Consider the following 123,064-nt stretch of genomic DNA (forward strand, 5'->3'; position numbering starts at 1 on the left):
TGAAATTAGTATTAGGGAATGGATATATGCCTACCATCAGGGACCTCTTTCCCATGTTATTTCTTATTTCTACCCACACTGACGTATCATCATGAATCCCAATGATGAAATCATTCCTCACTACAGCAATGATCACTCGTCTAAGAAAGCTACATCACCTCCTTTTCATTGCTGCCTATTCTTATGAAACATGGAGTATCCCTGGATAGTTAATTCTCAAACCTGCTCCCCTTGTAATCACATCTCAGTAGTTGCCACTAAATCATACCCTTCCGTATGTACTGTTAACTCATTAATTCTAGTCTGAATACTATGTGCATTCACTGACAAAGCCTTTAGGTTTGTCCTATTATCAATTTTCCTATTGTGTAATTCCTTTGCAATAAGACATTCACCTGCTCTGTCTCTTCCTTTCATTTTCTGGTAACCATCAGCCCTGTCATCTACTTGTGTTCCTACCTTTTCCTTAATCAGAGGTCACATGGCACCAGCTTATACTTCAACAGGGTTATTTGAAATCATGAGCTTTTGGAGCACTGCTCCTTTGTCACCTGAAACACAGAGTAGGTGTCATCTACAAATTTACAAACCATTCTTCCTATATTCACATCCAAATCATTTATTTAAATGACAAACAATAGTCCTTTCAGCACGTCTCTGGTCATAAGCCTCCGGTGCAAAAAGCAAACCTCCACCACCATCTTCTGTCTCCTATCTTCAAGCTAAATTTGTATCCAAATAGCTAGCTTTCCCTGGATTCCATGAGGAATCTTGTTGAACTTGCAGAAGTCCATACAGACAACGTCCATCACTCTGCCTTCATCAATCTCCTTAGTCACTCCTTCAAAAAACTTAATCATGTCAGTCAGACAGGATTTCCCATGCACAGAGCCATGTTGACTATCCCTACTCAGTTCTTGCCTTTCCAAATACATGTCAATCCTGTTTGGGTTGTAAGTTTACTTGCTGAGCTAGTTAGAAGCCTCGTCATCATGCTAGGTAACATTATCAGTGAGCCTCCGATGAAGTGCTGGTGTCCTGTCCTGCTTGCTATTTATTTGTCTTGGTCTGCTGTGGTGGGTGATATCACTTCTGGTTCTATTTCTGAGAAGTTTGTCAATGGGGTCTAAATCGATATGTTTGTTAATGGAGTTCCAGTTTGAATGCCACGCCTCCAGGAAATCCTGTGTATGTTTTTGTCCTAGGATGGATGCATTGTCCCAGTAGAACTGGTATCTCTCTTTGTCTGTGTGTATGGATACCAGTGATAGTTGGTCATGTCCTTTGGTGGCTAGTTGGTGCTCATGTATTCTGGTGGCTAGTTTCCTGCCCATCTGTCCAATGTAATGTCTGTTGCAGTCCTTGCAGGGTATTTTGCATATGACGTTTGTTCTGCTGATTGTTGGTACGGGTCCTTTAAATTCATCAGGAGCTGTTTCAGTGTAGTGATAGACACGTAAATCCTGTACTTCGGAATCCCCTCCAACATATTACCCACCACTAACGTCAGGCTGACAGGTTTATAGTTGCCTGATTTTTCTTAAATAATGGCACATTAACTGCCTTCTAGTCTTCCGACATTCACCCACAAATACTTCAGCAAGGGGCCAAGCAATCACTTCTGGCTTCCCACAAAGTTCTGGGATATACCTGATCAGTTTCCTGGCATTTATCCACCTAAATGCAGTTGAAAACATCCAGCACCACCATCTCTGTAATATGTGAAGTTGCAACTTTTCAAGATATCACTCTATATTTCTCCAAGTTCTTTAACTTCCACATCCTTTTCCATGGTAAATTTGGACACCAAATACTCATTTAGTACCTCACCCATCTCCCACCATTCCATAAGTAGATGGCCTTGTTGATCTTTAATAGGCCCTATTCTCTCCCTAGTTACTCTTTTGCTCTTAATGTATTTGTAGAATCTCTTCAGATTCCCCTTAACCCAATTTCCAAAGCTATCTCATGTCTCATTTTTGTCCTCCTCATATCCCTGTTGAGTATTCTCCTCCTGCCCTGATACTCCTCAAAGGATTTGTTCAATCCCAGCTTTCTATACCTGCGTCATTCTCTTTCTTGACAAGAACCTCAATTTCTCTAGAGATCAGAATTCCCAAAACCTATCAGCCTTGCCCTTCGCACAAATGGAAACATACTGTCCCGTTACTCTCAGTATCTCATTTTTAAGACCTCACACTTTCCAACCGTCCCTTACCCGAGAGTTGCCTCTTCAAATCAACGTTTGAAAGTTCTTGCCCAATACTGTCAAAATTGGCCTTCCTCCAATTTAGAACTTTTATTTTTCGATCCAGTCTATCCTTTTCCATCACTATTTTAAAACCATAAGACATAGGAGTGGAAGTAAGGCCATTTGGCCCATCGAGTCCACTCCGCCAAAACTAATAGAATTATGGTTGCTGGCCCCAGAGTGCTCCCCCACTGACACCTCAGTCACTTGCCCTGCCTTATTTCCCAAGAGAAGGTCAAGTTTTGATCCTTCTCTAAAGTCCATCCACAAACTGAATAAGAAAATCCCTCATCCTTCTAAACTCCATTGAGTGTACGTTCCTCGTATGTTTTTCATTCCTGGGACCATTCTCGTGAATCTCCTCTAAGCCCGCTCCAAGGCCAGTATATTCCTCCTGAAATATGGGGCCCAAAACTGTGCACAATACTCTAAATGTGGCCTGACCAGAGCCTTACAGAGCCCCTGAAGTACATCCCTGCTTTTATATTCAAGTTCTTTCAAACTAAATTCCATCATTGCATTTGCCTTCCTCGTACAGACATAACCTGCAAATTTACCTTGACAGAATCCTGGACCAGAATTCCCAAATGTCTTTGCACTTCAGACTTCTGAATTTTCTCCCCATTTATAAAATAGTCCATCCCTCTGTTCTTCCTACCAAATTGCATGACCTCACACTTTCCCACGTTGTACTCCATCTACCACATCTTGGCCCACTCTCCTAACCTGTCCAAATCCTTCTGCGGCCCCTCTGCGTCCTCAATGTTTCCTGTGCCTCAACCTATCTTTGTATCATCTGCAAACTTAGCCAGAATGCCCTCAGTTCCTTCATTTAGATCGTTAATATAAAAAGTGAAAAGTTGTGGTCCCAACAATGAGTCTTGTGGAACACCACTTGTCACTGGCTGCCGTCCTGGGCCCTTTTATCCCCACTCTCTGCTTTCTGCCAGACAACCCAGCCTCTATTCATGCTCGCACCTTGCTTCTAACACCATAGGCCCTTATCTTACTCAGTAGCCTCCTGTGTGACACCTTGTCAAAGACCTTCTTCAAGTTCAGAGAGAGGAATTTTTCATTCTCTGCATTGGTGTTGCCAGCCTTGAAAATTGCTCAACTTCTCAACTGTACCAGCCTCAGACATATATCTTTCTCGCTATCTCTTTGGGCTCCCCATGGTCTCCCTGCCCACCTCCCCACACATCCATACCCCACCCTTACTAATTTAAAGCCTCCTAGGCAGCCTTAACAAATTTCCCTACCAGGATATTGGTTGTCTTCCAATTCAGGTGCAACCTATCCTTCTTGTACAGGTCTCTTATACATAAGAGAGTCTCATGATCCAAAAATGCAAATTCCTGCCTCCTGCACCTTCTCCTCAGCCATGCATTCATCTGCTGGATCCTCCTATTCATACTCTTGCTATCACGTAATACTAGGAGTGATTCTGATATGACCCGCCTTGAGGACCTACTTTTTAACCACCTAACTTCTTATATTCTCTCTTCAGAATCTTATCTCATTCTCTTCCTACTTACTGTGTTACGCAAGAGAGTTTAAAATAGTTTGGCAGGGAGGCGGAACTCTAAATAACAGGCAGGCCATCAAGAAGTCAGGGGAAAATACATTAGCCATCAAGAGCAAGTTTACTTTTCAGGATAGCTAGGGCACAGTAAAGGGAAGGAAAATACTTTTAGTTTAAAGTGCATTTATTTCAATGCACGAGGCCTGACTGGTCAGGCAGATGTGTTCAGGGCATGGATTGGCTCTGGGGACTGGGATATTATAGCCATGACAGAAACATGGCTGAGAGCAGGGCAGGACTGGCAGCTCAGGGTTCCAGGATACAGAAGCTACAGATGTGACAGAAATACAAGAAAGCGAGGAGAGAGAGTAGCCCTTTTGATAAGGGGGGACATAAGAATAATCTCGCTAAATGCTGTTATTAAGGGGTCATCAAATGAGGCCGTATGATTAGAACTTAGAAACAAGAAGGGGATGGTCACTCTGTTGAGACTGTATTATAGAGTCCCAAATAGCCAACCAGTACCAGACAGATTGCAGATATCTGAAGGAATAATAGAATAGTATTGGTTGAAGATTTTAATTTCCCCTGTATTAACTGGGCCATCCAGATTGTAAAAGGCTTGAATAGAGTGGAATTTGTCCAAGAAAGATTCCTAAATCAGTATCTAGAGAGCCCTACTCGGAAGGGTGCAACACTGGACCTACTCTTAGGAGAAGAGGTTGAGCAAGTGACTGAAGCAGGCAAAAGTGATCTCAGTCGGAGTGCACTCTGCGTCCAGTGACCATAACTCTCTTTATTTTAGCTTAATTATGAATAAAGACAGAACTGGTCCACAGGTTAAAGTGCTAAACTGGAGAAGGGACAATTTTGGGGCCAAGAGGTAGCATCTAGCAGAGGTCAGTTGAGTTGAGTCTGTTTGAAGGAAAAGGAAATGGAAGGCTTTTAAAAGTATGATATCAAGAGTCCGCGGACATTTCGTTCCTGTTCGGGTGAAAGGTTCCCTGGCTGACGAAGAATATTGAGACTCTGATCAGGAAAAAGAAGAAAGCATATATGGGTTTGAGCAACCAGGCTCAAGTGGAACCCTAGATGAGTATAAAATGTGTAGGAGCAAAAAGAGGGTATGAGATGGATCTGGCAGATAAGGTTAAGGATAATCCCAAGAGGTTTTATAGCTCTATTAAGAGTGAAAGGGTGGCTAGGTAGAGAATCAATCCCCTTAAAAATCAGCATGGCCATCCACGTGTGGAGCCACAGGAGAGGGGGTGATTTTTAATTAATATTTCTCCTCAATGTTTACTGAGGGTCACATTTATGGAGGCTAAGGAAATAAGGGATACAAATGGGGATGCATTGGACTAGAGAGGAGATGCTGTGGGAGGCTAGGCAAGAAATGACAGAGGCCCTTGCAGAGATTTTTGCTTCATCTTTACCCACAGGTGAAGTTATAGAAGACTAGAGGATGGCTAATGTTGTTCCTTTGTTTAGGAAAGGTAGCAAAGACAAGCCAGGGAACTACAGGTGAGTGAGCCTGACAACAGTTGTTGGAGAGGATACTGAGGGTCAGGATCAACCAACATTTTGATACTAAAGGTCTGATTAGGAATAGTCTGCATGGATTTGTGTGTGAAACAAATCATTTGGAGTTTTTCGAAGAGGTAACCAAGAGGTAAGGTGAGTGTAGGACAGTGGATGTTGAAAAATGTGTTGCTGGAAAAGCGCAGCAAGTCAGGCAGCATCCAAGGAGCAGGAAAATCTATGTTTCGGGCATAAGCCCTTCTTCAGGACACTGGATGTTGTCTATATAGACTTTAGTAAAGCCTTTGACAAGGTCCCACACAGCAGGTTAGTCACAACGATTGTGTTGTATGGGATCCAGGGAGAGCTAGCTAATTGGAACCAAAATTGGCTTGACGATAGGAAACAGAGGGTGATGGTTAAAGATTGTTTCTCAGACTGGAGGCCTGTGACTAGTGGTGTGCCACCAGGCTCATTCTAGGATCTTTATTATTTCTTATTTTCATAAATGATCTAAATGTGAATGTACAAGGCATGATTAGTAAGTTTGCAGATGATACAAAATGAGATATTGTTAATAGTGAGGAGGTTATCAAAAATTACAGAGGGATCCTGATCAGATGGTGAAGTGGACTGAGGAGTGGCAAATGCAATCCAAGGCAGACAAAATGTGAGATGTTGCACTTTGGAAAGTCAAACCAGGGGAGGACTTATACGCTCTCTCCCCACCCTTCAGGCACTCTGCCTGTATTGCTGATGAAGGGCTTTTGCCCGAAACATCGATTTTACTGCTCCTCGGATGCTGCCTGAACTGCTGTGCTTTTCCAGCACCAGAGAAGTCTTGAGAAGTGTTGTGGAACAGAGGGACCTACAAGTACAAGTACATGGTTTTTTTTAAAGCAGCATCACAAGTAGACAGGGTGGTGAGGAAGGCATTTAACATGTTAGCGTTCATTGGTCAAGGTACTGAATACAGGAGTTGGGAAGTTATAGTACAATTGTTAGATTAGATTACCTACAGTGTGGAAACATGCTCTTTGGCCCAACAAGTCCACACCAACCCACCGAAGCGCAACCCACCCATAACCCTACATTTACCCCTTACCTAACACTACGGGCAATTTAGCATGGCCAATTCACCTGACCCGCACATCTTTGGACTGTGGGAGGAAACTGGAGGAAACCCACGCAGACACAGGGAGAACGTGCAAACTCCACACAGTCGCCTGTGGTGGGAATTGAACCCGGGTCTCTGGCACTGTGAGGCAGCAGTGCTAACCACTGTGCCACCGTGCCACCCACCAATTGTATACGTCATTGGTGAGACGCATTTGGAGTTTTGGTTGCAACTAAACATACTTCCTGCGGACATGGTTAAACTGGAAAGACCTCAACGAACACAAGGATGTTACCAGAAATAGTAGGCCTGAGTTATAGGGAGAGGCTGGCGAGGATAGAACTTTATTCCTTGGAATGTAGGAGAATGAGGGGTGATCTTGTTGAGGTGTATAAAATTGAGGGACATAGATAGGATGAACACATATAGTCTTTTTCCCAGGGATGGGGAATTGAAAACTAGAGGGCATATGTTTAAGAAGAGAGGGGAAAGATTTAGGAAGGACCTGAGGGACAATTTATTCACAAAGAGCATGGTTTGTATACAGTTTAGGCTGCCAGAAAAAATGGTTGAGGCAGGTACAGTAGCAACATTTTTAAAATCATTTGAATAGGTACATGGATGGGAAGGGTTTAGGGGGATATGGACTAAATGTGGGCAATTAGAACCAGCTGAGTTGGCACTATGGTCAGCATGGTCCAGTTTGGGCCAAAGGGCCTGTTTCTATGACCTTCTGCCTCTCTTTCAAATATGGACTTGCCAATTAAAGCTCATCCTAATTAACGTTATCTAGTTCCTGCCTAATACTGACATATTTTGCTCTCCCCCAATTTGGTGTCTTTTCACAAAGTCCTGACTTATCCTTATTCATAACTATGTTAAAACTTAAGGAGTTGTGATCACTGGTTCCAAAATGCTCTCTCACTGAAAGGCCAATCACCTGGCTGGGCTCAATAGCCAATATAAGTTCCCTTCCTTGAGTTGGTCTATCCATCTACTGTTCTAAGAAGCCCTCTTTGATCCACTTACAAATTCTTCCCTGTCTGAGCCTCTTGATCGAATGGAATTCTACTCAATATGTAGTCATCTATCTACATATTTGTTGCTCAATGTCTCGGTAGCTGTTGGAGGGGACCTATAGCATAATCTAATCGGAGTGATTGCAATCATCTTATTTTTGAGCTGTACCCATATTGCCGCAGTGTACGAGCCCTCCAGTATGTTCTCTGAGTGCAGAAGTGACATTCTCCCTGATTAGTCATGGAACTCTTCCACCTCTCTTACCTTCCTCTCTACCTTGTCTAAAACAGTGAACCCTGGAAAGTTGAGGAGCCAATCCTGTCCCTCTCTTAACCAAGTCTCTGCAATGGCCACAACATCATAGTCCCATGCACTGATCCAGGCTCTAGGCTCATCTGTCTTGCCTATAATAATCCTTGTATTGAAATAAACCCATTTCAGCCCATTAATACCATTCATATTCATTTACCAGTCTCTGACTGTCCTTCTTTTCTAACTTATTGGTCTTAAAATTAACCTTCCCCTCAATCCCTCCACTTGCTGACCTGCTGCTATCGTTCCCACCCCAGCGTAAAACCTCCCAAGTAGCAATTGCGAACCTCCCCTGCAAGGGCATTGCTTCCCTACAGGTTAGAGACAACCCATCCCTCTTTTGCAGGTCAGCCCTGTCCAGAAGAGCTCGCAATGATCTAAGAACCTGAAACCCTGCCACTGTACCAGCTGCTTAGCCACCTATTTTATCCTTCTCTTCATTGTCTTACTAGCACGTGGCATGGTTAGGAATTCAGACATGGCTATCCTTGAGGCCTTGATTTTCAGTCTGTTTGTTAACTCTCTGTATTCACTCTGCAGGAACTCATCCCTCTTTCTACCTATTTCATTGGTACCAGGTTGCACCACAAGTTCTGGCTGCTCACCCTCCTCCCTAAGAATTTCAGGCAACCACTCAGATTACCCTGGCATCAGGGAGGCAACACAGCACCAGAAACACCTGTCTGTGCCCCTAACTAGCAGGTCTCTGAACACTATTGCTCGCTTGGACTTTGTCCAACTACGGTCTCCGACAAAGCAAATTGTGGTGCCACAGGCCTGGCTTCTGTTGTTATATGACCGGAGAGGCTATTCCCCCACAACAGTATCCAAAACAGTATATCTGTTGGAGAGGGGAATAGCCACAGCAGAGTCCTGGATTCTCTGCCTGCCTCTTCTGACAGTCATCCATCTATCTGTGGTGTGACCACTTCCCTCTAACTAGTGTATATCTTACTGTCTGCCCCCATACAGTCCTCAGTCAGACCACAGCATCAACCAAACAACGCAGTCTGTGAGAAGCTGCAGCTGGTCACACTTCCTGCAGACATAGTCATCAGGAACACTAAACTGCACCCTGATCTCCCACATCTGGCAGGAGGAGCACGCCACAGCCCTAACTGCCATCTCTACCCCTTACACTAAGAAAGATAAAAGAATCTTACATTGCATTTCTGATGCCCACATTACTCACTGAAGTCTAGTATAACACCCAGTGGCACTTCCACCACACAGCAGCCCCACTTAAACTATTTTGTTGGTAATTTCCAATTAACCGATTACTTAAATTACAAGCAATCTGTACAAACAGGCCAAGGGGTGACTTTATAGAAGTTCATAATATCAAGAGGGGCATGGATAGGATAAATAGACAAGATCTTTTCCCTGGAGTGGGGGAACTCAGAACTAGAGGGTATAGGTTTAGGGTGAAAGGGGAAATAGAAAAAGGACATAAGGGGCAACTTTTTCACACACAGGATGATGCATGTATGGAATGAGCTAGTAGAGGAAGTGGTGCAGGCTGGTACAAATGCAACATTTAAGAGGCATCCAGATGGGTATATGAATAGGAAGGGTTTCGAGGAATAACGGCCAAGTGCTGGCAAATGGATCCATTTTAGGTTAGGATATCAGGTCAGTATGGACGAGTTGGACCAACAGTTTCTGTGCTGTTCATCTCTATGGCTCTAAATGCCTTCTTGACTCCAACAAACTTCGAACAACCTCTCCCAATTTCTTGCTCATTTTTAGTTTTTTTTTCAGAGAAAGAGGAAAAGATGGAAACACTACAGTGATGTAATTTTTAGGGTTTACCATTCTTTGACACCAGATTCTTCTTTGGTTCACTGTTCAGTCATGACGAATGAGCTGACTTCTCCCAGAATGCTCCTCAGCCATGTCTCTCTGTCGCCCTCTATTGGATGCTCGTCCTCCTATTTATTATAAAGGGTGGGTTTCTTCCTTAATCAATTGTTCAGCTGTGGTGACTGAACTAACTTCTCACAAAATTTGTTTTTATTCCAAAATATACTTTATTCATAACAAAATCTCTTTCTATATATACATAGTCAGAAACAAAGTTTGGTTTTGTATAGTTGCATAACAAGGAAACAAACAACTGGAGTTCAATTTTATCCAAAAAAAAACAAAGACCTCTCTTACACACAGTCTTTTTCCCAGGGATACGGAATTAAAAACTAGATGGCATAGGTTTAAGATGAGAGGGGAAAGATTTAAGAAGGACCTGAGGAACAACCTCTTCAGGCAGACACTAATGCTTATATGGAATGACCGACCACAGAAAGTGGTTGAGACAGGTACAATAGTAACATTTTTAAAACGTTTGGATAGGTATATGGATGAGAAGGGGTTAGAGGGATATGGACAAAATGCAGACAATTGGAACTAGCTGATTGGGTACCCTGGTCAGCACAGACCAGTTTGGGCCAAAAGGCCTGTTTACATGCTGTATTACGTTATGACTGTATGACTCCATGGCTTTGATACTCATGTTTACAATGACCTCCTGCTGGTCACTCTCCCAAGGAGAATATTGTGCACCTTTTCCAAGATATCTTTGACCCTGGCACCATTCTAATGTCTCCCTATCAGCCACAGGAATGCCTGTCTAGGAGAAAGTACTGCAGGTGCTGGAGACCAGAGTTGAAAAGTGTAGTGCTGGAAAAGCACAGCAGGCCAGGCAGCATCCGAGGAGCAGGAGAATCGATGTTTCGGGCATAAGCCATTCTTCAGGAATGAGGCTGGTGTGCCAAGTGGGCTGAGAGATAAAAGGTGGGGGGGGGGGGGGGGGGGGGGGGGCGCTGGGAATATGATAGTGGAAGCAGGCGAGGGTGAGGGTGATAAGCCAGAGAGGGGGTGGGGGCGGAGAGGTCAGGAAGAAGATTGCAGGTCAAGAGGGTGGTGCTGAATCCAGGGATTGGGACTGAGATAAGGTGGGGGGAGGGGAAATGAGGAAGCTGAAGAAATCTACATTCATCCCATGTGGTTGGATGGTCCTAGGCAGAAGATGAGGCACTCTTCCTCCAGGCATCATGTGGCCATGGTCTGGCAATAGAGAAGACCAAGAACCTGTATGTCCTTGGCAGAGTGGGAGGGGGAGTTGGTGTTCAGCCACGAGGCAGTTGGGTTGGTTGGTGCAGGTATCCCAGAGGTATTCCCTGAAACATTCCGCAAGTAGGCGGCCCGTCTCCCCAATGTAGAGGAGACCACATTGGTTGCAGCAGATACAGTAAATGATGTGTGCGGAGGTGCAGGTGAATTTGCGACGGATATGGATGGATCCATTGGGGCCTTGGAGGGAGGTGAGGGGGGAGGTGTGGGCACAAGCTTTGCACTTCTTGCGGTTGCAGGAGAAGGTGCCGGGAGTGGAGGTTGGGTTGGTGGGGGGTGTGGACCTGACGAGGGAGTCGCGGAGGGAGTGGTCTCTCCAGAACACTGATAGGGGTGGGGAGGGAAATATATCCTTGGTGGAGGGGTCTGTTTGGAGGTAGTGGAAATGATGAAGGATGATACGATGTATCTGGAGGTTGGTGGGGTGGAAGGTGAGGACCGGTGGGGTTCTGTCCTGGTGGCAATTGGAGGGGTGGGGTTCAAGGGCGAGGTGTGGGAAGTGGAGGACATGCGATGGAGAGCACTGTCGACTACATCGGAGGGGAAGTTGCAGTCTTTGAAGAAGGAGGCCATTTGGGCTGTTCGGTAGTGGAATTGGTCCTCCTGGGAGCAGATGCGGCGGAAGCGAAGGAATTGGGAATATGGGATGACATTTTTACAGGGAGGCAGGGTGGGAAGAGGTGTAATCTAGGTAGCTGTGGGAGTTGGTCGGTTTGTAGTAAATGTCTCGGTCGCCCAAGATAGAAATGGAGAGGTCTAGGAAGGGGACGGAGGAGTTTGAGACGGTCCAGGAAAATTTGAGGTCGGGGTGGAAGGTGTTAGTAAAGTGGATGAACTGTTCAACCTCCTCGTGGGAGCATGAGGTAGTGCCAATACAATCATCCGTATAGCGGAGAAAAAGGTGGGGGATGGTGCCAGTGTAGCTGCGGAAGATGGACTGTTCCACATATCTGACAAAGAGGCAGGCATAGGTGGTGCCCATGCGGGTGCCCATGTCTACTCCTTTGGTTTGGAGGAAGTGGGAGGATTGGAAAGAGAAGTTGTTAAGAGTGAGGACCAGTTCAGTCAATCGAAGGAGCATGTCAGTGGAAGGGTACTGGTTGGGTCAGCGGTAGAGGAAGAAGTGGAGGGTTTGGAGGCCTTCATGATGGTAGATGGAAGTGTATAGGGACTGGATTTCTCCAGCCTCCTCATTTCCCCTCCCCCACCTTATCTCAGTCCCAACCCCCGGATTCAGCAGCGCCCTTTTCACCTGCAATCTTCTTTCTGACCTCTCCGCCCTCACCCTCACCTCCTTCCACCTATCGTATTCCCAGCGCTCCTCCCCCAAATTCCACACCCCCTCCCCCACCCCACCTTTTATCTCAGCCCGCTTGGCACACCAGCCTCATTCCTGAAGCAAGGCACATGCCCGAAATGTTGATTCTCCTGTGTCCTTGTCTAGACGGTCCTCAAATGTAACCGATCATTTGAATCCTGACATACCCCTTATTTCCATAGAGCCAGCCTCAGTACCAGAAACCTGGCTACATTCCCTTGTTAGTCCACCACCCTCTACATTTTCCAAAACAGCATACTTTTTTGAAACGGGGATAGCCAGAGGAGATTCCTGCACTATCTGCCTACCTAAACCCCCCCCTCCCCCCACTTCCCTCGAGGTAACCCATCCACCTGACTGTATCTGCAGATGTTCTACTTTCCTGAAACTGCCATCTATCACACACCCTGGTTCCTGTAAATTTCTCATTGCCTTTAATTTCCACGCAATCTGATAGGATTCACAACCAAATTCACTTCCGGCGCACACAATCATCAGTAATACTGAAATTCCCCCTAAAGTCCCACATGCGACAGGAAGAGCACATCGCTCTACTCAAGGCACCTTAATCTACAGACCTAGAAAAGAGCACAGTCTTACTGCTCTAGGATAACTAGAGGACAAAGGTTTTATATTTTTAAAGATTTAATTAAGAAACAGATCTCAGCAAAGCATTTAAAACATACCCACAGCCTTTGTACTATCATAGGTCAACAAACAAAAAACACTAAGATTTATAAATTTTACAAGTCCAAACACTTAGCCCATCCATGAAATCCAGACACTCCCAGCTGTGAGGTAGTTCTAATACTGAGGCAAAAGTGAGGACTGCAGATGCTGGAAATCAGAGTCTAGATTAGAGTGGTGCTGGAAAAGCACAGGAGGTCAGAAATCATCCAAGGAGCAGGAAAATCAACATTTCAGGCAAAAGCCCTTCATCAGGAGTCTCTCCAAGGTCAGCTCTGAAATTTAATTGTTTTTCTTTGATATAAATACTTGGAAGTAAATAGTAATACAGGGTTAAGTAAGCACAACTTCATCAAGGAGAGGTCATGCCTGACAAATTAATTAGAATTCTTTGAGGAGATAACAAACAAGTTAGACAAAGGAGAGCCAGTGGACATGATTGATTTGGATTTCCAGAAGGTCTTTGACAAGGTGCCCCAGAGGAAGCTGCAAATAGATAAGAGTATGAATAGAGGATTGGCTGACTGGGAGAAGGCAGAGATAAAGGAGTCTTTTTCAGTAGGCTACTGACAGACTAGTGAAGTTCCTCAGGGATCAGTGACAGGACTATATTATACATTAATAATCAGGACAAAGGTACTAAGCGCATTGTTGCTAAGTTTGCAGATGATACAAAGATATGTAGAGGGAGTGGTAATGTTGCAGAAGCAAGGAGGCTCCAGAAGGACTTGGACAGGCTGGAATAGTGGGCAAAGAAATGGCTGTTGGAGTACAACGTGGGAAAGTGAGAGGTTAAGTACTTTGGTGGGAAGAATAGAGGAGTTGGGAGTCCTAGTTCAGGATTCTCTTATGGTTATCATGCAGTATGGAAGGCAAGTTCAACTTTAGCATTTATTTTTGAGAAGACTGGAATAGAAGAGCAAAGGTCGGTAGAGTTGTGCTGTACTGCACTGTACTGTTCTATGTTTTATATACTGCTGAGGCTGTATGAGATTCTGGTCTGACCATGTTTGGAATATTGTGAACAGTTTTGGGCCCCATATATAAGGAAGGATCTGCTGGCCTTAGAGGGGGTCCAGAGGATGCAGGGGATTTCTTATCAGGAGCGGTTCAGGACTCTCGATCTATCCGCAGTGACATTTAGAAGGATGAAGGGGGAGTCTGATTCAAACTTACAGATTGCTGACAGCCCTGTATAGACTGGACTTGGAGAAGATATTTCCATTAGTAGGACAGACTAGGACCCAAGGATTCGGCCTCAGAGTAAAGGATGACTGTTTGTAACCGCAATAAGGAGGAATTTCTTCAGCCAGATAATGGTTAATCCATGGAACATATTGTCACAAGAGTCCAAGTCATTGACTGTATTTAAGACAGACTTAGATAGGTTTTGCTTCATAAGGGGATCAAGGATTGAGAGGAGAAGGCAGGAGATTGGGGTTGAGAAACGTATCAGCCATGACTGAAAGGCCTACTTCTGCTCCTGCATCTTCTGGTCTAATTTGGTGCCATGTGCAGCTTATTAATTATACTCTGTACATTCATATACAAGTCATTGGTGTAAATAACAAACACCAAGGGTCCCAGCATCAAACTTTGTGGTACACTACTGGTCCCAGGCTTCCAATCACAAAAAGAACCCTCCACCATCACCCTTTGCCTCTTACTTGTAAGCCAATTTTGGATCCAGTTTGCAAATTTCCTGGGATCTTTTGGACCTGCCTTCCATATTCAACCTTGTCAAAGTCCACATAAATCACATCAACTGCACTATCCTCATCAACATCTTTGGCCACCCTTTCAAAAATTTCAACTAAATTAGTCAGGCAAGATTTCCTTCTGACAAATCTGTTCTATCTCTGATCAATCCCTGCCTTTCCAAGTGTTGATTAATCCTGTTACTCCAATTATTTTCTAATGATTTCCCTAATTTGAGTCTGATGAAGGGTTTTTGCCCGAAACACTGATGCTCCTGCTCCTCCTCAGATGCTGCCTGACCGGTTGTGCTTTTCCAGCACGACCCTCTCGACTATACTTCCGACAGGCCATTTCCTCATCCATACAGGGAGCAAGTACCTCATACTTGTTGAACAAGGTCAAAGGCTGAGGGTCTTTTATTGTTAAATGCAGGATATCTCAACTGCCTCACTTTTACTCTCAACTTCCTTTCCCTAACCAGTAGCCATGCTTGAAGTACTTATCTGAGGGCAGTCACACCCCGTAGGTTAACCTTTCTCCTCCCTGTTGTGTTGCGGTGTTCGAAGCTCAGATTCCAGCGCATCAACTCTGAGCCAGAGTTCCTCGAGCAACCACCACTGGTTACAGTTTTGGTCACTATGAATCACAATAGGGTCCAGCAGCTCCCACATCATGCAGGTACAACACATCATCTGGACCTGCATTTCTGTTTCATTTAATTACAAGAATTAAAATTTACACTACATTCTTTTGGAGGCTTTTGGTTTCCTGGTTACAGGCCTAAGACCTGTGCTTCCACCCTTGTCCCTTCCTATCACTCACAACAGCTGATTGGGTTCCTACTGTTCTCATTTTTCCCTCCGCATCCAAAGCATTGTTCCTCGCCACTTCACACAACTCAATTGAAACGCCACCATGAAACACATCTCTCCCTCACTCGCCCTGTCTGCATTTCGCAGAGGTCATCCCCTCTGGGACACCCTAATTCATTCCTCGACCAGCAACACCATGCCTCCTTCCAATGACATCTTCCCATGTAACCATAGAAGGTTCACCACCTCCCTGCTCACCATCCATAGCCCTATAGAGCCTTTCCAGATGTAGCAGCATTTCACCTGCACCTCCTCCAATTTTGTGTTGTATTCACTCCACCCAATGTGGCCTACTCTACATTGCAGAAACCAAATGCAGATTGGGTGACTATTGACTGGAGGTGTTCTGTAAATGTGCAAGCATACCCCTGAACTTTTAAGTGAAAAATGCAGAACTGCAAGCAGTCAATGTTGGCAGGCAATCTATAAAATATTCATAAAATCCACTTTGGAAATGGAACCAGTCTGATTCAAGACTGGGATACAGACAGCCTCTAACCTTTAAGGCATTGTCTGTGCTAAGATGTCACCTTTTGTTATAAAACCTTAAGTTATCTTGAGAATGTGACTTAAAAGAAGTTTTAACTTAAAATATTAAAGAACCAAAATCAGCAAATCCATTCTAGAATGATTTAACAATCTGCTTGTTCAATGTATTATTGTATCACTGTAATCTTTTGCTATAAATTCTGTCTTATGTTTCTGCTTCACAACCACCTGATGAAGAAGCAGCACTTTGAAAACTAGTGCTTCTAAATAAACCTGTTGGCCTATTACCTGGGGTTGTGTGATTTTTTAAATTTTATCCACCCTGGTCCAACACTGGCTTCTCCAAACCATGCAATGTAGGCTTCACTGGCTAGGCCAGCATTGCTTGTCCATCTCTAACCAGCCAGCAGAAGGTGGTAGTGAGCTGCCTTGGTTGAACAAGTGCAGTCTTTAGGACACCCACAGTACTGTTGGGGAGTTTCCTGATTTTGACCCAAGGACACTGAAGGAACTAAGTCCTAATGATTTGAATTTGCTGGGACCTTTGTAATCCATGTTTTTCTTAAGGACTCAGAGGGATATGGGCAAAATGGGACTCGATTAATTTAGGATATCTGATTGGCGTGGACGTGTTGGACTGAGAGGGTCTATTTCCAAGCTGTACATCTCTGGAACTCCAATTCCCAGTGTCATTACTCAAAACGTATACTCCATCATGTTTTTGTTGATAATGTTCACATTTTTGAGGTGTCACACTGTCCCAGTGTTGCTCTTCCAGCTTCTTGGCGTCCACCTCACCATTTCACAGCACCAACCTTCCCATGGCACTCACTTAAATAGGATGGAAATCACAGGAGCTTACTGACACCCATCAACATGAGAATGCCCTATTCATTCAGTATTTCCCACCCCCCAACTTAAACACTTATTTGATACAAAATCCCCTTGTGTTGCGTCTTACCAAATGCTTTCTCTTATTTTCCCCCCTCAGCCATCTCTCTGCCTTCTCAGGCTGCAGTCCCTCCCTGTTATTTATTTATAGCGGTGTCTATCTCACCTCTTGAGCTGCTCAGTTTCCTCTCCCCGGTCGGTGTTTGGTCAGTGCCGCAGACCCCTGTATGGAGCCGGCTGTAGAAAGCGCGGCTCCGGCCGTTGTCACTAACCTGTCCCCAAAGAAGAAGCCACGAACGGTAAATGTGTGGTCGGGGGACTGGGGGAAGGCTGCGGCCCGGAGTGGGGCTGGGAGACCCCGGAAATAGGATCGGGCCGGTATCCCGGACAAGCCGCGGTACACAGAGAGAGGGAGGAAGAGATCAGCTGACACATAGATTCTAACAGGCAGGAGAATGGAAGCTGACGGATTGAGTGGCGTCTCTTCATCCTTGTATTCCTTTCACAGTTATAAATGTGAAATTAATATTTTAAGAAGGGGGGCCCGGGCCTCTCACTGTCCTGATAGGATTACTCTTCAAGCTAGAGCCCGCTCGATGGGTCAAATAGCCTCCTTCAGTGCTGTGATACTGTAAAGCTTAGGAGAAAAGGGGCAACCCCCCCCCCCCCCCCAAACAAAAAAACAGAATAACATGGAAAGAGAAGGAAATAGCGATCTGGCCAGAGATCAGAGTTTTAGAATAAGAGGGAGAAAATCAGAAGAAGAGAAATCGGTCTACAAGGCAGTAGAGAGAGATCTGGAAAAGAGAATGAAGAGCAAGAGCTAATGCAGACTGTCTTAAATGCAGAAAAATAAGAGGTGAACAATTATTTTAGGAATGAGGGGCAAAGTGATATTTCTGAATGACTCAAAATATGAGATTGTAAAAGAGTGAATCAAGTCTATCTCCTGCTATTCAGATCCTGGTTTCCCAGTGTCTGATAGTTTTACCACTGCCATTACTCTACAGCCGAGCTCACAGTATGCTACAACCATCGCGGTCTCATCACGGGCTTTATTTAACATGGAGGAGGAGACAAAGATCTTCCATAAGGACGGGGTGGAAGCCTATGTCCGATATCAAGTGGAACATGAGAATGAGCCTTTTGCACCAGGTGCCGCTTTCCCCTTTGTACAGGTAGGATGGAAAAGTTCAATCATCAGTAACCATTAGCCCTCACTACAGCGATTGCCCAGAGCATGCATTATACCATTAACAGGGATCAGTACGGGCAGTGGGTATGTTCTGGATATGTCGATGGTCATAAGCACGTGTGATGTAAGTATGAGTAACCCGCCCAATTTAGGTACGGGTCTGATAAACCTTAGTGAGCTGCCTCCAACACATGTACAGTACATCATTCATCAAACAGGGAGCTTAATACTGTACTAAGTACTCCAACTGAATAGGAGAAGCATAACTTCACTAATTTTGTATTCTGTTCACCCCATAATAAACAATAACATTCTATCAGCTCTCCTAATTACTTGCTATACATGCATACTAACTATTTGCAATTTCATGGTTTTGCATATTATTCTGTATCTCAGAGTTCTGTAATTCCCCAACAATTTAGATAACATATGGTTTTTTTATGCTTCCCACCAAAATTGACAATTTCACATTTTATCACATTATATTCCATTTGCCAGATCTTTACCCTCTTATATAACCTGTCCATATCCTTCTGTAACTTCCTTGAGATCTACACAACTTACTTTCTTACTTACCTTTGTGTCATCAACAAATTTAACAATCATACCCTCAATCCCTTCATCCAAGTCTTTTATAAATTGTAGGCAGTTGCAGACCCAGCACTGATTCCTGTGATGATGTTAAACCTCATTGCGAAATCAAGCCCTGTTTTTTCTGGAATTGTCACAAAAATTAAAGAGTTTATAAATTACGCAGTGTGTGTGTATAGGAGTGTGTCTGTCTGTCTGTCTGTGTGTGTGTATAGTGCAATGGGGTCATCTGTAGTGTGACATGAACCCAAGGTCCCGGTTGAGGCCGTCCCAATGGGTGCAGAACTTGGCTAACAGCCTCTGCTTGGCCACTTTTCGTTGTTGCCTGCCCCAAAATTCGCCTTGGCAGACGGTCACCCGAAGGTCCGAGGTTGAATGTCCCAGACCACTGAAGTGTTCTCCAACTGGGAGGGAACACTCCTGTCTATTGATTGTTGTGCGGTGCCTATTCATCCATTGCTGTAGACTTTGCTCGGTCTCACCAATGTACCATGTCACAGGGCATCCTTGCCTGCAATGTATGAGTTAGACAATTTTGGCTAAGTTGCATGAGTACCTGCCATGTAAATGGTGGTATCTGTGTCCACACTCTGGCATTTTTTGCAACATCTGCCATGGCAGGGTTGTCCTGAAAGTCGGGCAGTTTGCTGAGAACAATGATCTGTTTGAGGTTTGCTGGTTGTTTAGAGGCGAGAAGTGGAGGTGTAGGAAAGGTCTTGGTGAGATGCTCATCATCACTGATAACGTGTTGCAGGCCATGAAGAACATGGCATAGTTTTTCCTGGGAAGTACTGGACTACAAAGGGTACCTTGTTGGGTGTAGCTCACGTCTGAGTCCTGAGGAGGTCATCACAGTTCCTTGCTGTGGCACGTTGGAACTGGTGATCGATGAGTTGAGGATGTGACAGCATCCTTGAGTACTTCCAGGTGCCTGTCACGTTCCGCCTTATCTCAACAGATCCTATATATGCAGAGGCTTGTCCATAGGGAATAGCTGTTTTAATATGTTTTGGGTGGAAGCTGGAGAAGTGTAGCATCATGAGGTTATTTGTGCATTTATGGTAGAGTAAGGTGCTGAGGTGCCCAACCTTGATGGAGATGCATGTGTCCCATAATGAGACAGATAGTAGACAGTAGTCCCTGGTGAGTTGATGGTGGGATGAAACCACAGTGTAGTTGTTTCAGTGACTCCTCACCGTGGTTCCAGAGGAAGAAAATGTCGTCAATATACCTGGTGTATAGTGTTGGTTGGAGGTCCTGTGTAGAGAAGAAGTCTTGTTCGAACCTGTGCATGAAAATGTTGGCATATTGGGGTGCAAATTTGGTCTCCATGGCTGTTCCGTGTGGCTGGATGAAGAACTGGTTGCCAAAGGTGATCGAAGATAAAGCAGATGAGTTGAAGGACGGTGCTGGGAGATTGGCAGTTGTTGGTATTGAGTACTGAGGTTGATGCTGTCATTGTGTGAGATGCTGGTGTAGAGTGCTGAAACATCCATTGTGATGAGGAATGTTCCTGGTTCAACTAGTTTAGAGTTTAGATGGAGCTCCTGTCTTGATGAAGGTCAAAACACCTCTGTAGTTTGTTTCCAGTTCTAAACTGCTCAGTTAGTTGAGAACCAATCACACAATTGTTGGGAAACAAAATGTTCTTGTCATCAATAACTGCTCACTACTCCATCGACCAATCAACTACTTGTTGCTATGCAATGCTTCATCTGAATACAAAACCCCTTGGCTCCTGTTAATCTTATTGATATTCAGGGTTTGTGCTCACCGATACCAAAGATTGGTAAGAATTTATTGTTAATTTATTAAGTTTGTTTAGAAGCAGTGATTTAGACATAATCCAAGACTTTGAGCAGACCATTCGTGCTTTGGTTAGCACTGCTGCCTCACAGCGCCTGAGACCGGGGTTCAATTCCCGACTCAGGCGACTGACTGTGTGGCGTTTGCACGTTCTCCCCGTGTCTGCGTGGGTTTCCTCCGGGTGCTCCGGTTTCCTCCCACAGTCCAAAGATGTGCGGGTCAGGTGAATTGGCCATGCTAAATTGCCTGTAGTGTTAGGTAGGGGTAAATGTAGGGGTATGGGTGGGTTTCACTTCGGTGGGTCAGTGTGGACTTGTTGGGCCGAAGGGCATGTTTCCACACTGTAAGTCTAATCCATTCGTGAAGTATCATGTGCAGTTCTGATCATCACACTTTTGAAACAATGTGGAAGTTTTGGAAAATCTGCAAATAGGGTTTACCAGGATGTTTCCTGGATTGGAGTCTTATTAGCTATAAAGAGAGATTTGACAAGCTTGGATTGTTTTCAAGTGTCAAAGGCTGAGGGATGACCTGATATAGAAGTCTATAAAATGATGAGTGGTATGGACAGGGTAAATATTCGTAATCTTTTTCCCAAGGTGTGAAAATATCAAAAACAAAGGGGCATAGTTTTACAGAGAGAATGGGACAGTGTTAAAGAAGACGTTTGAGGCGAGTTTTTTTTTCCCCACACAAGACACAATGTTCCTGGAATGTGCTGCCAGAAGAGGTGGTTGAAGCAGATATGACCGGAAAGGTTAAGAGGCATTTAGATATGCACAAGCAACAGGCAGAGATCAGAGGGATATGGACCACAAGCAAGCAGATGGAATTAGTTTAGAATGGCATTGTGGCCGGCACAGACACGATGGGCCGAAGGGCCTGTTTCTGTACTGTGCTGTTCCATGTTCTGTGTTAATTAGATAAAGAAAGTGTACAACTGTTAGTTGGGGAAACCAGAGGACAAGCAGGCTGCTAGTGTGGAACGTTTCAGTGTGGCAATAAAGTGGTGGGAGCAGAATTCTGCCCTCTAGTTGAGGTGCTAAGGAACTCTTCCCTTGATCTTCCTCCTCCTCTTCTGGTCCATCTTCCATCTGCCTGAAGACTGTCCTCTGGAGCCTACCCACTAAAACTGCTGCTTTCAAAATCTGTTTATAGAGAAATAAAAATGGAAACAACTGCAGATGCTGTAAATCAGGAACAAAAACAGAAACCATTGAAGAATCTCAGCAGGTCTGGCAGCACCTGTGAAGAGAAATCAGTGTTAATGTTTCAGGTCCGGTAACCCTTCCTCAGGACCGATGGTAGCTAGGAAAATGTTGGTTTATATGCAGAAGACAGGGTGAGGGGAGGGGCTAAGGAGTAAATATAAGGCTCAAAGACAGAGGAGAACAGTTGGACCAGCAAAGCTGTGGATAACAATCTGGCTAGGTGAGTGAATAGTTATTAATGGAGACCGTTAGTGGCTAACAATGGGTAGTGTATAACAAGGCTTGGTGGGGGCTAGGACATAGGACAGAGCAAACCCTAAAGTTATTGAATGCAGACAGGCAACTGTCTGTGTGGAGTTTGCACATTCTCCCCGTGTCTGCACTGGTTTCTTCTGGGTGCTCCGGTTTCCTCCCACAATCCAAAGATGTGCAGGTCAGGTGAATTGGCCATGCTAAATTGCTTATAGTGTTAGGTACATTAGTCAGGGGTAAATGTAGGGGAATGGGTCTGGGTGGGTTACTCTTTGGAAGGTCAGTGTGGACTTGTTAGGCCGAAGGGCCCATTTCCATGCTGTAGGGAATCCAATCTAATCTAAAAAAAATTGAATCCAGAATTTGAAGGGATTCCAAGCGGAAAATGAGCTGTTGTTCTTCCAGCTTACACTGAGCTTCACTGGATTACTGAAATAAGCCTGAGACAGAGAGATTGGCCAGGGAATGGGATGGTGTGTTGAAGTTGCAGGCAACTGGAAACTTAGGGTCATTTTTGCGGCAGAACATAGTTGTTCTGCAAAGCGGACAACCAGTCAATGCTTCATTTCCCCAATGAAGAGAGGACCACATTGTGAGCAGCGAATGCAGTCGATGAGATTGTGTGAAGTCTAGGCAAAGCACTGCTACACTGGAAGATGTATTTGAGCCCTTGGATACTGAAGAGGGAGGAGGTAAATGAGCAGGTGTTACACCTCCAGCAATTGGAGAGGAAGGGGCTGTCGGGGGGTGTTGGATATGAAGAAAAATATTAAAAAGCCTTGGTGGGTAGGATTAAGCGAAACTCCCAGGCATTCTACACTTATGTGAGGAACAAGCGGATGGCCATAGTGAGGGTAGGGCTGACCAGGGATATTGGAAGGAACTTGTGCCTGGAATTGGAGAAGGTAGGGGAGGTCCTTAATGAATACTTTGCTTGATATTCACTACTAAGAGGGACCTTGTTGCTTGTGAGGACAGTGTGAAACAGGCTGATGTGCTTGAATAGGTTGACCTTAAGAAGAAGGATGTTCTGGATATTTTGAAAAATGTGAGGATAGATAAGTCCCATGGGATATATCCAAGGTTTCAATGAAAGCGAAGGAAGATATTGCTGCACCTTTGGTAATGATCTTTGCGTCCTCACTATCCACTGCATTACTACCAGATGATTGGAGGGTGACAAATGTTATTCCTTTGTTCAAGAAAGAGAATTCTTTAACCCTGAGAATTACAGATCAGTCAGTCTTAAGTTGGTGGTGGGTAAATTATTGGAGAGGATTCTGAGAGACAGGATTTATGATTATTTGGAAAAGCATAGTTTGATTAGAGATATTCAGCATGGCTTTGTGAGGGGCAGGTCTTATTGAATCCAACAAGGTTTATTGAATTCTATGAGGTTGTGACTAAACATATTGATGAGGGTGGAATAGTGGATGTGGTGTGTATGGATTTTAGCAAGGTATTTGATAAAGATTCTTATGGTAAGCTCATTCAGAACATACGGAAGCTGAGGAAATTTGGCTGTCTAGATACAGAATTGGCTGGGCCATAGAAAACAAAGGGTGTTGGTAGATGGAAAGTATTCAGCCTGGAGCTCAGTGATCAGTAGTGTTCCGTAGGGATCTGTTCTAGGACCTCTGCTCTTTGTGATTTTCATAAATGACTTGAATGTGGAAGTGGAAGGATGGGTTAATACTTTTGCCAATGACACGAAGGATGGTGGAGTTCTGGACAGTGTGGAGAGTGTTGTAGATTGCAATGGGACACTGACAGGATGCAGAGCTGGGCTGAGAAATGGCAGATGGAATTCAACCTGGAAAAGTGCGAAGTGATTTACTTTGAAAGATTGAATTTGAATGCAGAATACAGGGTTAAAAACAGGATTATTGGCAGTGTGGAGTAGCAGAGGGATCTTGGGACCAATGTTCATAGAACCCTTAAAATGTTGCCACCAAAGTTGATAGGATTGTTAATAAGGCATATGGTGTGATGGCTTACATTAACAGGGGGATTGAGTTTAAGAGCCATGAGGTTATGTTGTAGCTCTATAAAGCCCTGGTTAGACCATACTTGGAATATTGTGTTCTTTTCTGGTCACCTCCCTATAGGAAGGATGTGGAAGCTTTAGAGATGTTGCAGAGGAAATTTCCCAGGATGCTACCTGGACTGGAGGGCATGTCTTATGATAAAAAGTTGTGGTAGCTAGGGTTTTTCTCTTTGGAGCGAAGAAGGTTGAGACGTGACTTGATACAAGATGATAAGAGGCATAGATAGAGTGGATAGCTAGAGTCTTTTTCCCAGGCAGAAATGGCTTTCACGAGGGGACATAATTTTAAGGTAATTGGTGGAAGGTTTACGGGCGATGTCAGAGGTCGGTTCTTTACACAGACAGATGTGTGGACTGCACTGCCAGCAGTGGGAGTAGAGTCAGATACATTAGGGACGTTTAAGTGACTCTTGGATTGGCACATGGATGATAGTAAAATGAAGAGTTAGTTAGATCTTAGAGTACGATAAAAGGTTGGCACAACATCAAGGGCTGTACTGTTCTATGTTCTGTGTGTGATTCCAACTGGAGATTTTGCTCCTGATACCCATTGACTCCAGTTTTGCTCAGGCATCTTGATTAAATGTGGCCTTGATGTCAGGGCTATCACTCTCACCTGGCCTCTGGAATTGAACTCTTTTGTCCATGTTTGAACCAAGGCTGGAATAGGTCAGGAGCTTGTGGGGCCCTGGCGGAACCTAAACTGGGCATTACTGAGCAGGTTATTGCTGAGAGGTGTTGTTTAACGGCACTATTGATTACGCTTTCTATTACTTTACTGATGATCAAAAACAGACTGATGTGGCAGTGATTGACTGGGTTGGATTTGTCCTGCTTGTTATATACAGGACATATCTGGACAGTTTTCCACATTATCGGATAGATATAGGTGTTGTAATTTGGCTAGGTGGGTGGCAAGTTCTCGAGCCCATGCCTTCAGTACTATTGACAGAATGTTGTCAGAGCCCATAGCCTTTGCAGTATTCAATGCCTCCAACCATTTCTTGATATCACATGGAGTGAATTGAATTGGCAGAAGGCTGTCTTCTGTAATGCTGGTGGGGATCAGGGATCATCACTTTGGCACTTCTGGCTGAAGATTGCTGCAAAACATTCAGCCTTATCTTTTTCACCAATGTGCTTTGATCACTTGTCCTCAAGATTCATTTTAAGATACCCCAACCTCTCTAGTTTCGTAGTTGGCAAAAACATTGGTCCCAGCATGTTCAGGTGGAAACCATCCCATTTGCACAGATCTCACTTTCCTCAATCGAGGTTTCAGTGCCCCAGAGATGAGACCCTGCTTTGCCTGTATCAATCTTTCAGCCACACACTCATTTGTCTAATCTGATTTATCCTGTGTCATGTAACTTAGGTAAAAAATGAGGTCTGCAGATGCTGGAGATCACAGCTGCAAATGTGTTGCTGGTCAAAGCACAGCAGGTTAGGCAGCATCTCAGGAATAGAGAATTCGACGTTTCGAGCATAAGCCCTTCATCAGGAATAATGTAACTTAGGTAACAATCCACTGATTATGACCTTTGAGGTTATGCCCATTAATTTGATTTCTACACCTTGCTACTCTGCTGTATCTTTTTCATTGAAACCTTAATGGACTCTGATGACTGGTTTCTGCCCTCTCACTGTAAGTATCTCTCCAACCCTGAACATTTGTCCCAAATCCTAGCCAGACAACCTCTGGATTCAGGCTTTTTGCTGCAGAGAGCAGTATCAATCCCCCCTCACTATACACAAACAGTATTTGGGTTGTCCAAATTATCCGGTCTTACCTCAGCATTCAAAACAGTATCACATTCCATCGTTGTAACATGACACCTTGCACTGCCTTTGATATTTATGCTACTTTGTTAGGTAATTTTCTTCATTAAGTTAGGAGTTATTATGGATATAAAATTTACTGTGCTAAATTGAGTACTTAAGTTACACTTTCCTTAATTACACAGATATGTGTTTTAGGTGAAAGTGAGGACTGCAGATGCTGGAGATTAGAGTCAAGATTAGAGTGGTGCTAGAAAAGCACAGCAGATCAGGCAGCATCCGAGCAACAGGAAAATCAACATTTCGGGCAGGAGCCCTTCATCATTCCTGAGGTCCTCCATACACACAGACACACATGCACAGATATACTCCCTCTCACTCTCTCTCTCACTCTCTCTCATGCACACACATTCTCTCTCTCTTTCACTCTGTCACTTTCACTCACTCATTCACATTGTGAGGTCATTGTACACACACACACACACACACACACACACACACACACACACACACACACACACACACAACTGAGGCAGTCAGGGACACATTGAGGTCCTCACGCACACTCTCACTGAGAGTGGGAGAGGACCTCAGTGTGTTGGAGGACCCCAGTGTGTATTTGTGAGAACCACAGTTTGTGTCTGTGTGAGAACCTCAGTGTGAGTGTGTGTGCGCGTGTGCACACGCAAGGACCTGAATGTGAATATTGTGTAAGAGTGCTGCAGGAAGTAAGTGAGTGACTGTGCGTCTGTGTGTGCGTGCGCGTGCATGTCTGTATCTGTGGATCACACTGAGAGGGTCTGTGTCTGTGGATCACACTGAGAGGGTCTGTGTCTGTGGATCACACTGAGAGGGTCTGTGTCTGTGGATCACACTAAGAGGGTCTGGGTATGTGGGTCACATTGAGAGGGTCTGTGTCTGTGGATCACACTGAGAGGGTCTGTGTCTGTGGATCACACCAAGAGGGTCTGTGTCTGTGGATCACACCAAGAGGGTCTGTGTATGTGGATCACACTAAGAGGGTCTGGGTATGTGGGTCACATTGAGAGGGTCTGGGTATGTGGGTCATACTGAGAGGGTCTGGGTATGTTTGGGCACCTCAGTGGGGTTCCAAGCACAAACAAATAGACTGAGATCCACACACTGTCAATGGGTATGTCTATGTGGGTGTATGAGTGGTTTTCAATACGTGTGTGTGAGAGAGAAAGAGAGAGAGGATCTGTGTGTCCGTGTGAGAACCTCCTTGTGTCAGTATGTGTCTGTGAGGAGCTGAGTGTGAGTGTGTGAGGACATCAGCAAGAGAATGTTCATATGAGGCCCTCTGTGTGTAACTGTTTGCGTGCACACATGCATGAGCACATACAAGGACCTCAGTGTCACTTTGTGCCTGTGTGCGGACCTCAATGGGAGAATGTATGAACGCATGTGCATGTGGATATCAGTGTGCATCCATGTGTGCAAGGACCTGCTTGACTGTGTGTGAGCACTGTAGTTTGAATTTGTGTCAATGTGAGGACCTCAGTGTGAGTTTGTGTACCTTGGTCTGTGTTGTATGTGTATGCAAATGCCTCACGCACTGACATCAAGTGAGAGTAGGGTCAAGGGGAATGAGCCCATTATTGAACCATCACAGTCTCACTGTCTTTCCATGGCCTCTCCCTCTACTCCTCCATTTTCCCCTCTCTCCATTCCTCTCTCACCCTTCTCCACCCTCCTGCCTTTCCGTCTCTCTTTCTCTCTCTCCCTACCCTCTCCTCCTCTCTCTTCTCCCTCATGCCCAGCCCTCCCTCCCTCTGCTTTTCTCTCCACTCCCTCTCTTCTTCCCACTCCTTCCCTCTCCCCATTTTCCCCTCTCCCCCTCCTTCTCCATTTCCTTCAACTCTTTCCCCTCATTCTCCCTCTCCCCATCCCCCTCTCCATCCATACTGCTGCATGGTGATCCTCGTTGTCACTCAGTCCACACTGATCTGGGTAATGAATGTAAGTTGGTGTTTGTTTCTCTTTAGGCTGTAGAATCTGTGAATGAGCAGCTCCGTGACCTGTATCCAGCCAGTGACGAGCTCTTTGATATTGTTCTGGTGACTAACAATCATGCACAAGTCGGAGTGCGGCTTATCAACAGTATCAATCATTACGGTAGGTGGAGCATTATCCTCACGCCAGCTTCCTATCCAAGCATCTTCATACACACCTTTCTCCTGTATCCACTCTCACTCCCTATGATGTTACTCACACTCTCACTCTCAGTATGATGTCTTTCACATTCATTCTCAAACACTCGTGCTCTCATTATGATGTTTCTTACACTTGCACTCTCACTATGCTGTCTCTCACACTCACCTTCTCACACTCACTCACCTTCTCACACTCACTCTCTCACACTTACTCTCAATATGCTCTGTCACACACATTCTCTCTCACACTCACCCTCTCACTACGATGTCTCTGACATTCACACTCTCTCTCAATGTTATCATACTCACACCCTTACTATATTGGGTGTCTTGCATGCACATTCTCTCACACTCATTCTCACCCTCTCACTATAATGTCTTTCACATTCACAATCTCTCACATGCTTCCTATAGTATCGCTCACTCTCTGTGATGTCTCTCATACACACAGTCATTGTCACACTGCTGTTTCACACTCACTTAGACTCTGACCATGTCTGTCATACTCATCTCTGACACTCTCACATTCATACACTCTCAGATTCTCACTTGTCATGATGTCTCTCACAATCTCTCTCACGTTCAGAATGCACTCATACACTCACACTCACTATATTGTGTCTCTCTCTCACATTCTCATTACATTGTTTCTCATCCTTGTACACTGTCCCTCTATTGTCTCTAATTTTCTCACACTCTCACTATACAGCCTCTTGCTGAAATACACTCTACACTCTCCCTCACTCATTCCACATTGTCTTGCACATGCAGAAACACACTCTGCTGTCTCGCTCTCCATCTCATTCACACACACGCAGCACATACTCATTCCTGTTTCTCCCTTTCTCTCATATTCACTACGCACTCTCTCTCACACACACACACTCACTCTACGTGCACTGTCTCTCACACACAAACACTCTGCATTCTCTCTCACACACACATGCCCACTCTGCATGCTCTCTCGCATCTATCAACAATATCTATAAAATATAGTTTCTAATATTCCAAATATTCTTGTACTTCATCACACTTTCACACATGCACCTCACACTCTTACCATACACACACTGAGAATGAAGCAAGTTGAAAGGCACACCATCTCAAAACACTTGCTGACACATAGTCTTCTCTCTTCACGGACAAGCGGAAACCTAGTGGAAGTGGATGATTGTATATTCTGATCCCCCATGGAGAAGATAGAGTTACAGAGGTCTACATCACTGAAAAGGCTGTTTGGCTCATCAGGTCTGCACTGCTCAAAGCAACCAATTAATGATTCTAATCCGATTCCATAACAATCAAAATACATCACTTTCAAATATATATCCAGCTGTCTTTTGAAACATCCTATGGAATAAATCTCCACACTCCCCTGCATTCTGAGGAAGGGTCACTGGATCCAAACCGATAACTATGATTTCTGTCCATAGATGTTGCCAGACCTGCTGAGTTTTTCCAGCAATTTCTGTTTTTGTCACTTCTTAATTTTCTCTGCTCCAAAGAGAATGAGCTCTTATCTTTCCTTGTATTTAAAATCCTTCATCCTTATATCATTCTAATAAATCTCCATTGCACTCTCTCCAGGGATTCAACATCCTTCCTTACATAAGGTGCGCAGAACTGAACGTAATGCCCCAAATGTGGTCTGACAAATGATTTATAGCATCACTTCCTTTTTTTTATACTTTATGCCTCTATTTATAAACTCAATGTTGCTATCACCCTTCTTAACAACTGTTTCAACCTATCAGGTCACCTTCAGAGAATCATGCACATGAACCCCAAGATTCAACTGGGTTTCGGATCCTGTACTCCCATCTAAGTTAAACCACTGAGCCTGTATTGTCTCTCTATGATGCATCTACCAAAGTACAGTATCTCACATGGAAATTCACCTGCCAGACATCTGCCCACTTCGTCAACTTGTTAATGTCATCATCCCATTCAGCCTATCAAGACTGCACCCACCCTCCAAACAGCATCCCACACTGACCCAGCCCCCCACACTATCCTTGTAACTCCACATTTACCATGGCCAGTCTACCTAATCTGCATATCTTTGGACTGTGGGGGGAAACCCACACAGACACAGGGAGACACCCACACAGACAGTCACACAAGGCTGGAATTGAACCCAGGTCCCTGCCACTGCTGGGCAGCAGTGCTAGCCACTGTGCCACCCTCTGAAATCACTCAGCATCATCCTCATAATTCCCCCTTGTTTAGTACCATTTGTAAGTTTTGTAATTTTTGCCCTCAATACCCATCTCCAAATTGTTTGTATACATCAGAAAAAGCAAGGATCTCAAACAGAGTAAAGTCCTGCACACATTTGCCACAAAACCTGGTGTTCATCCACTGCAGCAAGGGAACCTTGGCCAATTCTGTTTTCACAGTTGGGTTTCAATCAGCATTGCTGTGACCAATCAGTGAAGGTGGCACCTTTTTAGGCAGTGCAGTGGAAACTCAAGCAGATGTTGTGTACTGCCATACTTGCTGTGGGTCACCATGTCCAATGGAGCTTCCAGACCTGCACAGCAGTCCAACATTCTATATAATCCAACACAGCCATCAGCCAAGGTAGAGAAATGGTTCTGAAATTCCTAAACCTACTATCCTGTGTTTTTATTGTTTATCTTCCTAACACTGCAACTCTACCAATGTCTTTGTGTTTCCTGCCACCCACCCAACAAAGCTGAAGCAGTGAAATCCAAAACTGAGCTTTCTACGGCCAAAACTACCTGAGGATGATTGTCAACCAAGTGACAGCCTCGGTTCTTGGTTTCTGACTGAAAGGCATTAACATTTCAGTCATTTTAATGTGGGCACTAGCCAAGCACTGTGGAGTAACACTAGGACAGGCTGAGACAGGCAATAAGGCAATCCATAACAGTGATTAGCTGTCATTTGTACTCATACTTTATGAATAATTTTATAAAGTTGATTTGTCGTGGTTTTTATTTAATGTTGTGTCTGTTCTTATGGTCAGTGACAGAGTAAAACGGAAACAGGTATGTTACTTTAGTAAATAGGGAATTGGTTTGTCTTAGTTGTTATCACAGACAAGTGAAGTCTTTCTGGAAAGACCAGCCAAGAAAAGACTGGCTGGGCTCCTTATATTATTATTCCTTCTCCTTCTCCTGATCTCGCAATCTCAAACGCACACTCACTGACCGCATACTCTCTGACCCTCACTCACAGACTTCTCATTCACTAGACCCCTCCCTCTTTGACCCCTCCCTCTTTGACCCCTCCCTCTCTGACCCCTCGCTCTCTGACACCCCCTCACCCCACTGACCCTCTCATCCACTGAACGCTCTCACCCACTAACCTGTCATTCACTGACCTCTCACTCTCTGTCCCCCTCACTCTCTGTTCCCCCTCACTTTCTGTTCCCCCTCACTTTCTGTTCCCCCTCACTTTCTGTTCCCCCTCACTCTTTGTCCCCCTCACTCTTTGTCCCCCTCACACTTTGGCCCCCTCACTCTTTGGCCCCCTCACTTCTTGCCCCCTCACTTCTTGCCCCCTCACTTCTTGCCCCCTCACTTATTAACCCCTCGCTCACTGCCCCCCTCACTATTTGACATCTTCACTTACTAACCCCTCAAACAGTGATTCCTACTAATCTCTCATGTGGCCTCATAGAACAGTAAAGGGCTTTTGGCCCTCGATGTTGTGCTGAACTTTATCCTGCTCTGAAATTAAACTAACCTAGACACCCTTCATTTTACGATTATCCATGTGCCTATCCAAGAGTTGCTTGAATGTCCCTCATGTAGCTGACTGTACTACCACTGCTGGCAGTGCATTCCACGTAGCCACCACTCTCTGAGTAAAGAACCTACTTCTGACATCGCCCCTAAACCTCCCTCCAATCTCTTAAAATTATACCCGTTCATGATAGCCATTTCTGCCCTGGGAAAAAGTCTCTAGCTATTTACTCTATCTATGTCTCTTATCATCTTGTACATCTCTATCAAGTCACTTCTCATCCTACTTTGCTCCATAAGACTTCTTCATGAGACATGCCCTCCAGTCCGGGTAATTCTCCTCTGCACCTTCTCTAAAGTCTCCCCATCCTTCCTCTAATGAGGCCACCAGAACTGAAAGCACTATTCCAAGTGTGGTCTAATCAGGGCTTTATAGAGTTGCGGCATAACTTCGCGGCTCTTAAACTCAATCCCCCTGCTAATGAAATCCAACAGACACCATGGCCTTCTTAACAACCCTATCAACTTGAGTAATAATTCTGATTGATCTATGGACATATCCTTCTGTTAGCTCTCAATGCCAAGAATCCTGCTTTTAATCCTGTATTCTGCATTCAAATTCGGCCTTCCAAAGTGAATCACTTCACACTTTTCCAGGTTGAACTCCATCCGCCATTTCTCAGCCCAGTTCTGCATCCTGTCAATGTCCCGCTGCAACCTACAACAGCCCCCCACACTATCCACAACTCCTCCAACCTTCATGCCATCATCAAACTTACTAACCCACCCTTCCACTTCCTCATCCAAGTCATTTATAAAAATCACAAAGAGCAGAAGCCCCAGAACAATCCAACTGGTCACCAGGCTGGATACTTTCCATCTACTACCAGTCTCTGTCTTCTGTGGGCCAACCAATTCTATATCCAAACAGCCAGATATCCCTGTATCCCATGCCTCCCTACTTTCTGAATGAGCCTACAATGGGAAAGTTATCAAATGCCTTTCTAAAATCCACTACATCCACTGCTCTAACTTCATCGATGTGCTTTATCACATCCTCAAAGAATTCAATAAGGTTTGTGAGGCATGACCTGCCCCTCACAAAGCCATGCTGATTATTTCTAATCAAAGTATGCTTTTTCAAATAATCATAAATCCTGTCTCTTAGAATTCTCTCCAATACTTTGCCCACCATAGGCGTAAGACTGACTGGTCTGTAATTCCCAGAGTTATCCCTATTATATTTCTTGAACAAGGGAATAACATTTGCCACCCTCCAATCATCTGGCACTACTCCAGTGGGCAGTGAGGATGCAAAGATCATCGCCAAAGGCACAACGGTCTGTTCCTTCACATCCCTTAGTAACATTGGGTATATCCATCTGACCCACGGGACTTATCTTTCCTAATGTTTTTTTTCAAAACTTTCAGCACATTCTCCTTCTTAACATGGAACTGTTTGAGTATATCAGCCTGTTTCATGCTGTCCTCTCAAACAACAAGGTCCCTCTCAGCAGTGAATGGCGAAGCAAAGTAATCATTAAGGACCTCCCTACTTCCTCCGACTCCAGGCACAAGTTCCCTCCACTATCCCTGATCAGCCCTACCCTCATTCTGGCCATCTTCTTGTTCCTCATATAAGTGTAGAAAGTCTTGGGGTTTTCCTTAATCCTACCTGCTAAAGCTTTATCATGCCCCCTTCTACCTTTCCGAAGTCCATTCTTCAGATTCTTCCTGGCTACCATCTAATGCCCTGTCTGATCCTTACTTCTTCAAACTTAATCAAAAAGTGTGGCGCTCAAAAAGTATAGCCACTCAGGCAGCATCCAAGGAGCAGGAGAGTCGACGTCTCAAGCATGAGCTCTTCATCAGACCTCAATCTTAAGTAAACTTACATTTTCCACTTGACTAGATGTTTCACATCTCTTGTCATCCAAGGTTCCTTCATCCTACCATCCCTTCCTTGCCTTAGTGGGGCAAACCTATCCAGCACTTCACAGCAAGTGCTCCCTAAACAATCTCCACATTTCAGTTGTGTATTTCCCTGAGAATATCTGTTCCCAATTTATGCTCCACACTTCCTGCCTAATAGCATTGTAATTCCCCCTCTCTCAATTAAATACATTCCCATTCCATCTGCTCCTATCCCTCTCCATGACTACAATCTCTGATGTATCCATCCTTCCTTCCTTTCCAGGGCTGTCTGTTGAAAGATTCTGCATGACGGGTGGGAAGAGTCCAATTGAGTATCTGAAAGCATATCACACCAACCTTTATCTCTCAGCTGATTCTGAAAAAGTGCAAGAAGCCATTGAGCAAGGTAAGCAGCCATTCAGCTGTGCGCTCCCACTGCTGCAGTCTGGAAATTCCATTCAGGTGCCAGAGAGCTTTCAGCCAATGGTGTCTTCCTGCTGAACCTCTTGGTCTGTTGGTCAGAACAAACAGCCAGTGCCTTCCTCAGAATCCTATCAGGGATACGCTGCCTCAAAGGAGTGTTCTGTTATCAGGCACAAGGTATAGATTATTCACCAAACTGGTCACAGTTTCTCTCCGTAACCTGGCCAACTATGCAGAATGAAAACCAATCCTATTATATGGGCCAACAATTTTGCCTCTGAAACAGGAAGGGAATACGGAACAGCAATTAGAACTTAGCGAGCGAGGCAAATGGTTAGCAAGATAGTAATCAAAAATAGTAATCTTTGAATGACTCAGAGTGCCACATGCAAGGAAGTACAACAACAGAAAAATGCAGGAAGATAGGGAATGGGTGACTATCAGACAGACCCCGAGAAACAAGTAGGTAGTGCAGGAGACCCCACTCAGGAATAGATTTTCCATTCTGGATATTGATGAGGATAAAGCTTTGCTCAGAGGTGTGCAGGAAGTCCCAAGCTCTTTATAGCTCTGGGTATGTAAACTGTACAGAACTGAAAGAAAGACAGTGGAAAGCAAATATTGAATTAGTGAGTAACAGGCATTTCAGTAGCCATAAGCCAGAATGAACATTGACTCATGTTGCCACAGTTAAGGATGTGGCAGAGAGGCCACAGGACATGCATCTGGGGGAAGGATAAGACCTAGATATAATGGTCAATGTTGGTGCCATCAGCGGTCTGCAGCCAGAGTTCAGGGAGGAGATTAACAAGCAGGACCTCAAATGTGATAATCTGCAGATGACGCTGAGGGCCACATACAAGTGAGAAGAAGGTTACACAGATGAACATATGACTGCAGGGGCAGGGAGGCTTTAGATTCCTGGGACACTGTCGCTAGCTCTGCGAAGGTTGCACCTGTTCAAGCACCCTGTTGCTGCACAGAGTTGGGACTGAGACCCTGCACAGCATTTTGTTTGAGCTGTTGGGGTGGAAGATGTAGGAGAGATCATATGAAAGTTATTTGAGGATTTGCAAAGTGCTAGGAAAGGCAGCTCAATGACTTAATAAGGGCTGCAGGAAGGGAGAAAGTAATGAAGGCTGAATAAGGTTACCATGCGTCTTATGTGAAGGCATGGAAGATAGTTAAAAAAAATTGAGGAGATACGGGTGCAGTTTGCATTGTGGAATTATATTGTTGCTGTATATGAGGCCTGGATCCATGATCTACCTGCTCCAGAAGTATTTACTAATACCTGAAAACTGTGATCAGAAAATGGGAGAATAGAATACTCATCAGAGAGTGACTTTGAATGGGTATACTCATGGGAGTGTGACACTGAACAGGTGTACACATGGGAGGGTTGGTGAATGACTCTGGTCATGTACAATCATGCAAGAGGGAAGAGCTAATACCCAAACTGTCTTTTCTCCTGCTCTTCAGATACTGCCTGACCTGCTGGGCTTTCCCAGCACCACACTCTCCACTCTGACCTCCAGCATCTGCAGTGCTCACTTTCTCCAAAAGTGTACACTCATGGGAGAGTGACTTTGGTGGTATGTACCAATGAGAGGGTCACTCTGCTTGTATATGGTCATGAGATAGTCACTCTGATGGTGTAAACTCTTTGGAGAGTGACTCTGGTTGTGTATAGAGACAAAAAAAATTCAGATGCTGGAATGCAAAGTAGATAGACAGGCAGGAGGCTGGAAGTAAACAGCAAGTCAGGCAGCATTAGGAGGTGGAGAAGTCGATGTTTCGGGTGTAACTCTTCTTTAGGACTCAGGGTGGGTCTGGGGGGAGCTGCAGATAAAGGGGGTGGTGGGGGCAGGGTGGTGAAGTAGGGATGGGTGAAGACAGGTAGGGGGTACAACCTGTTGATCAATGGAAGGAATGAATCCTGAATGTGTATAGTCATGTGAGAGTGACTCTGGCTGTGAATACACATGGGAAAGTGATTCCAAATGGATATATTCATTGGAGAGCGACTTTGATTGTTTATAGTCTTTGGATAGTGATCCTGGCAATGTGAACCCATAGCAGAGTAACTGTTGCTGTGTATATTCATGGATCTGTATAGAGTCTGGATCTGTACAGACATTGGACAGTGTCTCTGACACTTTATACATATTGGAGAATGACTGCAGCTGTGCATAGTCATTGGAGAGTTATTCTGAATCTATGTACTAACAGTAACTCTGGTTGTGTGTACTCACTTGAGAGATACTCTGTGTGTAGTCGTTGGAGAGTGACAGTGGCTGTATACAGTCATTGGGCAGCAGCTCTGATTCTCCATACTCACAGGAGAGTTTCTCATAGATACATACATCACAGAAAAATCCCTTCAGCCCATCAAGCCTTTACCAACAATAACCAGCACTAATCTCGATTTCCTGCACTTGTCCTACTTCTTTGAATGCTATGATATTTGAAGGGCTCATCCAAATTTTGTTTAAGGTTGTAAGTTTTCCAGCCTCCACCTCCTTCATTGGCAGTTTACTCAGATTCCCACCACCCCTGAGTGAAAAGGTTTTTTTTCTCAAATCCCCTCTGACTCTCGTGCCCCTTACCCTAAAACAAAACCATCTCGTGACTGACCCCTGAACCAAGGGGAACAGCTGATCTTTATTCACCCTGTCCATACCCCTTACATTCTTATACATCTCAATCATGTTCGTCCTCAGTCTTCTCTGCTGTAAAGAAAACAATCTAAGCCTATCTAGTCTCTCCTTACAGCTCAATACCTCCATCCCAGGCAATATCCCAGGAAGCTCCTCTGTACCTCTTATTGTGCTATCACTTTCTTCCCGTAGTGAGGTGACCCGAAGTGTAAACAGGTCTCCAGTTATGACCATACCAATATTATCTCATTGCTCTAATACTTTATGCCACATCTGATGGATGCAAGTGTCCAATCTGCTGCTTTAACTATCCTATTCACATGCTCTGCCAACTGCAGGGATCTGTGAATGATTACCTCCTGTTTCTCTAAACTACCCAGTGTCCTGCCATTCATTAAAAACTCCCTCATCTTGTTTCTTCTTCCAAAGTGCATCACCATTCACTTGTCAGGCAAACTATTGGCAGATGCTATTTAAGCCTATCTGACCAACCCTTCTATATCTTCCTGTAATCTACAACATCTTCTTTGCTATTAACCACCCTACCAGATTTGCTTAACATTCCCCTGCATTTTTATCTATATCATTTATGCATAAAGCAAATAATAAGAATCCCAATACTGACCCTTGTGTATCACTATTGGACATCAGCCTTCAGCCACTCAAACAGCCTTCTACCACTACCCTTTGTGTCCTATGACTAAGGTAGTTTCTGATCCATCTTGCCAAGTTTCCTTCAGTTCCATGTGCTTTAACCTTCTCCATCAGTCTCCCAAGTAGGACCTTGTCAAAAGCTTTGCTCAAATCCATGTAAACTATGTCAACTGAACTTCCCTCATCCACATACTTGATCATATTTTCAAAAAATTCCAACAAATTTGTTAGACATGACCTCCCTTTAACAAAGCCATGTGGACTATCTTTAATGAACCTATGCCTTTCCAAGTGGGTACTAATTCATTCCTTCAGAATTTTCTCCAATCATTTCCTACCCTGATATGAGACTCACTGGTCTTGACTCATCTCTATCACCCCTCTTAATACATGGAACCATATTAGTTGTCCTCCAGTCCATTGGTACTTCCCCTCTAGCCCAAGAGGAGTTAAAAATTTGTTCAGAGTCGCTGCAATTCCCTGTCTCACCTCCCACAGCAGCCTGGGATGCAGTTCTTCTAGGCCAGGTGATTTGTCTGTTTTTAAGCCCAACAGAACCTTCAAGACCTCCCTCATTTCCTACGTCAAACTGTGAAGTTCCTTGCAGTCCCTTTTCCTGAATTCTGTTCTCCTTTTCCGGAAGATAAGTATTCAGTTACAGGTGTTCAGGCAGCGTCCGAGAAGCAGGGTTTCCAGCATCTGCAGTCATTGTTTTTACCTTTCAGTTAACACCCTTCCAGTATACTGCAGCTTCTCACATAAGTTGCCCCCATCGTCCATATTGCATTCTATTCTTTGCTTTAATCCTGTTTGCAAGTCCTTTTTCATGTCCCGTTTTTGCTGTACTAATTGCTTTCTTCAGTTCCCTCCTGCACTTCCTGTATTAATCTAGAGCCGCAGCTGAATTGCTCCCTTTGGACTTGCTAAAAGCCCAACTTCTTTTTTTTTTAATCTAGTCCTGATTTGTCCCAGACATCCAGGGTTCTCTGAACTTATTGCTCCTACATTTCCCTCTAAGACGTACATGTTGGACCTGTACTCTCCCCAGTTCCTTTTTGAAAACTCTCTGTTGTTGTGCTGTAGACCTACCCACATAGAGCTGTTCACAGTCTAGTGTAAATAAATCCTGCTTTATTTTAATAAAAGCTGCCCCCACCACCAAAATCAAAGCCATCTTTTGCAGGCATTTTTTTTTCCTTGTCCAGAACAAATTTGAACCATACTGTGTTGTGGTCTCTTATCGCTTAAATGTTCTCCAACTGCCACATCGAACAGTTCTCTGGTTTCTTTCCCCAGAAGGCCTTTTGCCCGAAACATCGATTTTCCTGCTCCTCGGATACTGCCTGAACTGCTGCGCTTTTCCAGCACCACTAATCCAGAATCTGGTTTCCAGCATCTGCAGTCATTGCTTTTACCCACAATGTCCCTTGTTGGGCCTTCTACATATTGTTACAAAAACTCCCCGAGATAGATATGAAGAAATCTGCCCCCTCTAAACCTTATGACTATCCAATTTATGTTGAGAAAGTTGAAATCACCTAGTTTAATTACCCAATTACTCTTACACACCTCTGTGAACTGTCTACACGTTTGCTTCTCTGTTTCCCCTGACACTTTGGGGAATAATAATAAACTCCCACCATGCCCAATGGTGGACAGAAGTGTCCTGTCAGCCAAATCAACTTTTGATGAAGAGATCCAGCACTACCTCCAGTGTGAAGGCACAGCTTTCAAATACCTGAGGAAAAGGATGTTTGAGAATAACAACATCAGATCTGACACCAAGATCCTGGTTTACAGAGCTGCAGTTCCAGCCCGTCTATACGGCTCTGAGATGTGGCCTGTCCACAGCAGACCCCTCAAGGCAGTAGAGGAGTACTACCAATGCTGCCTGCTCAGTTCCTATGAATCTGCTGTGAAGGAAGTTCCATCAGTACCAGCATCCTTGACTAGGCCAACATCCTCAGCAGCAAGGCACTTGCAACCCTTGATCATCTGCAACGGCTTAGCACATCATCCACGTGATCAACACAAGACTCCCCAAGCAGATGCAACTTTGAAATGGCAGGCAAGCCCCAGGTGGACAAAGAAAGTGCTTCAATTATAACCTCACGGTCTCACTGGGAAACCTTGGCACTCCCACAGACACAGATACTAGCCCAAGGCTGTCCAAAGTGGAGGTAGAGTGACCGTGGCTGTGTATACTCACTGAAAAGTGATTATGGCTGTGTATGCAGGCATTGGAGAATGAATCTAGCTATGTATAAACATTTGTGAGTGACTCTAATTCTGTAGACTCATGAGAGAGTGTAGCTGTGTGTCCTCATGGGTAAGTGACTTTAGTTATGTACTCATGACAGAGTGACTGTGGCTCTGTCATGTCTTTGGAGATTGCAGATGCTGGTGCTCTATGGATATTATAAAGTGACTCTAGCTGTGTATACTCATGGGAGAGTCACCATGGCTGCATGAACTCATGGGAGAAAGTCAAAAGTTGAACAAAACCACGTTGTAGTCCAACAGATTTATTTAAAATCATAGGCTTTTGGAGCACTGCTCCTTCGTCAGATGAAGTCACTTCAGCCAGAAATGCTTAACTCATCTCAAAGTCGATTGTTATGAACAAATTTCTTCAGGAGCATGCTTTTCTCTCATTTCTCTCCAAAGAGGATGATATCCCATCACTAGGTCACCTTTTACATGTGGTGAGTCGTTAACACTTATCCAGTTCCCTCAGCACCAGCTCGTGGAGTGAACAGAATGTCTGACACTCATGATGCTATCTCTCAGCCAGGGTTCCCTAAATGGACCAGACTAACAGTCCAATCAGGGAATACATATTTTATGAGGTCCACATGGCTGACCTTGTTACAATCACTACACAAAATAAGGTAAATGGATTCAGAATCTGGACAGTTGAATGGATATTAAACAGGACAGATTGACAAAAAAGTCCTACAATTCTGAGGCGAGCCGACAGGAATTACAGGCAACTTTTCGTGTCATAAAGTCATAGAGTCCTACAGTGTGGAGCTAGGCTCTTCAGTCCAAAGTGGTCCATGCCAGCCAAAATGTCTGTACAGGCGAACCACATTTCTCTGCACTTGGCCCATATCCTTCTAAACCTTTCTTATCCATGTATTTGTCCAAATGCCTTTTAAATGTTGTTAATGTACCTGCCTCATCCACTGGCAGCTCATTCCACATGCATACTAAGTGTCGAAAAAAGTTGCCCCTCGGGTTCCCATTTATTCTTTCCCCTCTAATCTTAAACCAATGCCCTCTAGTCCTCACTGCCCTGTCTACCTGTGACTCCACTTTCAGAGAACTGTGCACCTGAACTCCAAAGTCTCTCTGTTCCACTACACTCTTTAAGATCCTACCATTCACCATGAAACTCCTACTTTGATTTGACTTTCCAAAATGCAAGACCTCACACTTATCTATATTAAACTCCATTTGCCATTTCTCGGTCCACTTACCCAGTTGAACAAGGTGTTGTTACAATTTCTGAGAATCTTCCTCACTGTCCATGATACCACCTATTTTAGAGTCATCTGCAAACTTACTAGTCATGCCTTGTACATTCTCATTGAAATCATTAATATAGATAACAAATAGCAGTGGGCCCAGTACTGACCCCGACCTACCAACAGGCCAACTGTGCATGCACTTTTCCAGCTCAACCTGGATTCCATGTGAATCAACCTTCCAGAGCATGTCTACTGTCCTGCCCTCAACAACCTTCCTGGTCACTTTTTCAAAGAACTTTAATTTGTGAGGCATGATCTCCCATGCGCAAAGCCATGCTGACTGCTCCTAATCCAACTCTATCTTTCCAAATACATGTATATCTTATATCTCAGAATCTTCTCAAGTAACTTACCTACTACAGATGTTGTAGGCTTGCTGTTCTATAATTCCCAGGACTTTATTTGCAGCCCTTCTTGAATAAGGGCACACAACATTCACAAACCTCCAGTCTTCCGGGACCTTACCCGTGGCTAACGATGATGCAAAACCATCAGCCAGGGCACCCACAATTCCCGCTCCTGCCTCTTGCAGTGTTCTGGTCAGCACCAGGAGTTTATCCACCTTCACACATTCTACATCCAACACCACCTCTACTGCGATATGGACTGTCCCCAAAATATGACCACTAAGTTCCCAAGTTTCCATGTCTTTCTCCACAGTAAACACAGAGGAGAAGTATTCATCGAGGACCTTGCCTATCTCCTGCTGTTCTACACATATGTGTCCAATTTGGTCCTTGAGGGGTCCTATTCTCTCTATAGTTATACTTTTTCCTTTAATATACTGAAAGAATCTCTTTGGATTCACCCTAATCGTCTCAGCCAAGGCTATCTCATGTCCCCTTTTTGCCCTCCTGATTTCCTTCTTTAGTAAATATATCCCCTATATACCTCCAGGGATTTCCTTGGCTCCAACTGTCTCTAATTGAGCTATTTCTCCTTTTTTTCTGGTCAAAGCCTCAATATCTCTTGATTTCCAGGGTTGCCTATTCCTGACAACCTTGCCCTTCACCCTCAAAGGAACATATAGACCTTTAACTCTGGCTATCTCACTTTTAAAGGCCCCTTACTCCCATCAACCCTTGCAAGTTCCAGTCTAATTCCATCAAAATTCACCTTGCCCCAATTTAGAACGTGAACCTGTTGACGGGTTTTGTCCCTCACCATAACTAGATTTAAGTTAATAGAACTATGGTCACTGGTCCAAAAGTGCTTCCCTACTGTCACCCCAATTACCTGTCCAGTCCTATTTCCCAAGAGTAGGTCAAGTTTTGCCCCTTTCTGAGTAGGGCCCTCTATATACTTCTTGAGGAAACTTTCCTGAAAACACAACAAATTCCACCCCACCTCAGCCTTTAATGCTCTGTCAGTCCCCAGCTATGTTAGGAAAATTAAAATCCCCTATTATGACAAGCCTATTGCTCCTGTTAGTCCCCCAATCTCTCTGCATATTTGTTCATCTATTTCCTGTTGACTATTTGGGGGCTTATCGTAAAACCCCAATAACATCATCATCCCCTGAGTCAGGCATAGATATAGGATAATAAGGTAGGGGAATAGGTCTGGGTGGTTACTCTTCAGAGGACCAGTGAAGACTTGTTGGGCCGAAGGGCCTGTATCCACACTTTAGGAATTCTAAATTATAGCCAACTCATGCATTCTTATTTCTTAGCTCCACCCACGAAGTGTCACTGGATGATCCTTCAGTTACTTCATCTCTGACTACTGCTGTGATACAACAATGCAATTCCCCCTCCCCTCTTTCCTCCACCTCTGTCCCGCCTTAAGCACTTATACCCTGGCACATTTAAACTGCTAGTCCTGTCTCTCCCTCAGCCATGTTTCTATAATGGCTATAATATCCCAGTCTCGTGTACCTATCCATGCCCTGAGTTCACTAGCTTTACCTGTCAGCCGTCTTGCATTAAAATAGATGCAATTTAATTTAACAGGCATTCCTTGCTCCCTGTCACGTTCCAGCCTGACCTGTCTCTTCAATTCAATATTACAGCCTTCACTTGCCTCCCTCCTTTTAAGGATCCCAACCCACTGGCATTCTAGTTTTAACCATCCTTAGCAAAGCTGGATGTCAGGATGTTGGTCCCCCTCCAGTTCAGGTGTAACCCAGCCCTCTCGAACAGATTGATGAGAGAAGGGCTGTACATGTCATGTGCATGTACTTCAGAAAGGCATTTGATAAGGTTGTCCATGGTAGGATGATGGAGAAAGTGAAGTCACATGGGGTCCAGGGTGTACTAGCTAGATGGATAGAGAACTGGCTGGGCAACAGGAGACAGAGAGTAGTAATGAAAGAGAGCTTCTCAAAATGGTGGCCAGTGGTGTTCCACAGGGATCTGTGTTGGGACTACTGTTGTTCGTGATATACATAAATGATCTGGAGGAAGGTATGGGTGCTCTGATTAGCAAGTTTGCAGATGACACTAAGATTGGTGGAGTAGCAGATAGTGAAAGGGATTGTCCAAGAATTCAGCAGAATATAGATAGATTGGACAGTTGGGTGGAGAAATGGCAGATGGAGTTCAATCTGGGCAAATGTGAGGTGATGCATTTCGGAAGATCCAATTCAAGAGCGAACTATACGGTAATGGAAAAGTCCTAGGGAAAATTGATGTACAGAGAGATTTGGGTGTTCAGGTCCATTATTCCCTGAAGATGGCAACGCAGGTCAGTAGAGTGGTCAAGAATGCATACAGCATGCTTTCTTCATTGGACGGAGTATTAAGTACAAGAGTTGGCAGGTCATGTTACAGTTGTATAGGACTTTGGTTCGGCCACATTTGGAAAACTGCCTACAGTTTTGGTCGCCACATTACCAAAAGGATATGGATGCTTTGGAGAGGGTGCATAGGAGGTTCACCAGGGTGTTGCCTGGTATGGAGGGCGCTAGCTATGAAGAGAAGTTGAGTAGATTCAGATTATTTTTATTAGAAAGACAGAAGTTGAGGCGGGGTACTTGGTTGAGGCCTACAAAATCATGAGAGGTGGTAATCTCTGGACTACTTCCAGTGCCACATGCTAGTGAGGGTAAGAACAAGAGGGTATGGCAACTGAATGCAAAGAACAACAAAAAAAGATTGAGTAGCAAGAAGCTTTATCCCAGAGTGGGAGTCTCAGTTACTAGGGGTCACAAGTTCAAGGTGAGAGAGAAAACGTTTAAGGGAGATATGTGTGGAAAGTTCTTTACGTAGAGAGTGGTAGGTGGCTGAAACGCGTTGCCAGTGGATGTGGTAGAGGCAGGCACAATAGTGTCATTTAAGATGGGCAGGGAGCAGAGGGATACAGATCCATTAGAAACTAGGCAGCAGGTTTAGATAGAGGAGCTGGATCGGCGCAGAGTTGGAGGACTGAAGGGCCTGTTCCTGTGCTGTAATTTTCTTTGTTCTTTGTTGTTCTTTGCTTTCAGTTGCTATATCCTTCTGTTCTTACCCTCACTAGCATAAGTTGGAGATTACTACCATCGAGGTCCTGGTTATTAATGTTTTTTTCTCGCTCTCTATAATACTCCACAGGACCACATCCTTATTTTACCTGTGTTGTTTGTGCCAATGTGCACAATGACTTCTGGCTGTTCACCCTCCCCCCCCTTGAGAATGTTCTGTAGCCGCTCTGAGACATCCTGGACCCTGACACCCAGGAGGCAATACACCATCCTGGATTCCCATTTGCAGCCATAGAATCTCCTGTTTGTTCCCCTAACTATCGTGTCTCCTGTCACTAAGGTCCTGTTTACCTTTATCCTTCCCCTCTGTGCCCATAGTAAATGGAAAATTAAAGGAGGTTTCATAAAGATTGTTCAGATTTGTAAAGTTTTGCTGAGGTTTTGTGGAGGGAATTATAACTTTTATAAAGAAATTCCATTTTCCTGTTAATAACTAGAAGAATGACACAATTATTTCACATTTCAACATGTTTACTGTAATGAATGACTAAAATACCACTATCTAAACATTATTTTGGTAGGTCATTGATACCTAAAACTACAAACTGGAATGCTGCTTTCTTATTCCTAGCTCAACACACATCACAGATAAACTTAACATTGTTGGAATGAAATCTGTGGTTTTAAAGCATGTCTTTTTTGAGACAGATTTTAAATGAAAAGAAGAGGGAGAAGAAGCTGACAAAGCCAGCTGTTATGAAAATGAGACAACCTGAAAAGTAGAAAAACCTCTTGTTGCAACAAGATAAATGGAGACAGAACCAGCTGAGCTGAGTAATGTGGAACAAAGTGAAGAGCTTTAGAAAAGTACCAGCAAAACCACAAAGGGGCAGATGGCTTTCTTCTGTCCTGAACAGAACAGTCATTGCTGTGGGAGAAAGTGAGGTCTGCAGATGCTGGAGATCAGAGCTGAAAATGTGTTGCTGGAAAAACACAGCAGGTCATTCATTCCTGAAGAAGGGCTTATGCCCGAAACGTCGAATCTCCTGTTCCTTGGATGCTGCCTGACCTGCTGCGCTTTTCCAGCAACACATTTTCAGTCATTGCTGTGGGTCTGGAATCACATGTAGGCCAGACCAGGTGAGGATGGCAGATTTACTTCCCTGAATGATGACAATTTCATGGTCATCAGTAGATTTTTAATTCCAGAATCTTTTCCATTGAATTCAAATTACACCATCAGTAATGATGGGATTTGAACCCATGTTCCCACAATATTGTCTGAGTTTCTGGACTAATAGTGTCGTGATAATACCCGAGGTCATTGCCTCCCCATCTCAATGAGTGTGTGTGTTCCCAGACTTCATGGTCTGTGTATTTTTTTAAAAATTGGTGAAGATGTAGTTGATCACTTTAAAGATTGTTTCAATCAGTGTTTCATTGAGAAATTTATAGCAATAATTTACAATTATATAGCACCTTTAACTTAATGTTCCAAGATGCTGGCTGAACAGTCACTTTCAATGTTCATATACTGTATTCCTCTATTTGTATCATTTTACAAGGCTACAGTGGTGACAATGACATTTCAGAACTGTGACAGCGCTGCATCCTGAGACCATCAGTTGCTGTGCCACATGTTGCTGCCATAGGCAATGGACAGCATTATGAACACCACTGTGTTAAAAGAAGCCTGTCTGATAAATGCATTTGCTGACAGCTGCTGGGGTCTGATCCCACTCGAAGGAGAAGCAGTTGGAGGGATTTGAGAATACGGCTCAAGAGAAGGACAAATTGGATTTCATAGGGTTGGGATGGGCATTGTGGTCTGAATGGTTTCCTAGTCTCTGGGATGCTATGATGAGTGTTTGACATATGTGTTTCAGATTCTTCTAATGCCCAGCCTCCTCTCCAGCTGCTGCCTGATTAACAATTGCTGTATCCATAGCCTGCTTTCAACAGTGCAGAATTACCACTGCCTCTACATAGCAACATTTACAGCTGCAGACAACTATCAGGAAAGGTCATCGTCTCTCACAATTGGTGGAAAAAGACCATTTATCACAGACTGAGCTAAAAGGTCTGCTTAAAGCAGCTAAAAGAGCTGCTGTGTCAGAGGGAGTATCCCAGGGTAAAGGACAAGGCCCTATTTGTGCAGGAATCTCCTCACTCTCAGAGCCCACCCCCTCACATTTTGTCACTTAGAGATTGTGACAATTTTCATTCCTCAGAAGAGAGGTGTCACACTGCGGAAAATATTTAGGAAACACTGCATGAGAAACTTCCTCAATCTGAATCTTCATAACCAGTGCCCAGGCCATACCCAAACCTCATCCACCCCTCACTCACTGATAAACATACAAAGGTCTCACCCCCAGGGCCTACCCACAGCCCAGTACACAGTACCCCACCTTCAACCTTCATCCACTGACCAATACACATTACATTACCGGCAATCCTTACCTATTGAGATGGGGAGGCAATGGCCTCAGGTATTATCACGAGATTATTAATGCAGAAACTCAGACAATATTCTGGGAACAGATGGTGTAATTTGAATTCATTGAAAAAGATTCTGGAATTAAAAATCTGTCGATGACCATGAAAATGTTATCATTCAGGGAAGTAAATCTGCGATCCTCACCTGGTCTGGCCTATATGGGATCCCAGACCCACAGCAATGTGGTTGACTGTCAATGGGTATTGGGGGCAGACTCTCTGCTGGTTGGAGCCAACCTGACACATAGGAATATGGTCATGGTTGTTGGAGGTCAGTCATCTCAGCTCCAGGACATCTCTGCAGGAGTACCTCACGGTAGTGTCCTCGGCCCAACCATCTTCAGCTGCTTCATCAATGTCCTTCCCTCCATGATCAGGTCAGATTTGGGAATGTTCGCCGGTGATTGCACAACGTTCAGCACCATTCGCGGCTGTTTATGTACTAAAGCAGGCGAAAGTGAGGACTGCAGATGCTGGAGACCAGAGTCTAGATTAGAGTGGTGCTGGAAAAGCACAGCAGGTCAGGCAGCATCTGAGGAGCAGGAAAATTGATATTTCAGGCAAAAGCCCTTCATCAGGCATCGATTTTCCTGCTCCTCGGATGTTGCCTGACCCGCTGTGCTTTTCCAGCACCACTCTAATCTAGATACTAAAACAGTCTATGTTCAAGTACAACAAGATCTGGACAATTTGGTTTTAGATTCCAGCATATGCAGTAATTTGCTTTTATTAAGATCTGGACAATACCCAAGCTTGAGATGACGAGTGACAAGTAACATTTGCGCTACTCAAATGCCAGGCTTTGACCATCACCAAGAAGAGACATCTAACCACTTCCACTATTACCATTATTTGGGCGGCACCGTGGCACAGTGGTTAGCACTGCTGGCTCACAGTGCCAGAGACCTGGGTTCAATTCCCGACTCAGGCGACTGACTGTGTGGAGTTTGCACGTTCTCTCCATGTCTGCGTGGGTTTCCTCCGGGTGCTCCGGTTTCCTCCCACAGTCACAAAGATGTGCGGGTCAGGTGAATTGGCCATGTTAAATTGCCCGTTGTGTTAGGTAAGGGGCAAATGTAGGGGAATGGGTGGGTTGCCCTTCGGCAGGTCGGTGTAGACTTGTTGGGCCGAAGGGCCTGTTTCTACACTGAATATTATCATTAACCAGAAACTCAACTGGACTCACCATGTAAACACTGGCTACAAGAGCAGGTCAGAGACTAGGAATACTATGGTGGGGAACTCACCTCCTGACTACCCAAAGCCTGCCCGCAGGAGTGTGAAGGAATACTTCCCAATAGCCTGGATGGGTGCACTTCCAACAACACTCAAGAAGCTTGACACCATCCAGGTCAAAGCAGCCACTTGATTGATACTACTTCCACAAACATCCACCACCAACACTCAGTACCAGCAGTGTATACTATCCACAAGTTGAAAAGTGTGATGCTGGAAAAGCACAGCAGATCAAGCAGCATCGGCATTTCAGGCATAAGCCCTTCATTAGGAATGTGGGGGAGGAGAGAGAGGACGGGTAAGGGGGTTGAGAGATAAATAGGAAAGTGGGATGGGGGAAGGTAGCTGGGAAGGCGATAGGTAGATGCAGATGGGGCAGGGTTGATTGAAATAGGTCAGGAGGAGGGTGGAATGGATGGGTGGAAAGGAAGATAGACAGGTAGGACAGTTCAAGAGGGCAGTGCCGAGTTGGTGGGTTGGATCTAGGATAAGGTGGGGAGAGGGGACATAAGGAAACTGTGAAGTCAATGTTGATGCTGTGTGATGAGAGGGCCCCAAGGCAGAAGTTGAGGTGTTCTTCCTCCAGTCATCAGATGGCTTGGATTTGGCAGTGGGGGAGGTCCAGGACTTGCATGTGCTTGGTGGAGTGGGAGGGGGAGTTGAAGTAGTCGTCCACAGGGCGGCGGGGATGGTTGGTGTGTGCGTATGATGTGGAGGGCCTATGCTCAAAACGTCAACTCTGCTGCTCCTCGGATGCTGCCTGACCAGCTGTGCTTTTCCAGTGCCACACTTTTTGACAGTTGATCAGGTGTTTGAATGTGCAGGAAAATCTCTGCCAGATGTGGAAGGATCCTTTAAGCCCTTGGATGGGAGGTGTGGGCACAGGTTTTACACCTCTTATAAGGGAGTCATGGAGGGAATGGTCTTTGCAGAACACATAGGATTGGGGAGAGAAATATATCTCTGGTGGTGGGGACTGATTGTAGGTGGTGGAAGTGGCAGAGAGTAATGCGTTGTATCCAGATCTACAAGATCACTGCAGAATTTTATCCTCAGACAGCTTCATCCAAACCCACAACCACTCCCAATGAGAAGGACAAGGGCCGCAGATATATGGGAACACCACCACCTGCAAGTTCCCTCCAAGCCACTCACCATTCTGACTTGGACATATGTCACCGGCATTCTGCTCTACTGTCTCTGGGTAAAAATCCTTGAATTCCCTCCCGAACATCATTGTGGGTCAAACTGTTGGACTGCAGCGATTCAATAAGGTGGGGTAGGCAACTAGGGACAGGCAATCAATGCTGGTCAGTCACTGATGCCCACATTTCACAAATGAGAAAAAAAAACTGACCAGCATATAGTACCTCAGCCTTCCCTCATCCACCGACCAACACACAGTACCTCACCCCCTCCCTCACCCACGGACCAACACACAGTACCTCACCCCCTCCCTCACCCACTGACCAGCACACAGTACCTCACACCCTCCCTCACCCACTGACCACAACACGGTACATCACCCCCTCCCTCACCCCCGACCACAACACAGTACCACACCCCGTCCCTCACCCACTGACCAGCACACAGTACCTCACACCCTCCCTCACCCACTGACCACAACACGGTACATCACTCCCTCCCTCACCCCCGACCACAACACAGTACCACACCCCGTCCCTCACCCACTGACCACCCTGGTATCCCACCCCCTCCCTCACCCACTGACCAGCACACAGTACCTCACCCCCTCCCTCATTGACTGACCAGCACACATTACCTCACCTCCTCCTTCACCCACTGGCCACAACACAGTACCTCACCCCATCCCTTACCCACTGACCACAATACAGTACCTCACCCACTGATCAGAACACAGTACCTCACCTCCTCCCTCACCCACTGACCAGCACACAGTACCTCAACCCCTTCCTCACCCACTGACCAGCACACAGTACCTCACCCCCTCCCTCACCCACTGACCAGCACACAGTACCTCACCCACTGACCAGCACAGTATCTCATCCCCTCCCACACCCACTGACCAGCACACAGTACCTCAACCCCTTCCTCACCCACTGACCACAACACGGTACATCACCCCCTCCCTCACCCCCGACCACAACACAGTACCTCACCCCCTCCCTCAACCACTGACCAGCACACAGTACCTCACCTCCTCCTTCACCCACTGACCACAACACAGTACCTCACCCACGGATCAGAACGCAGTTCCTCACACCCTCCCTAACCCACTGACCAGCACACAGTACCTCACCCTCTCCCTCAACCACTGACCAGCACACAGTACCTCACCTCCTCCCTCACCCACTGACCAGCACACAGTACCTCACCCACTGACCAGCACAGTATCTCATCCCCTCCCTCACCCACTGACCACAATACAGTACCTCACCCCCTCCCTCACCCACTGACCCCCAGCACAGTATCTCATCCCCTCCCTCACCCACTGAAAGCACAGTATCTCATCCCCACCCTCATCGACTGACCAGCACACAGTACCTCACCCCCTCCCTCATCCACTGACCAGCACACAGTACCTCACCCCCTCCCTCACGCACTGACCAGCACACAGTACCTCACCCCCTCCCTCACTCACTGACCACAGCACAGTACCTCACCCCACCCTCATCCACTGGCCAGCACTCACTACATCACTCCCTCCCTCATCCACTGACCAGAACACAGTACCTCACACCCTCCCTCACCCACTGACCAGAACACAGTACCTCACCCCATCCCTTACCCACTGACCACAATACGTACATCACCCCCTCCCTCACCCCCTGAACACAACACAGTATCTCACCCCCTCCCTCACCCACTGACACAACACGGTACATCACCCCCTCCCTCACCCACTGACCACAACACAGTACCACAACCACTCCCTCACCCACTGACCACCCTGGTATCTCACCCCCTCCCCCACCCACTGAACGCAACACAGTACTTCATTCCCTCCCTCACCCACTGACCAGAATACAGTACCTCACCCCCTCCCTCACCCACTGACCAGCACAGTATCTCATCCCTTCCCTCATCGACTGACCAGCACAGTACCTCATCTCCACCCTCATCGACTGACCAGCACACAGTATCTCATCCCCTCCCTCATTGACTGACCAGCACAGTATCTCATCCCCTCCCTCATCGACTGACCAGCACACAGTACCTCACCCCCTCCCTCATTGACTGACCAGCACACACTACCTCACCCCCTCCCTCACCCACTGACCAGAACACAGTACCTCACCCCCTCTCTCACCCATTGACCACAGCACAGTACCTCACCCCACCCTCATCCACTGGCCAGCACAGTATCTCACCCCCTCCCTCATCGACTGACCAGCACAGTATCTCATCCCCTCCCTCATCGACTGACCAGCACACAATACCTCACCCCCTCCCTCATTGACTGACCAGCACACAGTACCTCACCCCCTCCCTCATCCACTGACCAACACACATTACCTCACCCCCTCCCTCACCCACTGACCAGAACTCAGTACCTCACCCCATCCCTTACCCACTGACCACAATACAGTACCCCACCCACTGACCAGAACACAGTACCTCACACCCTCCCTCACCCACTGACCACAACACAGTACCTCACACCCTCCCTCACCTACTGACCAGAATACAGTACCTCACCCCCTCCCTCACCCACTGACCAGAACTCAGTACCTCACCCCATCCCTTACCCACTGACCACAACACAGTACCACACCCCGTCCCTCACCCACTGACCACCCTGGTATCCCACCCCCTCCCGTACCCACTGAACACAACACAGTACCTCACCCCCTTCCTCACCCACTGACCAGAACACAATACCTCACCCCCTCCCTCACCCACTGACCAGAACACAGTACCTCACCCACTGACCATGACACAGTATCTTACCCCCTCCCTCACCCACTGACCCGCACACAGTACTTTACCTCCACCCCTCACCCACTGACCACAACACAGTACGTCTCCCCTCCCTCACCCACTGACCAGCACACAGTACCTCACCCCCTCCCTCACCCACTGACCAGAACACAGTATCTCACCCCCTCCCTCACCCACTGACCAGAATACAGTACCTCACCCCCTCCCTCACCCACTGACCAGAACACAGTATCTCACCCCCTCCCTCATCCACTAACCAGCACACAGTACCTCACCCCATCCCTCACCCACTGACCAGCACAGATTACTTCACATCCACCCCTCACAGGACTGGCGGCAGCACCCTTCAGCCAATCACATCACTCCTGGTTTTAATGCTGTTTTGGTCACTCTCTGAGACACTGTCTGATGTTTCTTACTCTCCAGGTATTGCTGCTGCAACAATCTTCAGTCCCAATAAAGATGTCAATGTCTCTGAGAGACAGCTGAGGGTGGCTTTTGATGGAGATGCTGTGCTTTTCTCAGATGAATCTGAGCAGATTGTCAAAAAACATGGACTAGATAAATTCTTCGAGCATGAGCAGACGAATGAGAACAAGCCATTGGCAATGGTAAGATGTGCTGTAAATAAAATGTCTAAACAAGATGGAAAATTATGTTGACAATGAAGTGGGACAGTAGAGTTCCTGTACAGCGGGGCATTGACCAGAAAATCCAAAGCTAGGAAGTTGGATGGATTCCAGTAACCTGCTTATTTTACGTTAGTCATTGATTCCCTCATAATACTGTTCTTTCAGGGCAAATGAGTTTCATTAAATGCTGTACACTGGCTGCAAACATTGCACACTGCACATGGGCACTCTACCATGAACATGACCTCTACACTGGATGTGGACATTTCACACTGGACATGGGCTCTAAATTGTGCTCCTTACACCAGTACAATACACTGTGGGTGCTATATACTAGGTGTGTGAAACTCTACAATGTGTAGGGATAATCTTTAGATGTTCAGTCTTATATACCCTATACATTTTCAACAGGGACCTCTGAAAGGATTTTTGGAATCACTGGGAAAGTTGCAGAAGAAATTTTACACCAAAGGTCAGCGTTTGAAGTGCCCAATCCGCACCTACTTGGTCACAGCTCGCAGTGCTGCCAGCTCAGGGGCTCGTGCTCTGAAGACTTTGCGGAGCTGGGGTTTGGAGACGGATGAAGCTCTGTTCCTGGCTGGTGCTCCAAAGGGGCCACTCCTGCAGAAAATCCGACCACACATTTTCTTTGACGATCAAATGTTTCACGTGGAAGGTGCAAAGGAGTTAGGCACCATTGCAGCCCATGTTCCTTATGGAGTTAGTCAGAGATACAAGAAGGTGGAGGAGTAGGAGGAGGAGAGGGATTAATAGGGCTTTCTCTATTACAGAGCCTAGCATTTAGCTCTAACCTTGGGATCCATGACCCATACTTTGATGTTTTTGCACAGTCTCAGACTGCTTTTCCCACTGTGATTTATTTGCTACTAAAACCAGTTCCTTGCTGAACCCTCCCTTTCCCACCTCACTCACCCTCTCCAATATCTCACCCTGAGACAGCCCGCTCCCATTCTCACATTCATTTCATACACAATCCCAGCATCTGGGACAACAATGGGAGTCTGATTCTCTTACTGCGGTGTCTCAGGTGTGGAACTACAATGCGTGTACATCCTGAGGTGCCCACTTGGCACTGGGCGCTGTTCCTGCAGACTCAGCAAGTTACAACATGGGAAATCTATTGTTAAAATATCTCATTATAAAAAATCCTATGATAGAAAACATGCAGGATATGAGAGCTCTGGTGAAGTCACCTAGACTTGAAACTATTCTCACCATGGATGCTGCCTGACCCAATGTGCTCGCCAGCATTTTTTGTTTTCAGTACAAATCCCAGCATCTGCTACTTGCTCCCACATGGAAGAACTGATTAAAGGAGTGTGAGATCTCCTTTCAATGTGATTCTTTTGTGTGGATTTGTTCATTGCATGTTGCATTTGATATGAGGCGTTGGAATGAGCACCGCCACAGCATGCTGCAACAATTTACAGCTTCTATTTACAGTAGCAGTTTATTTAAGTATGCAGTAATATTTGACATAGCAGGACTCAAAGTAACAGGCTCTTCCCTATCCATGGCCCAAACCTTTCCAATAGTTGGAAGTGGAGACCATGGAAACAGCATATTGACTGTGTTGCATTCAGATTGCGGACGTTAAAACCATAACACATAGGAGTGGAAGTAAGGCCATTCGGTCCATCGAGTCCACTCCGTCATTTAATCATGGCTGATGGGCATTTTAACTCCACTTACCCGCATTCTCCCTGTAGCCCTTAATTCCTCATGACATCAAGAATTTATCAATCTCTGCCTTGAAGACATTTAGCGTCCCTGCCTCCACTGCACTCTGCGGCAATGAATTCCACAGGCCCACCACTCTCTGGCTGAAGAAATGTCTCCGCATTTCTGTTCTGAATTGACCCCTTCTAGTTCTAAGGCTGTGCCCACAGGTCCTAGTCTCCTCGCCTAACGGAAACAATTTCTTAGCATCCACCCTTCCAAGCCATGTATTATCTTGTAAGTTTCTATTAGATCTCCCCTTAACCTTCTCAACTCCAATGAGTACAATCCCAGGATCCTCAGCCGTTCCTCATATGTTAGACCTACCATTCCAGGGATCATCCGTGTGAATCTCCGCTGGACACGTTCCAGTGCCAGTATGTCCCTCCTGAGGTGTGGGGCCCAAAACTGGACACAGTACTCCAAATGGGGCCTAACCAGAGCTTTATAAAGTCTCAGCAGCACATTGCTGCTTTTATATTCCAACCCTCTTGAGATAAATGACAACATTGCATTCACTTTCTTAATCACGGATGCATGTTTACCTTTAGAGAATCTTCGACTAGCACTCCCAGATCCCTCTCTAAACAAATCTCACTCTGTTCTCACCACTTGTCTGCAAACATTTTTTTTGTTCCCCCTTTCAAATTGTGTGAATAGTGTGGGCACAGTTCCCCACACTCTGTGCTTGTGGATTCTGACTTTGTTAGGACTGCAACCACACTGTTAAATTAGAAGTTGGGTTTATTTCGCGGACGCCACAAATTGGAGTTGGTGGTACTTTGCTTCCTAAGCACATTTGCAAATATGTACAAAGAGCGATCAAATCAAAAAGGATAATGAAATCTTTCAATTAGCAAAGATAAAACCAGAGTCTGGAATTCCTTTGTGGTTGTGGTCGATCAGCTAGCTGGCAGATCAGGAGTCATGGAAAGTTTAAAATTTATTCAAAGATTTTCCAAGGAATTTTGTTGAAACTTAATTTCTGCTTTTCTGTTTTGATGAAAGTGCTTTATTCAGTTGCAGAGAGCACAGGTTTGGCTGCTTTTTTACAGCCAAAGGGTTTTCCTTCAAAGTGCAAAGATAGAGATTTGATATCATTAGTAAATGTTATATAACACAGCATAAACCCCTTGTATAAACAGGTTCAGTTCTGTGGGAGTCCTGAGACCAAACCTCCCCAGGATGGATTGGGATGGGGGGGTGGGGGGGAACAGAGCAGCTCTGGCAAATAGCATCAAAACAAAGTTTTTCAGTGGCCCATTTTGGCAGTTAGGTGTAAGCCATTAACAAGATTGGAGAATTTACAATTCTATTGTGTGGGCTTTATTTTGGAGACAATATGTCACCTTGGCACTTTCTAACATAAAGTTTTTATTCCAGTTCTATCAACAAGTACAAAGCATTGATCTTCAGCTTCAGAGAAGCTTCTGGAAGGCTATTGAATCACGACTGTAGCAGTTGTTTAATGATTTTTAAAACTGTAACTAATGCATACCTATTTATATATAAATGTTGATTTTAAATTCACCCATAACAGTTAGCTGCAGCCACAAGGAGACTGGAATCTGCTTCAGCTGAATCATCAATTCAATGTGAATCAATAAAAATGGATTGAAATGGGGGCTGGTGAAGGACTAGGGATGGAGTCTGAGCTTGTATCTGGCAAGGGTGAACACACAAAGCCAGCCAACAGCTCATTATTCCTGTACCAATGTCGACATTCTCCTCCCCCCAAGTCCCACCTGCTCAACAGCTTCTCCCCATATTCCTCACATTTACAAGATTGTGCTGATATGACTGAGCTAGTAATCCAGCACGGCTCAGGGACACCCAGGAGTGGGGGGGTCAGGTTGGTGGATTTAAAATTCATTTCAATCCAATATTAAAAACTAGTTGCAGTGATGGTAGCCATGAAATGACCACTCAATGTTGTACAAATCCAGCAGATTCACAGATGGTCTTCAAGGAAGAAAATCTGCTGTCCTTACATGGTCTGACTGACACATCACCCTGGACCCAGAAACTCCTAACAAACCTTTAAAATAGCAAAGCAAACTGTTTAAGAGCATTTAGGGAGGTGCCATAAATCCAGGCCCTACCAGTGGTTTTTGTATTTCTCAAAAGACTAAATTGAGTCTTATCCACTATCTGCCCGACTAATCAAATCCACCCACTTTCTCCTCACATCCCTGACTTGCTTTTTTATTGATATGCCTGATCTTTCTCTGGTACAGTTCTGCTGCCCTGCTCTAACAGTTTAAATGTGCCTGGAATGTGCAACACTGAGCAGGCTGTTGCAGTGAGAGGAGTGGGGGGGGGGCACTAAATGTTAAACATAGTCAGTGTATGGAACTTCCAACACTGAACAAAACAGCTCCTTTGTTGGATTGTTTGAGCAAATCATTGAATCCCTAGTGCGGAAACAAGCCATTTGGTCCAACTAGTCCACACTGACCGTCCGAAGAGTAACCCTCTCAGACCCGTTCCCTACCCTATTGCTCTACATGTACCTCTGAGTAATGCACTTAACTTACACATACCTGAACACTACGAGCAATTTAGCATGGCTGATTCAGCTAACCTGCACATCTTTGGATTGTGGGAGGAAACTGGACCACGCAGAGGAAACCCACACAGACATGGGGAGAATGTGCAAACTCCACACAGTCACCAGAGGCTGGAATCGAACCCAGGTCCCTAGTGCTGTGAGGCAGCAGTGCTAACCACTGAGCCAACAAATATTTAAAATAATTTTAAGTATGAGGTTTAGTTTGAATATTACTATTGAACAATGAATGTTGTATTAATATATCATGCAAGGTTCTGAGCACTTTATTTTGACAAAAGTTAAATTTTGATGTTATAACACATTACTTCATTTTGATACTGATACAGTGACAGTGGTGCTCATATTTACCACTTATCAGCATGGGTATATTGGGGAGCTGTAACTGAAGGGCATGGAGAGGGGACAATTGTGTCGACTGACTTAATATATGCCTCCTTTATTCAGCATTATTATGCCCCTTTGCTACTCTCGTTCTGTTACTGTGTTCCTGTGATTTTGCAAAGAGTATTACTGTTACTGCAGGATCATTGTGATTATGTTACTGTACAAATATTCAACTGTATTAAAATATCAGTTATGATGCCGTGAATGTTAAGCTATGACAGTGTTACAGGATCATTGTCAGTGATACATAATAGCCTCAACACTACAGGAATATCAATGAACCGTATGGCTTGTTTGATTGCTGTAGCACTGACTGCATAACTGAACTACTGCATTCAGGAAATGTCACTGGAATTGGATCGTTCAACAACTTCAGAAGGTCAAATAAAATTGGACACTGAGCCACAAAAGATGATCCTTAGGCAGTGATTAAGAGCTTGGTGTTTGAAAGAAACAGAGAGTCATAGGGATGAAACACCAGACTTTTGGACCCAGGAAACTGAGGAATGATTAAAAATCAAATGCTGCTCCAGAGTTCAGGATGAGGACTGCAGTGCTAGTGGAAAATTATGCAGCTACAGGAATAGCAACAGACAAGGCCATAAGGGTTTTTCAAAATAAGAATGAGAGGTTTAACATTCAGCCAGTGGAGGGTAGTAGTGAATTCTTAGGTAAGATTTAGGATATGGGCAAGAGAGTTTTGGCTATCTTCAAATTTGCTTTCATTGTAAGGTTGTAACTGTACACCGAGGCAGAGATAATATATATTGAAATTAATATTAAAGATCACTTTCTCACTGTATACATTTATTAGAGCGTTTGGTTCACTGTTTTTAATAAAGATCTGTTGTAATAGAATGACATAGTCTTACTTTGGGAAAATAATTTTTGATCCTATTCATAATAAGTAAAAACATGATGCTTCTCCACTGCCAGGTCTCAACCACATACTTGTCCAGGTCATTGCCACCTATCCTCTGCCATGATGCTTGTTCACACACCCTCACATGCATCTTTAAAAGAAAGAACTCCCTGAACAGACCGACCACACTTTTCACTGCAGCCTATTACACAGAACATAGAATACAGCATTGGAACATACCCTTCAGCCTACCATGTCTGTGCTGACCATGATGCCAAACTAAACTAATCCCACCTGCTTGAACATGATCTGGATCCCTCCATTCCCTAGGAGAAAGTGAGGACTGCAGATGCTGGAGGTCAGAGTTTAAAAATGTGTTGCTGGAAAAGTGCAGCAGGTCAGGCAGCATCAAAGAAGCAGGAGAATCGACATTTCGGGCATAAGCCCTCTATTTCCTGCCTGTTCGCATGTCTGCCTTAAACAACTCAAACATTGCTATCAGGTCTTCTACCTCCCTTGGCAATGCATTCCAGGCACCTATTACTCTGTGTTAAAAACTAAATTACCTCACACATCTCCTTTAGCTTTCCCATGCTCACCTTAAACATATGCTCCCTAGTTTTTGATACTTCCACCCTAGGAAAGAGACTGACTATCTACACCTCAAACTTTTATCAGGTCGCCCCTCAACCTCTGACTGTCTAGTGAAACTAATCCAAGTTTGTCCAACCTCTCATAACTAACATGCTCCAAATCCAGGTAACATTCTGATAAACCTCTTTTATGCCCCTCCAACGGCTTCATATGTTTCCTGTAATGAGGCAACCAATAGTCCAAATGTGCCAACTTTTGTACTCAGCGCCTGACTGAAGGCAGAAATGCAGTACACCTCCTTTACAACTAGGCAAAAGTGAGGACTACAGATGCTGGAGATTAGAGTCAAGATTAGAGTGGTGATGGAAATGCACAGCAGGTCTGGCAGCATCTGAGGAGCAGGAAAATCGATGTTTCGGGCAGGCACCTTTCATCAGGAATGAGGCTAGAAACCTCAGAGGTGGAGAGATAAATGGGAGAGGCTGGAGCTGGGGAGAAGGCAGTTGGGAATGCAATAGGTGGATGGAGGTGGGGGTAAAGGTGATAGGTCAGAGAGGAAGGTGGAGCAGATAGGTGGGAAGGAAGATTGACAGGTAGGACAGGTCATGAGGATGGTGCTGAGCTGCAAGTTTGAAACTGGGTAAGGTGGGGGGAGGGGAAGTGAGGAAACTGGTGAAGTCCACACCGATGCCCTGGGGTTGAAGGGTTCCAAGGCAGAAGATGAGGCGTTCTTCCTGAGTGGTGAGGAACTGGCGGTGGAGGAGCCCCAGGACATGCATGACCTCGGCAGAGTGGGAAGGGGAGTTGAAATGTTCAGACACAGGGTGGTGGAGTTGATTGGTGCAGGTGTCTTGGAGATGTTCCTTAAAGCACTCTGCGAGAAGGCATCCAGTGTAAATCAGCACTGATCCTTGTGGAACTTAATTGCTCACCACAGACCTCCTGTCAGTAATCCTCTGTCTCCCATGACCAAGCTAATTTTGCACTGAACTTGCCAACTCCCCATGGATTCCAAGTGACTTGATCTTCTGGACCAGCTTACCGTGATGGACCTTGTCAAATGCTGTAGTAAAACCCACACAGATAACATCTGCTGCCTTACCCTTAATCATTTTTGTTTCTTACTCAAAAACTCAAATCAGGTTTTGAGAGAAGACCACCTGGTACAGCCATGCTAGCTATCCCTCAGAAGTCTATTCTCCAAATCCTGTCCCTAAGAACTTTCTCAATAATTACCCTACCACAGATGTAAGGCTCACTTGCCTATAATTTCCTAGATTACCCTTGTTGCTCTTAAAGCAACAACATTGGTTATTCTTCAGTCTTCTGCGACTTCATCTGTGACTAAAATAGTGACAACAATCTCCCCCGCCCCTTGCCTCAATAGACAATAGGTGCAGGAGTAGGCCATTCATTATGATCATAGCTGATCATCCACAATCAGTATCCTGTTCCTGCCTTATCCACATAACCCTGGATTCCACTATCATTAAGAGCTCTATCCAACTCTTTTCTGAAAGTATCCAGAGACTTGGCCTCCACAGCCTTCCGCAGCAGAGCATTCCATACACCCACCACTCTCTGGGTGAAGAGGTTTCTCCTCAACTCTGTTCTAAATGGCCTACCACTTATTTTTAAACTGTGCCCTCTGGTTCGGGACTCACCCATCAGCGAAAACATGCTTCCTGCCTCCAGAGTGTCCAATCCTTTAATAATCTTATACATCTCAATCAGATCCCCACTCAGCCTTCTAAACTCAAGCATATCCAAGCCCTGTCGCTCCAATCTTTCAGCGTAAGATAGTCCCACCATTCCGGGAATTGACCTCGTGAACCTACGATGCACTCCCTCAATAGCCAGAATGTCGTTCCTCAAATTTGGAGACCAAAACTGCGCACAATATTCCAGGTGTGGTCTCACCAGGGACCTGTACAGCTGCAGAAGGACCCCATTGCTTCTATACTCAATTCCTCTTGTTATAAAAGCCAGCATGCTATTGGCTTTCTTCACTGCCTGCTATACCAGCATGCTTGCTTTCAGTGACTGATGTACAAGAACACCTAGATCTTATTGTACTGCCCCTTTACCTAACTTGACTCCATTTTAGGTAGTAATCTTGCCACCAAAGTGGATAAACACACATTTATCCACATTAAACTGCATCTGCCATGCATCCATCCACTCACCTAGCCTGTCCAAGTCACCCTGTATTCTCATAACATTGTCCTCACATTTCATCCTGCCACCCAATTTTGTGTCATCAGCAAATTTGCTAATATTACTTTTAATACCTTCATCTAGATCATCAATGTACATTGTAAAAAGCTGCAGTCCCAGCATTGATCCCTGTGGCACACCACTGGTCACCGCCTGCCATTCTGAAAGGGAGCCGTTCATCACAAATTTTTGTTTCCTGTCAGCCAACCAATTTTTCAATTCATATCAGTATTTTGCCCCTAATACCATGTGCCCTAATTTTGCTCACTAACATCCTATGTGGGACTTTATCAAAGGCTTTCTGAAAGTCCAGGTATACTACATCCACTGGACCTCCCTTGTCCATCTTCAGAGTTACATCCTCAAAAAATTCCAGAAGATTAGTCAAGCATAATTTCCCCTTCATAAGTCCATCTGACCTATCCTGTTACTGCTATCCAGATGTGTCGTAATTTCGTCCTTTATCATTGACTCCAGTATTTTTCCCACCAGAGGTCAGACAAACCGGTCTATAATTCTCGGTTTTCTCTCTTCCTCCTTTCTTAAAAAGTGGGACAACATTAGCCACCCTCCAATCCACAGGAACTGATCCTGAATCTATAGAACATTGGAAAATGATCACCAATGCATCCACGATTTCTAGAGCCAACTCCTTCAGTACCCTGGGATACAGACCAATTTCAGCTCCTTATTCAACTTATACACTACATCCAGGCTACTGTTTGGGGGCCTGTAGATAATTCCTATTAGGGTCTTTACCCTTAGAATTTCTCAGCTCTATCCATACTGACTCTACATCCCCTGATTCTAGGTCCCCCCGCACAAGGGGCTGAATATCATTCCTTACCACCAGGGCCACCCCACCCCCTCTGCCAGTCAGTCTGTCCTTACGATGGCCTTCTTCAGTAACCTGTGATAGATTCCATCAGGCCATGGGGACTTATCTACATTAATGTTTTTCAAGACACCCAACACACCTCATTTCTTAATATCAACATAGCCCTCACTTATCTTACCATCAGCAAAATCTTTCCCCTTGGTTTAAAATGGACTTCACCCACTTCCTCTGGTGCCATGCATAAATTCTCCCCTTTGTCATTGAATGGACCTGTCTTTTCCCTAGTTACCCTTTGTTCCTAATACATATACAAGATGCCTTGAGGTTCGCCTTAATGTTACTTTCCAAGGCATTTCACAACTCCTTCTTGTTCAAGTTCTTTTCTGCTTCCTTTATATACTTCAAGAGCCATGTCTGATTTAAGTTTCCTCAACTTTATATACAATTGCTTTTTGACTAGCCTTTCAGTATCTCTTATCATCCAGGGTTCCCAAATTGTAGTCCCATGTACTAATGCAGTCTCTCACTAACCTGTTATGCTCTTTCCATTAAAATAAATACATTTCAGACCTCTCAACCCACCATGATCATTAACCTGGCCCTGCCTGTTCTTCCTACCATACTTTCTTGATTCAGTCCTACTCTTCTCTTCAAACATTCCACACGCAGACCTACTGCTCTGGTACCCACCCCCTTTTCCACACTAGTTTAAATCTTCCCAAGTGGCACTAACAAATCTTGCAGATATGTGGGTGCCACTCAGTTTAGGGGCAACAGTCCTTCTTGCCTGGAGGAGATACCAGTGACCTAGATTTCTGAAGCACATTCTCCTACACCAGTTCAACTGTATTACCTTATTATTCCTAGCCTCATTGGCAGGTGGCACAGGGAGTTATCCTGAGATTACAACCATCGAGGTCCTGCTTTATAACTTCCCAATTAACTCCCTAAAATCCCTTTACAGGACCTCAACTCTCTTCCTGCCTATGTCATTAGTACCTCTGGTTGCCCTGCCTCCCCCTTCAGAATATCCTGTGCCCACTGGGACTTACTTGCCTCTGGCACTAGTGAAATAATGCACCATTCTGGAGTCTCATTCACAGCCACAGAAATGCCTGTCATGGCTATAAGAGTCACCCATTACGACCATTTGCCTAAGCTTCAACCCTTCCCGCTACACAATAGTGGCTGTCAAGGTGCTACAGATCTAGCTGCAGCTGCTGCTTTCTCCGGAGAGGACTTATCCAACAATATCCAAAATGATATACCTGTTTTGAGATGGGATTGGCCCCAGGGGTCTCCTGCACTGCCAGACCACACTTACTGGTCTTCCTGACAGTCACCCGTTTTTCTGTCATGTAGCCCTTACTAGTGGTGCAACCAGCACTAAATCTTATTAGTCGAAGGTCTGTCACTGACTGAATGCCGCATATTGTGCCATTGCTGTATGTTGAGGAGTTAGGGCCATTTTAAAACTGGGGATTATTTTTGTAGAACATGAATTCTGAGTTTCCTCCTCCTCTCTATTAAAAGGGCTGACAGAGGCTGGCTTCTGTTGACTGTCACTCACTGTAGGCACATATCACAGCCTGGAATGCTTTCAGGCATTCACTATCGTATTTCAAAAAGCTGTTTTATACATTAGATCAATCACACAGAGCACCAATGCCATACCAGCTCTCAGCTTTGTAAGCATCACTGTCATTCTGAAAATTTATACAGTTCCGATAAAGGTACACCCTCAGAACGGCAATGGCAGCATGTGTTTCAACGTAACACCAGAAAGTGTGACTATCAAATCTCTGCCACAACCAGGAACCCTCCCCATTTGACTGACACTCAGGTTTCAGCCAAAATAACTGGGAGCAACCCAAGGAGGCACTCGGCTGAAAGGTCATCCGGGTGGAACAGTGTCTGTGTCTCTGCCCCATCCCTCTCAATCCCTCTGTTTCTATTTATATTCCATGTTTCTAAGAGGGGCAGAGTTTTGTTTTTGTTGACATTACTGGAGAGCTGGAAACTGACTTCAGACAGATAGTCTGGATGTTGGTGGTGACGTTCTCAATAACAGCTTCACAATTAATCCTTTCAGCCTGCACACTGAAATGGCCTTGTGGAATTGTCACTGAATTAAATAATCCAGAGGCCTCGGTTAATACATTTGGGGGCATACGTTTAGCATCGCTGTTAGTAGCATTTAAAATCAAAGTTACCCAGGTTTGACCTGTACTTAAAAAGCAAGACAAACCCAACCCTGCCAATTACTGCTCCATCACCAGTAAAATGACAATGGAGTCACCGACCATGTTATCAAGCAGCACCTGCAAAAAAAAAACCTGCTCACTGACTCTGTGGGGTTCTACTGGGCCTACTCAGCTGCTGATCGCATTCCAGGTGTGTTGCTTTTTAAAGTGCGACAATGCTGCTCCTTTAACAAGATTATGTTGTCCTTGATTTTTTTTCCCCCCAGCAGTCGTAAAGGCAAGTTCCAAAATGTCTGGAGTTGATCCATTTGAAGAAGCTTTTAAGTTTAAAAAAAAAACTTGTACAATGAAAGATAAATGACAGTTCTCCCAGCTCAGCTTTTCTCTGATCTGGTTGGGGTTGGGTTCAGAGCTGCTAGTCAGTTTTGAGGCTGCTGATTAAAGGTGTTCCCTGCTGAATCACTGCGCCTTCTCTCCTGTAAGAACCGGTGTTGGATTTTTTTGAAAAGGGGCATTTATGGGGATTGTTACAAGTAGTTAGAACAAGATCATTAAGTTTGGATAATCTATTGGGTTTTCTGATAGGTTAAGTTATTCTGTTCTCTTTTGTTTGTGTTTCATTTGGTAATCTTGCAATAAATTGTTTTGTTTAAAACTAAGTGGTTGGGCCAGCTGCATCAGTCCTGGAATATGCACTCTACACCTGCTTAAAACAACCAGCAAAGTTAGGGCCCAAGCTGCTGTCTTGAAATGTTTTAAGGGGGTCCAGCCTGGCCCATAACAAGATAATATAATGGAGACTAAGAAAATGATTTTATAAAGATTTTATTCAAGCGACGCAGGGAGAGATCTGTCTGATTTATTAGACTGAAGCAAGCCTCTTTAGCATGCATGATTACCCTTATACTATCAGCACCCTCTTATCTATATTCCAACCTTCCTTCAGAGATAAAGATGTTCCTCTGTGTCATTGGTTCATATGTCCTTCAACCTGTCAGAGTATAAACAATCAATCAATCTCACCCCAGGTGTTGCTGAATACTTATTTTTCAATCTCTGCCCTACACTGTCATCATCCAAGGCCTTCTTAGAACATTTTCATTAGTATCGTTCCCTGTCTACACAGGGTCTACAGAGATCCTACTGATACTAGCCTCTAAATTGCTTTTAGTGTCAAGGTATCATTTATCCCTTAAAGTGTAACATCGAAAAGTCCCACAACATCGTCTTGATCCAAAAAAGGATAAAAGAACAAAAGTCTAGAGGTGAGGTGAATATAACTGCTGAGGTAGTGTTACTATTTAATAATTCTAAGCTGTCAGTGTGGGCACAAGTAGAATCGCCCTGCAGACTCTCACTTTCAGCTCTCATGCTCCACACATTTACCCATAAGTCAATGAGCGCTTTTGCAAAGAGCTAGCAAAAGGCCATTTGCTACTGGAGAAGAACACTGACCCTGGCCATCTAATCTTCTTCTACACAAATCAGTCTCCAACACACTATCATCCCCACACTCCTCTGCATCTACCCAGCAGCCCTCCATCCATCTCCACATGCAACTCTTGGTCTCCATGTCCACCGGCCCATATCTTATGCCACATCTCCAATCATGTCCCTCCTTCACCCTCCATCTCATCTGTTTTTCTCTAGATACGCCAACTAACTGTGTATACATGATTCTGCTTGAATGCAGTGAGCTCCAAGTGCACGGCAGTCCACGCTCACTTTGATTTATTTGCCTCCCTAATCTTCAGCCCAGTTTTCTTCATTCACTGGGATTAAGTGCAGAAAACCATCAGCACTAATCTTTATATATAAAAAACTAAAACATGAACTCTCCCAAATCAAAACAGGAACTCTACTGTTTCATACAGCACAAAGCAAATACATTAAATAACTTGATAAACCTGAAGCTTTCCATTTTCAATAAAGAACCCCACTGTTTGCAGGAGCTCGAGACTGACTAATGGTCAAGTCAGGAGCTGGGCAGTAACCCAGGTGACCACGCAAGACCCAGGAGTAAAGCAGATAAACCAATTGAATGAGGGTGAGGAGTAGACTGGGGATCTCAGAACACTGGCTGGATCCAGAACCCAGTCCATGGTTGCATTCTGCGTATAGTGCAAGTACAAATTTCCTGTTGCACCAACAGACCCGGGAGCAACAGAACAGGAGCTGAAGAGGCACTGTTGGTCCAATCTGCAGTCATGCTGCTCCATTCACCACAGGCTGCAGTATTCGCGAGAAACTGGGAGTGGGCCAGGTTTCACTATCTCCTGTTGGGCTCAGTTCACTCCAACTTTGACTCCATGACTGAGTGAACTGCAATTGGTTCCTGATGAGCTTCTGGTAGCTGCTGATTATTAGCAGGATTACCGCTGTTCTCCAAGGTACCATAGGAGAAGGAGCCACTGAGTTCTGGCTGTACTGGGCTCTTCTTATCAAACATGCTCCTCAGTCCTGGAAAAACAAAAGGTTCAGATATTACCAGGTCTTAGCAAAGCAGTGCTGTCGAAGAAAGGAAAGGCACACGGGCAGCGACAGCCAAGGAGCATTAAAGGATTGGAAATTGGGGAAAAATAATAGAACTTGGTAGTTACAACTTCAGAATATGTTGAATAGGTAGTAGAGACTTGTGCCTGGCACATTTCATGGCAATGGGAGAGCTCTGCCTTGAACCTTGCATTTGCAGCAAGCTCTCCCCTTTCTAGTTGCTCTGACTCATGTCCAGGATTTCCAGAATCTCTGGGGGCCTTGCTCCACGCTGAGGATTTCCTGAACAACAGACTTCTGGAGGTGGTCACTTCACAGCTACAGAGTCCAGGAGAATTGAGTGAGCAAGTGGCCATCAAGTCGGGTCAGAACAGGTAGACAGTGCAGGAATCCTGACTGCAACAATCTCAAACTAGTTTTTAAACAAAGAATACTCATGAGGTGTCATGGCCTGGGAGTGCAGTCTACACACATGCATAGCATTTGACAGCAAACAACTGTGATGAACTGCAGTGATCAGAGAAATGTGATATTCAGTGTGATGGACTGGCACAGCTGCACATGCTCAAAGGCTGGTTTTCTCCTTGGTGTCAGGAGAAAGGATATCATTAAGGGGGTGCTGTACATTTTAAATGGACACAGGCAAGTCAGAAGTTATGGTCTATGTGTCATCATTTAACGAAGGCTGAAGGATTACCTGATACCGAACGGAATGAACAACAAGAAATTAGTGTATTAAAAGTTAATTGGGGCACAAATTGCTTGTATAAATATGGACAGCACATGTGGCTGAGTACAGGTTTTAAGGCATGTAGCTAACAAATAAAGCTCTCACAAAGGAGTGTGTACTTGAACTCTGTTTAAGTACAGTTATCTTTTGGAAAATAACACACGAGGAAACCAGCAACTCAGGACTGAGATCCTGCAGTCAAAATTACAATCATTCGAGCAATAGGAAGTTCAGAAGTAAGTTAAAAAGGAAGAACTCAAAGTTAGTGGTATTCAGATCCTACACAAGTGAGCAGTGTATCAGGAAAAGAAAGGAATTTAATATCCAACTTAATAATCAGTGCAGACTGAAGGCCCCAGTCCAATTCCAGGATAGGTGGTGGATAGTCTGCACATATCGGAGCTGGAATCAATGTCCTTACAGATAGGCCAATTGTGGGAAAATTAAATTAAATTCACAAAGAAAGGAGAAACAGAATATAATCAGACAGTTGAAATAAAATGCACAAAAAGTCAGTGAAAAGGGGAGTATAGAAAGACAGACATTCAAAATTAATAGGCAGAAAAAAAAACGGATGCCCGTGCTCATATCATCCAGAGAGGCTAGAAAACTCTGACTAATAGGAGTGATCAAACAGAGCAAGAAATGTTAGCGTGACCAAGGTTGGCTTGATAAATAAGTGCAGTTACTACATGGAAACATGATATGTCAGCAGTATTGGAAACTTGACTCAAACATCAACTGGAGGGATGTATTATTTACAGCTGCAATGTATTCAGTGTAAGTAAAAGAAATGATGCAGGGAATGGAAGATGTCAATGTTAATCAAAAGATATAATTACACCATTAGAAAGGGATAATGAACTCAAGGACTAAAATAGAGAATCTATTTTTGTGAGCAGATGGCAATGTGGAAACATTATACTACCAAATGGAAAGGAGATGGAAGTAGAAATCAGAAAGCTGTAAAGAACAAAGTATTAATATTGCGAGACTATAGCTATACTTACAAAGACTAGTGTCATGAAATGGAAATCAGTTAAGGGATAGAATGCAAATAGTGATAAACTTATTTCTCAGACTGGAGGGGAGCATGTCCATGTGGACATGCTAGGTGTTCCAGCTGGCTCCTACAGTTCAACGATGTGCAGATTAGGCGAACCGGCTATGATAAAGTGCCTGTAGAAGACGGTGTGTGGGCTAGGTGGATTAGTCATGGTAAATATAGGGTTATGGGGAAAGGGTATGGTGGGGGTCGTTGCTTTTAGGACATTCGGTGCATTCAATGGGCTACATGGCCTCTATTTGCACTGTTGGAATTCTATGATGTCCCTCCCCACCTAAACTCAAAAAAAAAGACAGTATTAGGACGCTGCTCTTCTGATATATTTCAATAACTTGGATCCCAGGCCATCATTACGAAGTCTGCAGTAAACACAGAACTCATTTGTGATAAACCACAGTTAGTATAGCAATAGATAGCAACTTCAGCTGGTGAAATGGGCAGACACATGCTGAATGATCCATTGCTGAAAAGCACTTTGGAATGAAAACTGATACCAGGCAATATTAGTTAAGTTTGAAATTTTATAAGGGGGTGTAGGAACAAAGATCCAGAGATGCACATCCACAAGTTTTTAAGATGGTAAGACAATTTGATAAAACTGATTTTAAAAATTATTCAGGCTCTTTAGTTTTGTGAACAGAGAGTACACAGATGCAAGGATACTTCGTATGAATGTTTTATATGGAATTTATATGAATCATCAACTGGTGGACTGTAATCAAAGCTGCACACCACATTTTGGGATGAATGCCAAAAGCACTGGAAAAAGCGTAGAGAGGAAGTAACTAGAATGGTATCAGATGAAAGACTAATCATTGTGGAGATACTGGACAAATTGCAATTATTCTACTTAAAGCAGAGAATATAGATTTGAAAAATCTATCAAAACAAAGGGTTTTGATAGTAGATGGCCTTTCCTCTATCTTATTGACACACTCTCTCTTAACCATCTGCCACTAACCTGGAATCACATCCATCACGACATATGGTTCAAACATCTTCTTCTTCTTACTCTGTGTAGTCAAAAATACTCCTAGGAAAGCGATGCAGGAGCTAAGAAAATGAAGACTAACAATTAAAAAAAGTCAGATTAATTCATGCAATTGCTCTTATCATAAATTTACTGAAGGACAAGAAATGGAGACAAGGAATGGACTTTCCATTTTTACAACAAAGTGTAGAGCTGGCCTGTTTAAGAGCAAGTCCCCTCCTGCCCAACCAACCAGCAAGATTGACTGCTAGACCAAGTGCTGAAAATGTGTTGCTGGAAAAGCCCAGCAGGTCAGGCAGCATCCAAGGAGCAGGAGATTCAACGTTTCGGGCATAAGCCCTTCTTCAGGAATGGCTTATGTCCCGAAACATTGAATCTCCTGCTCCTTGGATGCTGCCTGACCTGCTGTGCTTTTCCAGCAACACATTTTCAGCTCTGATCTCCAGCATCTGCAGACCTCACTTTCTCCTGCTAGACCAAGTGCCAATTAGGTCCCATCCCACATAAACCTACTGACCAGCATTGAGCAGCAGCGGTAACACCAGGTCCAAGGCTGGAGGTATATAACTTAATGGGACAATGGCACAAGTGCTGGGACAGGAAGGAGCTGCACATTAGTTCTGATAATTAGTTCACAGTAAAAGTGAGAATAGGATTACAAAAAGAAAGGGGATTTATAGCCATTAAAGATCTACAGCAAAGGCCCTTCAACCAAACAGCATGGACAAAAGAAACCTAACTATTCTAAGCCCATTTTTTAACATTTGGCCTACCACCATCTGTGTTTTGGATCACAAATGCACATCCAGACGATTCTTGAATGTGATGACAGTTTCTGTCTCTATAATCCTTACAGACAGCGAGTTCCAGATTGCCATTACTCTCTGGGTGAAGAAGATCCTCCTCATATTCCCTCAAACTTCTGCCCCAGGTTATTGGTCCCTCCATCAAGGGAAAGGTTTCTTCCTGTCGATCCTACCAACACCCTCAATTTTATACATCTCATTCATTTCTCCCCTCAGACTACTCTGTTGTAAGGAAAGCAACCCCAAATTCTGTCCCCAAACTCCTCATAAGTGAAACTCTCCTGCCCAGGCAGCATCCTCGTAATTGTCCTCTGTACCCTCTACAATGTAATTACATTCCTCCTATAATGTGGATTCCAAAACTGCACATAGTACTCTAGCTGTGGCTATGTTTTAAACAGTTTCAGCGTAATTACTCTGTTCTTAAATTCGATGACTCAATTAATAAAGGCAAGTATACCATATGCTTCCACAGCCAGGGAAGACAATAACCTAGTGGTATTATTGTTAGACTATTTATGTAGAGACCCAGACAATGTTCTGGGGACTTGTGTCTGAATCCTGCTATGGCAGATGTGGAATTTAAATTTAATAAATATCTGAAATTAAGGGTTGAATGATGACCACAAAATCGTGTAAAAACCCATCTGGTTCACTAATGTCCTTCAGGGAAAGAAATTTGCCATCATCACCTGGTCTGTGCAACTCCAGACAAAAGCAGTGTGATTGACTCTCAATTGCTAAATCGGATGAATCACCTAGCATCAAGCTACGCACTGGAAAAGACAACAGAAACAGCTCTGTTGACTCTGCAAAGTCCTCCTCACTAACATCTGGGGGCCAGTGGCAAAATTGGGAGAGCTGTCTCACAGCCTAGTCAAGCGACAGCCTGACCTTATCTGTAATATAAGGTTCCAGGAGTATGACTACATCCTAGACACAACCATCACATCCCCGGATACGTCCTGTCTCACTGGCAGGACAGATCCAGCAGAGGTGGGAGAAAATGAGGACTGCAGATGTTGGAGATCAGAGTCAAAAAGTGTGGTCCTGGAAAAGGAACAGCATCTGAGCAGCAAGAAAATCGACGTTTCGAGCATAAGCTCTTCATCAGAATGTGGGAGGACCCCAGGGGGCTAAGAGATAAATGGGAGGGGGGAGGAGGCGGCTGTGAGGATGGTAGTTGAGAATGCGATATGTAGATGAAGGTGGGGGCTGATGATACTAGATTGTAGAGCAGGGTGGAATGGATAGATGGGAAGGAAGATGGACAGGTAGGATAGTTCAAGAGGGTGGTGACGAGCTGGAGGTTTGGATCAGAGTTAGCTGGGGGTGGTGAATGAGGAAACTAATGAAATCGATATTGATCCTGTGACTGGAGGCTCCCAAGATGAGGCATTCTTCCTCTGGGTGTTGGGTGACTAGGACTTGGCAGTGGAGGCGGCCCAAGACTCGCATGTGCTTGGCAAGGGAAGGTACCGGCAATGGAACGTGGGTTGGTGGGGGGCTTGGACAGAACAAGGGTTTCTGCGGAACACAGATAGGGGTGTGGAGGAAAATATATTCTGATGGTGGGGTCTGTTTGTAGGTGGTGGAAATGGCAGAGGATAATGTGTTGTATGGCATTGTTGTCCACGTGGAAGGGGAAATTGTGATCCTTGAAGGAATGTCCTGGAGTGGAACTGGTCTTCCTGGAAGCAGATGTGGCAGGGGCAGAGGAATTAGGAGCAAGGAGGAGTTGTAGTCCAGACAGCTGTGGGAGTCGGTTGGTTTGAAGTAGATGACCGTATTGAGTCGTCGCCAGAAATGGCAATGAAGAGGTCCAGGAAGGGGAGGAAAGTTTCTGAGATGGTCCAGGTGAACTTGAGGTAAGGGTGGCAGCGCAGTGGTACAGTCAGGAGGGAGTTCCTCTGGGAGTCCTCAACATTGAGTTTGGACTCCATGAAGTCTCACAGCTTCAGGTTGAACACAGGCAAGGAAACCTCCTGCTGATTACCTCATCTGATGAATCAGTAGGATGGCTAAAAAATAATCAACAGGTACACTCTGGAGTACAATGAAAATGAAGAAATATCCCAGTACATAAAACGGGAAATGTGGAGTAATAGTGAGCAGATGTCCCTTAGTGGGAGAGCCCAAGGAATGAAGAATGAAAAATGAAAAGGAAATAGAAACAAAATGATAGAGACTTTGTGATAGCATTTTGTATGTGTCTTCACAATATAAAACACAAAAAGCATTGCAAGTTCAATCAAAAGCATTTGGGACAGTGATCTAGGAGGAAAAGAAAAGCTATTTAAAGAAATCACAAGTCATTAAAGAATACTAATGAGAGTAAAATCTGACAACTTTGGACCGGACTGTCTGCATTTTAAGGTCTGAAAGAAAGTGACTGCAAATACAGTGGTGCATTAGTTTTAATCTTCTAAAACTCCCTAAATTCTGCACAGTACCAGCATATTGGAAAAGCACAAGTGTGACACAGCATCCAAGGGAAGGAGAAAGAAATCAAGAAACATTAGATTAGCTGGTCCAATGTGTTATCACTTGGTCTGCCACTACTTACTACCCATTGTTAGCCACTCATCGTCCCCATTAGCATCTTCTACACTGACCATTATCCACACCTTTGCCTGTCTAACTATTCTCTCTCTTTAGGCTCTATCTCCATCTATTGTTTACTCCTTAACCCTCACCCAACCCTATCATCAGCATAAAACCAACTTCTAGCTACCATCAGTTCTGAAGAAGGGTCACTAGGCCTGAAATGTTAACTGATTCCACACCATAGATATGCCAGACCTGCTGAGATTTTCTAGCAATTTCTGTTTTTGTTTGATTTCCAGCATCTGCAGTTACAGAGCTGTACAGCATCGAAACAGAACCTTCAGTCCATTCGCCCATGCTGACCAATTATCCTAAATTAATCTAGTCCCAGATCCCTTAAAACTCTTCCTATCCAAGTACCCATCCAGATGCTTTTTAAATACTGTAATTGTACCAGCCTCTACCACATCCTCTGGCAGCTAATTCCAAACACACACTACTCTTTGCATGAAAATGTTGCCCCTTCTGTCTCTTTTAAATCTTTCCCCTCTCACTTTAAACTTATGCCCTTTAGTTCAGGACTCCACCACCGCAGGAAAAGGGTCTTATCTATGCACCCTATTCATGCCGCACATGATTTTATAAACCTCTGCAAGGTCACCCCTCAGCCTCCAACCCTCCAGGGAAAACAGCCCCAGCATATTCAGCCTCTCCCTGTAGCTCAAACCCTCTAGCCCTAGCAACATCCTTGTAAATCTTTTCTAAACCTTTTCATGTTTCACAACACACTTCCTATAGCAGAGACCAGAACTGAACGCAGTAATCCAGAAGTGGCCTAACCAATGTCCTGTACACGATTTCCCAACTCCTGTTCTCAATACTTTGACCAATAAAGGAAAGCATACCAAACGTCTTCTTCACTACCCTGTCTATCTGCCATTCTACTTTCAAGGAACTATGAAGCTACATTCCAAGGCCTTTATTCAGCAACACTCCCATGACCTTACCATTAAGTGTAGAAGTCCTGCCCTGACTTGCCTTTCCAAAATGCAGCACTTCACATTTATCTAAATTAAACTCCATCTGCTATTTCTCAGTTCATCTGATCAAGATCCCATTGTACTGTGAAGTAAATTCTTGGCTGTCCACTACACCAATTTTAGGGTCATCTACAAACTTACTAACCATATCTCCTATGTTCACATCCAAATCATTTAATTAAATGACAGAAAGTAGTGGACCCAGCAACAATTTTTGTGGCACACCACTGTTCACAGGCCTCCAGTCTGATTCAATCCTCCACCACCACCCTCTGTCTCCTTTGTTCAAGCCAGTCCTGTATCCAAATGGCTAGTTCTCCCTTTATTGTTTAACCCTCTCATTTGGAGAGTAAGCTTGATAGAGATGGAGAGATGTTTCAGTCTGATTTAGGCAAATCAAATGAGTAGGTCAATGCATGGCAGATGAGGATAATGTAGATAAAAACAGGAAGGTGGAAAATCATCTGAATGGTTATGGGTGTCCTTGCACATCAGTCTATGAAAATAAGTATGCAGGTGTACAAACAGTCAAGGAGGCAACTGGTATGTTGGCTTTCACAGCAAGAGGATTTCAGTACAGGAGAAGGGATGTCTTGCTGCAATTATACAGGATCTTGGCGAGATTGTATTTGGGACAGTGTATGCAGGATTTGAGGGGTGCAGCAAAGGCTGATTAGACTAATTTCTGGAATGACAGGATTGACATGAGATATTGAATCAGTTAGGATTATATTTGCTGGACCTTATAAGAAGGAGATTGGGGAGAATCTGATAGAAATCTATGAAATTCTAACAACTAGACAGGGTTAATGAATGAAGGCTGTTCCTGGTAATGGGGGTGGGGTGGGGGGGGTGGTGGTTCCAGAAGAGATTGGATATAGCAGTTGGGGCTAAAAGGATCAAAGGATATGGTGGAAAAGTAGGAACAAGCTCGAGCTGGGTGATCAACCATGATCATAATGATAGCAGAGCAGGCTCGAAGAGCTGATAGCCTACTCTTGTTCCTATTTTCTGTGTTTCTATATTTAGAAAATCTTAAACAGAACTGTGTTGATAACAATTTGTAAAATGCAAATAATGTTTCACAAATCTGTTCGTGTGCTTGAGGATTTAACAAGCAAAGGGGAATTCAAATATGTTTGAATTTAAAGTTGACCTTTGATAAGGTGCCACATCAAAAAATTGCTGCACAAGGTACGAGCTCAGGATTTCAGGGTGATACATTTGCAAGAATAGAGGATTGATTAACAGGAAACAGTCATAATAAATGGGTCATTTTCATACTGACGAGCTACAACTATACAAGCACCAGAGGGATCAACAACAGGGCCAAACTATTTACTGTATAACCTATAACAATGCCTCTTATGAAGGGACCAACTGTGCTTCAGGCATATTTACAATAAAAAGAGTCAGCAAGTTGAGGCAGATATAAAGTATCTATGTAAGTGAAGTGACTACACACTGCAGAAAGATATTTTGGATGTTATTATGCAGGTAAGTAATTAAGGAAACCAAATGTTGGCCTTCATTGCACAGAAACGGAATATAGAATTAGGGAAGTTTTGCTAAATTATGCAGAGTACCGGTGAGACCTCACATGGATTAGATTAGATTAGACTTACAGTGTGGAAACAGGCCCTTCGGCCCAACAAGTCCACACCGACCCGCCGAAGCGCAACCCACCCATACCCCTACATTTACCCCTTACCTAACACTACGGGCAATTTAGCTTGGCCAATTCACCTGACCCGCACATCTTTGGACTGTGGGAGGAAACCGGAGCACCCGGAGGAAACCCACGCAGACACGGGGAGAACGTGCAAACTCCACACAGTCAGTCGCCTGAGTCGGGAATTGAACCCGGGTCTACAGGCGCTGTGAGGCAGCAGTGCTAACCACTGTGCCACCGTGCCGCCCTTAAGTGCTGTGCTGGAGTGCTGTGTATTATTCTGGTCTCCTTACCAAAGGAAGGACATACTTGCACTGGAAACAGTTCAAGGAAGGTTTTAAAAGTTGATTCTTGAAATAAAAAAACTGTCTAATGGGATGCTTTAAGATAGATTTTTCAGTCAGGTGTAAGAGAATTGAACCCAGACACAGGATATGAATGGACTTGGATTTAGATTAGATTCCCTACAGTGTGGAAACAGGCCACTCAGCCCAACAAGTCCACACCGACACATCGAAGAGTAACCCACCCAGAACAATTTCCCTCTGACTAATGCACCTAACACGATGGACAATTTAGCATGGCCAATTCACCTGACATGTACATCTTTGGACTGTGGGAGGAAACCGGAGCACTTGGAAACCCACGCAGACATGGGGAAAATGTGCAAACTTCACAGTCACCCAAGGCTGAAATTGAATTCCAGAACCCTGGCGCAAAGAGGCAGCAGTACTAACCACTGAACCACCGCGGTGCCCACAGCAGATTTCAAGATTTGACAACTGCCTGACTTATCAGGACCTAAATGTCATCAATCTTTGAAAATGCTAAGAGAATATTTGCCTATTCTGTGAGAAGACAGTTCAAAGATCAGCAAATACTCTGAGGTATACACACATCAGAGTGAGAATGCTCCACTCCACTGAATAAGGATTTACATGCATTTGGAGAGACAAGGATAAATCAGCAAGGTTTTGTGTAAGGAAAATCATCTCTCACAAACTTAATTGAGTTTTTAATGATGTAACCAAAAAGATGGATGAGGGCAGAGTGGTAGACATTGTTTACTTGGACTTTAGTGAAGCCTTCGGCAAGGTTCCTCATGGGAGACTAATCAATAAAATTAGATCACATGAGATTCAGGGTGAACTTGCCAATTGAATACAAGATTAGCTTTATGGTAGGAGATAGAGGTGGAGGATTGTTTTTCAGACTGAAAAGCCAGTGAGCAGTGGTGTTCCTTCTGGATCGATTCTGGATCCACATCTGTTTTGTTATTTATATAAATGATTTGGAGGAGAATATAGGAGGCATGGCTAGTAAGTTTACGAATTGGTGGTATAGTGGACAGGGGAGAGGGTTATCCATAGATTGCAAAGAGATTTTGATCAATTGGGTCAATGGGTTGAGGAGTGTTAGATGGAGTTTAATTTGGATAAATGTGAGGTATTGCATCATGGTAATATATTAACAAAGACAGGACTTATACAAATAATGGTAGTGTTGTACAACAGAGAGACTTGGGGTTAAAGTGGTTCTTTGAACTTTACATCACAGGTTGGTTTAGTACACATACTTTGCTCAAATCTTTGAGTATATGAGTTGGGCCATCATGTTGAGGTTGCACAGGACATCGGGAAGGTCTCTTCTCGAGTATCGTGAGCAGTTCTGGTCACTGTGTTATGGGATATTATTAAAGTGGAGAGGGTTCAGTAATAATTTATCAAGATGTTACCAGAAACAGAGGGTTTCAGACACATAAAAAGGCAGAGTTTTTAAACTGGAATGTAGGAGATTGAGGGGTGTCCTTATTGTGGTTTATAAAATCATGAATCACATAGATAAGTTGAATGGCAAGGGTGTTTTCCCCAGGCTGGGGGAATTTAAAAATAGAGGGCATATTTTGGTGAGAGAAGAAAGATTTAAAGAGAATATGAGGCAACATATTTTTTAAATCACAGTAGTTTGTGTGTGGAATGAACCAAAGAAAGTAGTAAATGCAGGTACAGTTACAATGTTTAAAAGACATTTGGATAAGTTCATGAAAAGGAACAGTTTAGAGGGACACCAGCTAAGCACCGGCAGGTGGAACTAGTTTAGTTGAGAATGTGGTTGGCATGGACTGGTTGGACTGAAGAGTCTATTTCCATGCTGTATGACTATGGAGGTTAAGCTAGCCTTTGATTCCGGAGGTTCAACAGAATGAGCAATTTTGTTTTCTTTATTCATTCACGGGATCACGGCATCGCTGGCCTGGCAGCATTTATTACCCATCCGTAATTGTCCGGAGGATAGCTACAAGTTAACCACACGGCTGTGGACCTGGAGTCACACACAGGCTAGACCAGGTAAGGATGGCAGTTTTTCTTCCATAAAGGACGTTAGTGAACCAGATGGGTTTTTCCAACATTTGACAATGGATTAATGGTCATCAATTAGATAGGGTAGACTGTGGAAGTCTATTTCCTAGGATGATGACGTCAGCTTGTACGTGGGGGCATAACTACAAATTATGGTGTGACAGATTGAAGACAGATCTGAGTGTGGCAAGGGCGTGGAATGCCTTACCTGCCAATGTAGTCAACTCTGCCACAGTAGAGAGATTTAAAAATCCTTGGATAAGCACATAGATGATGATGGGATAGTATAGGGGGATCAGCTGAGAATAGTTCACAGGTCGGCACAACATAGAGGGTCGAAGGGCCTGTTCTGTGCTGTATTGTTCTATGTTCTATTCTCATTTCAGGATATTTACTGAATTCAAATTCCACCAGGAATCTGTTGTGACAGAATTCAAACCCAAGTCCCCAGAACGTTACCCGGATCTCTGGATTAACAGTCCAGCAATAATACCACTAGGCCATTGTTCTCCTGAGCTTAATAAAACATTTAAAATTGAAGGGGCTTGCCTGGGTAGATGCTGAGGATGTCTTCCCTCCTGACACCACCTAAAACTAGGCAGAACAGTTTTAAGATAAGGCGCCTCCTATTTCAGATAAACGTAAGGAGGAATTATTTCCCTCTGGAAGGTCATTAGTTTTTGATTTCTCTCTAGAAAGAAGGTACTGACAGAATTTTCATTGATTAATCACGGATTTGAGGGGCCAGGTAGGAAAATGAAGCTAAAGCACAATCAGATCCCTGAATCTGATTGAATAGACAATAGACTATAGACAATAGGTGCAGGAGTAGGCCATTCAGCCCTTCGAGCCTGCACTGCCATTCAGTATGATCATGGCTAATTAGGATCCTAATTAGTATCCTCTTCATGCCTTATCTCCATAACCCTTGATTCCACTATCATTGAGAGCTCTATCCAACTCTTTCTTAAATGAATCCAGAGACTGGGCTTCCACTGCCCTCTGGGGAAGAGCATTCCACACAACCACCACTCTCTGGGTGAAGAAGTTTCTCCTCATCTCTGTCCTAAACGGTCTACCCCGTATTTTTAAGTTGTCCCCTCTGGTTCGGCACTCACCCACCAGCGGAAACATGTTTCCTGCTGCCAGAGTGTCCAATCCTTTCATAATCTTATATGTCTCAATCAGATCCCCTCTCAGTCTTCTAAACTCAAGGGTGTAAAAGGCTTCAGTCTTTCAGTGTAAGGTAATCCCATCATTCCAGGAATTGACCTCATGAACTTACGCTGCACTCCCTCAATAGCCAGAATGTCTTTCCTCAAATTTGGAGACCAGAACTGCATACAGTACTCCAGGTGTGGTCTAACCAGGGCCCTGTACAGCTGCAGAAGCACCTCTTTGCTTCTATACACAATTCCTCTTGTTATGAAGGCCAACATGCTATTAGACTTCTTCACTACCTGCTGTACTTGCATGCTTGCCTTCATTGACTGGTGTACAAGAACACCCAGATCTCTCTGTACTGCCCCTTTACCTAAATTGATTCCATTGAGGTAGTAATCTGCCTTCCTGTTCTTGCCACCAAAGTGGATAACCATACATTTATCCACATTAAACTGCATCTGCCATGCTTCTGCCCACTCACCTAACTTGTCCAGGTCACCCTGTAATCTCCTAACATCCTCATCACATTTCACCCTGCCACCCAGCTTTGTATCATCAGCAAATTTGCTAATGTTATTGCTGATACCATCTTCTATATCATTAACATATATTGTAAAAAGTTGCGGTCCCAGCATGGATCCCTGCGGTACCCCACTGGTCACTGCCTGCCATTCCAAAATTGAGCCATTTATCACTACCCTTTGTTTCCTATCAGCCAACCAATTTTCAATCCAATCTAGTACTTTGCCCCCAATACCATGCGCCCTAATTTTACTCACTAACCTCCTATGTGGGACTTTATCAAAAGCTTTCTGAAAGTCGAGGTACACTACATCTACTGGATCTCCCTCGTCCATCTTCAGAGTTACATCCTCAAAAAATTTGAGAAGATTAGTCAAGCATGATTTCCCCTTCATAAATCCATGCTGACTCGGTCCTATACTGTTACTACTATCCAGATGTGCCGTAATTTCAACCTTTATAATAGACTCCAGCATCTTTCCCACCACTGAGGTCAGACTAACTGGTCTATAATTTCCTGCTTTCTCTCTCCCACCTTTCTTAAAAAGTGGTATAACATTAGCCACCCTCCAATCCTCAGGAACCGACCCCGAATCTATCGAACTCTGGAAAATAATCACCAACGCATCTACGATTTCCTGAGCCACCTCCTTCAGTACCCTGGGATGTAGACCATCAGGCCCCGGAGACTTATCAACCTTCAGACCTAACAGTCTCTCCAACACCAAATCCTGGCAAATATAGATTCCCTTAAGTTCAGGTCCTTCAGCCACTGTTACCTCAGGGAGATTGCTTGTGTCTTCCCCAGTGAACATAGATCTGAAGTACCCATTTAATTCTTCTGCCATTTCTTTGTTCCCCATAATATATTCCCCTGTTTCTGTCTTCAAGGGCCCAATTTTAGTCCTAACCATTTTTTTGCCTTGCACATACTTAAAAAAAGCTTTTACTATCCTCCTTTATATTATTGGCCAGTTTACCTTCGTACCTTATTTGTCCTCTGCGCATTTCCTTCTTAGTAATCCTCCGTAGTTCTTTAAAAGCTTCCCAGTCCTCAGTTTTCCCACTTAATCTTTGCTATGTTATACTTTTTCTCTTTTGACTTTATATGTTTCTTAACTTCCCTCGTCAGCCACGGCCACCCATGCCTCCTCCTAGGATCTTTCTTCCTTTTAAGAATGAACTGATCCTGCAACTTCTGCATTATACACAGAAATATCCACCATTGTTCCTCCACGGTCATCCCTGCTAAGGTACTGCACCATTGAACTTTGGCCAGCTCCTCCCTCATAGCTCCATAGTTCCCTTTATTCAACAGAAGTACTGTCACTTCCGACTGTACCCTCTCCATCTCAAATTGCAGATTGAAGCTTAATGTATTATGGTCACTACTTCCCAATGGCCTCTTCATTTCGAGGTCTCTGACCAATTCTGGTTCGTTACACAATACCAGATCCAGAATTGCCATCTCCCTGGTCGGCTTCAGCACCAGCTGCTCTAAGAATCCATCTCTGAGGCACTCCACAAAGTCTCTTTCTTGAGGTCCAATACCATCCTGATTCTCCCAGTCTACCTGCATGTTAAAATCCCCCATAACAACTGTAGTAACATCTTTGCGACAGGCCAATTGCAGCTCCTGATTCATCTTACATCTGACATCTAGACTACTGTTTGGGGGCCTGTAGATGACTCCCAAGAGGGTCTTTTTACCCTTAGTATTTCGCAGCTCTATCCACACTGATTCTACATCCCCTGACTCTAGGTCCCCCCTCGCAAGGGACTGAATATCCTCCCTTACCAACAAGGCCACCCCACCCCCTCTGCCCGTCAGTCTGTCCTTACGATAGCACGTGTAGCCTTGAATATTCATTTCCCAGGCCCTGACCACTTGAAGCCACGTCTCAGTTACCCCCACAATATTATATCTGCCAATTTCCAAAAGAGCCTCAAGCTCATCCATCTTATGTCTAATGCTTCGTGCATTCATATATAGTATTTTTAACTTGTTACTGCTCTCACCTTTCCCATCAACCCCTATTTCACTCAACCTTACAGCGTGATCCCTTTCCGAGTTTTCTGCCTCATTGATACAGTTTCTTTCTTGACTTCTCTTGTTCTAACTTTCCCTTCAATTTCCTTTTTAAACATCCAGTTTGTTCCCTCCCCCCCGCTACTTAGTTTAAACGTAGCTGTGTTGCAGTAGAAAACCTGCCTGCCAGAATGCTGGTCTCTAACCTATTAAGGTGCAAACCGTCTCTCTTGTAGAATTTATGCTTACCACAAAATATACCCCAGTGATCCAAGAACCTAAATCCTTGCTTGCTGCACCAGTTCCCCAGCCACACGTTCAAGTCCATTATCTCCCTGTTTCTGGCCACACCAGCCCGAGGAACTGGAAGCAAACCGGAGATAACCACCTTGGGCGTCCTGCTTTTCAGCCTTCTTTCTAGTTCTCCGAAGTCCCGCTGTAGTATGTTCCTCCTCTTCTTCCCAACATCATTTGTACCGACATGTACCATCACCTCTGGCTCTTCACCCTCATCCTTGAGGATTTCCCGCACTCTGCCCGCGATGTCTTTCATCCTTGCACCAGGAAGGCAACACACCATCCTTAAATCCCGTCTGCTGCCACAAAAACCCCGGTCAGTTCCTCTCACGATGGAGTCCCCTATTACCACGGCTCTGTGCGATGTCTGACTCTTCCGCTCTGCCTCTGCGCCAACTTTTAATTGACAGACCTGGCCGCCTTGCGCACTGGCAGTGTCATCAGTCTCTACTGTTTCCAAAAGCTTCAACTTGTTCCTGACAGGTACTTCCCCCAGGGTTTCTTGCACCTGTCTCCTCTCGGCCTTCCTCATCGTCTGCTCTCTTCTGGCATGACTGGTGTAATAACCTCGCTGAAGGTCTTGTCCAGAAAGATCTCGTTCTCTCGGATGAGTCGAAGGTCCTCGAGTTCTTTCATCAGTGCTGCAATATATTCGGTCAATAGCTGAATGTGCACACACTTTCCACACATATTCGAGCCAGACACATCAGAGTCGTTGACCTCCCACATCAAGCACGTAGCGCACTGAACCAGCTGGGCAGTCATGTGTTCACCCTCTTCAACTGAATGGAGGATATTGGAGAGGCCTCTTCTAGAATACTGTGCGCAGTTCTGTTCGCCCAGTTATAGGAAGCAGGAGGTTAAGAAAAGATTTATCATCATGCTATTGGGTATGGAGGGTGAGTGTTACAAAGAATGGCTGTTTAGGCTGGGACTTTTTACACTGGAGCATAGGAGGTTGACATGTGATCTGATCATTGTTTATAAAATAATGAGGGAATTAGACAGAGATAATGGTAGGATGCGGGTTTTCTAGACTAGGGGGTACATTGTTAGGGTGAGGGGTGAGAGATTTAAAAAATACATAAAAAGCTTTTTTTAATACAGAGGGTGGTTCGCATGTGGAATGTACTTCTGAGGAAATAGCAGAAGTGGATACTATTACAATTTGGATAGATACATGAATAGGAAAGGTTTGGAAGGATATGGGCCAGGAGCAGTCAAGTGGGATTAGTTTAGTTTGGGATTATTTTCAGTACGCTCTGGTTGAACTGAAGGGTCTGTTTCCATGTGTTATGACTACTTTATGTAGGGCAATTTAGAATGAGAAGTCATAGTTTTAGGACGGGGTAGATTTAGAACAGAAATGTGGAATAGTTACTTCTCTGAAAGGGTCATTATTCTGTGAATTCATTATCCCAGAGCATGGTGGATGTTGGGACATTAAATAAATTTGAGGAGTTTGACAGATTTTTAATTAGTAATGGGTTGACAGGTGATGAAGAGTGAGTGAGCAAAGTGGAGTTGAGGCCAAAATGTGACCAGTGAAGTAGACTCAAGAAGTTGAATTGCTGACTCATGCTCCTTGTTATTGTGTTTACAAAGCAATCCAACATTTCCCCTCTCACAAAGTCAAAGTAATTGTCTATAGGTTTCCATTCACACTTTTTCCCTTCTCAATTGTGATATTACGTTTGTTAATCTCCAGTCTGAAGGACTTTCCAGAATTTATTGGACTTTGAAAGAACATTGCCAGTCACACACTGTGCCATTTCCTGCAATACTCTGGAATGCAGCTCATCTAGTAAAGCGAAAATTCAAATCAATTAACTTTTCAAGAACTCTTTACTAACACTAATTTCTTCCAGTTTCTCAGTTTCACAAATCTCTTGGTTGCCTGGCATTTCTGGGAGATTGCATCTATCTTCATGGAGTAAGATGCAGACAAAGGTAATATTTAATTTCTCTACTACTTCCCTATTCCCACTTTAAATTCACTGTACACAAGAAATAGGCCCAAATATGGCCTAGCTAATCTGTTTCCTTTTACATTTTGAAAACCTCACTTATATCATAGAATTTCTACAATGCGGAAAGAGGCCATTCAGCCCACTGAGTCTGCACTGACACTCCAAACAGCATCTCACACAAACCCAGTCCCCTGCCCTGTCTCTATAGCTTGGCATTTACCATGGCTAATCCACCTAGTTTGCACTACATGACAATTTAACATTACCAATTCACCTAGCCAGCATATTTTTGTTCTGTGGAATGAAACTAGAGCACCCGGTGGAAACCCATGCAGGAACATGTGAACTCCACACAAATAGTCGCCTAAGGCTGGAATGATTAGATTAGATTAGATTCCCTACAGTATGGAAACAGGCCCTTCGGCCCAACAAGTCCACACCGACCCTCCGAAGAGTAACCCACCCAGACCAATTTCTCTCTGACTAATGCACCTAACAGTACGGGCAATTTAGCATGGTCAACCTACCTGACATGCACATCTTTGGACCATGGGAGGAAACCGGAGGAAACCCACGCAGACACGGGGAGAATGTGCAAACACCACACAGACAGTCGCCCGAGGCTGGAATCGAACATGGATCCTTGATGTTGAGAGACAACAGTGCTTACCACTGAGCCACTGTGCCTTACCATTTCTCATGAGTTTGCATTTACTTCCTCTTTCCTCAGCTTCTTGGTCATCTTTTGCTGGGTAATAAATTGCTATCAATCCTAAAACTTACCACATTTTCTGGCATTCTTACTTTCTTTGATCTGTTTCAAACTTAATGTGAAATTCTCCCATATTTTGGTCACTATTTCCAAAAGGCTCCTTTAAATCACAGTTAATTTAGCCCTTTTTCATTGATTAACACTGATTCCAAAATAGCCAAACCCCAAGTTAGCTTCTCAATGTACTGTTCCAGAAATTCATTCTCCTACACACTAGGAACGTTTCCTTCACATCATTACTGTAAATAGGTTTACCATATCTAGATATAACTTGATTTCTACTAGGAGAAAGTGAGGACTGCAAATGCTGGAGATCAGAGTAGAGAGTGTGGTGCTGGAAAAGCACAGCAAATTGAAGTCACATATTGGAGCCTTATAACATTACATGCACCTCATTTTCTCACCTTTACTGTGCCCTTCGTTACTACTAGTTCGATAATCTATGTCTTCTCTTTAGAGGGAGGTCTCTGTTGATGCCACTGTCAAATTAGCTCGTGTGTTAGCTTAGAAAGAGAGTTTAAAATTTGCTTACCACACCCCATTCAACTACGCACATACTATCTCAAACCTCCTTAGACTGCTCGTGTATCTTAGCTCTCACAGTCTCATACACCCAGTGTTACTGGCACCTTCACGTGCACAAGGTATGGTTTGGGTCTTTGTCAAAGGGAGAGCAGCAAGCAGAAACACATCTTTACTTGGTCAGAAAAATGAAGCACGTGTTTGCTTTCAGAGCCACACATTAATGCCTTGACATTATGCTGAAGATGACTTGAACATGTGATTTGGCACGAACCTACCCAAAAATGAACATGCAGATGTGAAGAGCATCGGCACCTTTGAATTCCAAATAAAATGTGGCCCCTAGAAAGGAAAACAAGTTAATCAAAATGGTGCAGACAGTATGTCCCTTGAAAATTCACACCCCATGTTCCCTCTTAGTCTGACAATCCTCCCTCTCCCCATCACATTCCTCCTCTCCAAAGATCACACCCATCCAGGCCCAGGTCCCCCAAAAGTGACAATCCATTTGACCACGCCCCTCCTCCCACCCATCCACAATCATCCCCTCACAATCTAACCAACTGCATTACTGCCTCTTCCTACAACTTTGTAACTATCACTGCCGTATAAATTTGAATCTCCACAATAGATGGTGAAAGCATCGGCTCAATGTTTTTGAGTATTTCTCCTGAGATATAAAAAATAGTGACACCTAATTTTGAAACAGTGCTCAACGCCCCCCACCAACACCCCCACTCGCCTGCCACACAAGAAAAACATCCTCTTCATATCCCTTCTGTCAACCTTCTCAGGATCAAGTATGTTTCACTCATGTCATGTCTATCTCTTTTAAACTAAAGCAGATACAAGCTTGGCCTGGTCGACCATTCCTCGCAAAACAACCCTTCTATTCCATGCATAGTCTTGTAAACTTACCATATCTTAGAATCATAGAATCCCTACAGTGATAAAGAGACCAATATTGTTTGTTCTGATGCCATAGTCCTACCAGACCATAGGGGCTGCTCTCTCATTAGAGAAAGAAGTGACTGGTGGTGATTTAACCTGAGCCACCAGACTTCAGGCAAGGGAAGAGGTTGAGAAGGAGGGTCCTTCATGGTAACCTCAAACCAGTGATGGGAACTGAACCCACGCTATTGGCATCACACTACTCTATACACCAACAATCCAGCCAACTGAGCTGAACAGATATTGTACACAGAGCTCCTGATAAGGTTGCACCAAGGTTCCATATAATTGAAGCAAAACACCATTACTTTTGAACTGAATTCCCCTCATAATAAAGTATAACATACCATTAGCTTTCCTAATTACTTGCTGCAGCTGTACACTAAACATGTGATTCATGCACAAGGACACTGAAAGTCAGACAAATGTTAGAGATGGAAGCAAGTTAGAAGATCTTGCAGCGCTAGGTATCACACCTAGGTTGAAGGCACTTATTCTTTGTTCTAATTCACATTTAACTGGTTTAAGGAAGAATATTTGAGTCAATACCTTGGGAACAGACTCCTCACCAACTTCTGGAGATTAATATGCTGCAATCATACACACAGACACCGCATTATCGAGTTTCATTCAATCAGATACTGAAAGGCCAGCACCAATACTCACCAGCGATGACAGCAATTGTTGTGGATAGAATATAGCTGAGGCTAGCAATCTGGGATGCATCGTATAACTCAGAGACCTCTCGCAGAAACCTTCAAATGACAAAGACCAATTTCAGTCCCATTCTCCAACACTAAACACTGATATCCTGACACTGAATGTTCCATTTTACCCAGACCATAAGCTGCCTGAGGGTACAGAGGGTCAGAGTCCTACCATCCAGAATGTTCAGAATAGATATTCATATTTAAGGACAAACAGGACAAAAACTGGCAGATTTAGGTCTGTTTGGACATTGTCTGATTTGAGAAGGGTTACGATGTGATATCTTGGAGCCAATATTCTATCACGAGCTGTCAGCCACCTGCCATTTTTCTGGAAATGAATTAACTTAGGAGAAGCAGCTAAGCAAATTTCAAGGAGTAATGGGGTTGATTGCTTTAATTAATGGGAAAGCCTAACTTTGAACCCTTTGCTCATTATTACCTTGCAACTCCCAGGACACACTTTCACAGCCCAAAAGGTCAGAAGCAACTCACTGTCCTACTCAGTTGACTGCTGTGTTCGCTGTGGTTTAGTTGGTATCACTCTTACCTCCAAGTCACAAAGTTGCTCCAGGGAACGAGTACAAACCTCAAGGTTGACACTTCAGTGTAGTATTGTACTGTCAGACAGATCATGTTTCAGAGACTCATCTGCCTCCTTGTGTGAATGCAGAAGATCCCTTGGCACCAGTTCAACGAATAGGGGAGTTATCCTAGCCAATATTTTCCCTCCGTCAACTTCACAAAAACATCTAATCACACTGAAGTTTGAGAATTGCTGGATGCAATTTTCCAACGCTACCAAAGTGCTTCACTGTCTATAAAGTCTCAAAATAAAGGAATGAAATGATGAAGAATTTCTTCTCTCAGAGAGTTGAGACTTTGGAATTCCATGCAACAGTTGTGGGGGTAAAGGAATCAAGGGTTATAGGTAAGAGCAGGAAAGTGGATATGAGGAATGTCAAATCAATGATGATCCTGTTGAACGGTAGAGCAGCCTCAAGGGGCCAAATGACTAATCTTATTTCTTATGGCCCAAGTGCACTGAGACAACAGTTGCTCATGAAAAGTGTAATTATTTTATATTCAATTGTGGTAAAAACATAGTGACTCAGTCTCTGAGGAGCTGAATCCTAGGGAAGTGTTCAGTGCCCAAGAAAACAAATGCAAACAGCAAATAATAAATGGTAAATGATGGAAAAAAGTGAAAACATTAACTCACGCTGCTTGATAAATTGCTGCTGCAATCATACACACAAGCATCACATAGAATATAGGATAAACCAGCTGCATGTTCCCCTGGATCGACAGAATGATCATTCCTGACACACCCTTTGCTGCAACAACAGTCACTGATCCTGGAGGAGCAAACAACACAATATCAATGAGAATAAGAACTCACAATAGTTACACAGCTAGTTATCCTTTTCCTGCTGAATTAATAAGGAATCAATCTTTCCCAGCTTAAATATTCATATCAACATGTGCACGTCATCTTTGACCTCTGGAGCAGGTGGGACTTCAATGCAGGCTTCCTGGCTCAGAGGTTGGGACACTATCACAAGATCTCAAGAGCCCTTACATTGATTAGGAAAATATTTTGGCTGCACAAACTGTTCAGAGATTATGTTACACATCTATGAAGCAGATGGGTCTGGAAACCAGGCTGCCTGGCTCAGAGGTATTACCATTGTGTCACAAGAGTCCATTACACAGCTAATGTGTAAGCTGCATTCTGGCACAATAGTGTCACTACATAGGCATTTTCTGATCATAAAACAAAGAACAATGGATGCTGGGGATCCGAAACAAAAAGAAGCAGCTGGAGAAACTCAGAAGGTCTAGCAGTATCTGTAGAAAGCAAGCAGAGTTAATATTTTTGTGTCCAGTAATTTCTCTGATAGAAAGTCACCAGATTTGAATCATTAACTTTGCTTTCTTCCCGTAAATGGTGCCAGACCTGCTGAATTTCACCAGCTATTTCCATTTTATTAACCTGTTCGGCGATATTATCAATCATCTTTGTAGCAGTTGAGACATGAATGCAGGTCTGATGGCTCAGAGACAGGGGCACTACTATCACACACAAGAGCCCATTACTAACTAAATATTAGTTGTTTAATTGTATGCAGGTGGTGGACTTTAACTAAGGATTCACTTGTGGTCAGAGGTATAAACAAACAGTGAAACTACAATGACTGGATGAGGAGATGCATGCTTTTAGATTAGAATGCCTACAGTGAGGAAACAGGCCCTTCGGCCCAACAAGTCTACAATGACCCTCCGAAGAGTAACCCAACTATACCCATTTCCCTCTGACTAATGGGCAATTTAGCAAGGCCAATCCACCTAACCTGCACATCTTTGGACTGTGGGAGGAAACCGGGGCACCCAGAGGAAACGCACGCAGACATGAGGAAAATACGCAAACTCCACACAGACAGTCACCCGAGGCTGGAATCAAACCCGGGTCCCCGGTGCTGTGAGGCAAAGGTGCTAACCACTGAGCCACCGTGCCGCCCTAATGTGTATTACGGTGGCACAGTGTATTTAATGTGCATTTCTGTAAATAAACGGTGTATAATTATTGACTCTAGTTCTATCCTTCACAAACTGGTTCTCTGGTACAGAATACAATTGAGAGATCGAGCGACAAAGGAGGCTGTAACCCACTGAAGGGCCAAGTAACAACTAAAGGCAATTCCATTTGCTTCCTTCTGGCTGTTTCAGTCATACAGTCTGACTGAATGAAGGAGGATACTATTTAGTGATTGATGCTAATGCAGTTAATGAATTTTATTCACACCAGTCACAGTAAACTACAGTGAACTGTTTCCTAGTGATAACTTTGCCCTGCTGAACAGAGCCCATGGATAAGCAGCAAACAGGCTCTGAAGGTCAAGGTTTGAACACACTTTAGGGTAGTCAAGGGTCCTCACTGCAAAACCTTAGGTGCAGACAGGCAAATGCAGCTACTTTACAGCCGTGTGATCAGGCCCAGTGCACAAGGATGATATGCCACACTGACCAGCTTCACAATGACAGAGACCAAAAGAATTTGCCTTGCAGCAAGTAACATGCCTCCCAACTCCACAGATCATTAGACAGCACCTACCAAACCCACAATCTAGAAAGACTATAGCAGAAGGTACATAGGAATGAATATCACCAACTGCCCATTTCTCTCCAAATGTTTCCCCATCTTGATTGGGAAATATATTCCTGTTCCTTCACTGTCACTGGGTCAAAATTGTGGAACTACCCCCACCCCCCCCCCCCGCCAACAGCATTGTGGGTTTACCTTCTGCACATGGACTGCAGTGGCGTATGATCACCTTCTGAAGGACAACTAGAGACAAGTAATAAATACTGGTTCAGCCAGCAATACCCACATCACATGAATTAATTCTTTAAAAAAACACTTTCTTGGGCAGATTGAACATTCACTGAGGGACGAATCCAAGAATAAGCAGGAAAATGGAAGCTGATACAAGACAGGGGAATTTTGCACTTACCCAGTAGAGCCACCAACAGCAATATAATCACAAGATAGGTCACATTTTGTCTTTTGTAGAAGTACAGGAGAAGGCAGAAAATAACGATCACCACAAGCTGAGATAAAGAAAGGAACAGGTCAGTGACGTGAAATTGGAACATTTAAATCAGCATCATTTCTGAAATATTGAGTGTTATCTGTGCTATGAATTGACAAACAAACAAGTATGGCTCCTCAAAGTCAGAAACACCCCCGCACCTCCCAAATCAGTTTCGCTCAGTGACTTGCTTTTTACCTTCACGACATGCCCCCATTCCAAACCTCTCTCCAACCCTGCCATCCTCCAACCTTTCATACCAGTCGTTCCCTCTGTCACACCCCTCCTCCAGAGTTATCCTAGTCCTTACCAGGTAGAGGAGGAATGGCCATCCTAGAAGGTGCAGTTCCAGGTTCCTGCTGGAAAGCTGCTCATGAGTATTTGGTCCAAATGTGACCAGCAGATAGATTCCTATCACAGTCAAAGCACAGCCAAGGAATGACAGTACATAACGCCCTGCAATAAAAAGGGAAAATAACAGGCAATGAACTGCAATCCTTGCCTGGACTACTGCTTACACAATGGAAAGACAGCAACACCAATTCACTATGGTAAATAGCAGAGAAGGCAGTAATTTGGCCCATTGTGTTTATACTGCTTCTTTAAAGATCCAAGAACTTCCAGTCGGATGGCAGCGGAGTCAAGTGCTTCAGCTAGAGGTCATCCGCTCTGCCTGCTTTTTCTTTTTTGTAAAATCCATTTCCCTCCCTTCTCCTGTCCTCAGACACCCAGCCTCAGCCTCCAAAACAGGGACACCAGCGACCAGAGGCCCAGGGCAGAGTGTGGCGGCGCGCCGCAGTGCGGAGCATAACAGAAAGCAGCAGTCAAATCAAAATGGAGACCCCCGGCACCGGTCTGCTGCACTCTTGGATAGAGATCATAATGTTTGTCTTTTTAACTTTGCTTCTTGTTTCTCTGACCTATGATTACACTGAGTAGAGCTGTAAGTTAATATTTTTTCTTCATTTCGCGATTATGTAACCAAGGATTGTACTTAGGTACTCTGTACTTTATGATGGTGCTGTGTGTTGGTGACATATCTGTAACTGAAGCTTTGTACAAAGGTACCTTTGAACCTAAGTTGACACTAAGTGACAACTTGAATTATTTATTCGTTTTCCCATTTCAAATTGCCATTTATTGAATGCCCACATCTTTGTCAGCCAATGATCACCATCTGACAGGGGTTGTTACAGCACAATCGTATTTATTGCTGGATCAGTAATCCAGAGACCCAGTTAATGCTCTGGGATGTTGGGATTGAATCCCGCCACAGCAGAAGGTGAAATTTGAATTCAATAAAAATCTGAAATTAAAAGTCCAGCCATGAAAAACTGAACAATCGTTGTAAAACAAAACCTGTCCTTCTAGTCTATTATTATCTTCTACACTGTTTGCTATTCTTACAAGTTTCATCAGAATGTCTATGAATGTCAAAATTGTACCTTGTGAATCTAAATTTAAGCCATAAATTACTATCAATGCATGCCAACATTTACAGAACAAGAATTCAGTATAAAAGATATTTTCTCACTCGAGACTTACGCAGAAATTCTTTGGGTTTCCACTTGTCCCTCAGGAACAGAATTCCTAAAATTGAACTGGCTGATGAGATAAAAGATATAAACATAAAGATGAATGGAGCTCAGCATCTACCCATTCACACATGTAACCTTAGCATCCCAGAACTTGCCTCTCAATAAGCATTGAGCACCTCCCATTCTCCCTCACTCTGCTGTGAGACATATCCTCTCAACAGAATTCTCACTTTTTGAGATACATTCTTCTATTGTAGGTACCACTGCTCCCTGCAGATCCTGTGCGAAACAACTGCTTTTCTTGCTCGAGATATAGTCTGCCCCACACGATACGAATCATTCAGAACAATTTCATACCAACAATGGAAACAGCACTGAGTGGTGTGACAAGCGATAGTGGAGCAAAGGCATATGAAATGAAGACTCCCAGCTCTCCTAGTAACATCAGCACCAGTCCCAACCACCAAGTCTTTGTCCGGAAATACGACCGAGGGTCTTTGGTGCCTGATAACCGCACATGGCTGTATTTCTGTAACAAGAGATAATAGAGCATCATAAGAACATTACTGCAAAGAATGATGATTAATAAGGGGTGGGGTGGGCTAGCAGAAAGGTGGTGAGGGGTGGACAATGCTACAGGTTTGAGGCAAGGAGAGAGTTTGCAGAAGGACCACAGAAGACACTGAGCACACTAAGAGCAATGGAGGAACACAGGGTTGTGGGGGTTAGGGGAGCATAGAGAGGTGAAAGGTGAGGGACAGGACGGATGGAGCGGCAAGACGGAGAGCAGAAAAATGAGAAAGGCACATATGGCAAGATGGGGAGAGGACAAGGTGCACATTGTGGAGTTTCAGCCCATTTAGTCCAAATGTTTAAGATGCACTGATTTTAGCCTTCAGCAATTGAGAGATACAGGGAGCAAACATTCAGAAACACTGAAAATAGGAGGAGGCCATTCAGCCCACTGAGCCCAATTCACCTTTTCAATATGGCCATGGCTGATCCTCCCATATCACTCCACAATTTCAGCTTCCAGAAATCTATTTTTTATGAAATATATTCAGTAACTTTGCCTCCATAGCCTTCTGCAGTGGAGAATTCCACAGGTACCACACCTCTGTGGCAAAATTTCCTCTAATTTTGTTTTCTTCCTTGTGAACCTCAAATGTGTGCATAGCTGCAACTTCTGAAACAAAGCCAATGCTGTGAATGGATTCGGAGTGGGCAGACCCTTCAGAGTGGCTGTATGGCTACACAACTTACAGAGAGAGTTACCCAGTGAAGAAATATCTCATTTCAGACCCAAGTTGCCTACTGTGCATCCAGAGACCATAATTCCCTATTCTTGTCTGCCACAGCAATGAGAAACATCATCTCTGCCTCTGCTTCCAGCCTTGTCAGAATCTTATGGTTCCATAAGATGTAATTTAAATGAAGGGGATATAGAATGTCATCCACAATTCTACTGAATTCAAATTTCACCATCTGCTGTGGCGGGATTTGAACAGATTCCCAGAGCATTACCTGAGCCTCTGACTGATGTATCCATCAATAATACCACTAGGCCACTGCCTATCCATTAATAATAAATCTAATGGAACTTTTTGAGGGTGTAATTAATAGAGTAGAAAAAGGAGAATAAGCAGATGTGGTGTATTTGGATTTTCAGAAGGCTTTTGGTAAGCCCCTCATAGGTGGCTAGTGAGCAATGGAGTCAGCACAGGAGCAATATATTGGCACAGATCAAAAATTGGCTGACAGAAAATAAACAATAGTAGGAATAGATGACTTTTTCTTCTCCCAAGTACCAATACAAAGCTGCATAGGGTTGAAGGGAGAATGCAAGGAAGCTGTAACGGTGATTTGGATAAGATGAATGAGTGGGCAAACACATAGCAGATGCAGTACAACAGGGCTAAATGTCAAATATACACTTCAGTAAGTGTGATATATTGGGAAATGTGAATGTATAAATAGATCTAGGTATCCTTGTACACCTGTCAATAAAAGTAAATGGCAGATGCTGCAATCAATTAGAAGGCAACTGGTATACTCAGCGTTCATTGCAGGAGGATTTGCATTCAGAAGCAGGGATCTCTTAATGCAGTTAGAAAGGAGTTTGTCGAGACCACACCTGGAGTATTGATGACAGGTTTAAAGCATAGAAACATAGAAGATAGGAATGGGAGGAAGCCATTTGGCCCTTCAAGCTTGCTCTGCCAGTCATCACGATCATAGCTAATCATCCAACTCAATAGCCTAATCCTATAGCTTTCTCCCCAGAATCTTTGATCCCATTCGCCTCAAGTACTATATCTAACTAGGCAAAAGTGAGGGCTGCAGATGCTGGAAACCAGAGTTTAGATCAGAGTGGTGCTGGAAAAGCACAGCAGGTCAGGCAGCATCCGAGGAGCAGGAAAATAGCCCTTCAATCAGGAATGTACTATTTCTAACTGCCTCTTGAATACATTCATTGTTTTGGCATCAACTACTTCCTGTGGTAATGAATTCCACTAGCTCACCATTCTTTGGGTGAAGAAACCTCTCATCTCTGTCCTAACCAGTCTGCTCCAAATCCTCAGACTGTGACCTCTGGTTCTGGACTCCGCCACATGAACATCCTCCCTGCATCTACCCTGTCTTATCCTGTTAGAATTTTATAATTCTCTTTGAGATTTCCTCCTCATTTGTATGAACTCGAGCAAAAACAATCCTAAGCTTGTCAATCTCTCCTTATACGTCAGTCCCACCATCCCCGGAAACAGCCTGGGAAACCTTTGCTGCACTCCCTAGAGAGCAAGAGCATCTTTTCTCAGAAAAGGAGACCAAAACTGCATACAGTATTCGAGCTGTGGCCTCACAAGGCTCTGTATAACTGCAATAACACATCCCTGCTCCTGTACCCGAAACCTCTCACAATGAAGGCCAACATCCCATTTACTTTCTTTACCACCTGCTGCACCTGCATGCTGACCTTCAGTGACTGGTGCACAACGATACCCAGGTCCCATTGCACACTCCTCCCTCACAATGTATAGCCATTCGGGTAGTAATCTGCCGCCTTGTTTTTGCTTCCCAAGTGAATAACCTCACATTTATCCAAATTATACAGCATCTGCCACTGATGTGCCCAACTCATCCAACCTGTCTAGATCATGCTGAAGGATCTCTGCATCATCGTCACAATTCACCCGACCACCCAACTTGGTATCATTTGCAAACTTGAGATTTCCTTTATCCAAATCGTTAATATATATATATAGTGAATAGCTAGAATCCCGGCAACAATCCCTATGGCACTAATCGTGGCAATTTGAAAAGAACCCATTAATTCCTACGGTTTCCCCTCTGCCAAGTAGTGTTCTATCCATCTCAATACACTTCCCCCAATCCCATGCACTTTAATCTTGCATAATAATCTCTTATGCAGGACTCTCTCATATGCTTTCTGAAAGGCCAAATATACCATATCTACTGGCTTCCCCCTGTCAACTCTACTAGTTACATCTTGATAGAATTCCAACAGATTGTCAAGCAGGACTTCCCCTTCATAAATCAATGTTGACTATGTCTGGCCCTTTCACTGCTTTCTAAATGCTCTGCTATAAAGTCCTTGGATTCAAGAATCTTCCCCACGAATGTTAAGCTTACTGGTCTACAATACCCTGGTTTCTCTCTATCTCTGTTTTTGAACATTGGAGTGAAATTAGCTACCCTCCAATCTGCAAGGACTGTTTCAGAGCCTTTGGATCTTAGGAGATGACCACCAATGCATCCAATATTTCTAGAGCCACTTCCATAAGTATTCTTTTTTCATTATTCTTTTGTGGGACTTGGACGTCGCTGGCTGGCTAGCATTGATAGCCCATCCCTATTTGCCCTTGAGAAAGTGATGGTGAGCTGCCTTCTTGAATCATTGCAGTCCACTTGCTGTGGATGGACCCACAATGCCGGTAGGGAAGGATTCCAGGATTTTGACCCAACGACTGTGAAGGTACAGCGGTATATTTCCATGTCAGGGTGGAGAGTGGCTTGGAGGAGAACTTGCAGGTGCTGGTGTTCCCAAGTACCTGCTGTCCTAGTCCTTCTAGATGGAAGTGATTGTGGGTTTGGAAGATACTGTCTAAGGATCTTTGGTGAAATTTTGCAGTGCATCATGTAGATAGTACACACTGTTCTATTGAGGGCCGGCGGTAGAGGGATTGAATGTTTGCAGATGTGGTGCCAATCAAAAGGGTTGGTTTGTCCTGGACAGTGTCAATCTTCTTGAGTATTGTTGGAGAGGCACCCATCCAGACAAGTGACTTGCGCCTTGTAGATGATGGATAGACTTTGGGGTGTCAGGAGGTGAGTAACTCGCTGCAGTATCACTAGTCTCTGACCTGCTCTTGTTGCCACTGTGTTTATGTGGTGAGTCCAGTTGAGATTCTGGTCAATGGTAACCTCAAGGATGTTGACAGTGGGGGAATTCAGTGAATGTCAAGGCAGTGTTCAGAGTGTCTCTTCCTGGTGTTGCCAACTTCAGCAAAGCCTTTAATAAGGCTCTACATGGTAGGCTACTGGAGAAAATGCGGATGCATGAGATTGATGGTGATTTAGCAATTTGGATTAGAAACTCGTTTTCTGTAAGAATGCAACGAGTGGTGGTTGATGGAAAATATTTAGCCTGGAGTCCAGTTACTAGTGGTGTGCCACAAGGATCTGTTTTGGGACCACTGCTGTTTATCATTTTTATAAACGATTTGGGACACAAACATAGGTGGATGGGTTAGTAAGTTTGCAGATGATACTAAAGTTGGTGGAACGGTGGACTGTGTGGAAGAATGTTATACGTTGCAGGGGGACTTGGATAAACTTCAGAACTGGGCTGATGGAGCTCGATGCAGATAAATATGAGGTGATGCACTTTTGGAAGAACAGAAAGGCAGAATAATGGGTCAATGGAAAGATTCTTGGCAGTGTGGATGTGCAGAGGGATCTTGGTGTCCATGTACATAGACCCCTGAAAGTTGCCACCCAGGTTGATAGTGCTGTTAGGGCAGCATACGGTATGTTAGGTTTCATTGGTAAGGGGATTGAGTTCCGGAGCCATGATGTCATGCTGCAAATATACAAAATGTGCAGCCTTTGGAGTAATGAGGGACTCCTGAAGAGATGTCTTGGAGCTAAGATGACTGACCCTCCACAACCACAATCATCTTCATTTGTGCCAGGTCTGACTCTAACCAGCAGAGCGCTTGCCCCCTGTTACCCATTGTTTCCACATTTGCCAGGGCTCCTTGATATCATACTCTGTCAAATGCGGCCTTGACATCAAGGGCTGTCACTCTCACCTCCCCTCTGGAATTCAGCTCTTTTGTCCATGTTTGAACAAAGGCTGTAATGAGATCAGGAGTTGAATGGCCTTGAAACCAAACTGGGCACTGAGCAGGTTGTTGCTGAGCAGGTGCTGCTTGATAGCACTATCACTAGCTGTTTATGTTGTTTGGCACGCAAGTGTTCCTATTTGGTAGCTTCACCAGGTTGACGCCTCATTTTTAGGTTCCTGGCATGCCCTCCTACACTCGGCATTGAACCAGAATTATCTCTTGGCTTGATGACAATGTTTGAGTGGGGGATATGCCAGGTTATGAGGTTACAGATTGTGCTGGAGTACATTTCTGTTGGTGGCCCACAGCGCCTCATGGATGCCTAGTCTTGAGTTGCTAGATCAGTTCGAAGTCTGTCCCATTTAGCTCGGTGATAGTGCCACACAACTCAATGGAAGTTGTTCTCAATGTGAAGGCCGGACGTAGTCTCCACAAGAACAGTACAGTGGTCACTCTTACCAATACTGTCATGGAGAGATGCTTCTGTAGCCAGTAGCTTAGAAGGATGAGATCAGGCATGTTTTTTCCCCTTGTTGGTTTCTTCACCACCTGCTGCAGACCCAGTCTAGCAGTTCTATCATTTTGGACCCGACCAATTCGATCAGTAATGCTGCTGCCAAGTCACTCTTGGTGATGGATATTGAAATCCCCCACCCAGAAGGGTTCATGTCTCATACCTTACAGCTAACATTCCAGACACCATCATTACCATCCCTGGACAGGTCCAGCAGAGGTGGCAGCACTGTGGTATACAGCTCAGAGGGATTTTCCCTGGTAGTTCTTAACATGGACTCTGGACCCTGTGAAGTCTCATGGCTTCAGGTTAAACATTGGCAAGGAAATCTCTTATTGGTTACCATGTACCGTCCTCCTTCGGCTGATGAATCTGTACTGCTCCATGTTGAACAACACTTGGAGGAAGCACTGAAGGTGGGAAGGGTACAAAATGTACTCTAATGCACCTAACACAATGGGCAATTTAGCAATTTTTTTACCATCGAGTGTGCGCAGCGGAAGTTCATGTGACACATATGGAGATGGCAGGACTATCCCAAAAGGAGAATGGGAGTGGTGGCAGGACTATCTCTATGACAAGAGGTTTGACTGGGTCTATATTTACTAGAATTTACAAGGATGAGGCACCATGACAGTCAGTGGGTTAGCACTGCAGCCTCAACGCCTCAGGTCACAGTTTGTGTGATTTGTTTTATTAGATTCCCTACAATGCGGAAACAGGCCCTTCGGCCCAACAAGTCCACACCGTCCCATTTCCCTCGGTCTAATGCACCTAACACAATGGGCAATTTAGCATGTCCAACTCACCTGACCTGCACATCTTTGAACCATGGAAGGAAACCAGAGCACCCGGAGAAAACCCACGCAGACACGGGGATAATGTGAAAACTCCACACAGACAGACAATCACCCAAGGCTCGAATCGAACCCAGGTCCCTGGCACTGTGAGGCAGCAGTGCTAACCAATGAGCCACGATGCTGTTTGCGCATTCTCCCAGTGTCTGCATGGGTTTCCACCAGGTGCTCCGGTCTCTTCCCACAGTGCAAAGATTTACCAGTTAGGTGGATTGGCCATGCTAGATTGCCATGTAGTGACCAGGGATGTATCGTCTAGGTGGATTAACTACAGCAAATGTGGGGTTATAGGATATGGGGCTGGATCTGTATGGGATGCTCTTCAGAGGTTCTGTGAAGAACTAATGGGTCAAATGGCCTCTTTCTAACCACAGAGATTCTATAATTCGGAGAGGTTGTCTTATTGAAAGTCAACCAGGACTCAACAGACTGGATGTATGGGAGATGTTTCCCTGGTTGTGGGAGTCTAAGACCAAGCTTCAGAGTCTCTGGATATTGGTAAGCCATTTTGGACTGAGATGAGGATACACATACTTCACTCAGAGTAGTGAAGCAGTGGAATTCTCTACCATAGAAGGCTGCGAAGCCAAGTCATTTAGCACACTCAAGGAGAATATAAACACATCTGTAAATTTTAAAAAGGTATCAAGGTGTATGGGGAAAAAGCAGGAATAGAGCAGCCATGATAATTGAATGGCAGAGCAAGCTCAAAGTAAAATGCCGACTCCTGCTCCTAGTTGTATGTTACAGTTCCATGCTATTCAATCACTCCTGAAAGAACAATCCTGTTATTCTAAAAAATCAAATACTGTAACCCCTCTAAGTCAAATCTATTAAACAAACATGGAGTAAGGATAGACCATTCAGCCTCTCAAACCAGCTCTGCCAAATCGATCTGATTGTCACCTTAGATTCACATCAATCTACTTGATAAACATGGGTTCAACTCCCACACTGGCTGAGGTCACCACGAAAGATTCGCCTTCTCAACTTCTTCCCCCTTCTGAAGCTTGGTGACCCCTCAGGTTAAACCACCACAAGTCATCTCTCTCTTATCAGAGAATAGCCGTATTGTTCTCTGGGACAATGGTGACGTTATCTTCTACTCCAATAACCCCTCACCACTTACTTAACAAGAATCTATTTATCACTTAAAAGTGGCACAGTGGTTAGCACTGCTGCCTCACAGCGCCTGAGACCCGGGTTCAATTCCCGACTCAGGCGACTGACTGTGTGGAGTTTGCACGTTCTCCCCGTGTCAGCGTGGGTTTCCTCCGGGTGCTCCGGTTTCCTCCCACAGTCCAAAGATGTGCGGGTCAGGTGAATTGGCTATGCTAAATTGCCCATAGTGTTAGGTAAGGGGTAAATGTAGGGGAATGGGTGGGTTTCGCTTCGGCAGGTCGGTGTGGACTTGTTGGGCCGAAGGGCCTGTTTCCACACTGTAAATCTAATCTAATCTAAAAAAAAATTCTGCTTCTCCACCTTCTTTGCTCATAGAAAGAGAATTTCGCAAATGAAGTGGTCAACTCCTGTTATTTAAACAGAGGCCCCTAATTTGAGATGTCCACACAAGAAGGAACATCCTCTCCATATCATCCTCCTTGGGTAGAAAACAAAATTGCATGCAGCACAGAGTGCAGAAGTCCCAAAAAAAGGCTTTGTACTTATGTGGATCACATGAGCACAAATGTGCTTTACAGCCAGCTTTGCTTTCAAACATAGAACAGTACAGGCCCTTCAGCCCTCGGCGTTGGGCCAACTTTTTATCCAAGATCAAACTAACCGGCATACCCTTCATTATACTATCATCCATGTGCCTATCCCTAATGTCCCTAATGTATCTGACTCTACCACCACTGCTGGCAGTGCATTCCACGCACCCGCCATACTCTATGTAAAGAACCTACTTCTGACATCTCCTCTACACCTTCCTCCAATCACCTTCAGCTTATGAAGTATAATCATTGTGTCGATGTAAGAAACAAATCAGCCATTCACACACAGTGTAATCCCAGAAACAGAAATCTGATAATTACCAGATAATCTGCTTTTGTGTTGGTGACTGAGGAATCAGTACTTGGAAATACCTTACTGCTTGCTATATTACGCTCTGCAAACCTCAAACTTTTTTAAAAGTGTTAAAACCATGTAGAATTCTAAGGTGCCAGAGTGACTATACCAACCAATCTGTAAATAGCTCTAAATAGTTTTAACGGCCATTTAACTGCAATGAATGCCTGGACAAGTCGGAACATGCAACTCCAAAATAGCAGTGCAAACACAATTAACATTGCACACTGATTAATGTCACAAATCAAACTGAATTGCATGATATTGGCATGCCTTATGTGCACACTAATCTCTTTATGAACGTCATCTCGTGAACTCTACCTCACAAGGATCAGCACAAGTCAGAGGAGCCATTTTAGAACCAAAGAATCCAGAAACTGACCAAGAAATAAGGCACTACAGAACAAATCTCACCTCTTGCACATCTACCTTGCAGAACTCCTTCATACTTTTAATCGATTAAAACAGAAATTGTTGGAGTACTTGGGGAAACAAAAAAGTAAATGTTTCAGGTCCAGTGACCCTTACAGTCAGAGACACTCAGAGTGGAACAGACCTTTCGGCCCAACTCATCCATGCCGACCACATATCCTACGTTAATTGCATCCCATTTGCTAGCATTTGAACCATAGTCCTCTAAACCCTTCCTATTCGTATGCCCGTCCAGATGCCTTATAAATGTTGTAATTGTACCAGCCTTCACCACTTCCTCTGGCAGCTCATTCTACACACGAACCACACTCTGCACAAAAATGTTGCACCTTGGGTCCCTTTTAAATCTTTCCCCTTTCACCTTAAACATATGCCCTCTAGTTTTGGATTCCCCTACCCTAGGGAAAAGACCTTGACTATTCATCCTATCCATGCCCCTCATGATTTTATAAACCTCAATAAAGGTCACCCTTCGGACTCCGACGTACCACGGAAAAATAGCCCCAGCCTATTCAGGCTCTCCCTATAGCTCAAACCCTCTAACCCTGGCAACATTGTATATCTTTTCTGAACCCTTTCAGGTTTCACAATATCCTTCCTCGAGCATGGAGACCAGATTTCAACACAGTATTCCAAATGTCCTGTACAGCTGCAACTTGTACTCTCAAGTCTGATACTCAATGCACTGACCAAGAAAGGCAAGCAGACCAAACGCCTTAACTCTTCTATCTATTGGCGACTCTATTTTCAAGGAACAATGCACCAGCATTTCATGGTCTCTTTCTTCAGCAACACTCCCCAGGAGCTTACCATTAAGTGTACATTTTGCCCTGATTTGCATTTTAGAAAGGCAAGACCTCACATTTATCGAAATTAAACTCCATCTGGCACTTCTCAGCCCATCTGATTAAGGTCCCGTTATTCTTTGAGATAATCTTCTTCACTGTCCACTAACCATCAATTTTGGTATCATCTGCAAACTTACTAACCATACCTCCTATATTCACATTCAAATCATTTAAAGAAATTACAAAAAACTGTGGACCTAGCACAGATCCTTGCGTCACACTGCTGCTCACAGACCTCTAATCCAAAAAGCAACCTTCCACCACCACCCTCTGTCTCCAATCTTCCAGCCAGTTCTGTATCCAAATGGCTTGCTCTCCCTATAATTCCAAGTGATTGAGCCTTGTTAACTAGTCTGCCACACAGAACCTTGTTGAACACATTAATCAAATCTAAATAGATCACGTCTCCTGCTCTGCCCTCAATCCTCTGTTACCTCTTTAAAAGATTCAAGTTAGTGAGACACAATTTCCCATGCACAAAGCCATTTGACTATACCTAATCAGTCTCTGTGTTTCCAAGTTTATGTAAATCATGTCTCTCAGGATTCCCTCCAACAGCATGGGCGTGTGGGCGGCACGGTGGCACAGTGGTTAGCACTGCTGCCTCACAGCGCCTGAGACCCGGTTTCAATTCCCGACTCAGGCGACTGACTGTGTGGAGTTTGCACGTTCTCCCCGTGTCTGCGTGGGTTTCCTCCAGGTGCTCCGGTTTCCTCCCACAGTCCAAAGATGTGCCGGTCAGGTGAATTGGCCATGCTAAATTGCCCGTAGTGTTAGGTAAGGAGTAAATGTAAGGGTATGGGTGGGTTGCGCTTCGGCGGGTCAGTGTGGACTTGTTGGGCCGTAAGTAATCTAATCTAATCTAATCTGTGCCCTTCTTCAATTCTACTGCAGACTTCGAGCATATGCAGTTATAGAATCATAAAGTCATAGAGGAGTACACCACAGAAACAGACCCTTCGGTAGTTCCTGGTTTTACTTTCACAATTTCAAGTGCTTTTGTTCAACCTTTTTTAAAAAAAGTAATAAGGTCCTGTTCAATATTTTTCAATTATTGTATCTCAGTTCTGAAACAATCCTCGAGAATCTATTTTGCACTTCCTCGATTCTTCCACAGCCTTACTATAGACAGAGCTTAAAACTGCAAAGACTGCAGCCTGGCCAGAGAGTCTTCTGTAATTTATATTAAATTATAAATTCAATACAATCAATCAACCAAGGATAAACAGTCAGTCATTCTCAGGCCATTTCCTCGCACATTCACAAGTCCCTTCATTAATGTTTAAATGAAGAACTAAAGAGTGCTTGAAAGGTGGTATCAGAATAAAATCTCCCCATATATTGCAAAAATGAAGTTGGCGATAGTAGCCTGGATGAACTGACGAGTATATTTGGGATATTTCCTAGAACCCTACATTCTGGAACCAAACAAATTATAGACCTGGTACTGCATAATCCAACAGGACTAATTGAAGTCCTCTAGCTTAGACCAAGTGTCATTCAGTTTGAGGGCATGAAATTTTGGTCTGAAACTAATGTCTCCAAATTAAACAAAGGCAATTACAATCACATGAGGACAGTGTTAACTGAAGTGAAGCAAGTAAATAGGTTAAAATTGAAGATGCTGGAAAAGCTTAGATTAGTGGAAGCCCTGAAGATTGGGAAAATTTGAAAATCAAGAAGTTTGCATATAAATACAGTCAGTTGCAAGGAAGGTACAGACAGCATTGTGCTAGCTAATACTGTTTTAAGTACCTATGCAGAGACACACTTGGTCCAGCGAAATAAATGAAAGATGCTTTAACCACATGTAAAATGCAAACACACCTCATTTCTCCAGAATTCATTCCATGCACCAGCAGGTATTAGTGTTCAGATGCACAGGCACTGCAACAGCCACAAGGATCACGATCAGCAAACAACTTAGAACTCAATTCCCAAAGCAGAAACTCACCTGCACATTCAGAGAGATGCTGATGACAAGATTCCCGAAGATGGCCAACAATGTTCCAATCAGATTTTCCTGTTAATGAAAACAAGCAGTCAGCAAGTGACAGAGCCAGCTCTAACACCAACAGTGCTCAGATTTAGATAACAAAGCACTAAAACCTCATTACCTCTTCACTCAGCCTTTTAGCTTCTACGCTCCCAAAATTTTATTTTAATACAAACACCTTTCATTTTTCTGAATTCCAGAGAAAATAGGCCTGTTCTACACAGCTTATTCTCACACATCTAAGTTAAATTGCTCAACCACTAGGCAAATGCTCAGTGGACATGTTTAATCTCCCTCACAGCAAATGCATAAAATGAATTCAACTAATTAATAAATCTGCAGCCAAATGGTGGTCTGTAGTTCAACATGGAAGGAAAACCTCTGATTGTCATAAAAATCCACTGCTTCCCTAATGACCCTGAATGTATGAATCCTGCCCTCTTAGCTAGATTGGGCTACATGCAACTCCAAACTCATAGCAATGTGGTTTACTCTATTCTACCCTCCAAAACAGTCAAACAACCTATAACAAGAAGTCAAAAACTACACAAACTTGGATTGACAAGTGGCCAGTAACATTCACATCATACAACGGCCAGGCTATGATAACTTGCAGTGAGAGAAAATGTAACCACTGCTCCTCGGCATTGTGATGTTATCATCACAGAATTCTCCACTATCAGTACCTTGGGTGTTACCACAGGCCAGAAACTCAACTAGACTTGCCATACAAAACCAGTGGTTACAAAAGCAGGTCAGAGACTAGGTATCTTGCAGTGAATAATTCACCTCCGGACTCTCCAGAGCCTGTCCACCATCTACAAGGCACAAGTCAGGAGTATGATGGAATTCTCCGTAGCTGCAACAACACTCAAGAGGCTTGACACCACCCAGGACAAAGCAACCCGCTTGATTGGCGCCACTTCGATAAGCATCCATTCTCACCACACCAGTACTGAGTTCAACAATTTTTGGGCCTTAGCTCTCTCATGTCCTTACCCCAACCCCCGCACACCAGGCCTTGCTATCACATGGTCCGGTATTACACTAGTCACTAACAGTCCCCATTAACAGCCATTCACTTCCTAGCCTGATTGGTATGCATTCTTTATCTATCCAACTGTTCTTCTCTGTTTGTGGTGCATCACCAGAAATCATTTACTCTTTATCCCTTCACTCCACCTTATCTTCGGCTTAAAAACCAACATTTTCTTTCCTGTCATCAATTCTGAGGAAAGTCACTGAACCTGAAATGTTAATTCTGATTTTTCTCCACGGATGCTGCCTGACCTGAGCTTTTCCAGCAATGTCTATTTTTGTTTGATTTCCAGCATCCACAGTTCTATTAGTTTTTGTTGAGATAAAGGGGCCTTTTTCAGGATGGTAGCCAGTGGTTAGTGAAACTCCGCAAGGGTCAATGTTGGGAAAACTATTCATGTTATACATTAATCATCTGGACAAAGGAGTTGAAAGCATTTTGTCATCGGCAAACTTAGCAACAAAGATGGAGGAGAGACAGGTAGTAATGAGATTAGATTAGATTATTTACAGTGTGGAAACAGGCCCTTCGGCCCAACAAGTCCACACCGACCCGCCGAAGCGCAACCCACCCATACCCCTACATATACCCCTTACCTAACACTACGGGCAATTTAGCATGGCCAATTCACCTGACCCGCACATCTTTTGGACTGTGGGAGGAAACCGGAGCACCCGGAGGAAACCCACGCAGACACGGGGAGAATGTGCAAACTCCACACAGTCAGTCGCCTGAGGCAGGAATTGAACCCAGGTCCCTGGCGCTGTGAGGCAGCAGTGCTAACCACTATGCCACCGTGCCGCCCTATGGAAAGGATGCAGAAGTGAGAATGTATATCAGGTATGAGCAGGTAGGGAAGGAGTTAGGTTTTGAGTTTCCTGAAACAAGAGGTTCAGCTGAGCTTGACTCTGATCAGATAAGAACTTACAATTAACAATGGGGTGCTGGAGGCAAGGGTAATGGGTTAACAAAGTGGAAAGCAGTCATTATGTAGAGCCATTTAACAATATTGGAAGCTTTCAGTATGTAAATTCAGTTAACAAGGTGAAAAGTATGCATTACGAGAAGCCAGTTAAAGAGGTTAAGATCATTCATTGTGTAATAGCAGATGGTTTATTAACCTTTACTGTTGAGGCTCGCTGGTTGTAACGGTCACCCAACCAATATGTATATTGCCTTATCTGGATGCTCTCCCTGTAAAATGACTATATAATTCATCAAGAAACTGCTATTTCAGAGAAGACCGTGAACTCATGTCCCTGTGCACATGGGCCATCATTCTCTCTCCCTCCAGGCACGCAATAAAGATGAAGGAGGTAGAGCCATACGGTGTCTCTGAGCGTTTTGCTTCGAGGGGGAGGGGGAGGGGGAGGGGGAGAAGATGTGGGACGACAGAAGGACCTGTACATGCTAGGAGGATGGCAAAGTAGCAACAGATGGAATATCATAAGTAGGAGAAACAGGAGTAGACAAGCTGGACCTATAGGCTGTCCGCCATTCAATAAAGATCATGGTTGATCTTTCGGGGGCTCAGCTCCACATACCCATCCTCTCACTATAACCCGTAATTCCTTTACAATTCAAAAAAATAACTTATTTTAGCTTTAAAAGCATTTACTGGGGAAGCCCCAATTACTTCACTGGGCAGGGAATTCCACAGATTCACAACCCTCTGGTGGAAGAAGTTCCTTCTCAAATCAGTCCTAAGTCTGCTCCCCCTAATCTTGAGGCTATGCCCTCTTGGCCTAGTTTCACCCAACAGTAGAAATATCCTCTCTACTTCCACCTTATCTAATCCCTTTATAATTTTGTTTCTATAATGTGTCCCCTCATTCTTCTAAACTCCAATGAATATAATCCCAGCCTACTCAGTCTCTCCTCATAAGTGAATCCCTTCAACTCCAGAATCAACCTTGGTGAACTTCCTTTTCATGCCCTCCAGTGCCTGTACATTCTCTCTCAAGCATGGAGATCAAAACTGCATGGCGTACTCCAGGTATGCGGCCTCACCAGCTGCCTATACAGCTACAACATAACCAGTCTGCTATCAAACTCAACGCTTTTAGCAATAAAGGGCAAAATTCCATTTATCATCTTAATATGTGGAAAGTGTGAGGTTGTGGACTTTGGTAAGAAGATTAGAGTGTAAACTATTTTCTAAATAGGAAATCTGAAGCACAAAAGGACATGCAAGTCCTAGTTCAGAATTCTCTTAAGGTTAACATGCATGTTCAGTTGCAGTTAAGGTGGCAAATGCAATACTGACATTCATTTCACAAGGACTAAAATACAAGAGCAGAGATGTCATCTTGAGGCGTTATCAGGCTCTAGTCAGACCACATTTGGAGCACCATATCTATGGAAGGATATGTTGCCTTTGGAGATGGTTCAGAGGAGGTTAACAAGAACAATCCTGGAAATGGTAGGATTGTCATATGAGGTGCAGTTGAGGACATCGATGACTGCATTGGCACCACCTCGTGCTCCTGCGAGGAGGTTGGGTAGTTCATCAAGTTCACTAACACACTCCACTCCGACCTTAAGTTCACCTGGACCATCTCTGACATCCCTCTCCCTTTCCTGGAGCTCTCCATCTCCATCAATGGCAGCCAACTCAACACATTTTCTACAAACCCACCGACTCCCACAGCTACCTGAATTACACCTCCTCACACCTACCTCCTGCAAAAATACTATCCCAATTTCCAATTCCTCCACCTCTGCCGCATCTGATCCCAGGAGGACCAGTTCCACCACAGAACACATCAGATAGCCTCCTTCCTTAAAGACCGCAATTCCCCCACCTATATGGTTGAAGATGCCCTCCAAAACATCTCACCAACATCCCGCACCTCCGCTCTTGAACCCCACCCCTCCGACCACAAGGATAGAACCCCTGGTCCTCACCTTCCACCCCACCAACTTCAGTGTACATCACATCATCTGCCTGCTGAAGTGTCTGGGTACAGCCAACACCTTAGATAGAAATGCCATCAGCTTGATATAGATTCAATATAAAGTGATAATAGCCAGGGCTGCAGTAACTGTCCTTCTCAGGAAGGGCGATTAGCACCCATTACTACAGCAATGGACTTCCACGCAAACATTGAAACTGAAGTCTGCATTGAAACTAACAACAAATCGCACTGAAATTAACAAAGGCTATGCTGGGACTGACAATGACTGTATCGAAACTATGAGTCTGCAATGATTATAATAAACAAATTAAAAATCACAACACCAGGTTATAGTCCAACAGGTTTAATTGGAAGCGCCAGCTTTTGGAGTGCTGCTCCTTCATCAGGTGGTTGTCAGGTGGATGAAGGAGCAGCACTCTGAAAGCTAATGCTTCCAAATAAACCTGTTGGACTATAACCTGGTGTTGTGATTTTTAAACTTTGTACACCACAGTCCAACACCAGCATAAACAAATCATGTTTCAAAGACAATAACCTCATCACTGACCTGTTGTATCACAAGATGTATAAAGGTATTTTGACATGCGTTCTAGATTGAGAGAGGAATCGCAGCTGACCACTATGCTGTTGGCGTCTTTTTTCTCCCCAGAACTCTGGTATTTCTTTGTACAATAAACTCTGTCATCGAACTCCTACTCTGACTCAGAGACTGGTGATTTTCCCCATAACAATGGCTTCATCACACTGACACCTCACTTTCCAGGTATGCCTGGTGTTGCTCCTGGTATGGCCTCCTACACTCTCCATTGAACCAGGGTTGATCCCCTGGCTTGATGGTAATGGTTGAGTGGGGATATTCCAGGCTATGAGATTACAGATTGTGCTGGAGTACAGTTCCGCTGCTGTTAATGGCCCACAGAACCTCATGGATGCCACGTCTTAAGTTGTTAGACCTATTCGAAGTCTGTCTCATTTAGCACGATGAGACTGCCACATAACACGATGGATGTTATTCACAATGTGAGGGTGAGGCTTCTTCTCCACAAGGACTGTGCAGTGGTCACTGTTTGTGATACTGTCATAGGTACGCATCTGCAGCTAGCAGATTAGTATCAATGCCATCAAGTATATTTTTCCCCGAGTCAGTTCCCTGTCACAGACCCTGCCTAGCAGCTGTATCCTTTAGAACCCAAACACCTCGATCTGTATTGCTGTGCCGAGCCACTCTTGCTGGTGGACACTGAAATCCTCCAGTGTACATTTTGTGCCTTTGTGCTTCCTCTAAGTATTGTTCAACACAATTCACCATCTGAGGGATGGCAATACATAGTAATCAGCAGGAGGTTCCCTTGCCAGTGTTAACCTGAAGCCACAAGACTTCATGGGGTCTGCAGTCAATGTTGAGGATTCCCAGAGCATCCCCCTCTCGATTGTATCCCGCTGTGCTACCTCCTCTGCTGAGTCTATCCTGCTGTTAAGATAGTACATATCCAGGGATGATGGTGGTGGTGTCTAGGACATTGTCTACAAGGTGTGATTCCATGAGTATAATGATGTCAGGTTGTTGTTTGACTCATCTGAGAGTCAGGTCTCCCAATTTTGGCACTAGTCCCCAAATGTTGGAGGGGAGGACTTTATAGGGTCAACAAAGCTGTTTCTGCCATTACCTTTTCTGGTGCCTAGGTCAATGCCAGGCGATCCTTCCGGTTTGATTTCTTTGAGACTTTGTAATGATTGGTACAACTGAATGGCTTGATCAGCCACGTCAGAGGGCAAATGAGAGTCAATCACATTGCTGTGGGTCTGGAAACACATGCAGGCCAGATCAGGTAAGGATCGCAGATTTCCTTCCCTAAATTAATGAACCAGATAGATTTTTCCAACAATAGACAATGATATCATGATGATCAGTAGATTCTTAATTCCAGAATTTTTTTTACTGAATTCAAATTCCACACGTGCCATGGCATGATTCAATCTCAGATTCCCAGAACCTGAGCTGGGTCTAGGCTATGACCTATCCAGGGGAATCTAGAATCCATAGGCACAGCCTCAGAGTGAAAGGACGAATCTCTACAATTGAGATAAGGAGGAATTCCTTCAGTCAGTGGATGGTGAATCTGTGGAACTCATTGATGCAGAAGGCTGTGGAAGCCAAGTCATTGAGTGTATTTAAAGCAGAGATAGACAGGCTCTTGATTAGTAAGGAGATAAAGGGTTACAGGGAGTAGGCACAAAATGGTGTTCAGAAATGTTTCAGTCATGATCCAAAGGACAGCAGATGTGATAGGCCAAATGGCCTAATTTTGCTCCTCCATCTCATGGTCAATGAGTAAGGCACCAGAAACAACAAAAAAAAAACCTGTTTGAAACTCAAAAACGTCCTTACTAACATCTGGGGCTTGTGCCAATATTAGAAAAGCTCTCACACAGATAAGTCAAGTAACAGTCTGTCATAGTGATACTCATGGGATCATACATTGCAGTCAGTCAATGTCCTAGACATATTTCTGCCAATGTCCTGCAGGATAGACCCACCAGAAAACAGAGACAGGAAGGAATCGCAATAGGACCCCTCAATATTTACTCCAGACCCTTTGGAATCTCCCAGCCTCAGATCAAACACTGGATTAAGAAACTGCTAATTACCATCTACAGCAACCTCACCCGACTCCCTTGGTTGATGAATCTGTACTTCATTGCATTGACCACCACTTGCTTACTGAAGGTAGCAAGGGTACAGAGCATAGTCTATGTGGAGGACCTCAATGTCCATCACCAAGAATGGCTCAACTGCATCATTAATGACCCAGCAAAAAGCTGCAATTGCTAGATTGAAACCTAACAAGAGGTTTACCTGGCATCATCCTCACCACTTCAGGAAAATTTGCAATTTAGCATGAGGTGGAGTGACATCCACAGAGTCCTTATGGAAACTATATCGCATCTTCACAATGAAGACACCATGTAGTGTTGTGTGGCACAACCACTGTGCTTAATTGTTTTCATTCTTCATGAGTTGTGGGCATCACAAGTTGGCCAAGCACATACTGCCCATCCTAAATTCCCTTAGAAACAGCATGATGAGGTGGGATCAAGCTTTCAGAGAACATGACTTTAGTTTTACTTTCAGTAGCTGTTAGGGTTTGGAAGATGCTGCATATCTCTCCCTGCTACAGCAAAATGCTTACATTCTGTCATGTACAGAGTTTTCCCTTGGCATTCTTCCCTCCTGGATGAGACACAATGTGTTTATGGGATGTTACTGTATTGGAACAGTTGCTGTTTAGAAGTTTAAAAAATATATTATTTGTTAACTATCCCAATTCTTCTTTCATTTGTTTATATTTTAACTGTCATGTAAGAATAAAGTACGTTGTGCTTCAAGCCCAGTAGTTTGACCAATCAAATTGCTCATGGAACATAACACTTCAGGCTTGCCTTTAAAAACAAGTAAAAGATGGTGTCTAGGCTATCTTCTCAATATATTTTGAGGGGGTTTAGTCTGGTCCATAACAATATTGAGTACATATACTCTCAGTTCTTTTCCTAAGGATTATCAGATTTTTACTCAATGACAGTGAAGAAACAGTGATATTTCTCCAAGCCAGGTTGGTATGAAGCTTAGAACGAAACTTGCATGTTGTAATGATCCAAATGGATAGACCAGGATCTCTCTTTTCAAGATTGGGCTTGCATGAGGTGCTAAATGCAGCAGCTGAATTGTATTCAACCATAAACTATAAGAGAAGCATCATACATAAGTCGATTTGATTGACTTCATGAGATATCAAGAAATGGCTGGAGGACACTGGATGTGTGCTGACAACATTTCAGCAATAGTACTAAAGACTAGTGATTCACAAAATGCCACACCCAGCCAAATTGTTTCAATGCAGCTACAACATTGGCATCTACCCTACAGTGTGAAAAATTGCCCAGGTATATCTTGACCACAAAGAGCAAGACAAATCAAACCTGGCTTATTACCACCCCATCAGAGAAAAGGAAAGGGTGTTCAAAAAAAGTGTTATCAAGCAGCACTTGCTGAGCAATTGTTTGTTCACTAGCATTCAAGTTTGTATTATTCCAAGGCCACTCAACTCCTGATCTTATTATGACAGCCTTGGTTTAAACATAGACAAAAGAGCAGAAGTCCAGAGGTGAACTGAGAGTGACAGCTCCTGAGGTCAAGTCTGCATTTGACCAAGTGTCGCATCAAGGAACCCTGGCTGGGTCATAGCTAGTACAATTAAAAAAATGTGGTTTTTAAAGACCAGGGACCTCAATTCCGGAACATCTCTGCAGTATACAATGTCAGGACATTTACTTCCTAATCAAGTTGTGTTATGGTATACCTTTGGAGCAGGTGGGGCTTGAGGCCCTGCTTCCAGACTCAGAGGTAGGAACACTCCCATTGTACCATAACAGTCGAAAGAGAAATTGAGATATTTTCTAATACAATTATTATTACCCACCCCCTGAGGTGGCAAGTTTTGAAGACAGTCTTCTGGCTCAGAGGTAGGGGCACTACCACACCATCACTAGAAACTCCTCAGTTCATCACGATTGATATTTTCTAATTGATCTATTTAGAATTGTTTTTACACACCTCTAGAACAGTGAGATCATGAATCCAGGCCTTCTGGATCAGATGTACAGACATTACCACAGCACCACAACAACCCTTTCAGTTCCTTTGGTACTGTCTTAGTCCTAACCATCTTCAGCTGTTTCATCAATGACTTTTCTTCCGACATAACATTAGCAGTGGAACGTTCACTGATGATTACACAATGTTCAGTACTATTTGCAACTAAAGATACCATGTCAAATTGCAGTAAGATTTTAGAGAGGGGGGACTGTCCAAAGTCAGTCTTTGGAAAGTTAGAGTCCACACTTTATTGGCTCTATTGTAAGCCTTTGACAATATTCAGGTTTGGGCTGACAAGAGAATGTAACTAGTGCCCCTTGACAATAAACGATGCTACTATCACTGAAGTCCTCCATCAATATTCTGTGGACTTACCAGCTCACCACTCGACTCCCCAAAGCCTATCCATCATCCACAAATCCGGACAGTGATGGAACAATCCCACTTGCCTAGATACTGCAATTTCACCAGCACAGACTGGCAGCACTTGTGTACCACACAAAATCCAATGGAACAATCTGCCAGGAAACCAACTCAGGAGAACACTACCTGCAAGTTATCCTCCAAGCCAAATGGTTTTGAACTTCGAACTACATAACTGATCTTTCACTGCTGCCGGATCAAAAATCATCAAACTCTCTGCCAAACAGGACTGGGCCGTATGGCATGTTGACCACTCCCTCTGTAAACAAGATGAACTAATGTCACAACATGCATGTCATTTCGTTATTTTCAATGACAATATCACCACTGCAGATGCAAGGATTTATTTTGTTTCAGTACACTTTTCTTTACCCATATAATTTCCAAAAGAAGTGCTTTTCAGATGACTTGCAAGTTTCTTTTCCTATTCTCTTTCACTAGCTCTTACTATGTGCTTTCAGTCTTTACTTTTAGAGACAAAGTCACAGAGATATACAGCATGGAAATAGACCCTTCTGTCAACTCATCCATGCTGGCCAGATATCCTAAATTAGTCTAATCCCATTTGCCAGCATTTTCCCTATATCCCTCTAAAAGCTTCTTATTCATATACCCATCCAAATGCCTTTTAAATGTTGCAATTGTACCCACCTCCACCACTTCCACTGGCAGCTCATTTCATACACTCACTACCCTTTGCATGAAAAAACTGACCCTTAGGCCCTCAATTTTATAAGCCACTATAAAGTCACCCCTCAGCCTCTGACACTCCAAGTAAACAGCCATAGCCTATTCAGCCTCTCGCTATGACTCAAACCCTCTAGCCCTGGCAACATCCTTGTAAATCTTTTCCGAACCATTTCAAGTTTCACAATATCCTTCCTATAGCAGGCAGAGTTGCATACAGTATTCCAAAAGTGGCCTCATGACCTCCCAACTCCTACACTCAATGCTCTGACCAATAAAGGCAAGCATACCAAACACTTTCTGTTTCTGTACATTTTAGCTTTGGATTTATTATGTTTATTGTCTCTTTAGTCGTTCAAAGGTCATTATTTTTGACAAGTAGAGCTCTTGCCCCTTCAGAGGTATCAATTCACTTAAATCACATTAATATTCTTTTTAAATGCAAGGAAATTTGCTGTGTCTAATGGAGGGAGAGAGTCATGATAGTGGTTTTGGACAACCCAAAATTGAACTGGAGGAAACTGTAGCTCTCCTAGGACCGTGTGCATGAAGTACTGAGAGAGAAGGTGGATACACAATGGAAGTTGAAGGAGAAGATGGAGGATGTAAGACATTCAGCTTTATAAGACTTTGGTTAGGCCACACTTCGAACATTGTATTCAGTTCTGGTCACCACTTTATAGGAAGGATGTGGAAGCTTTGGAAAGAGTGCAGAGGTGGTTTACCAGGATTAGAAGAATGAGATGCATAAAGAGGCTAGAAAAACTCACATTGTTTTCTGTTGAACAGCAGAGGTTTAGGGGAGACTTGACAGAACAAAGAAAAAAGACAATTACAGCACAGGAACAGGCCCTTTAGCCCTCCAAGCCCGTACTGATTCAGATCCTCTACCTAAACCTGTCACCTATTTTCCAAGGATCTTATCCCTCTGCTCCCTGCCCATTCATGTATCTGTCTAGATACATCTTCAATGATGCTATCGTGCCTGCCTCTACCACCTCTGCTGGCAACATGTTCCAGGTACCCACCAATCTCTGCGTAAAGAACTTTCGATGCATATTTCTCTTAAACCTTTCCCTGCTCACTTTGAACTTGTGACCCCTAGTAATTGAGTCCCCAACTCACGGTGGATAGCAAGAAGCTTTTTTCCCAGTCTATAACTCTCATAATTTTGTAGACCTCAATCAAATTCCCCATCAACCTCCATTTTTCTAATGAAAATAATCCTAACCTACTCAACCTTTCTTCATAGCTAGCACCCTTCACACCAGGCAACAAGATGGTGAACCTCCTCTGCACCCTCTCCATAGCATCCACATTCTTCTGGTGATCTGGTGACCAGAAATGTATGCAATATTTCAAATATGGCCAAACCAAAGTCTTATACAACTGTAACATGACCTGCCAACTCTTGCAGTCAATAGCCCGTCCAATGAGGGAAAGCATACCATATGCCTTCTTGACCACTCTATCGATGTGCGTTGCCATCTTCAGGGTACAATGGACCCAAACACCCAGATCGATCTCTGTTCATCAATTTGCCCCAGGGCTTTTCAATTTACCGTATAATTTGCTCTAGATAGAAGTCTATAAAATTGAGATGCAGAGATAGTGTTGACAGTAAGAATCTTTTTCCTAGAGTTGAAATGTCTAATAGTAGAGTCATAGAATCTCTAGTGTGGAAACAGGCCCTTCAGGCCAATAAGTCCACACTGACTCTCCAAAGAGTATCCTATCCTAGAGGGGGTCAATTTAGAACGGAAATGAGGAGGCATTTCTTCAGCCAGAGTGTGGTGGGCTTCTGCAATTCATTGCCACGGAGCTCAGTGAAAATGTCTTCACGGCAGAGATTGATAAATTCTTAATCTCACAGGGAACTAAGGGGTAAAAACAATGACTGCAGATGCTGGAAACTAGATTCTAGATCAGTAGTGCTGGAAGAGCACAGCAGTTCAGGCAGCATCCAACGAGCAGTGAAATCGACGTTTCGAGCAAAAGCCCTTCATCAGGAATAAAGGCAGTGAGCCTGAAGCATGGAGAGATAAGCTAGAGGAGGGTGGGGGTGGGGAGAGAGTAGCATAGAGTACAATGGGAGGAGATGAAGGTGATAGGTCAGGGAGAAGACGGTGGAGTGGATAGGTGGAAAAGGAGCTAGGCAGGTCGGACAAGTCATGGGGAAAGTGCTGAGCTGGAAGTTTGAAACTAGGGTGAGGTGGGGGAAGGGGAAATGAGGAAGCTGTTGAAGTCCACATTGATGCCCTAGGGTTGAAGTGTTCCAAGGCGGAAGATGAGGCGTTCTTCCTCCAGGCGTCTGGTGGTGAGGGAGCGACGGTGAAGGAGGCCTACGACCTCCATGTCCTCGGCAGAGTGGGAGGGGGAGTTGAAATGTTGGGCCACGGGGCGGTGTGGTTGATTGGTGCTGGTGTCTCAGAGATGTTCCCTAAAGCGCTCTGATAGGAGGCGTCCAGTCTCCCCAATGTAGAGGAGACTGCATCGGGAGCAACAGATACAATAAATGATATTAGTGGATGTGCAGGTAAAACTTTGATGGATGTGGAAGGCTCCTTTAGGGCCTTGGATAGAGGTGAGGGAGGAGGTGTGGGCACAGGTTTTACAGTTCCTGCGGTGGCAGGGGAAAGTGCCAGGATGGGAGGGTGGGTCGTAGGGGGGCGTGGACCTGACCAGGTAGTCACGGAGGGAACGGTCTTTGCGGAAGGCGGAAAGGGGTGGGGAGGGAAATATATCCCTGCTGGTGGGGTCTTTTTTAGGGGTGGCGGAAATGTCGGCGGATGATTTGGTTTATGCGAAGGTTTGTAGGGTGGAAAGTGAGCACCAGGGGTGTTCTGTCCTTGTTACGGTTGGAGGGGTGGGGTCTGAGGTGCGGGATGTGGTCGAGATGCATTGGAGGGCATCTTTAACCACGTGGGAAGGGAAATTGTGGTCTCTAAAAAAGGAGGCCATCTGGTGTGTTCTATGGTGGAAGTGGTCCTCCTGGGAGCAGGTACGGTGGAGGCGGAGGAATTGGGAATATGGGATGACATTTTTGCAAGAGATAGGGTGGGAAGATGTGTAATCCAGGTAGCTATGGGATGCAAGAGATAGGGGTGTAATCCAGGTAGCTGTGGGACGCAAGAGATAGGGGTGTAATCCAGGTAGCTGTGGGACGCAAGAGATAGGGTGGGAAGGGGTGTAATCCAGGTAGCTGTGGGAGAACAGGGAGAGTGCAGGTAAGTGGCGTTGAAATGCCCATCAGCCATGATTGAATGGCAGAGTAGACTCGACGGGCCAAATGGCCTTACTTCCACTCCTATTTCTCATGGTCTTACCTAAACTCATTGTCCATTACTCAACATTTACTCCTGACTAATGCGTGTAACCTACACATCCTTGAACACTATGGGCAATATAGCATAGCCAATTCACAAGGATTTCAGTGAGTCTCTCTCTCTCACTGCACCCCCCAGGTCATCTCCTCTGCACAGAAACTCTTCAGCCACGTTCTCAAACAGACTCGTTACCACAGCCACATCTCCTTCCTCAGGACCTGCCTACGGAACCGACTGATCCCGCACGGACTCCGAACTACATTAACCCTCCAACCACAAGGAATGAACTCAGATTTCTCCAGTTTCCTCATTTCCCCTCCCCCCACCTTGTCTCAGTCGGTTCCCTCAACTCAGCACCGCCCTCCTAACCTGCAATCTTCTTCCTGACCTCTCCGCCCCCACCCCACTCCGGCCTATCACCCTCACCTTGACCTCCTTCCACCTATCACATCTCCATCGCCCCTCCCCCAAGTCCCTCCTCCCTACCTTTTATCTTAGCCTGCTGGACACACTCTCCTCATTCCTGATGAAGGGCTTATGCCCGAAATGTCGAATTGCCTATTCCTTGGATGCTGCCTGACCTGCTGTGCTTTAACCAGCAACACATTTTCAGCCAATTCACAAACTACACATTTTGGATTGCAGGGGGAAACCATAGCACCCAGAGGAAACCCACACAGACACGGGGCGAATGTGCAAACACCACACAGACAGACAGTCACCAGAGGCTGGAATCGAATACAGGCATGAATTTAAGGTTAGACGGGTAAAGTTCAAAGGAGATGTGAGGGGCAAGTTTTCTTTACATACAGAGTATTAGGAGACTGCAATGGACTGCCAGGGGCAGTGGTGGAAGGAGATAAAACAAGGGCATTTAAAAGTTTTAGATAAGCACAAGAATACGCAAAGGATGGAGGGATATGGACCAAGGGCAGGCAGAAAGGATTAGTTTCATTTGGCATCATATTCATTGCAACACCATGGACCAAAGGGCCTGTGCTGTACAGTTCTACATTAATGCAGATGATGGGTCATTTGTATGCTGAGAATGAAGGCATATTCTTGACACAGCAAAGTATAGAGAACAGGGACTTTGTTAGTCCTTGTTAGAGAAACAAATCTTCCACTACAGGCTGGCTGATCAAAGTTTTGCAGGAAGCAGCTAGGGCAAAAACAGCTTTATCCTATGTCACATCCATTTCTCCACGAGTTAGTGTGTGTACAAAAAGGGATCATGGGAAGAGAATGGGAATGAGGGTCAGTCAACTGCTATAGGAAGAAGTGGCAAGAAGTTCAAGAACGTCTTGGTCAGTGAGAAAGTTTTACATCTACCCTGGGGGTGTTTGATGAGAGCAATGTTGGCACAAATTTATTGTGTCTAAACCTGTATTGCATCTGCCCTGAGCATTTAACAGGGACATTGCAGAGTTAACTTTGAACTTAACATGCTTTGCAAGTAAAGAGAGGTTATATAAATTAGGATTTTTTTTCTCTCTAGAACTTAGAAAGATAAAAAGATGACCTGATTAAAGTCTTCAGTACATTAAGAGGAAGAGGCAGGGTAGATAATCTATTTCTCTAGATGAGGATTCTAGAACAAGGGAGTTTATTGAGAATTAGGACCAGACTATTGAGGGAGCACATCAAAACACAAGGGGTAGTTTAGTTTTGGAGCTGTCTTCCATAAACAGCAGTTAAATTGAGATCAGTTGTTAGTTTTATATCGGATATAGATTGTTTTTGTTCAGTAAGTATTTCAGGGGAAATGGGCAGAAAAAAAACCGAGTATATGAAGTTAGGCAGTTTGCCCCAGGGAAGGGAGGAGGGGGAGGGAAAGGGGTGAAGGTGGTGGTGCGGGGGAAGATACTAGGACAATGGAGAGAAGGAGGGGGGGCAAAGCCGACCCTAGCCCCCTGCCCGAGCTGAGGCCTACCTTGTATGAGCTGTCCGAGAGAAAGCGCCCGGCGCCCCGCTCCATGTCCGGACTCCAGGCCCTGACCTGCTGATTGACAGATCATCAACCAATGGGAGACAAGGATGGTAATCACACCAAACAGGAACGGCCCCATCACCCGATCTGTCCAATCAGTGAGAGGACCTGTCGCAGCGCGTGGAAAAAGTCCCACCCACAACAGGCGGAACCTCCAAGACAGCGGGAGACAGTGAGGTCTGCAGATGCTGCAGATCAGGGTGGGGAGTGTGGATGGTGTTGCAGGTTAGGGTGGGGAGTGTGGATGGTGCTGTAGGTCAGGGTGGGGAGTGTGGATGGTGCTGCAGATCAGGGTGGGGAGTGTGGATGATGCTGTAGGTCAGGGTGGGGAGTGTGCATGGTGCTGCAGATCAGGGTGGGGAGTGTGGATGGTGCTGCAGATCAGGGTGGGGAGTGTGGATGATGCTGTAGGTCAGGGTGGGGAGTGTGCATGGTGCTGCAGATCAGGGTGGGGAGTGTGGATGGTGCTGGAGATCAGGGTGGGGAGTGTGGACGGTGCTGGAGATCAGGGTGGGGAGTGTGCATGGTGCTGCAGATCAGGGTGGGGAGTGTGGATGGTGCTGGAGATCAGGGTGGGGAGTGTGGACGGTGCTGGAGATCAGGGTGGGGAGTGTGCATGGTGCTGAGATCAGGGTGGGGAGTGTGGACGGTGCTGGAGATCAGGGTGGGGAGTGTGGATGGTGCTGAGATCAGGGTGGGGAGTGTGGACGGTGGTGGAGATCAGGGTGGGGAGTGTGGACGGTGCTGGAGATCAGGGTGGGGAGTGTGCATGGTGCTGGAGATCAGGGTGGGGAGTGTGGACGGTGCTGGAGATCAGGGTGGGGAGTGTGGATGGTGCTGAGATCAGGGTGGGGAGTGTGGACGGTGCTGAGATCAGGGTGGGGAGTGTGCATGGTGCTGCAGATCAGGGTGGGGAGTGTGGATGGTGCTGCAGATCAGGGTGAGGAGTGTGCATGGTGCTGGAGGTCAGGGTGGGGAGTGTGGATGGTGCTGAGATCAGGGTGGGGAGTGTGCAAGGTGCTGCAGATCAGGCTGGGGAGTCTGGATGGTGCTGCAGATCAGGGTGGGGAGTGTGGACGCTGGTGGAGATCAGGGTGGGGAGTGTGGACGGTGCTGGAGATCAGGATGGGGAGTGTGCATGGTGCTGCAGATCAGGGTGGGGAGTGTGGACGGTGGTGGAGAACAGGGTGGGGAGTGTGGACGGTGGTGGAAATCAGGGTGGGGAGTGTGGACGGTGCTGGTGATCAGGGTGGGGAGTGTGCATGGTGCTGCAGATCAGGGTGGGGAGTGTGCAAGGTGCTGCAGATCAGGCTGGGGAGTGTGGATGGTTGCTGGAGATCAGGGTGGGGAGTGTGCATGGTGCTGCAGATCAGGGTGGGGAGTGTGCATGGTGCTGCAGATCAGGGTGGGGGAGTGTGTATGATGCTGTAGGTCAGGGTGGGGAGTGTGCAAGGTGCTGGAGATCAGGGTGGGGAGTGTGCATGGTGCTGAGATCAGGGTGGGGAGTGTGGACGGTGCTGGAGATCAGGGTGGGGAGTGTGGATGGTGCTGCAGATCAGGGTGGGGAGTGTGGATGGTGCTGCAGATCAAGGTTGGGAATGTGCAAGCTGCTGCAGATCAGGGTGGGGAGTGTGCATGATGCTGGAGGTCAGGGTGGGGAGTTGGATGGTGCTGCAGATCAGGGTGGGGAATGTGGATAGTGCTGGAGATCAGGGTGGGGAGTGTGGATGGCGCTGCAGATAAGGGTGGGGAGTGTGGATGGTGCTGGAGATCAGGGTGGGGAGTGTGCATGATACTGCAGATCATGGTGGGGAGTGTGAATGGTGCTGGAAAAGCTCAACCAGTCAGGCAGCACCCGAGGAGCACCAAAATCCCAGCTCAGTGAGCAAACCTACATCCAGAATCCACATTTCGGGCTGGAGCCCATCAGCAGGAATGAGGCTGGGAGGTGGAGAGAGAGAGATGGTGTGGGGCTGACAGTGCAGAGGGTGGATGGAGATGGGGGTAAAGGTGATAGGTCAGAGAGGAGGGTGGAGTGGATAGGTGGGAAGGAAGATGGACAAGGAAAGTTAGGAAACTAGTGAATGTTTCCTCATTTCCCCTCCCCACACCATACCCCAGTTCCAACCTTCCGACTTGGCACCACCCTCATAACCTGTCCCACCTTTCCATCTTCCTTCCCACGTATCCGCTCCACTCTCTTCTCCGACCTATCACCTTTATCCCCACTTCAATCCACCTATTACACTCTTAGCTACTTTCTCCCTATCCCTCCCTCTCATTTATCTCTTCCCCCACCCCAGGTTCCCAGCCTCATTCCTGATTAAGGGATCCGGCCAAAAATATTGATTCTACTGCTCCTCTGATGCTGCCTGACCTTCTGTGCTTTTTCAGCAACACACCTCCCTCCAAAAAAACAGGACATCTCCACCCCAGACCCTCCAAAAAGCCAGGACATCCCCAACCTGCACCCTCCCAAAATCTGACCCTCCCAAAAACCTGGACATCCCCCACACACAGACTCTCCCAGAAACCTGAATCCACTCCAAATCCAGAACCCCCCCCACCCCAAAACCTTTCCAGAAACCTGGACCTCCCCACACCCCCCCCCCCAAAACGTGGAATTCTCCAGAATCCCGACCTCCCCAAAAACCCAGATCTTCCCAAGATATCAAACTTCTCCCCCACAAAACCCAAACCACTACCCTCTAAACCTGGTCCCCCTCAAACACCTGGACCCAAACCCTAAAAACCAAGATTCCCTGGAATCTAGACACCCCCAAAAGCCATAAAATCCTAAAAGTCCAACACTCCCTACCAACCTGGAACCCCTAAACACTGGGTCAGCACCTAGACATGACCCCTTCAAATACACCTGACCACCACACCTCCCCTTCACCCCCATCCCACCCACTACCTCCACAATACACACAAGCGCTCCTGAATCAGCACCTGGACATGAGCCCCTCAAACACACCTGGATCAGCACCCCCGCACAGATGCACACATGCATATACACCCTCCTGGATCAGCACCCAGGACCTTTCCCAAAACACACGCTCCTGGATCAGCAGCCAGACCCTGCTCAGACTCACACATACGCACCCGCACACAACCTCCTGGATTAGCACACGAACCGCCACTTGCACACACTCTTGGAGCAATACCTGGACATGCATCATCCCACTCCCATCCCTCCCCCCCAACACATACAGACACCCACGTGCGCATACACTTGAATTAACAGCTGGGCCTGGAGCCCATCCACACCCAAGATGCCCTACACTTAACAAGACCATATCAGGACCAATACCTATATTCCTACACACATACCTGGCTCCTCCTGCCACGCCCCCTCCCTTTTACTACACTGGACTCCATAAGTCTGCGCTCACACCTGGAAACCCCCTTCACACCAGGGTCAACTGCAGGATCCCACCCACATACCTGTATATTCTTCACCCAAACCTGATCCTCCATACTCACCTGTGTCCCACACACACACTTAGATCAACACCTGGACACACACCTCAGTCCTATCTGTAGCACAGAAAAAAAATGGTATTTAGCCCAACACGTCTGTACTGACCAAAAACAATCGCCTAACGATCCTAATCCCATTTTCCAGCGTTGGCCCATTGCCTTACATGCCTCAGGATAACAAGTGCACATCCAAACACCTTTTCAATGTGATGAGGGTTTCTGCCTCTACCATCCTTACGGGCAGTGAGTTCCACATTCTTATCACCCTCTCAGCAAAACAAATCTTCTCATTTTGCCCCTCACCTTCAATCTAGGCCCACTGGTCATTTATCTCTTCATCAAGGGGTAAAGGTTTTTCCTGTCTAGCTTATCTATGCCCCTCAAACTTTTATTGACCTCAATCATGTTGCTTCTCAGTCTCCTCTAAGGAAAATAACCCCAGTCTGTCCAATCTCTCTTCGTAACTAAAACTCTCCATCCTAGCCAACATCCTGGTAAATCTTCTCTACACCCTCTCCAATGCTATCGCATCCCTTCTATAACATTGATTCCAGAACTACCTGTGGTTGAACCAACCTTTTCTACCATTCCATTATAACCTCCTTGCTCTTAAACTCTGCCTCGGCTATTAAAAGCAAGTGTCCTTTATGCCTTTTTAACCTGTTATCCACTTGTCTGATACCTTAAGGGAGCAGTGTATAGTATACTCCAAGGTCCCTGTGATCCTCCAAACTTTCCACGGTCCCACTATTTATCATGTATTCCATTGCCATATTTATCCGACCAAGTGCATCACCTCACATTTAT

General features: G+C 44.6%; 2 protein-coding genes across 2 annotated transcripts; one reads left to right on the plus strand and one right to left on the minus strand.

Annotated features, from left to right (window-relative positions):
* Positions 1–17,039: 17,039 nt before the first annotated feature.
* LOC132830108 (cytosolic 5'-nucleotidase 1A-like) lies at positions 17,040–58,027 on the plus strand. Its single transcript, XM_060847586.1, has 6 exons — positions 17,040–17,126; positions 17,838–18,005; positions 27,715–27,844; positions 33,793–33,915; positions 52,265–52,449; positions 52,882–58,027. Exons 1-6 carry the CDS (start codon positions 17,055–17,057, stop codon positions 53,221–53,223), a joined length of 1,020 nt encoding a protein of 339 aa, XP_060703569.1. The 5' UTR covers positions 17,040–17,054; the 3' UTR covers positions 53,224–58,027.
* On the minus strand, positions 57,093–118,795 carry nipal3 (NIPA like domain containing 3). Its single transcript, XM_060847585.1, has 11 exons — positions 118,718–118,795; positions 103,696–103,764; positions 92,009–92,180; positions 91,659–91,718; positions 90,424–90,569; positions 90,036–90,132; positions 87,743–87,878; positions 86,480–86,568; positions 85,141–85,204; positions 69,132–69,223; positions 57,093–66,341 (listed from the first exon to the last, which is right to left on the minus strand). The coding sequence occupies exons 1-11, from the start codon at positions 118,760–118,762 to the stop codon at positions 66,172–66,174; spliced, it is 1,140 nt and encodes a 379-aa protein (XP_060703568.1). The 5' UTR covers positions 118,763–118,795; the 3' UTR covers positions 57,093–66,171.
* Between the last annotated feature and the right edge of the window lie 4,269 nt (positions 118,796–123,064).

The sequence above is a fragment of the Hemiscyllium ocellatum genome, chromosome 30 (assembly GCF_020745735.1).
Source record: "Hemiscyllium ocellatum isolate sHemOce1 chromosome 30, sHemOce1.pat.X.cur, whole genome shotgun sequence".
Taxonomy (NCBI): domain Eukaryota; kingdom Metazoa; phylum Chordata; class Chondrichthyes; order Orectolobiformes; family Hemiscylliidae; genus Hemiscyllium; species Hemiscyllium ocellatum.

Coding starts and splice junctions, on each gene's coding strand:
- LOC132830108 (XM_060847586.1), top strand. CDS start 17,055: ATGGAGCCGGCTGTAGAAAGCGCGGCTCCGGCCGTTGTCACTAACCTG. Junction 27,845..33,792: donor CAACAGTATCAATCATTACG/GTAGGTGGAGCA, acceptor CTTCCTTTCCAG/GGCTGTCTGTTGAAAGATTC. Junction 33,916..52,264: donor GCAAGAAGCCATTGAGCAAG/GTAAGCAGCCAT, acceptor CTTACTCTCCAG/GTATTGCTGCTGCAACAATC.
- nipal3 (XM_060847585.1), bottom strand. CDS start 118,762: ATGGAGCGGGGCGCCGGGCGCTTTCTCTCGGACAGCTCATACAAG. Junction 91,719..92,008: donor CAGTGCTGTTTCCATTGTTG/GTATGAAATTGT, acceptor TTATCTCATCAG/CCAGTTCAATTTTAGGAATT. Junction 87,879..90,035: donor GCTGTTGGTGGCTCTACTGG/GTAAGTGCAAAA, acceptor TTGCTCCTCCAG/GATCAGTGACTGTTGTTGCA.